The sequence below is a fragment of the Sphaerodactylus townsendi genome, linkage group LG02 (assembly GCF_021028975.2).
Source record: "Sphaerodactylus townsendi isolate TG3544 linkage group LG02, MPM_Stown_v2.3, whole genome shotgun sequence".
Taxonomy (NCBI): Eukaryota; Metazoa; Chordata; class Lepidosauria; order Squamata; family Sphaerodactylidae; genus Sphaerodactylus; species Sphaerodactylus townsendi.
In genome coordinates, this window is record NC_059426.1 from 83,589,100 (window position 1) to 83,710,995 (window position 121,896).

At 40.6% G+C, this 121,896-nt stretch overlaps 4 protein-coding genes and 1 long non-coding RNA gene across 9 annotated transcripts; 3 read left to right on the plus strand and 2 right to left on the minus strand.

Annotated features, from left to right (window-relative positions):
- The first annotated feature begins 17,433 nt into the window (after positions 1-17,433).
- SPTY2D1 (SPT2 chromatin protein domain containing 1) lies at positions 17,434-34,904 on the plus strand. The gene is made up of 6 exons (XM_048483728.1): positions 17,434-17,665; positions 24,460-24,574; positions 25,642-27,084; positions 29,902-30,052; positions 30,986-31,063; positions 31,349-34,904. The coding sequence occupies exons 1-6, from the start codon at positions 17,606-17,608 to the stop codon at positions 31,443-31,445; spliced, it is 1,944 nt and encodes a 647-aa protein (XP_048339685.1). The 5' UTR covers positions 17,434-17,605; the 3' UTR covers positions 31,446-34,904.
- LOC125425929 lies at positions 34,900-63,101 on the minus strand. Its single transcript, XR_007243477.1, has 3 exons — positions 62,947-63,101; positions 50,682-50,783; positions 34,900-37,882 (listed from the first exon to the last, which is right to left on the minus strand). It is a non-coding gene; the product is annotated as an uncharacterized LOC125425929 (long non-coding RNA).
- Positions 42,775-60,754, plus strand: UEVLD (UEV and lactate/malate dehyrogenase domains). Of its 3 annotated transcripts, none has more exons than XM_048483729.1 (12): positions 42,780-42,961; positions 44,070-44,154; positions 44,481-44,546; positions 45,513-45,676; positions 46,897-47,032; positions 49,732-49,856; positions 50,421-50,526; positions 50,890-51,060; positions 52,378-52,551; positions 54,908-54,995; positions 56,120-56,243; positions 60,021-60,754. In XM_048483729.1, exons 1-12 carry the CDS (start codon positions 42,920-42,922, stop codon positions 60,183-60,185), a joined length of 1,446 nt encoding a protein of 481 aa, XP_048339686.1. In that variant the 5' UTR covers positions 42,780-42,919; the 3' UTR covers positions 60,186-60,754. The 3 variants fall into 3 exon arrangements, with proteins under 3 accessions (XP_048339688.1, XP_048339686.1, XP_048339687.1); XM_048483730.1 differs by lacking the exon at positions 42,780-42,961 and adding an exon at positions 43,001-43,205; XM_048483731.1 differs by lacking the exons at positions 50,890-51,060; positions 52,378-52,551; positions 54,908-54,995; positions 56,120-56,243; positions 60,021-60,754 and adding an exon at positions 50,677-50,876 and having other exon boundaries at positions 42,775-42,961.
- A 109-nt stretch (positions 63,102-63,210) lies between the features above and the next one.
- Positions 63,211-105,602, plus strand: TSG101 (tumor susceptibility 101). 3 transcript variants are annotated; one of them, XM_048484839.1, is made up of 10 exons: positions 63,212-63,363; positions 66,698-66,782; positions 70,036-70,101; positions 70,759-70,922; positions 73,754-73,880; positions 77,746-77,812; positions 78,908-79,005; positions 89,982-90,184; positions 92,327-92,566; positions 104,695-105,602. In XM_048484839.1, exons 1-10 carry the CDS (start codon positions 63,322-63,324, stop codon positions 104,782-104,784), a joined length of 1,182 nt encoding a protein of 393 aa, XP_048340796.1. In that variant the 5' UTR covers positions 63,212-63,321; the 3' UTR covers positions 104,785-105,602. The 3 variants fall into 3 exon arrangements, with proteins under 3 accessions (XP_048340794.1, XP_048340795.1, XP_048340796.1); XM_048484837.1 differs by lacking the exons at positions 89,982-90,184; positions 92,327-92,566; positions 104,695-105,602 and adding an exon at positions 80,782-83,524 and having other exon boundaries at positions 63,211-63,363; XM_048484838.1 differs by lacking the exons at positions 89,982-90,184; positions 92,327-92,566; positions 104,695-105,602 and adding an exon at positions 80,785-83,524 and having other exon boundaries at positions 63,211-63,363.
- A 1,601-nt stretch (positions 105,603-107,203) lies between these two features.
- LOC125426498 (L-lactate dehydrogenase A chain-like) lies at positions 107,204-121,404 on the minus strand. The gene is given in 9 exon segments (XM_048484840.1): positions 107,204-107,506; positions 108,303-108,426; positions 108,874-108,991; positions 110,403-110,576; positions 111,224-111,346; positions 111,382-111,429; positions 113,522-113,639; positions 116,184-116,318; positions 121,250-121,404. Coding segments are annotated over 8 exon segments (996 nt in total). The 5' UTR covers positions 116,310-116,318; positions 121,250-121,404; the 3' UTR covers positions 107,204-107,341.
- Between the last annotated feature and the right edge of the window lie 492 nt (positions 121,405-121,896).

Below are 121,896 nucleotides of genomic sequence, written 5' to 3' on the forward strand. Positions count from 1 at the left end.
TAATCTACAACTTGACAGTGAAAGAAAATATATTTTAGAAATATAAATGTGCAGTTGATACATTTATGATTACAAAATATATTTGCCTAGAGTTTCAGGCAGATGTTTGGCAACAATTGATGTTATTGATCATAATAAACAAATGATTATCCAAAAATGTGTTTCTCTTTTCTGTTTGGCAAATACAAGTTTATTGTTCTTCAAAAAACAGGCTATGCTTAAGTTTCTCATGTCCTATAGGTGAATTTTTTCCCCCAAGACTGTGAAAGGAATTTTTAATCAAACTTGAGGTAGTACTGAAAATAGAAGACTTAATACTGGATATAAAGATGCAATTTTAAGAATGTGACTATAGTTAAATTTAGAGCCTGTTATTATGGTCTGGAGCCAGACTCCATCCTTGGACCTCCATCCCTCCATCTTGTTCTTTTTGGTTCCTATTCAGCATTTTTGTTGTATCTTACAATGTTTTCTGTATTTATTTGTGCTATTCTCATGACACACTATAGTTCTTTCCGTCAATAAAATAACCTGATTCCTGAATCATCTAGCCCAATCTCTTGCAAAAACAAAAAACCTGGGAAAAACCCCACTGGGAAGCAAACAGCCTTGAGACAAGCAGTAAATGCACAAAAGTTCAAAATAAATCTAAAATACTGCTGTTTGGGGACCCCAGGAATTCAGGACATCTTTTGCATTTGCAAGGAATGGAGTTTGAACAAGTCTACACCTATAAATTCTTGAGTATTTATTCCAGTGCTCTAAAGACACAGAAAAGGCATCTGAAACATCTTATAAATACCGGTAGCTTTCAGCTTCTGTCCATATCTGTAAAGTAATTTTATTTTACAAAAAGTGGACAGGTCTTTTCCAGAACTGCTGAAACTATACAATCCAAAGGTCCTGCCTGCTATTCTATATGAAGCACCATTATGGCACCATCTAATAGTTAAATATCTTGAGAGGCTGCAAAAGGGTTTCTTCCAAATCACTTTGGCCGCTTTCCTGATTTAAGCGGCGGAAACGGTTGGTCGGCGCGACATCCGCTTAATTCGAAGATGCTGGGACCGTCCGCGACAGACGTCCTGGAGGATAGCGGACGCCGGTGTTGCGGAGCCCTCGCCCATTTTCAGTATAAATTGGTTTTCAGTGACGCCGCTGTTGCTCAGCCTAGGACACGCTTTGGTCTAAGGCGCAGCCTGCTCGAAATGCCGGCGAGGCCAGGCTGGGCGGTCCCCAGGCTCCTTGGCGACGTTACCGAGGCCCAGGGACAAGGTGTGTGTGTAAGCGCCGGGTGGGAGGCGGCGTGAAGCTGCTGCCGCTCGCCGCAGCTGCTTTCACGGTGCATGTATCTTCGAAAAGAACGCTTCCCAGCCGCTTCTGGAATATCGCCGGCTGCGGGCCAGTCAAGGGCGGCATATAGGGCGGCGCTGGGCTGCGCTTGTGCAGCTGCGCTCATGGCGTATCGGCAGCCTGGAGACGGCGTTTTTACCGTCTCCAGGCCGTCATTTTCTGCCCGTGCGAAAACGGCCTTTGGGAATTCCCAATCGTGTATCCAACAAAGTAATCAAATTAAAAATTGGACTATACTCTTTAAAGTCAGTTACATGGAAATATGCTTTTAACATGTAGCTAAATATTTTTATTAGAACCTCCAAGTTAACTAATTCATCTAATGATGCAAAAATTATTTTTATCATCTGCAAAGGCCATTTATTTATTTATTCAATTTCTGTGCGTGAACTAGGATTTTCACTTGAGGATTACATTTATTATTCAGGGAATCTATTGGAAACTATATCTGAAGTAATTATATCACATGATTGGTCTGAGTTATTAACTAATTCATATAGGAAGTGTTCTCCTTTGTACTGTGATAATGTTGCTACAACTACTGTTGCTAATTATTTGGTTATTACTAAAACTCTCACTATAGATGTTCGATTTTCCTGTTAAGATATAATTCACTTCCAACAGCGGAATACATAGGAAGGCTTAAAGGTATTCCCTGGACTGAAAGAAACTGTTCTTGTCATGCTGGCAGAGCTCCCACTGTAGACCCCAACAACAGAGTCACCACTTGTGCCAGCCATTGTCGTACATGCACACCAATTGTTCAAAACCACACCAGCAGTTGCTGCCGACCCCTCCTTAACACTTAACTGGCTGTTTCCCGCCCAAGGTCTGTATCAGGCTACTGTCACCCCCACAAAAAGGCTGCACTTCTGATTGGTTGACCCGCAGCGAGCAGGGAAAACGAAGCCTTTCCCCTTTAAACCAGTTCTGGATAGGCCTCAACATGGCAAGTGGCAGCAAAAAAGCAATGGGGAACAGCATCACATTACATTCCCATTCTCATATTTTTGTGGAAAACGAGAGACTCCCCCTCATGATATGCCCACTAACATTTAGCCCAAAGTGCACATCTCCCTAGCTATGCACTCCAAGCAACCAGTACATGGACAGAAAAGAAAACCGGGACATTTTGAGACTTCGCTCCTGATTAACCCAGGTAAAATGGCACCTGGTTGATACCAGGAGTAGAAAATGTGCTTGGGGGGAACGTTTCGGGAAGGGTAGCCTGCAACAGTCGGTGGCTCAGCAGAGTTGAAAACTGACATGACGTCAGAGGGGGGAGATCGGGGGGCGGGCGGCGGACTGGGGAGATCAGGCGGATGGGCTGGAAAAATAAACTGGTTCTGCTCCTGTGGTGTTTACATGGTAGCAGGTTTAATCCAGGATTTTTGGGAAGAATTTCCAAATTGGCGATTTTTGAAAATCCCAGGATGAGGAAAATATCACAGGACAAACCCACTTTAGGTCCGGGAACCATGCAAACTTCTTGGCCAAATCGGGATATTTCCCTTGCTCAACCCAGGATATTTGGACCGTGCAGAAACGACCAGAGGTGAATAAGATTTTTAGGGTATAAGCTTTCACAAGCAAAAGCTTATACCATGAAAATCTTGTTTGTCTCTAAGGTGCTACTGGACTTGAATCTAGCTCTTCTACTGCAGACCAAGACGGCCACTCTCTGAACCAGAAAAACAGGGACACCACTCATGATTCTTTGCAGGAGATTCATTCCAGGCCTGCCCGCTGCTTTTCAAAAAGTGGAAGTGAGGTAGCTTCTCCTTTTACACAGGACTCTTTGTCAGCTTCTTCTCTGATGTCTATAAAGCAAGAGACTCTGTGAGTATGCGTGGGTAGATGGAAAGTCTTGTTTACCTCACTTTCTTTTCAGATGGTCATTGCTCTAGTGAATGTTTTTCCAAATGTCTCCCATAAATCTTCTGTAACTGGTTCAACTGGAAGAAACAAATGCTTCATTGTGTACAATAAATGAATTTTCCCAAGATTTACAGAATGGAGAATGTTTAAATATTAACTTCCATTGAGAATGTAGCACTGCTACATGTATGCCCTGTCTTTAGTTCCACAGATTGCCATAAAGCCTCTTTAGTTTAACTTATTGTTACTGTTTGAAACAAACTTGTTGAATGGGAATGTCCTACATTTTTACTGCCTGAACAAAGTGACTTAAAGGTCAAGTTTAAATAGTGTGCAGCATTTTTATATTGTTACACACACTACAAGCAATATATAGCAGTGGTTCTCAACCTGTGGGTCGGGACCCCTTTGGGGGTCGAATGACCCTTTCACAGGGGTCGCCTAAGACTCTCTGCATCAGCATTCTCCATCTGTAAAATGGATAAATGTTAGGGTTGGGGGTCACCACAACATGAGGAACTGTATTAAAGGGTCATGGCATTAGGAAGGTTGACAACCACTGATATATAGCAATATGCAAATATACAGTTTGCAAGCATCCACTAACCGCCAGAAACAAATAACATCTTATGAACCAAAATATTTTATATCTTCAGCAATTCTGTACAGTATTTCGGTGTTACACTTAAATAAATCTATACAACTTCAAAAAACACTTTCCCATTGTCTTTTAAAATAAATATGTTTTTAAATTTATTATTGATTTGATGTGGCACTCAGAGATGCTGGTGTTTTTCTGAGGTGCTAATTCTATTCACACAATGCCCCCTGGTGTAAGTTGTAGGTAATTGCTATGCAAAAAGATAACCATTTCCCCTGGTTTCCTGCTATCAAAGGCCCATTATACATGAAATGCTTACCTCGGGGCTCTTCACTGCACAGTAGGCTTGTAGTTAGGTCTCCTCACATTTTTCTGTTTACACATGAGGAGCCTATAGCCTGCAGCACAACTTGTCTACTGAATTCTGCCAGGCCTCTGCTTCTCCCAGTTCTCTTAACTCCACCCATCAACTTAGTCTTAAAGGCACAGATCCTATTACACCCAGTAGTCTCAAGACTAGTTGCTGATATTCATTCCCCTTCCCTTCCCCTGCACAAACACACTCTAAATCTCTCTTTCTCTTCCTGCCACTGCTGCCACTAAAGAAAGAGAGGCTTGTTTTAAAATAGAGTGTTATTTGAAATAAAGTTTTAAACAGCTCTCCTGATCATCAGGGAAGGCAGAAGCAGAGCAGGGGAGGGGAGGTGGAACCAAAAAGAGAGCCTTGTTCTGTTCCTTGCAAAAGTCAACTTTGTTATTATTATATTGCTATATCGATATGAGCATTTAGGGCGATTTCGCACTCACTGTTGAACTCAAGTTCGACTTATGTTCAACCCAAGTGCTCCCCACATCCGGTGAATCCAACGTGGGTTCGTTCTGCTCTGCTCCATTCTACCATTAAATTTTCGACTCCACCTCCAAGGTGGGGTAAACCGGCGAAGCTAGGTTGAACTCAAGCGAAGCTGACGGGAGTGGGGAATCTTTATCAGGTCGATTCACCCGTTCAGCCAATCACAGACAAATGTTTTGGGCATGCGCAGAACGGAAGACTCACGCTGGCAAAAAGCGCACCTCCCCCCCCCCACTTCCGTGAGATAACAACACTGACTCCACTATGCGCAGTAACTAATGCGGGCAGATTGCACTTCATCATAGCAAACGTAAACGTAAGCAACATATTTTCCTTCCTACAGCACCAAGGCTTTCACCTAATCAATCGCGATCCTCATCCCTCCCTCCTTTCGGGTGACATGTTATAAATGTTTGTCATTTTGGAGGGAAAGTTGCCATTTTGATCTGACTGCTGACAGCTGAGCACAGTTGAGTCATGGCCAGTAGTTGCTCCACCTCAGGATCCATAACAGACAGTTCTGACAAGAGGATCAAAAGATGCATTTCCTGTGCGAAATGGAAATGAAAGCTACGAGCATAAGAATCTACGCAAATTGCATTTTCTTACGCACATTGCGTTGCACGTTGCTACGTAGCTGTAATGTAAAAAAAATTGGGAAAAAAGGGACGCACATTCGCATTTCCGCCCGAACGCAGCAGACAATCAGCCATGACGAGTAAATGACGTGCCAAGGTGATCCTGCCCTCTGAACTCGGCAGGACAACCTCGGCTGCTGTAGGAAGTTACGAGGGGATTGACATAGGTCAACTCTTTCAGCCTGATGAATCGACCCTATGTCAATTCTCAAGTGCGAAATCGCCCTTAGAGAAGCAGGATAGAGCTGGCAATATGGGTGAGGGGAAGACATGAATAGCAGTGCGAGGGAGTAGGAAGGCTGGCTGTGGGTGGAGGGAAGATGTCCAAGGCAAAGTTGTGCTCACTGGCAAATTACTGAAGCAAATTAAAAGTCATTCTAAAAGTGTTTTGGTTGCCGCAGAGAGAACGGAAAGTGAAATCAGGACTCCAGGAAATAGATCCATATAAGAAATCTTTCTGCAACAGACATTCGTCCCCATCGCGCAGCAGACACTTTGTGCATAATCGACCCAAGAATCCATCTACACCAATCGGCTACTTAAGCTCTCTCTATCAAACTCTTGCTCTCTATACTCCTGCCTTCAGAAGTGAGGCATGTGGCAACTGGAGATAAGACATTTTCTGTGGGAAAATCTTGCCTGTGGAACACTCTTTCCTTTGAGGCTTTCTTTTAGGCACCAGACCAAAACACATCATTTTACCTAAGAATTGGGGTTTTTATCTTACCAGCTTTTAAAATGGTTTTATGGATAGTTTTATGTTCCATGGCTTTTAAAAAATGGTTTGCTATATTGTTCTTTTTGTAAGCCTCTTTGGTCAAGACTCTAAAGAAGCAACATAGAAATATCCTAAACAAGTATATTGCTATAGATACACAAAATGGAAGAAGAGTTGTATTCTCTCAAAATGAATGTGGTATTGGGATGCTCTAGTTCCTCTGATGGGGCAGCCAATGACACAGCTGTCTTAAATCCCAACTTGGCAAATTTATCTCAGGTCTTTTTCTTTCACCCTTTTCTTTCCTTCCTACCTTTTATTTTTGCAGAGGGTGACTTGGATCCATCAGAGATATTTCTATGAATGGATGTAGGAAGCTTTCATTGGCTCCCTCCTTCCATTGCTGACCTCCAACCCCCTCCACAAGTTGTTTGAAATGAGAACCTCAAGAGAATTAGCTTTAGGAGGGAATGGAAAGAAGTGAAATGCCCCCGCTACCCTTGCTTTTAGCTTCAGCACAGATGTTCTCCTTCTCTAGCATATGATGGTCATTAAAGCAGAATTACATAAGTGATCCTACATATCACTGCAAACATGCAAGTTAACTCTCATGCCATGTGGTCCTAGCTTATACTGACCATTGGCCTGTCTAGTCCAGTATTGTCTTTAGCAGAGTTCTTTCCTAATCCTGTTATCTGGAGATGCCAGAGACTAAACCCAAGATATGCTGAATGTTCAGCATAAGATTTTACACTGAGATATCCCCTTCCTTAAAACAAATGTGTGTGGGGGAGGGGGGGAGAAGTATTGGGTCAAATATGAACATTAATGAAAACACCCATTTTTCTCATAACTGGATTTCAGCATCAAAATTCATGTAAAATAAAAACAAAGCAGGAGTAAATGGCACCTTCTGTACCAATTTATTTTGGCCCAGGTTTTGGTGTATCAGAGCTCACTTCATTAGATATAAGAAGTATTATGATGTAAAATTAGTATCTGTGATGCTGATATTTTTGTCCTTTAGCTGGGCCTTTGGTCCCAATAACTTTTGTAAGTAGCTGCATTTATCCACCTCATCAGCAAAAGAGTAAGAAGTGCCAACTGGCCATTCCATCAGGCTACTAATCTACAGAATAAGAACAGACCCAAGTGTTCTTCACAGTAGGGTCACTGCAATTGTTAGGGTCAAAGCAATCAAGAGTGTGATTGCTGCATCCACATCAGCAGGGACTCAAGAGTGAGGCACAGAAGACAAGGAAAAGCATAGATCAATCTCTGTAGGGTGGAGCCACATACAAAGCTTTCTTCTTTAAACTTCTGCTTTACAACGAAGGCAACACAGGATGCAGATACTGCCACACTGATAAAAATGAAAGGCTGCTACTGAAAAAAAGCAGATCGTTAGATTTCAGATACTGGTACCTCAAGGGTTTAATTTATCGCTGGAATTGCATCAGTTTTTGTAAAATAGAGAGATGTTGTGTGAACTTGACACTGGTATACAGAAGGGTCTTTGCATTGGTCACTTGTTACTCTAGTTGTACTCTTCTTTGAAAAACCACTGCAAAACTAACAGGTTAGTAACATTCACATAAGCACAACAGAGATTCTTCAAATTTGAGTCAAAGTTTGTTGGGTGCTGGACAGTTAGATCAGATGGCGCCTGGGGGAAAATGGTGCTGCCCATGCCTCACTTACCTGAGCCAGTGGTGATCCTGGCGGGGTCTGGCGGGGTGGGGCTGAGGGGTGCCTGGCTGCGGCCTCTGCTGGGTCTGGCAGGGCAGAGCGAGGGGTGCCCTGCGGCGGCCCTGCTAGGTCGCTCCTTCAGCCTCTGCCAGCTGAAGGAGTGGCCTGGCAGGGCTGAGGCCGGCCGAGGGAGGAAGGAGGAGAGGTGTAGGGGCCAGTGGCGGTGCGCCAAGGGAATGGGGGGTGCACCGGGTACATGCCTGGGGGCGGAAAATCGCCCCCGGTCCCTCCCCTTTTTCCCTGCGCCCCCTGCAGCGCCCCCCCCACGTCACACACACACCCCGCCTCCCTTCCCACACTTACGTATGTTCCTTTTCTTTTTAAGTACTTTTTGAGGCTGAAAAAAGCAGCCTATTTACAGTTCAGGCTGTAAATGTGAAGAGGCCGCTTTTTTCAGCCTCAAAAAGTACTAGAAATAGAAAAAGAATGTAGGTAAGTGTGGGAAGGGGGGCAGGGTGTGTGCTGCGGGGGGGGGGGCGGAAAAAACACACTGCACACTGGGCGGTTTGGCCCAGCTACGCTTCTGGTAGGGGTGATTTTCTGCCCTCACGTGACCGAACAAGAGCCCGCTTGGCTTGGGACATTTGTCCCCACCCCACCCTGTGGTAGCGACACCACTGAGTTTGATTATTACCTGCTATCAATCAACTTTATTCTTTTAGAGTCAAAGACCAGCATAATGATTATTACCTGCTGAGGGCCAGTGTTCCGAAAACATCATCCATTATGCCATTTAAAGGATCTGTTTACTGCTCATATCTCTCACTTACTGTACTTGTGCATCCAAAAGGAAACAGTGATCTGGCAGCCAACTGCCTCCCTTCCTCTTGTATCTTACATAGTGTGCTCCAACAATGGAAGTCTATGTGGTACAGAACTGCATCTGTGAACTCAACTAGGCAGTTACAGCTAGAAAGTTCCTCACAGATGTCTATTGTTTTGACATAGCGTTAATACAATTAATCATTTACAAAACATTTTAAAAGCAAAATTCACAATTTTAGGAGGCAATGACATACACATATGGGGAGACTGGTCTTCCTGGATCAGATAAGGGAAATGTTTGTCAGGCAGTTTTTTCCCTGAACTGTGAAGAGGCCGCTTTTTTCAGCTTCAAAAAGTACTAGAAATAGAAAAGGAATGTAGGTAAGTATGGGAAGGGGGGCGGGTGTGTGTGCCATGGTTTGAAGGCTGGCAGTAATACTTTGTGGACATGATGGTTAATGCCAAGAATAATAAAAATGAAAATATGTTTAAATATAAAAATGAAAATATAAATATAAAAATGAAAATATGTTTAAAAGCAGTCTTCTGCTTGTGGCCTTGTAACATCAAGTGGACACAATGGTTCATTACTAAAAAGGAAACAGCTACTGATTAATTCAGTTGAGGTAAACATACATTATTTTTGAAAGTATCAGATGACTGTGATTTCTTCTCATCCTGCTCTGTCCCATTAATCCATTTCTCTAAAGGCAGAAGACTTTCAGCACACTGCTAGAGCCAGTCATTCAGGGGATTTCTGTATATGGGGCAAGTTTTGCTTGGACTCATTTGACAGGCATCCAGAATGCCCTGGGAATAATAATTTAGAAGTCTTTCTTACTCCCTTTCCTGGTCACAGTTTGCTGCTGTATTTCTTATTGATTCCCAGGGTTGTCAAAAGAAGTTGCCAGAAATTGTTTTTGCAGAAATCCAAATAAAATGCAGATAAGTTACTATAGCAATTAATCCAGATACTTGACTGCCATGCTGTCTATATATCTGACTTGCAAATTTGCTGGAGCTTTTTGGCACAGCCATGGATGCTCTACATTTCTGCAAAACTGCAGCCTGTGAAAAAGCTTTTATACAGTATATATTAATACAAGGGTCACATTAGCCCCGCTGTACCATGATTTCATTTTCCTTTTGTAAAAAAATGTGAGTACTGTGACCTATGTCACATTTTATGTAGCATGTTCGTGATATTTTTTGTTTATCTGGATCTGCAACATGGCAGAGGGGAGCAACAGAATTGTTTGTTTTCTCTGCTGAGGACAGGGGAATTCCTGCTTCCTGTTGAATATTGCTCTGTACACTGGAAGACTGCTGCAAACAGCCATGGAATGCACTTGGAAATTAGACTAGTGGCAATAAGAAGCAGGGATTTCTCAAAAGTTGTTTCTATTTATTTGTATTAATTTTACTAAATTTCTATACTGCTCCTTCCCTTCCAGGGTTGTGGCGGTTCACAACAATCATAAAAACACCATACTATACCATAAATTATAAAATGTTAGACTCAGTTTAAAATCTAAATATCTCAAAGCAGTGAGATGGTGAACCTTCCATTACCACTGAATTCAATAAGATCCTTAGAAAGAGGATGGGAAAAAAATTACCAATTAGCAGAGAAAGTGGTGGGGGGTGGGGGAGGACAGAGATGTTAACCGTTGCTGCCTCAACCATGTGCCTGGTGGAACAGCTCCATCTTACAGGTCCTGTGGAACTGTCTTAGATCCCACAGGGCCCTGATCTCATCAGACAGAGCATTCCACCAGGCTGGGGCCAGGGCTGAAAAAGCGCTGGTCCTGGTTGAAGGCAGCTGGATTTCTCTTAGGCAAGGTTTGGACCCTCACTGCTGAATTCTGGACCAGCTGCAAGCCCAGAGCAAGCCCAAGGGTAGCCCTGCGTAAAACAAGTTGCAGCAATGCAACCCAGAGGTGACTGTTGCATGGATCACTGTGGCCAAGTCAAATTGAGACAGGGTGCCAACTGTCTCACTCGGTGGAGATAAAATAAGGCACAAGTAGCATTTATTCACTTGGACCTCCATTGATAAAGAAGAATTTAGGTGTACGCCTAAACTCTTGATGGATGATGCAGCAACAAGCTGCACCCTGTCAAAGGATGATAGCTGACAATCTCCTACTTGCCCCTTCCAGCTCAGTCACAGGACCTTCATCTATGCTGGATTTAATTTCAGCCTGCTCACTTTCATCCATTCCATCACAGCCTATAGATAGTTGCCCAAGGGACTAGGGTACAAAGGCGGAGCAAGGGAAAACTGCGCCCTGCACCTCTGCCGTGGCATCCCTCCCCCCCGCCCCAGAACACCCCCCCCCCCGGATGGAACACTACAGTCATGCCTTCACCATTGCTCTGCCCGGGGCATCGCGCCCCCCTGCCCTGGGGGCACTATGCCACTGCTAGAGTAGCAGCCAGATGACCGTTCATCATCGATATAAATAAGTGTCATCAGCATATTAATGACAATTCAGCTAGAGGGTGCATATAGGTGTTAAATAATAATGATGAGACTATTGCCCCTTGTGGGACACAGCACACCAATTCACGTTGCGTGTAAGTTCTTTCGTCAATTGCAACCTTTAGTCCTCAGTCGTGGAGAAATGAGTACAGTCACTCTAAGGCTGTCCCGGATATCCCATGTCATGACTGACCAACTCAAACACTGTAGTAAGATCTAATAATACCAGCAATGCAGACCTGCATCGGTCCAGGTGACTCCAGAGGACTTCTCTTCTCTGGACCTCTCCTCTCAAGCTTGCCAGGCTTATGAGCTGCTGGTTTTATACTGATCTGATGAAAATACATCTGTTTTTACATTGCACTGTCAGTTTTTGGATTATGCTAGGACTTTATTTTATTTATACAAAGGTCCACAAATGTTTTTGAATTCTGAACTTGACAGAAATCAAGGTTAAAGACTCTGTAAAGTAACGATTTCTCTTGAAATCCATATGCCAGCTGAACTGTAATATCAGGGATGCCCACAAACCACGTCGCTCGTTTCTGGTACACTAGTTCTGCTTTGATGAAAGGGTGCCACCTGCTGTTACTATAGACTAGCTTTTTGTTTTTAAATAAAACCAGCCTTAGTTGCTAAATACACATGTTTAAGCAAACTACTATTTTATTTTAAAAAATTAGGGAGATAAAACATTACACTCAAGTCAACATTTTAATAAATAGTTTTTATAGTAATTCTGTGTTTGTCATACTTCAAAGGTGTTATATCCTTCTATACCCCATATACATGATGAAAGTTAAGCACTTGTGAACAGAAAAAGCAAGACATGAGTTCTGGGCAGCCCCATCCAAATTCAGCTGCGACGCCAATGCGGTGCCAACACACCGCTCCCCTGGAGGCTTCCTGGTGGCATGGGGAGGCTTGAACAATCAAAAAGCCTCCCCACTGCTTAGAAACCCCCATCGGGCTGTATGAACTTACTTGGCCTTTTTGGTGATCCAAGTTCAAGGCTTAGGATGCTGGCATAACACTGGAAAAGGCTGGGAGGAAGCCGACTGGCACTGCAGCTGTACACTGACAGAATCGCCTTTCCCACTGCGGCAAGCATCCTGGGGAGGAAAAATACTCCACAACAGCCGTGTGCTGCTCCCACAAGCAAACTCCCCCCCGGCCCTTTCAATCTGCTTTCTGCTTTCAATCCAACAGCACAATGAAGCAGAGATGTTAATGATGTTCAGAAAACAAAACCAATACTAATCATCACTGATTCCCAAATAAAATTCTACTCAGTGTCCAAATGGATTTCATAGTTTGATCATCATAGAAATTTATCCAACCTAGATTCCACTGAAACATGGGTAACATGTGCGAGGATATCTCCGATTGATCATATTGAGATAGACAAGCTAACAGAAACATTAGATTGGGTTGTCAGCAGCACCCCACAAGAGGTAAACACAAGACTTAGTTATTAACTTGTCTTCAAAAAGTTTTCCTCCTTCACATCTTGAGGCTTTAAATTTGGGGTTTCGTACCCTTCCTAATTATAATTCTTTTCAAACCAGAGTTTATTTGTTTAAGCTAGTTTGCTTTATAAAGCTTAAAGTGGGTTTTTGTTTTGTTGTTTTTGATAACAGGAGTAGCACAGAATTTCCTTTTAAGGGAAAATTGCTCTTATGTTGATAGAACTGCTATTAATGTATGTGTTTTTCAAATAGTCTTCAGAGAAATTAATGTGTGTGTTTTTCAAATAGTCTTCAGAGAAATTAATAAAACTGAATCCTCTAACAGGAAACAGTGGAAAAATATTGATCAACAATTGACAAAGCAGAGAACCAACTTTGTTTATTTTACTAAGCCCTTGACCACAGTCCTACACTGAATATAATTAATATAATTAAGATTATGGTTCAGAAAGCATATTTAATTAGAGACATTGTAGCACAATTATATAGATTTTTTATTACTATTATCCTTGGGTACTAATCTTTTATATCCTACCCAAAATTCATAAAAACATATGGTCCCCCTCCTGAATTGTCAATAGTATATGTAACCCAATACTTTTTTGGTAGATTTTTGTTTGCAACCTTTTGTTTAAAAGTACCATTATTCGTTTGTGATAGTACTGATTTCATTAAGAAGACTGAAGGCTCATCTGTCCCTAAAGGGACCATTTTAGTAATCCTTGGTGATAACTCTTTAAATACAAACATCCCTTTGAGTGAGGTCAGGCTGGTCGTTGAAATTGTATTCAACAGAGAAATCTGTTTCCCCCAAACGCACCTTTTCTGCTTCAGTTACTGGATATTATTTTTTATAAGAATGATACATTGAGGTAGCTAAGAAATGACACCTATGAAAAGCTGATGGTGACATACTCAGGCCAGTTGGCAACAAGTAAAAGCCCGGCGGAAAAGCTCAGTCTTGCCAGTTCTGTGGAATGCAGTTATGTCCCGCAGGGCCCTGATCATTCCACCAGGTGGGGGCCAGGGCCGAAAAAGCCCTGGCCCTTGTAGAAGCCAATCGGACCTGTCTCGGGCCAGGGACCTCCCAGTAGGTTCCCCTCTGATGAACGGAGGGACCTAATGGGGCAATATGGGGAGAGGTGGTCCCATAGGTATACAGGTCTAAGACTGCTCACGGCCTTAAATGATAGTACAAGCACCTTGAACATGACCCGGAACTCAATTGGCAGCCAATGGAGGTGATACAGGCTGCCGCACTCTGAATGAGTTTTAATTTCCAGATCAGGGTCAAAGGAAGGCCAGGGTCAAAGGAGTTACAATAATCCATTCTAGAGGTGACCGTTGCATGGATCACTGTGGCTAGGTCAGAGTTGGAGAGGTATGGAGCCTATTGCCTCACCTGATGCAGAAGAAGAAGAAGAGTTTGGATTTATTTCCCCCCTTTCTCTCCTGCAGGAGACTCAAAGGGGCTTACAACCTCCTTGCCCTTCCCCCCTCACAACAAACACCCTGTGAGGTAGGTGGGGCTGAGAGAGCTCCGAGAAGCTGTGACTAGCCCAAGGTCACCCAGCTGGCGTGTGTGGGAGTGTACAGGCTAATCTGAATTCCCCAGATAAGCCTCCACAGCTCAGGCGGCAGAGCTGGGAATTAAACCCAGTTCCTCCAGATTAGATACATGAGCTCTTAACCTCCTACGCCACTGTTGCTCCACTCCTGCTCCTTTTATCATGCAGATGATAAAAGGCAACTCTTGTGGTTTTTACCACCTGGGCCTCCAACAATAACATGAAGTCCAGGGTAACCTCCAGGCTGCTGACTGATGTGGCCAAATACAAGGCCTCACCGGCAAGTGTAGGCAAGGAAAAGTCAACCGGCCTCTCCCCTCAACCCACCTACAGGACCTCCATCTTTGCTGGATTCAGTTTCAGCCAGCTCACTTTCAACCAGTCAGCCAGGGCCTCTAAACAATGCTGGAGAGCCCCAGGGGCGGCAGCTGAGCGACCTACCATCGTGAACACGAGCTGGGTGTCATCAGCATATTGATGGCACCACAGCCCAAAACTCCAGACCAACCCAGCTAGGGGGTGCATATAGATGTTAAAAAGGATCGGGGAGAGGATCGCTCCTTGCGGCACCCCACAGATCATGGGGTGTCATTCAGAGTTCTCTCCCCCCGACATTACCTGCCATCCCCGGTCACAGAGAAGTTAGGACAGCCAATCCAGGACTGTCCCATGTACTCCGATGTGAGCGAGGCGGCGGACCAGAAGCACAGATGCCCTCATTAACAGGTTACCAAGTCATACTACGTTCATCATCAATTTGACTTTTGGCTGACATACTTAGTTTACACCAATTAAACTTCCTCCTACATGATCAACATCAATTAAACTTTTAACCGACGTAGCACAATGAGTTAATATCCATTCAGTTATGTGTGTGTGTGCATGAGTACATTATCTTGGGTGCTGTGTGGTTTCCGGGCTGTATGGCCGTGTTCTAGCAGCATTCTCTCCTGACGTTTCGCCTGCATCTGTGGCTGGCATCTTCAGAGAATCCTCTGAAGATGCCAGCCACAGATGCAGGCGAAACGTCAGGAGAGAATGCTGCTAGAACACGGCCATACAGCCCGGAAACCACACAGCACCCAAGTGATTCCGGCCGTGAAAGCCTTCGACAGTACATTATCTATTCAGTAAATCATATTTAGCCATCCAGCTCTCTCTTTCCTGGTTTGTGACTATCTTCTTGTTTGATCTAGACTGAGTTAACACATATAGCATAATGGATTTCAATGCCTATCCACTATACATATATCTATTTAAACATCTCATTCCCTTATTTAGTTAGGGGTGATCTAATATGGCTCTTTTGAGTGCCAGGCAGATGTTCAATCAGGGGTGACAGCTCAGCCACTCTCTAGTTCAGCCAAAGTGCTTTTGACCACTCTCTATTTTATATAAAACTGATTAAAGCTGAATATATCATACTATTGAAAAAGCAAAATTGTGTTAGGTCTCACAAGGGTACCTACTGCATATTTCTCCTCCCAACGTTATTTCTTCTCTTCTTTCCAGTTTTAACTGCTGGGAATCATATTCCAAGATAATACTGTAACTTAGATATTATTTATGGCCAACAGAATATTTGCTAAATACAGTCTCATGGGGGATGGGGAAATGTACCATTTTGGAACTGTTTTATACTTCATCAGAACTTTAGAAAACGCTCTTCTCATATAATAGTTGCAAAATTCTCTATTAGGCCCTTTCTGCATACGCAAAAGTATGTGTTTTCAAACCACTTACACAACTGTTTGCAAGTGGATTTTGCTATTCCGCACTGCTTCAAAGAGCACTGAAAGCAGTTTGAAAGTGCATTATTCTGCATGTGTGGAATGAGCCTGAGTCTTAACTTTCTCATCCCCTGTATATGAATGCCATTCAAAATGCTCCAAATTTAACAAGTATTTACCGTTCAACGTCAGCCATTATCTCAACCACACAAAGACAGCTGCTTCATAGTATGATAATAAGTTGGGAGCTGGTTAATATTTAAATGGAAAACCACCAAGAAAACCCAGGGTTGCTATGCAGAGCAAGGCAATGGCAAACCACCTCTGTAAGTCTCTTGCCTTGAAAACCCTAAGGGGCCACCACAGATCAGTTGTGACTCGATAGCACTTCCCACCACCAGGAAACTCTCATCTAGCTGTATCTGCTTTCATTTTGCAGCTTATGGAAAAGGTAAAAAATACTGTTATTTCAGGCTTCTTTTTTACATTAGATAAGACCTTCTCTCATAAGTCCAGTTATTTTCAGTCTTAACTGTTTCTTGTAACAGTTGGTGTAGAATAGCTGGTGAGAGCTCACTGCACATGTGATACATAAAGAAAAGGAAAGATTCTGGCCAGATTTTGGTAGGAACATAGATTTTTTTTTAATCACCAACATTTTGCAAGGCAGTGTATTTTCAACTTCCATCTGAATTATGACAATATATTTAAACTGGAATGATCTGATGATTTCAGTATCAGTTCCAGTTACATATTTGCATTAAGCATTTTAGCTGCACTGACCTATTTAATCAGAAAGGAACCCACTGTAGTTTTTAGAATATCACTCTGCTAGTTACACAGATAAAGTGGGAGGGTCTACAACTGAAAAAAAGTGGCAGCATTGGATCATGTAATTTCAATAAACTCCCTTTTTTCACTTAATCTGAAGTCATGACCCGGAAAATCGTAAGGTTGGAATTCTCTGCCCCATTCCATCCCCCAGAGTTTTGGGCAACACAAGAACAAAAGAGAGAACACTGGGACAAACGAAGAAAATTCAATACTGGTAACTACACTCACCTCCCTTCCCAAATACAAAAATACTTCTTTACCTGATCACAAACTGGCACCTGGGCTATTGCAATCCGTTTTAAGAATTAACGACTGTTTAATCAAGTGGTCTGGCTGCCGAGTATGCACTCAGAGGGACCTTTGTTCTCACTGATTTAGCAATTCAGTTGCACATGTTTAAATTTGTATATTATAGAAAACAAGGATAGAATTTTTAAAACCTCAACAAATAAACAAAGGGCAAAACGAGAAGGAGCGCATTATGCAAAGCCAATGGAGCAGAAACCGCACCAAGCGGTCTAAAGATGCAACTCGTGTCGCAAATCCGAACTAGAACTGATCGCAAACTAACTCAAGCCCCGCCCCTCGCAGGGCTAAACTAAATCGACGCTTCAAAGGCGGGAGGAAACCCGTCTCCGCCCCCACGCGCGACGGCAGACATATGTCAGACTGTAAAAGCAAATGTCTCGTCACGTGGCATTTATGGCCACGTACTCTTCGGAAGTAGAGCTCATTTGCGTGCTCGCGCAAGGCACGACTGACGGAAATGACGCCTACTTTAAAGAGGGCTGTGCGTGCGAGTTGCTATAAAGGGCGGGGAGAGTCGTTTTGAGGCCGGAAGTGCGAGTGCGGAGGGGGAGAGGAACTTTTCAGTCCGCCGGGCACGAAATCGCTCTGCGGAGGAGGGACTTCGGTCCGTCGCCGGAGCCCGCGGTCTTTGCGGGGAAGGGTTGCGGAGCACAGGATGGAGTTCAGCGAGATCCTGATGATGGCGTCGGAGCAGCAGGGAGGCGGCGCAGTGCCGGTGAGGGAGCGGGGGGGGGGGGGGATGGGAAATTGGACTGGAGGGAGGCGGGGAGGGCAGGATCCAGTGCCGCCTGACTGGAGGACGCCGCCGTTATTCTCTCGACCCTCCGCCCGGTCCCCCTTTTTCAACGGAAGTAGCGAAGACTCGCATACAAACACGCCTCCTTCTCCATCTGGTCCGGTTGCCCGAAATAAGTGTAATTGTGGCCGGTCGGAGAGGTTACTCATCTGTTGTTCATTCATCTGCCAACAGCCAGTCGGGAACCTCTTGGCGACATACGCAGGCGAAGAACAGTTTGAAATGTTCTCCTTTTTGTTGGTTTGTTTGCTTGGATTTACAGGTCGAAGCGCGTAGGGTCTTTTGCATCCCGTCTTAGTCTCCTTTGCCAGAGGGACAGGTTCCGAGCAGGTTCAAGCGACCCAGACTCCCCTGCTTGCACACACGTGTCCACATTCCTCCCTCCACTTTCCAGCTGGTAGATAAGTCACCTCACAGAATATGACTGAGACAACTGACTTTACAATGTATCGTCGAAGGCTTTCACAGCCGGATTCAACTAGTTGTTGTGGGTTTTCTGGGCTGTGTGGCCGTAGTCTGGTAGATCCTGTTCCTCTCCTGCATCTGTGGCTGACATTTTACAGTTAATTATTTGAGCTTGCATTTGGTAGCCGGTGAGACTGTTTGAACTGCTTGTGGTTTGGGGTTTTTTAAATCCCGTCCTCCCCCCCCCCTTTTTTTTTCCTCTTGCAATGTCAAATCCTCCATAAAACGAGATCAAAACACTTCAAAGTGTGTTTGGTTCAGATGTCAAAGGAAAGCTACAGTTAGAAAAACAGTAACAGAGTCATGCTCAAAGGGAGAAAACAGGGGAAAGATCTTCAGTAAGACATTTTTTAAATGATTCATGCCCGTGTTTACCTGTTCTTCTTTGTACCACTCTAATGCTTTGACTGACTCAAGTAACCAATTAATTTTCCTCTGGTCCCATGTTAGCTTTTCATTGGCCTGTAGCTACATAGTGTCATAGTTTGTTTTGAAACTGAAGTTCATATTGGGATTGTGTTGCCCAAAGTGGAGGTACACAGTCTCTCAATATAGTGGGGAATATTAGCTTAGAGCAGACTGTTTATTAATGTTGCAAGAGACTGGGTAAGGAATCTTGAATACCAGTGTATATGAAGATCAGCTTTTAGAAGAAAATCCACAGAGAGCAATATAATGCTAATTTGACAATCTTTATTGTAGGGATAAGAGGTTCGCAAGCAGTGCAATAAACACACACACAGAGTTCCTAAGATATAGATAGGTTGGGAAATAGATTTGGAATAGATAGAAGTATGGAATGTATGGGTAATACTACCTAATCGCAGTGTGAAGAAGATCCAGGGTTCAGATCCAAACGACCAGCATTTGGTTCTGGGGGCAATGCTTTGGAGACAGCAACAAAGTCGGAAAGGTGTCAGTGTCACTGAGTGATTGGTCCTTTGGGGGGTAGGATATTTATCAGGTGAAGAACTACCTCTGGGGGTGTCAGGGCAACCTTTGGGTGTTGTCCGGATGGATTATTTGAGAAGCAATAGAGTGCATTGTAAGGTGGTCGGAAGAAGTTAGTTACAGAAGGGAGTATCTGGGTTAAGGTAATCGAGGAAACAATGACATCAGAAGTCTTCTTGTGACTAGAAATGAGAATCCATTCAGCTGGGCTTCTGTATTGAGGACTTATCCTTTCTTGGCTGTGGAGCTGAAAATGTGCTGATATAGCAAGCAAGCTGAGAGCATGGGAACAGGAAAACAATTCCTGGAAGTTTCTTGTAGGTAGACCTGGCTATTGCCGGAGAATACGCTCCTCAGCTCTGCAGCGCCAGAGCTTTAGGTTGGCACACGGGCAGGGATACCTGTGAATAATCAGTCCCCCCGCTATGCTAGGGCAGATGGTAACAATTGTGCTAAAGCAGAATATAAGGTTAAGGACAATGGGTGGGCTGGTTCAAGGAACTTCTTGCTCGATTCATCAGCTAGCTTTGGATTTTTATGTTGGCATTATAATTACTGTACTAGAGAAATCCAGCTTTTTCAGCATGATTCTGGATATGTGAAGCAGAATTGTTTAACAACAGATTTTACTTATTCCTATGAATGTTTATCTTCTAAAAGGGGAGTCAAGGTACATTGCTTTTTCATCAGAAACATGTACAGAAAGTGTTTTAAAAAGGATATCTCTGTTGCTCTGTGGGAGTGGAAGTCCAGGTGGCTTTATCTCTATCTGTCGCTGACCTTGGGGCACCTCAGCTCCAAAGTAACTCTTTCTCACATTCTTTGGAAAAAGGGGGGGGGGGGATTTTTTCTGAATAGGACAGCAAGAGCCAGGTTCACCAGAACTGGCTTCCTGCAATCTTTGTTAGCTTCCAATAAATGCTGCTGATTAACAATCCAGAGTCTGTTTATTGATTCAAGGATTGAGACCTAACAAAACCCAAAGTGCATAAGTCTGCATTTCTTTATGTCTGTCCTTCCTTTCCCTTTCCTTATTTCCTGCCACTCTGTCATTTTTGTCAACCTGCTCCTTCCCTCTTTTTCATATCTGCTTGGGTGAGCTCTTGAGCATTTTGGGATGTGTCATCAACAATTTATACTGCTCAGTGAAGTGCCATATCCATTAGTGGTGTTAAATAATACAGGATAAAATGAACTACTAAAACTGATTACTTATATCTTGCCACTTCACTCAGCAAAGTTTGTAGCCTTCTTTTAGCCTGAGGAGCCTTCCTCCAATGAAAGAGCCATTTAAGAAGAGGAATGTTTCATACTTTTCAGAGCAAAGTGGTAAGGTATAAACCAGTGTTAGAGATACAACACATTGGTTTTTTAAAGCCTGATTTTTGCAGAGTTATGATTTGAAAATGGAGCTCAAGAATTAAATCCTTTAAATGATAGAATCCAGAATATTTAACTCAATATCTGTGTTTCAAAAACTGTATATGAGTAATGTAGAACTTTCTAGGAAATAATCAAGTTAAAGATAAGAGGAGTATGCTCTAGAACAGGGGTGGGCAATTATTTTTTTCCATGGGACCGCATAAGAAACAGAAAATATTGTGGCGGGCCAGGCCAAAAGGCAGGGGGCAAGGCGCTTTTGAAAGCCCCGCAGAAGCTGGCAGCCAAGGCAACTGGCTTCTGCGGGGCTTTCAAGGACGCCTCGCTCCCCAGCACGATAGGGAGGCCAGTCAGGGTCATCCGGCAGGCCGGATGTGGCCCGCGGGCCGTATAATGCCCAGGTCTGCTCTAGAAGGCTATTACTCCTCAGCAGTTTAATTGGTGTATTTATTAGAATAAGTGCTTTTTGTTCTTTGAAAGGAGCAAATTTTGTCTGTCTAAAATATCTTCCTCTTCATTTTTAGGATTAACTTTGTAACTATCAAAACATCAGAATAATTTATCAAAGGCCATATGCATACTAGGGCAATATTATGTTCTACAGCGGTAGACTTAACTGGATTAAATAGTTAGAGCTTTTGACATTTTCCTTTTTTAAAAGAAACATTGAGGGCAGAATGTCTTAAGACCTGTGCCACTTTCTTGATTTTTAGATTTAATATTCTTTAAAGTTGAGAATTATGAGTATTATATAACAGCTTTTAGTAAAATTTACATCTAATTCTGGTGGGAAGAATTTTCTTTGATTGTATCAATGTTTACCAAAATAAACAAGTGTAGCATAAATAATATAGCTTTGTTTCAGTCCAGTCCACCATAGTATCGGACTGTTCTTCTGCTTTGATGTGCTTGTGTACCCCTATTATCCCTGAATAAAATTATTGAACTTTACTTGCTCTTGAGTGGATTTCTTGCAAAAGCTGAGCTTGCATAGGCAACAAAGAGCTTGCCCAACCTTTTGCTAAGCCAAGAGCCTTCTCTCATTAATTCCCACTCTAGAAGGGACAGAATTCCCATCATTTTGGGTAATAGTCCTGTATTCCTCTTTCTTGTTTAGGTGGATTGGGCAGGTTGGACAAAGAATATAGAAGATATGTATAAATATTCAATGTTCTGCAAAGGCCTGGCAACATAATTCTTTAACTGCTGAAGGAGTAGGGAATAAGATTCTGTTATGTCCCCACAGGAAACCTAAACACATAGGAACCATGCAGTTTTTCACCATTAGTGGGTAGGTAGCATCTAGAGTTGGGTACCAGTTCTTGGTCTCTTTAATCTTATGTCCTGAGTTAGTCCTTTAGAAAAGCATACATTTCTCATTTTGTTCTGAGAAGCCATCTTTTTCCATTTTTACCTTATTAACAAGGTCAGTTGATACATTTTTGCAATTGCCTAAGGTTTCGTGACTTAAGTTGAATGGAAGGAAATTGAAATTTCTTCCAGTGCTGTGGAACTGCAGTTTTTGCTACAGTGAACTCAGGAAAGAGACACATTAAGTATTATATTTTACAAATGTTAGGCCAATTCTGGATTTAAATATAGTTGAACAGCATAGATGCCACAAGATTTTTCAAATAGGCATACCCAATAGATGCCTCAAAAGATCTCCTTTGAAAACCACACAACCAACAAAAACATTTAGATTCTTAAACTTGATTTTATAGTGCTGTACTGAAGTGAAGCTATTTTGATTCACAACAGTGCTTGTACTTGAAGGTTGCTCTTATTCTTTCAGACATCTTTTTGGTATCCATGTAACATTAGACACAATATTATATAAATATAATATCCTAAATCCATTTATTTAAATTATTTATTTGAGTTCCTTGGGTCATTCTGCAAGCTCAGAATTGTTTGTTTTTGTTTCAGTGAACTCAGAGGGCTCGGATCATGAGTCCTGAACTCAAGAGAGGGTCTGGAATGTGTTAGACAAAAGAAGGTAGAAGGTCCTCCTTCATGAGAACTATTTAGTTTCCATTTAGTTAAGCCGCTATTCCATTTAGTTAAATCTTGTTGAACATGATCTGTTGCAGGGTAGGATTGGGCTGTAAAATTACATGGTTCTGCAAGTAGTTTCAGATCTGAGACCCATTGTGATCTATCCTTAAGAAATAGAAGAGATTTCTCTTGAAAGTTACTGGATGACTAGAAGGATTTTAAATTGAAGAGTGTTCCTTTGGTGAATGTGAGTTTTTAGTAATTGATATGAGGCTGTCTGATGAGAAATAAAAAAAAGGTATTGCATCATGTCCCACTAAAATTATAGACGTATTAGTTCATTTCCCTAAGGAAATGCATGCTAAGAAATAATTAGCTGTTTTCACAAATAAAGCAACTAGTGAGCTTGTAATACCTTGTCTGATTATTCAGCTGTAACTGCAGGTACCTCTGACTGACCCAAGACTGTCAGCTGTGTCGGCTATATTTAAAAACTAATCCTTGTACAAGTACACACAGGCTTGTCTCATTGAAACTGACCAGGGCTCATGTCTTATATAAAAGATAAAAAAGGGTTGAACTGTGGTGTTTAAAAATCCTAAAAATAACTTTGTTTAAATAATAGATTAAATAGTAGCTTCACAGCACTATAACAAAAAAGATCTTCAGGCTGTTTTTCAGCCTCTTTGTGTGCAGTAGATTATTTTCAGTATGAATGTTCAGTCAAATCTGAGTGATTTCTTTGGTATTATGAGATAGTTCAGTACCATATGGACGAATTGAAACCTGGTGTTCATTAACGTCTTCACTTCAAGTTTTTTTTTTTTTTATCTGCTCTTTCTAAGAAAAGAAATAAATGCCAACCTTTAAACCAACTTAGTTGTAAGGGTAATTGTTCCCAACATTTTAAAGACTGGTAATGAAGTTTTAAAATGCGGTTCTAAACACTTTTGTATCTTTCAACCCTGTTTATCACTTGAAGGTCTTATACTTTATGTTACAGCAATGCCAGCTTGCACATTTTGTATAATTCAGCCATAGAATTGCCATTTGGTGCTGCCAGGAAGAGATAATTACTGTTTACAGCTTTAAAAGACAAGCTAGGATAGCTGGCCTGTGCATTTTTTGTTAAGGATCAAACTTTTGGATAACTCTTTGAAGGCAGATTCATGCTGTTGCTTTATCACATAGGAAATGGAATGTCCATGTTTATCTGGCTGTTCATTAAGTGTAGTTAGCATGTAATTTAATAGGACAAGTGCGGTAAAATTTATGCAAGTTGTATGCTTTGTTTCAGTGTTCCCCATCTTGTGGCAATTTCAGTCAAAGCAAAATTCAGCAAGCATAAGCAATGATTCATAGCATAAAGTACCCTGAAATTTATTTGGAGTATACTTGTCAGTTAAAGATTTAATTGTAATGATTTTGTAGCTTTCTAAAGTAAAGCATACACTTTTCTTGGTTCTCCACCTTTCTGTCTTTGCTTCTTGGTATCTCAAAAGAAACCGTGACAGAAGAAATAACTTGTGCTTCTGGATGTTGTTTTAGTGTGATAAGATAATGTGCTCTGACCTCTTCCCTTATCTGACATTACCCAGAAGATTTAGGAGGGGAAGTAGGAGTCACTTGAACTTTTTTTTCAGCATAACCCAAGCATGCTTGTCATGGCTTATTTGAGGCTATCTTTCCACTTTCTTGGTTTTATTTAGTCCTTGGTCTTTTTGAAAGCTTCCCAGTATTACTCTTCAGTCTGTTTGCACAGGGGATCATAGCTGTCCAATTGAATGCAAACTTTCACTATAGTTTGTTTAAAGTGCTATTTCTGGTATATAATAGAACATAAGCTGTGCTTATAAAGCTTTCATTAATTTTAAAACATTTATTAGGTTACATAGTTACTGTGTTTTTTTCTGTTGCAGAAAAGATACAGTTTGGCAGTAGGCCCTCCCAAAAAGGATCCAAAAGTGAAAGGTGTCCAGTCGGCAGCAGTGCAAGCATTCCTCAAACGACAAGAGACACAACGTAGGAAAAAAGGTATATTTTACAATTAGCTTTTTCCTCTTTGGAGTGTTATCATTTCAAATGTCTTTTCTCTACTGCTCGTTAAATATTGTTGTCATAATTCCCTTTATTTTGCATGTGTGTTTGCATGGTGTTCCAGAATCATATTAAAGTAATGATATAATTGTTAAACGTTGATAACGTGTGTGTGTGTGGGGGGGGGTGTTATGCATTTAAGTATATACTGGGTTAGAAACTGAAGTCCACAAAGGCGACTTGCTTTCTGTTTTTTAAGCGAATTTAGCTTAAAATGTCCCCAGCTACTGTTTCTGTCTATCTTGCACAGAGCTACATTTGAGATATACTGGGCATGCCTAATGGGATTTTTAAATACTTTTTCCTCTGAATAGCAGACCTCTGAGCCTTATCACAAATTGCTTTTGAAAGTCCCCTTAGCCATGTGACCTGCTGTTCAGGAAACACTCACCAAGACTTCTTGGAAACATCTAACTAGGTGTTCACTTCTCTGACTCCAAGCGCTGTGTTTAAAGATAGGCTAACTAAATATTGGTTTTAGCTTCAAGTTTAATTTTGTTTAGAGCATTTTAACCCACCTTTGTCTGAGGTCAGAATTACACTTGCTTAGAGATTGCAATTTAATCTGTTTTTTGATTACCAAGATTAGGAATAAGAAGAGTTTATACCCCACCTTTCTCTCCTATAAAGAGACTAAAGGTGACTTTCAAACTCCTTTCCCTTCCTCTTCCCACAACAAGCACCTTGTTAGGTAGGTGGAGCTGAGAGAGTTCCCAAGAACTGTGACTACCCCAAGGTCACCCAGCAGACTTCAAGTGTAGGAACAGGGAAACAAACCCAGTTCATCAGATCAGAGTCTGCCACTCATGTGGAGGAGTGGTGAATCAAACCTGGTTCTCCAGATTAGAATCTACCACTCTCAACCACTTCAACACCAAGAAAATGTACATTCAGAATTTCAAAGCTGGTTACGGTCTTATATTATTCAGGGCTGACATACTTCAAAGTATCAAAGATTCCTTGTTCACAGAGTTTTTATGTAGAAATGTTCTTTTTTTTTACAGATCTAGAGGAAAAGAAAAGAAAAGAACAACTTTTAGCTAAGCGTGTGGAACTGAAACATGACCGGAAAGCAAGAGCTATGGCTTCACGAACAAAAGACAATTTCTACGGCTATAATGGCATTCCTATTGAAGAGAAACCCAAGAAAAAGCAGGCTTGTGAAAGTAGATCTGATATAAATACAGAAGCAGTGGAGTGTACGACAGGTGATGAAATGGAACAATATGAATATAGTCTGATGGACTCCGAGCATGAATCTGAAGATTATGATGAAAAACCATCCAAAACATCAGTGAAACCAAAGGCAACTCCCAAGAGAGCACCCCCACAACTGAATTTTACAGATCTTCTGAAGCTGGCTGAAAAAAAGCAGTATGAACCAGTGGAAATCAAAGTAGTAAAAAAGACAGAGGAAAGACCTCTGACAGCAGAAGAACTTAGGGAACGAGAATACTTGGAGCGGAAAAATCAAAAAGGGGTTGTACTAAAGGAAAAGAAAGGAGAAAAAGAAGTGAAACATGTAATGGCATCTAGTTTTTCCAAAAAAGACCTTTCACAGAAGGAGTTCTTAAATGCTAAACAGAGTAAGCATTCCACAGATAAACATTCATTCTCAAAAGGAAGCCTTTCCTCCCAAAGTGGTAGTTACAAGAAATCCAAAGGACCAGCGTTGTCCTCCAAACCTAAACATGCTGAGAAAACAAAATCTTCAATCAAGGGACCTTTAAAAAGTTCACCTAGCACTAGTCATAGCAAAGCGCCAGTCAGTGAAGGGGGGAAACCCAGACTGAATTCTCATACCCCAGTCTTGAAAACTGCTGCTAATGGGGCTCAGAAACAGTCATCTGTTAAGGAACCCAGTCTTAAGAAAACAGTTAGCCATGTAAAACCAACTAATGTGACTGCTGCCCAACATGAAAGTATTAAACATTCCAACTCTAAGCAGGCAATCAGCAGTTCAAGCACAGGAGGATCTCTTCCACGGACAAAGAGTAGCTTGAGTACAGGACCAGGGAGGCCAGCCAGTAGTTTGAATACTGGACATGGGTTGCAGAGTACTAGTTCAAGAATGGGTCCTGGACGATCAGGAATTAGCTCAGGAGTTGGGCAACGAACTAGTAGCTCAACCATGGCACCTGGGCGGTCAGGCAGCAGCTTAGGTATGGTACCCAGCAGACCAGGAAGCAGTTCAGGACCAGGGCGTCCTAATTGTGGCCAAAGCACAGGACCTGGACGGCCAAATAGCATGCCAAACAATGGACTGGGAAGAGGAAGCAGCTCAGGGCCTGGACCAGGCCGGCCAAGCAGCACTCCAGTTGGAAATGTAAAACCAAAGTGCACTGTCACATCAGAAACCATCTCATCGAAAAACCTGGTCCCCAGACTATCTAGCGGTCAAATGAATGGAATGAGACCACAGCAAAGGCCTGGGATTCCCCCACAAGGTATCTTTGAAGCTTGTGTTATAATTAGGTTTGATGGACAAATCTTGTTACATTGTAGTTTTTGAAAGTATCTTAAATTATCTGCTAACCAAAGTATTTCCTTTTTATTCTTTCTGTTCTTCACACACCCCACCCAAGATATTATACTCTTATGTTGGGTTTATCTGAGTTCACTGGCTCTCACTTCAAGAAAATGTATGCAAAATTTCAGCCTTAGTTGCATATTCTGTAAATACAAATCACAGTGTAAGTTGTGCAGCAGGTAGTTTGCACTGTTTGCAAACATGGATAGTATAGTGTGGTGGTCAGTCTAGGTAAGATTTTGACAAGTCTTGAGTTAATAAATGTGTAGGTAAACTTGCTTGAGTTGGAGTTCCCATAAAGTCACACAGTATGAGTCCAGGAAGGCTCAGGCAGGAAAGTTCCTTATAGATGAGAATTATTGACATGTTTGGTATGTTGTAGGAGCAAGTTATATCACCTTAGTCTGAAAGAATCACTCTAGTCCAGCAGAAAAGGAGCTGTGGTTCTCTAGACATGGCCATTTGCCTTGCAGGTTTGAATAAATGAGGTTTTCCTTAATCATTGTAGCAATCGGCAGGGGTTCGTATCCCATTACTCTTTTCTGTAACAGTGTTGGCTTCCACTAGCAGAAAGCTGCTCTGTTAGCAGAGTGGAATCATTGGATCCAACCAGTGTTGAACCCTTATAGTCCCAGAGCAAAGCTGTACCTGATCTTATTCCCAGAGGTATAAGGAGAATGGAAGAGAGAAAAGATGCTGGACCACTTCAAACACACAAAGGTGGATTCCTCATGGGCCAAAAACAGCGGTGTGAAAACGGTGTAAACCCTTTTACACCATTTTCACGCTGCTGTTTTTGGCCCATGTGGAATCTGTCAAAGATAAATTTGCTTTCACAGTTCAAAAATCCTTCTCAAGGTCACAAAACTAGTTTTCTAGGTCTGGTATGATGTGTGAAGTGGATGGAGTTAAATGGTAACTAGTTTTTGGAGAGTAGGGTTTGATTTTTAAACCGAATCTTATACTTTCGCAAACACAGTGTCTTAGACAAGAGTCTGTGCCAGATACTTGGCAAATGTATTGATGTACACTGTATAATCCACCTTGAATCTTAGTGAGAAAAGTTGACTAAAATTGAAATAAATATTCCTTGTTTTACATGTTTATTATGGGCAGGGCTTTGGAGCCCCTGAAACAGTGGTGTAATGTCCATTAGGCAATGTGGGCAGCTGCCCAGGGCTCAGGAATTTTGCAGGGCATGCTCCTACATTTTTATTTTTTGGTGTTTTTTCACATTTTGGCCTGCAGGGGGTCATTTTAGAGATATCGGCACCAAAATTTCAGGGTATCGTAAGGATACTGTCCTGATTATTCTTCCCAAGTTTGGTTCAGTTATTGACCCCCTCCCCTATCCCCCATTGTTTCCAATGGGAGCTAAGGAGATGGGGCTGCACCTTTGAGGTCCATAACTTTGTACCCCCTGAACCAAGCTTCACCAAACTTGGGGGGTGTCATCAGGACAGTCTCCTGATAATACCCTGAAATTTTGGTGTCACTAGCTTAATAATTGCACCCCTGACAGGCACCCCCAGAAATTTGCCCAAGAATCTTACTTCTGCATTGATTTTTTTTCCATTGATGTCAATGGCGAATTTCTGGTGCAGCCTGTGGGGTGCACATTTCTGAAGGCACAGTCACAAAACTTTCAGGGTATCTTCAGGAGACTGTCCTGATGACACCCCCCAAGTTTGTGAAGTTTGGTTCAGGGGGGCTAAAGTTATGGACCGTCAAAGGGGCAGCCTCTATCTTCTATTAGCTCCCATTGGAAACAATGGGGGTTGGGGCACCCCTTTTGGGAGTCCATTAACTTTTGCCTCCCTGAACCAAACTTCACCAAACTTGGGGGGTGTCATCAGGACGGTCTCCTGAAGATACCATGAAATTTTGGCGTCACTAGCTTAAAAATGCTGTTTTTTGTGGAACCCAGCAGGCTTCATGTGCTGGAGCAGTGATACCCTGAAATTTTGGTGCCAATATCTCTAAAAATACGCCCCCTGCAGGCCAAAATGTGAAAAAACACCCCAAAATAAAAACTCATCCAAGAATCTCGGATGTTACCGCAAGTTCGGGTCGTGCAGAGTTCGGAGGGGGTGGGCTCGGGCCCTTGGCCCTCCAAGCGCCTCCAAACCGGCTCAGCTCGGCCTGATCCACAGATCGGGCCGAGCCGAACTGCCAAGCCTTGCTGCCTGTATGCCTCTTGTCAGCCCTGCTGCATCCTCGGATGGATCTTTGTGGGGTGGCAGAACTAGCAGTCAGGGGTGCATGCGCACCTGGCCGACCCACTGACCATGCCGCTCTCCCCTGGATGCTACCGCCACTGCCCGCCACCGTCCACCCACCCCCCACATCTCATGCCCGTTTGCCAGTAAAGGGGGCGCCTAAGTTCAGCCGGCAGGGAGGGTGGAAGCCACAAGCCACCAGGGGAGGAGAACGGGGGAGCTCCGCCTCCTTCCACCGTCCATGAGGGGCATCAAACTCAGGTTTTGCCCAGGGCTCCAGTTTTCCTCGTTACGCCCCTGCCATGAAATCTAGCTTGCATGTATCTGCAATGGTATTGATTCAGTAGCCCCATTTGTACTCTTCCGAGTAAGCCCCTTAGAGTGACTAGCTCATTTGTTCTTTCACTTTACAGCTATTGCTGCACGCAACTTTATCCATGTGTAAATCACAAAAATTGACTTAGTAATTTATCAAATCAGTACATCACAAAATCTTGCTAAATCTTTCTCTTTAGGTTTTTCAAGGCCTTTTCTGCCTATTACTTCTAAAAGACCATATGAGGATGAAGATGATTCTGAAATGGAGGACTTTATTGATGATGAAGGGGAGCCCCAAGAAGAAATCTCTAAACATATTAGAGAAATATTTGGCTATGATCGTTCTAGGTAGGAAACTGAACTCTAATGTGATATTCATTCCATTGTGTAGCCATGATAATCTAAAATATTTTTGTGAACTGTAGAAAAATATTAAAAGATGTTGTAAAAAGAGAAAGTGCAGCTTTTTATGGGATACTTTCATAATTTCACTTGAATTTCACCTTTGAAATTAAGCAGCTGTACAGGCAATCACTGTGTTTTGACCAAGAGATCTCAATCATTTGTGCCCATTATAATAATGGGTGATATACACTAAATTAATTTTTCGCATCCATGTTTTCCCAAAACATGAATTTTGTAGTTTGCTCTGAGAGTTTTGTGTGGCTTGCAGTAGTAGGCATAGAGTTTTGTCTAAATGCACTTCATTCTGTGTGTCTAAAAATGTCATTAAAGCCAGCATGGTGTAGTGGTTAACAGCACCGACTCTAATCTGGAGAACTGGGTCCTTCACATGAAGCCTGCTGGGTGACCTTGGGCTAGTCCAGGGGTAGGGAACCTGCGGCTCTCCAGATGTTCAGGAACTACAATTCCCATCAGCCCCTACCAGCATGGCCAATTGGCCATTCTGACAGAGGCTGATGGGAATTATAGTTCCTGAACATCTGGAGAGCCGCAGGTTCCCTACCCCTGGGCTAGTCACTGTTCTCTCAGAACTTTCTCAGCCTAACCAACTTCACAAGATGCCTTGTGTGGGGCGGGGGCGGTGATTGTAAGCTGCTTTTAAACTCCTTAAGGGTAGAGAAAAGTGGGTATTAAAAAAGCTCTTCAAAAGTTTTTTTTTAAATCTCCGTGAATAATATTGGCTTAGTCGAATCCTGAAACAATATTATTAGTTGAAATGATGCACTTTTGTTTCAGTTTATGCTATTCATGTTTGAAAGTGACTGGTATTATAATTTTACCTGGTATTGTATTTTTAATATTTGGTTCCGATTTCAGGTATAAAGATGAAAGTGACTATGCCTTACGTTACATGGAAAGCAGCTGGAAAGAGCAGCAGAAGGAGGAAGCCAAGAGGTGAGTAGTTAAAAAAAATAGCATTAGTACAACTCCTTTACATGATCATAAGCATCTCCTTGGATCCTAGTTACTATTTTCAGAAGTTGATCAAAACTTAAGCCATGATAATCTTTTGGAAGTCTTGTGAAACTTTTCTGTTTGGGTTGGCTTTTTAATGACATGGATTAAAATGGTCTGGAGATGTGTTTTAAGATACCTAGGATTTTATTCTAGTTTGGATGTTTTTGTGTGTGCTGCTTTTTCTTGGTTTTAATTAAGCATACCTGAAATTTTCTTTTGCAGCCTGAGACTTGGAATGTTAGAAGATCTAGAAGAACAGAGACGTGAAGAGGAGGAATTAAAACGCAAGAAACAGGCCAAAAAGCTTAGAACACGCTAACCAGTTTGCCATCACTTGGGTTTTCTTTGCTCTTCCATTTCTTTTCCTCTGTTGTTCTGGTTGACCCAGATTTCAGCTTTAGTTTTACATTTGATACAAAAGGGTAATAAACTATGGAGGAAAAACAGAAATATGATTTTATTGGTTGACCCTCAGATGATTATTTTTAATACTTGCCAAGGCTTCTTTTTACAAATAAATAATGCACTAATGGAGAATATTAGATGGAATAGATTAATGTTACTACTGCCTAAAGTAGTTCAAGGATGCCAGCAGAGTGCTGACTGACTATGCACTGGCTTGCAGCAAGTGAGCCCCACACACCACTATGACAGTCTGCATTCTTCATTTAATATAGAAGAAGATTATTGTTCCTGCTCTTTTTAAAAAGACACAGTATGTCAGGAGTTACACATCTTAAAATGTCATTCTTTTTTGCTCAGATAAAGCACAGACTTAAAATTTAGCTTCTGTTATTGATGTTGAAAGCAATAGTAATTTGTTAGAATTGGCTTTTCTAGAAAAGTAACAGCTGATGAAAGATCAAGAGTTTTGTTTCATTAACATGTAGCCCAGTTATTTCCACTGTGGATGCTCTGTTAGAATAAACAGAGCCAGCAGCAACCAGTGTGAGGCAAAGTAGCAATCCTGATGAGCAATACCTTAATTTTTGATGTAAACCTCTTCCGAGCCCACTCAGCTGCTGGTGGTGGTAGTATGTTTTTTTTTCCCTTTGGCCTTGTAAATATAATGCGTGAATTAAAGCCCTGCCTCCTCATTTAGCAGACTACACATAAAGCCTCTTGGAGGCTGGCACCAAGTACTGTGTCTGATGCTATCCTGTTCTGCCATTCAGAAAGCAGAACTAGGCAACAAGTGTCAGAAATTCTTTCAATAAGAAACAGGACCAAAAGTTTAGTTTGCCTCTTCAAGCTGAAATTTTATGCCAAAAATAAGATGAACATCAAAAAAGGAACATGTATCTTAGAAAACATGGATGTGCAATGTTCTTATAAATAATTTCTGCAATTAGGAATTTGTTACATTTTATGAACATTTTAGACATTTTAACCCAGTTTTTTGCAGTCTACAGTCTTGGATTTGGTATATTATGTTAATGACTTGCCAAGATGTAGTACCTCTAACACTGGATTTTTCCAGTAAACATTCTGATTCTGTTCTGATTAGACTGCTGGATAATTACTATAATTTTCATTGGTTAATAAAGGTATTGATTGTCTTATTTGTTGGAAATCTTATATTTTCAGTTTGTCAAGAAGTTACATGTGTCTCTTTTGAAACTTTGCACAGTGGTTCAAGCAAGAGTAAAACCCATACTGGGTTGGATCCAGGCGAACATTCCCATAAGCAGAATGTAACTTCCTGCATCCCTGTTACTACTGATTTTTGAAATATTTCTCCTAGGGTTTAGGGGACCTTTGGAACAACACAAGGGGGGTGTTAGTCTGCAGCATGAAGGGACAAATCAGTAGAAATTGACTATTTAGTCTTGATCCAACCCCCATGTGAACCTGTTAAAAGAGGCTTCATGTTCATTCTGTTCTACAGAATTTTGCTTCCATGTACCCAGAATCCTAATTACAATCCTGCATTTCATGTCTTATTCCCCAAGTATTGATTCCATGCTGTCACAGCAGAAATCACTGATCGATGAAGAATTAAATATCTGAAAAGAAGGAACCCAACCTCCTCCTAATTCAAGTGTCAAAATAGGAGGAAATGTAGTTTAAAGTTTTTTAAAACATGGAGAAATAACTTCTGCTTATAAAACCAGCTTTTTTAGCTGTCTGAAGATATGTTTGCCTTTGCAGAACATTCTTGAAATAGAAATTCTGGGCAATTGGTGTAATTGGTTCGTTACAATTAACTTATTTAACAAGGACACTTTGTTTAAAATTGTACTATAACCGCTAGCATTTTTAACAGAATTCTATACACTTTAGCTATTACACAAAGCTGCTTTGTTTTGGAACTCTCACTGTGTGTGAGTCTAACAGATGCACATGTTTCTGTGTTTGTTCAGCCAAGACAATGACTGTTGGAAACATGACCAAGTTACTGTTCATGTTACCTTATGAGACTGTCTAAACTATCAGTTCATATATACTCCTCAGCAAGCCTTGGATCTGGTAAATAATTTTGAATTACAGAATTCTGTACTGCCTCTATTTTTCATGAGTCTTTATGCCCAGCATGCATATTTGACTGCTTCTTGCAAGATTTATTAAGGCTCTACTTTGAAATACTTCAGTGTTATTTGTCTTGTAAAAGATAACTGGAAATATTGCTCATTCATCACTTCACTTAATCCATTAAATTTTACATTTTGTATAATTTTTCTGAGCGCTAGCCTAAATATGTACTCCAAAGTAGTCTCTCATAATTGTATTCTCTTTTCAGATGATGTGCTGTTCACCCTTCAGCAATGTATCACTTTACATTCTTTGTGCCTTTTCCCCTGCTTCATATTTTTTATTTCTTCACTTTTATATAAAAATATTTGACAGCCAGATGAATTGGAATTCTCAAAGTTTTTCCTAAGGACACAAAACATTTACGCAGAAGACAGAATATATTATTTCTTTTTTCCTGTTGGTCGTTTCATTGATGATTTCACAGACTGTAGTAGCAAATCTCCAGTTTGGATTTCAGATTCTGTTCAGTAGTTGGAAGATGTGCCTTGTTTTAAAAATCATATTTAATTTTTCCTTGAATGTAGGAATGAAATAAAGGGTTAATTCTGCTATCGAAGATGCAAATGTTTAAGCTTGATGATTCGACATAATATACTTTTCATGAAGCCTTTCCATGCCTTGCTTTGCACAGCTATAATAGTTAATATTTATTAATACTACTAAATAAAACTTAAGGGCACTTTGTATTTGATTCAGGGGCTTGCATTTGAAAGTGCTTTTACATATGTTTTGTTACATTTGTACTTGAGAAACCCAGGGCGGTGCCATTGTGGAAAGGCTTCAGTGAACAAACATCTGTACATACTTCAAAAATTCTTTAAAATATATATTTAAAACCTTATTTTTATACAAACCAGCATAACTGGTTTTGATTTGGCTTTTACTGTCTGTAACATTAATTAGCTAAAGTTTATCTCTATACGTCTAGCGACAGACCAAAACACACTGGAAAGAAAATACATTTTTGAAGAGACTAATGAATAAATTGTGATGACTATGTTGGATTTGTTTATTTTGTTGAGTAAGAGTGATACAATCAAGTGTTAGCATATTACTGAGGATGCTTCTAGAGACCATGTTTTTGTATTTGTGAAACTCATTGTGTTTAGCACAATGTGACAAATCAGGTAAAAACTGTTCAGCATAACTGTTTTCTGGTGCTGTTGAAGTATATACTTTTGCACATGCAAAGTGCAGTCTGAAGCAAGTCATGTATATAATAAATTACAGACATTTCATCAGATTTCTCACTGGTTTGTTTTTATTCCTTATAATGCCTCTTTTTTCCAAGATGCCTTGCAAAAAATTGTTTGATCCTTAATTTTAGGATATCAAATTGAGAAAAACCTCTTCACAAATCTTTCACTTGGCTATTTAAAAGAAGCAACAAGAATGCTGTTGGACTTTATTATAAACTATTTTGAAATACATTCTTGAAGATATTAAAATCTATATCATGAAATAATAAGATCTAATATGAAAAAATGGTTAACAGGAGACATTTTCTGGTCATTTGATAAAGTGTTAATAGATATTAAAACTGACCTGCTTAGACACTTCAAATGCATTAAACTTGAGTATGTAAGGTCAAACAACATGCAGTAGAACAAATAATTTTAAAGATTTGGGGGAATGTCTAATGGATGTTAATACAGGATAGGTTCACAAAAGATACTTAATCAGAAGTCTGATGCCCAGCCTATGTTCTCTTATCAGAGTGGCAGGCAGTGTCTTCAATTTTAAACTGAAGTAGATACGTCATTTGCATTAATCAATTACTATAATACTAATCTATGTAATTAAGAACAGGAAGGATAGATTTTTTGCTTGTAACAGTAGCCATGGTAGCTTTTAATTGGCACAAGCCAAGATCCAAAGGATTGCAATGATTATGCCATGACCCTCCAGACCAAACTGCAGGCTGCTTTTGAAACTTGAGAATTTTAGAAGTGATTTGTGATATAGTGTGGGATTAGCTATTCAAATATAAAATGTCTAAATTCCTTTGGGTAACTGCTCACTTTTCTGTATGAATGCATGTTCTGTAGACACTGCCCATTCAGTTTGTACTTTTAAATCTATAATTTTAACAAGTATAACAACTCTGAGTACTCATGTATGTTAGAATGTGATATGTGCAATGTAGGCAGAATTAGAGAAGGCATTGCATTCATTTCAGCACATCTCAGCATTGCCCTGTTGGAACGTGGAAGCAGTTGCTCATTTGATACCCCTGTATTTTTTTAGAGGGGTAGTTGAAATGCCCCAACATACTCAGTGGTTCACACTAAGTTGCTTATATGGAATGTGATGTTCCTTACTATTTCTTGTTTGAGGTCTACAGAATGAAATTGCATGTTCTGTGTTGTCCTCATTGGAAATTTCCGTGTGTACATTTAAAGGTGGATTATTCATGGGTAGGGTAGCCCACATTTCTGAAGTATGTGTGACTGAGGACGCAATTTTGCATTTGTGTAGTACCTTTAATCTCTGAGGATAACACACAATGGTGGGATGGGGTAAGATGCATGTGGGCTGACAAGTTATATTGAGTTGGATTCAGAAATCTTTGTGCAAGCTGCTGACAATTGCAGATCTTTCCCACTCCCCCCACACCAGCCATTTCCAGCCCTGTTGCTCATTGCTGGACTTTCAGCACCTACATAGACCGCCAGCCACATGGATCAGGAGGCTGCAGTGGGGAGGAGGAGAAAATCTTCCATCAAAAGAGGAAGAAGAAGGTTACTTCCCTCCTTCACTGTCGTCCTCCAATCTGTATGGCTTACTCCACATGGATCCTGTGACCACAAGATAAACTTTCCCAGGGTATAAAATGGCTACTGCAAGTGGAAGAGCAGGAAAGATCTGTGATATTTACACTGGGTCCAACCTAGTGGTTCTCAGTGCATTAAGAGTATCAGTGTTTTACAATGTTTCGCAAATGTAATGTGTGAAGCTGTGAATATACAGTGGATACCATCTTTAAGAAGCAAGAACGTTGCATAAATGTATAAAAAGGTATTATATGCTTTATCAATCTAATTCTGCATAAAAGTCACCACAGAAATTTGTTTGTGCAGATGTAAAACTGTTTAAGAAAAATTAGACAATATCAGTCACTGACAAAACTGTACAAAATTCTTTGAAGGCAGCCGGATTCCCAGCACTTGTGAGGATGTTGCTTCAATTTAAGATGTGTTATCATTGAAAGGATTAATGAATTCTAGACTCTAGAGAAGATTAAGAAGGTGATATTGTATAAAAATGAAACCAATTAAAATATGGTTTTATTATACTTCATCTTTAAAACTAGCTGTATCAACAGTCTGATAACTGAGGACAAGAAACAAACAGGCCACTTGCTCTAATTTATTACCTTTATATACTTGGCATTTTTTTTTTGGTCTAATGGATGTCCTTGCTATTGTGAGAAATCTCAGAATATTTGTTCCTGCTCACTATTATGAGCAGTGGTACTGATGGAAACAAAGCAATTTACAGCATCCAAGAATTAGACTGTGGAAACCAGAGCTCCTCAACATTTGAATAGGCTACATCTAATAGGAAATCTGTTAGTTTCTGCACATCTTAGGAAATTGTATATGTATTGAAATATCAAACTTCCCTGTAACTTTTCAAAAATAAAACTACCCCAGCAAAGAAATATGAATACTAATTACTGCATACAGTATATTCTTCAGTTTCAGACCTGGAGCAGACTTCATGCTGCAGAAACTTTTTTTAGTGCTTCATTTACCAGATATATTTCCTGAATGTTGCCGTTGTGGTTGCTAGGCAGTACGAAGGGTGTTCACTCCATAAGAAATTGAAATATATGGAAAGTTTTCTACTTGATGGTTTCACAAGCACAGGATAGATCTCTGTCAAATATGCTGCTATAGTTAATGCTTGTAATGCCCCTTCCTTTGTTCATCATGGACACTTGTAAACAGAAGGTTTAGGAAACTTTGTCATGGAAATATGACATGATGCAGTGTGGATTGTTTTATGAGTTACCAAAACAAAAGTGTGCTTCAGTGCCTCAATGCTGCATCAGGTGTTGGTTATTGACCACTACTAGAATGTCCTAGTTGGTTTTAGGAATGCATTTCAGAGCTAGAACATCTTCATTCTTGAAACTGATGAGGATTCATGTCCTGAGATTGTTCATCCAAACAATACTGGCTAATGTTGGTCGCTTTCCTTTTTTGTGAATCCGGTCTGTAATCAAACAGCAATATATATTGGCTAGATGGAAGAAATAAACTCAAGAAAAAACATAAAAGTAAAGCCCCCACCCTTTATCCTAATACTGCTAGCAATAAAGTAAAAGAATTTAGGGATAAAACTCAGGTTTTAGCAAAGAAGGGTTGGTTATAGAAGGGGATATGGAGCTGTTGTTTTATCTATATTGGGATCAACAACTCCATTAAAGTCTCCTAGACATATTATGTTTTCATATTGTAGTGATAAAAATGTATCACCTTTTTGTAGAACTCTGCTTTCCCTTGATTAGGTGCATATATTCCCTCAATCAATGTTTTAATGCCTGGACTTCTATTGCGATATATCTTGCTTGATCGTCTTTGATTATTAATGTGGGATTGTATTTTGCTTTAATGGAGAAAGTGGAGAGTGTTGTTAAGTAAATAATCTTTTGGTGTCTGTGCAACCTGGAGTAATTGTATTATATATACTTCTACTCTGCTATACTCAAGGTGATGCATCCCTTCAGTGCAAAAGACACCGCAAATGGGGCACATCTTGCCTTCACTTTGCTATGTAGATAGGCAGGCTATAACCCAAAATATACAATAGCATTTGATCTATTTATATAAATTGGCGTTATTTAATATTCTGTTCATAATCAATTTACTGCTGGGACACACCAACTATCATCGCACTTGAGACACGCACTCCAGGTCTGTTGTATATACATCTCACCATGGAATCCAATGGGATTTGAGTCCAAGTATGCTTAGGATCATGTTACAGTTGGCCTATTTGATGCAGTTAGTTACTTATTACAGTACTGGATACATTTCCATAACCACAAGAACCCTCATATTGCTCAGTGTAGTTAAGATAGATGGGGAATGCATGAATCTGCACATTTCATGGCAAAAATTGATAAATAGACCTGCATCACTGTCAAACAAGGGCATCTGCTGCGGTAATTAGGTACAGTGGTATGGGGAGGTTTTGTTAGCCTTTGTGAGAAAAAACTGAGGGTATTCCATTAACTATACAAGACAGCTGAAGCCATCCTACGTTTGTGGGAATGAAAACATACTGTTTTTGCATCAAACTAGAAACATGAATAACAATCTGTTACCATCCGCAGCCCTTTCAATGTTTACTCACCTTTGGAATTTTATTTATCAATTTTATAGCCGCAATGAAAAGAATCCAGCCAACAACAATCATTGTTGTTTCTCCCAAAATATTCCAATTTACACCATATGATTAGATGCAGCCTGCTTTTAAGAGGAAAAAAGTTGAAGCGAACTCAGCTTTCGACTGCTTTTAAGTAGCCCAGTATGTTAGTGGCTATCTCTTATGAACCAGACTGTATTATGGACTTGATTATGACATCATTTGTTATATAACAATTGCTTCAACTACTGTGACATAAGTGAAATAGTTATTGTAACTGTATCAAAGACTTTTTTGATAGATGATATCAGAATTACAGGAGCAGATGAGTGTGTGATAACCCTCAAGATATTTTCACTCTGAAGATCAGTCTGTCAATTAACTTCCATGTTCTCTCCTACTGTTAGACATCATGACGTCCTTGGGTTTTAACATTTGCACTCTGATCTTATTCAAGAGTACTCAAAAACAGGGGTATTGTAGCACACAGTGGCCAAATCTGTGGAAACTTTAAAATCTGGAGGCAGTGGTTATAAACAGAAACTGATCATTTTACAATTTGAGAAAAGCACCAGGATTGCAGAAAAAAATGAATTAAAAAAAATTGAGGGATTAATTAATATCCCCCAAAGTAGGAGTAGCTATAGCTTTAAAAATTAATGCTGTCACTGTTAGGCAATCACAATATTAATCACTTGGTTTCTGTCAGTAAAAAAGGAGGAGAGGTCAGTACACTTTTGACCTTTGAGGTGGGAATCATTGGGCCAGGTTCATCAGCAACCCATCAGCCAGGCTGCTTGCTATTGCTCAACAGCAGCTATCCCATGGAAGCCAGTGTTCTAAATGTTTTAGAATAGAGTCAGAGAGCCAGGTTCAAATCCCCACCTACCATAGAATCTGCTGGGCCAGACACAGTCTAATCTAAGGATGATGTAAAGATAAAGCAAAATGATGTACAGAATCACAGAGTTGGAAGAGATCACAAGGGTCATCAAGTTCAACCCCCTGCTATGCTGGAATACACAATCAAAGCCATCCAGCTTCTGTTTATAAACCTCCAAAGAAGGAGACTCCACTATCCTTGGAGGCAGTGCATTCCACTGTCAAACAGCCCTTACCGTCAGGACGTTCTTCCTAATGTTTAAGCGGAATCACTTTTCCTGCATCTTGAATCCATTACTCCTTGTCCTAGTCTCTGGAGCAGCAGAAAACAAGCTTGCTCCACTTTCAACATATCTCTTTAAATACTTAAACATGGCTTTCACCCCTTAGCCTTCTCTTCACCAAACTAAACATACCCAGCTCCCTAAGACTCTCCCCTTAGAGCATTAAATACAGACCTTTTACCATATTGGTTCCCCTCTGTAACTGTGGGCCTTTCCCCACTTTTCCTGCTGCTGCTGTCGCTGCGCGCTACTCTCAGTGCGCAGCATCCCTGGCGTGTGTCCGGGTGTCCCCACGACCCCGTGCTCTGCGGGGTCATCAAAAGGCGCCGTTTTCGCCAGCGCCAGGGATGCCGTGCGCTGAGGGGGTGCAAGAGCGGCAGCGTCGGTGCGGCTGCGCTGTTGCCGCCCCTGACGTGGGGAGTGCAGTGGGACCCCGCGCTACTTGCGGAGAGTAGCGCGGGACTTAAGGTAAGTGGGGAAAGGGCCTGTAAGAAGTTTTGGGTCCAGAGTATGCAGAAATACATTGTATAAATACAGTAAATAAATAATAAATATTATAAGAGACAAGCCAAAGGTAGATTTATGGGTGGGTGGATGGATGGGAAGGAGAGAAGAAAACAGGAGAAGGTGAGGATATGTGCACCAACACAATCAGATGCACACTCATTTCTTTTAAAATTAAAGACAGCTTTTCACTATGATCCACACTGTCAAAAGCTTTGCTTCTATGAAACACAAACCAATTTCTCCTAAAATTCTCTTGTATGTTTCAGTTACCAACATAAATTTGCAATATGATCTCTAATGCCTCTTCCTTTTCTGAATTCAGCTTGGACATCTGGCATGTTCTACATATGGTAGCAGTCTTTGCTGTAATTTTTTTAGAATCACTTTACTTGCATAAGAAATTAAGGTGACAGTCCGATAGTTGCTTGCAATCTTTGATGTTTCCTTTTTTGGAATTGGAATGTAAATTGCACTTTTCCAGTCTCTGGGTCATTGTTTTGTTTTCCATACTTGTTTTCCTCAGGGTGATTTGTTTCTCCCAATTGCTCTCAGTGTAGCTTTTGCTTCACCTTCTAAAACTGTAGGTTCCGTCTCAAAAGATTCTTTGAAAGAATCAGTAATCCTTGCACTTTTTCAGCGTACTGCTCACATCTTGTCTTTTCTTTTTTAATTTTTTATTGTATAGAATATATGTGTAGCAGTTACATACAGTATATTTATTCGAACTATACATTTTACCTTTCCCCCCTTCGTTATTCAAGCAAGCAGCAGAAAGTTCATTCTCTGTATTCTCTTCTCCCAAATGTCTTCATTAAATTTGGCTTCTTTCATCCAGTTCTCAAACATTGTCCATATCTTCATAATGTCTCTTAATTTTTCTTGCCATAGCATATTTTTAACATCATCTCAAAAATTTCTAACTGTATCTGTTCCCATATGTATTCCAACCATTTTGAGATTGTCCATTTCTTATTATCTTTTCAACCCAATGCTATAACCGCATGTGCAGCTCTAATCATAATTTTATCTCGCATCTTTTCTTTATCCTGGTCAGTTGATGTATTTCCATATTGATTTTTCAGCATACCTAAGTAACCATGCTTTAAATTCCCCATTGATTTCCTTGATCTCGTGGAACAGATCTCTTGTTCTTCCTTTTTTGTTATTCTCTTCAAGCAGGACCATTTTGACCTGGCTCCAGCCTGATGGAACATTCTGTCAAATGAGACCATGGTCCTGTAGGACTTACCTCAATTCTGCAGAGCCTGCATGACAGAGCTATTCTGCCAGGCTTATAACTGAGGGCAGCAACAGGGAGTATTACGTCCATCTTGGCTGGCATCTCTTCTTGAACCAGTGTGAATGACTATTAAATTGTCAATTGTCTCAGCAAAACCTTGAAGCCAAGACACTGACCAGATAGCAGTTTGCTAGAAACACGAATTATTCTAAAGGGCTCTGCTATTTTGTTGCTGACAAGCAGCGAATGTTCTCAATCAAGGTTGACAATGTAAACAGCTGCATTTATTCTCTTGACAAAAGGTATCCATAAAACTGTCAATAAACGACTACCCTGTTATTTAGAATGCTGGGGCCGGAATGTGGTGAAACTCCCCATCAGATAATAAAAGATTGTATTTTAAAGTGTTAATTCGAAGTGCCATCCCCTGTAATTTATGTGTTCCTTATCTTTTGTTACGCATGGATCAAACATTTTTTCCCAGGATTTTCTCTATGAAAGGGGTTTACTTTTTGTAGTCGGGGAGTCTCTGGCCGATACTCCCCGTCACTTTGAATGAACTTGTTTACTTGAGCTCTCGTCTCCTAGCTATCCTTTCCCCGTCCCCTGCCGGAAGCTGGCAAACCGCACTGTTACTGCCTACAGTAACATAGATAGTGAAATAAAATTTGTTTGCATAATGTGTTACTGGACCCCTGAGAGTTCCGCAGCTTGATTCACTTGACGCTTTACACGATGTTGTTAGCCCGTGTTTGTGACACTTCGCGAGCGACTCGCTCTACCGGCCGGTGCAGCCTTGCATGCCTCAGCGGTGTGAGTCATGCACCTTGAAAGGAGGAAGAGACTGATGCTGGAGGGCCGGCCGGCGCGCCTTTTCTTGCCCTGCCCTTCAGTGACTGGTTTGTTTTGGTCTTCGTCAGTAACTGAGATGAGACCAGGAAGCGTTTCTGGGCCTTAGAAAACCAAGTCATGGAGTTCTCCGAAGAGAAGCTGCGGAAATGGCTGACGAAGGCAAGGCTCCCGGCCCGCACGAGCTACCAACTCTTCTCTCCACGCGCCGACCCAGGAATACCACCCCCAGAGGGGCGGGGCTGAGCTGAAGGGGGGGGGGGGCACGTTAGCTGGTTGTCTTTTCCTGAACTCAATCAGTTTGCCTCCCCCCTTCCTTTCACTTTGTTTTTTTAAATTATTTTTGGGCGTTGATGCGGTGCTCAGTTGGTAACCCTTCCCTGTAATTCCTCTGCTCGGATAACTGGTATGGCTTCACTGTAATAAGTGAAAGTAGTCACTGATGAGCCAAAGACGGCCTTCCTGGAAATATGAGTAGCTTTCTTAACTATGGCAACCCTGGCCCGTAGAGCCCAGCAACTCCAGACACGAAGTCTTTGCTCCTGTTGTATGCTATGGGCTCCTGGAAACCACCTTTTCAAACAGACTTCCCAGTTCTGCCCAATCCATTCTTGCATCTTTCCAGAGGAATGTAGCTTTTTTTTTCTTTGAGGCCGGGTGTGCGTGGGGGCACTTGAAAAAAAATTACTTGGTGTGGTTTTTAATGTACCCTTGTTTTAAGGAGCTAAGTGTGATGCATTGTTCTTTCTTCAATTTATGCTTACAACAATGCTATGACGTAGGTTAGACTGAGAAAATGATATGCCCAACATTACCCAGTAAGTTATTGCATGTAGGAATTTGAAGCTGGACATTTCTGGTTAACACTTATATATGTGGGTTTGAGAGCAATGCACAGTTGCAATTAGGAGAACTAAGGGGCCTGGTGAATGTATGTTTTATAATGTTGCATAAACAAGATTTTAGGAATATAACAACTCCTTTAAATGTTTAACGGTGGTGTATGTTTTTTTTAAGAGAGAATGTGGTCAGGGTTTTATCCATCTCAAATGCAAAGACCTCATTTTTTATTAAATGCATAGTCATTTTGACAGTTAAATATAACTAAAATGGACTTCTCAAAGGACTGGCCTAGTTGATGTTGAATTGACAATTCTCATATGTTTAGAACTGCAGCTGCCGTGGTTAATATATTTATAACATGCTTTAAATACTTGGCTACATAAAAAGAAAGTTGGCTGAATTATTTTAAAAATTATTTTGTTTTCAGTATAAATTCCGGGATCTGACCATTGAAGAGCTGAAGAGCGTAAATGAATTGTACCCAAACACTACATTCTCTATGAACGCCTATAGTAAGAATAACTTCTACTATTTTGTCCAATTGGTAAACTGTGATTGTATGGTTTATATTTTTGACAACTAGCACTAGTTATTTTAAACAATTAAATTCTACTGGCATATAATTATTGAGTGTTGTCCACACTCAACTACTGAACATAAAATTTGGAATCATCAGTAATTGATCATTTATCACTGTTATGTTCACTCTTTTAATTGCCTCAAAGCATGAGGGCCCTAGCCCTAGTATAAAGTGTGAATAAAGTATAATAGCATTTTATAGGAAATAAATGTAATTCATACAAACAAACAAACACAACCCAGCGTTCTTTTTTTTAAGCTTTTAAGGATGGGTCCCAGAAAGATCTTCTGAATCTTAGTGGCACTGTTCCAGTGAAATATCAGGGTGAGTGCCAAAACATTCTTTTGATTTTGTACTACTTGATGTGCAGTCATGTGATTTCTAATGTTTCTGATCAAAGTGGAACAAGACTGGACAGCAGTGTTGAAATGGGAGACTAATATTTATTTCTTGAAAGATCAAGGCTGTTTTCACATGGCTGTGCACCATTCAAATAGCAGCATAAGCAGGTAGTGGGAACAATATCAGTACTCCTCCCCATTCCCAAGCCACTCACTTGCTGTGGCGGTCCTTTATCAGCTCATTTGTCTCCTCCGCCCCCACCGCAACTGCAATGGTGATTGTGATCCCTGCCCCCCCCCCCCGAAACACACACAAGTCTGAACTGCCCTTCTTCTCACTTTCCCTTTGTCTACTGAGCCCTACTGTAATGCAGCAGCAACATCAAGGAAACAGTAATACTTTAAAGGACTAGGCAGGAGGGGGAATGTTATGCGGCAGTAAACTGTCCCTTGCCTTTATGAACATGGAACATAGTGCCACTCTCTATCCTTGAAGAGGCAATTGAGGGTGTGGACACTTCCCTGCAGCCACTCTGGAGTTTCCCTTTGAGCTGGATAAGTGTAAGTTATTTTTTTCCCTCTGGCTTCAAGGAGAAAGTGTTGGGAATAGTATGAATCATGCTGGAAATAGGCAAGATGTCATGTGGATGTTCTGTTTTAATGCTGCCTTGGCATAGCTAAAAATCTGTATGGGATGACATGCATTCAAAGCTACTGCGGTGTAAGGTAAGCGAGTGAATGGTCCCATGCCCAGCAGCTGCTTTGCCAGTTTTTGCAATGGCAATTGAAACCCATTTTTAAAAAATTGTTCAGTCAGATACAACAACAAAAATGTCCAGAAGGTATGGGGGTTTTTGCATTAGTTTTTTTTAATTGTAACTTGGTATTTGCATAATCGATCAAGAAACATTGTCTTATTTATATTAACTTATGTTTTGTATTTTGACAGGTAATTGTTATAATATTCCAATTCACTTGTGGATTTTAGATTCTCATCCTTTTACACCTCCAATTTGCTTTTTGAAGCCCACTGCAAACATGGGAATTTCAGTGGGAAAGCACGTAGATGCACGTGGAAGGATATACTTGCCATATCTACAAAACTGGAGCCATGTAAGGGCTGCATACACATGTGCTGTTATGTCCCTGAGCTGATTTGGCATTTTTATCTTATTTGGTGTAATGTATGCAATTGTATATATATTTATATTTTACACACTACCCACCAGCTTTCCAGAAATACATATGTTTATAATAGGTGTGCATGAATGCAGAGATGGAGGATCCTGTGTGCAAGCAAAATCTAGGTCAATGATATGCATTCCATGGCTCACTGACAGTCAAACTTGCAGTTAACCATCAACCAAAAGAGCCACGTGACTGATGTATGCTCCGTGCACCATTTCACCATACACCAACAATAAAATATAGTATTAATATGAAATGTGTATAAATACAACCCTTATAGTTCCAGAGTACCTCTGGGTATGTAAGGCTTTCTGTCCCCACCAAAGTTGAACCGGAGCCAATTTTGTGTATCTGGTATGAGGGGAAAGGCTTGCAAGTGAGACTTATGCCACAAAACAGGGTGCAACTTTTCATGATCTCTCTATCTTAAAAGTGCCTTTATAGTGGAACTCCAGTGTTGAAAGGAATAGTATGGCTAACCTCTCTCTCTGCTAAGTGGGAACCATCTGCTAATCACAACGCCTACAGGTCAATAGCCTTGCCCAATTTACTGAAACATGGGATGGGCGCCATGTTGAGGAATGCTCAGAAGAACCCAGGGGGCATGTCAAAGAATAACTTTTGGCTCCTGAGCTACTGAATGAGTATCACTGGTTTAGGCCAAACCATGTTAGAGGTAGAAATCAATTGCTACGACCGGTACAAGTAATGTACTTTACATGAATGAATGCCAATAATTTATTTCTATGGAAGAAAGTAGGGACAGACCCCATGCTTTGCATTCAGGTGGTCTCAGTTTCAGTCTCTCATCTCCACTTAAAGGGAGTTTGGGAACTGGGAAAGATGCTGTCAGTCAGCAGAGGATATGGAAAATATAGATCAACTGTGTGATGCTGGAATGCAGCTTCATATGTCTGAACTGGGAGACAGAACTGTTAAAAATACCCCTTGTCCTCTTGTGACCCTAAGGACCGAATCAATTCTAGGTAGCTGGGTAGAAACAATTCTGATTTCTAGTTTCTGTCGCAGAAAGCCTCTGCTGGATTTGTATGAAGAGCTGATTGATCAACTCCTATATTTCAAGGACAGTGCACATTTTTGTGAGGAAAATATTGTGGTTCTCATTACTGCTATATGTATTTCAGCCTCAGTCAATGATTATAGGATTATTAAAAGAAATGACTGCCAAATTTGAAGAGGAGCTCCCCCTGTACTCATTATCATCTTCTGATGCAGCCAGACAAATGGAACTGTTGTCCTATATTGCGAAGTTCACTGAAGGTGTGCACTGCAGGGAAACTTTTAACCTGGTATTCATATCTGTAATTTGTTCTGTGCTGGTAGACTTTGCTTTGGGTTTTCTTTTTTAACAATTTGCTCTTGTCCCAGACAAGCTGAGAAAAGGATCTAGAGGAAGATTCTCAGTTCTGCTAGCTCTTATCTAGCTCAGTTATTTAGGGTAGATTAGTCATTAACATCCCTTCCTAGGAATATCCAAAATACTAATAATTCAGTTATAAACTGTTTGGTTTTTGCGTGCTACTTTGCAGATAAAGTCTTATTACTTTGCTGTGATATCCTGGCTGTTTTTCATATGGTAACTGAACAGAAGACCCCATGGCCATCTTGTGGTCCAAATTTAGACCAATTCAGCCAGCCCTCACTGGCAGACACTCACAAGATGGTGGCTGCTGTGAAGCCAACCACTTGCCTTTTGGATCCACACCCCTCATGACTGATCAAGGCCAGTGGTGATGAGGTACGAGTTCCACTGGAGATCATTAACTCATCCCTTAATTTGGGTGTTGTCTCGGGGTCCTTGAAGGAGGCAGTTGTGATCACCTTGCTCAAGAAGCCACCACTGAATCCTCCTGAGCTGGCTAACTACCACCCAGTCGTGAATGTACTGTTCATGGGTAAGTTAGTTGAAAGAGTAGTGGCTGAGATGTGCCAGGTTTTCTTGGAAGACACATCTGCCCTTGATTCATTCTAGTCATACTTCCAACCTGGCCATGGGATAAAGACTGCACTGGTCGCCTTCACAGGTGATCTACATTGTCAGTTGGATCAAGGTGATTCAGCACTGCCTCTATTAGACCGTTCAGCAGCGTTTGACATGGTTGACTACAATTTGTTGATCTACTGTCATGCTGACATAGGGATTCAAGGAGCTACTTTAAAATGGCCAATCTTTTTTCTACATAGTCAGGGGCAGAGGATAGAGCTGGGAGAGAAAGTGTCGACCCAGAACCCCTTAATATATGGGGTACCTGAGGGGCCTGTTTTGTCCCCTATGCTTTTTAACATGCCCCCTTGCCCAGCTAGTTTGGAGTTTTGAGCTGGGTTGTTACCAATATAAAGATGCTCTTTCTGTTTATGAACAGCTAGCTAGGTACTCTTCCAGATACCCTGGCTGAGTGATTGGGGGCTGTGGTGGCATGTTTAAGGCACAGCCAATTGAAGCTGAATCCATCAAAGATGGAGGCAACCCAACTCCCTACTCTGGACGGTGTCCAGTTAATATCATCTTCTTTGGTTAGAAGTTTAGGTATGATCTTGAACCTCTCTCTCTCTTTGGAGACCCAAATCAATTATGTTGCCAAGGTGGCCTTTTTTATCTTCATCAGACCTGGAAGCTTTTGCCCCACCTTGACCTATTTATAGTAATCTAGACTTGGTTATTGTAGCTGTATTCGGGGCTACCCTTGAGGCTGCTCTGGTTGCAGCTGGTCCAGAATGCAGCTGCTTGGATCCTCACAAGGACCCCCTGGACAGCACATATTCAACCTGTGCTCTGGCAGCTGCATTAGCTCCCATTTGTTTTCCAGATCAGGTTCAAGGTATTGGCACTTACCTTTAAAGCCCTTAATGATCTGGGACCTTCATTTCTTCAGGACTACCTTCTCCAATATACTCCCCAGAGAGCTCTTCTGCAGGCAACTTACTGATGGTCTATCTGGCTGTCCTCAACTATGGCCAGAGCCTTTTTGGCTGTGGCCTCAGCCTGGTGGAACTCTCTGTCCAGAGACACCCAGGCCATTAAACATCCTACCCAGTCCTATTGGGCCTTCAAGACTGAGATGTTCAACCAGGCCTACTTGAGAACAGCAATGGTTTATATGGCTAAAATTGTATCATAGGACCTGCTCTGGATCACAGGACCCACTCTGTTGTTTGCCACCCAGTCCCTCCACCTGTCAGCCTTTCTGATTATCACCTGGGTTGCTGCTAGCCACGGCACTGTCCAGTTTTTTTGGTAGGGTCATTACTGATTTTAATTTGGGTTACTGATTTTATTTCACTATTTTTTTAAACTGACAGATGTAGGATACTGAGTTTATTGTGGTTTTAATAGTTTTGATAATACATTTTGTTGTGAGCTGCTCTGCTTGACTGGGGAGGACAGGATATAAAATAAAGAATAAATAAATATAATTAGGGTTGCTTTCTTTCTCCTCATGGGTGTCCTGTGTCTGTAACAGCTGATCAGCAGACAGAAATTCAACACAAAGAATTTATCTGGCATGAGAGTCCAAAACTGGGGAGTGCAGCTCCTGTTGAATATCTGTCTTTAGTAAACTGTGGTGTGGTGATGACCCAGGAGCCCTGCTAGTATGCCACGACTACTTATAAAATAGGCAGAAACAGACATACAGGAATAAGCAATGCAATGATGCCAGTGAACAAAAACATTTTTGGTCTCCTTTGCTGCATCTGCAACCCTTACATCTTCCTTTTGCAATTTTTTGCTTCTTGTAAGAAAACTGCAATCTTGTGCCTTCTTGCATGAGACTAAGTCCTGTTGAAATCAGCAGTACTTACTTCTCTGAAAGGATCCATTAGATCAGGCCTTCTGCAGACCACCATGGCTACAGTAAAAACAGTTTAAGTATTGTCACACCCCACTATTGTCATTCATGTAATTCCAGTGTATACAGCTGTACAGATTATGTTATATAAATTGCTATATGCTGTTTTAGGTGAAAACAATACACAGTCAAAGAGTAAGAGAGACGAGGAGAAAAGCAGTGGAAGATTTAATAAAGTGACCATTATTGGAGCAGGAGATCTGGGTCTTGCTTGTATACTAGCTATTTCTGCAAAGGTAGGTACCATATATAAAAAGATGCTTCTGTAATGATGACTATAGTATATAATGGTTTGTTTTAGTGCAGCTTCATTCTTGATCTAGTCTAATAATTCCCATTATTATATATATCAAGGCTAGCATATTCTGTAAGCATGTCCTATTACTTTTACAATAATAATGATGAAGTATTCAGATAGACTGAACTGGGCATGAAAATAAGCACTTTAATATCTCATTGATTTCATTATGATTGGAATTACAAGAACTAAAATAACTTTCTGTTTAAATTTATAACAGCAATTTGCTTTCAGAAAAAGGATTGCATATCACCTCTTAAAATCAAGCTAATTAGAGTAAGAAGAATAAGAAGAAATCTAGTCGATAAATTGGTTCATAGCACATAATGGTTGCTAAATAATTGATTAGACAATCTAATTGGTAATGTTTAACTGAATTGCATTATTTCTATCTTTTATTATTTTAATATTTGACAATAAAATAAAATGTGCCTCAGAAGTTGCATGATTTAGAAGTCTGTATTTTCATTAATGGAAGAGAATATTTTAAAATCCTGTACAGGGCGTTGCTGACAAGGTGGTTGTCTTGGACTGTTCAGAAAGTACAATAAAAGGAGGAACAATGGATTTAGAAATTTTTGCCCTCCCAAATGTGGAAATCAGCAGAGGTAATGTATTGAATTTCTGGTATGTGTTTGTGTTTGTCTGATAAAGTGGAAGGAAATACGGGGACATGCAGAGTGTTGTTCTTTGGACTGCGATATGAAGGCTAAAATATTATCTGAATATAGTATTATTTTCAATGTTTTTGGACCCAGCTTACCTTGTTGTGCCTTCTGCTTGCCTGAGGGCTCCTGGGTGAAAGGAGAAGAGTCACATCATGAGCATCCTTCCACTCATGCTTCATAGGATCGAAGCTACTATACTGGTAGACAGAAAAGCAAAAGTAGTTCTTCGAATTTCATTTGTACATTTCATCACTTCAACACTTGTAATAATGGGTTATAATTTTTTTCCTTGGTGTTTCTTAGATTTTTCTGCCACAGTAGATTCCAAAGTGGTGGTGCTTACAGTTAATCATTTAGGCAATGCTCAGTCTTATCTGGATGTTGTGCAGAACAATGTGGATCTGTTCAGAGGCATCATACCATCAGTATCACACTATAGTCAAAATAGTATATTGCTTGTGGCATCCCATCCAGGTATGGCAATATTTACCTTTATGATTTATTGATCCCTGGATCAATAAACTGTGTAACAGCTATTTTGAAATGAATAGGTGTGTTTCTTAACAGACATAAATGTGCTGTTTGTAACAGTACTGGACTAAGAGTATATTTAACATCTTGTCTGTTGTGAAAATCATGAGACATAAATGACTTGTGTGTTGTTGTTGTTTTTTAAAAAAATGCTTCACAGGAAAATTTGTACTTCCCTAATTTTGAAGGATTTTGTAACATGGATATTTCAACCTCCCCTACCCAGAACTAGGAAACTCTTAGACTGTGTTCCTAACAGCCCAATCCACAGCTGGAGGAGGTGGCCGAGGACAGAGCTGCTGCCATGCTACCTCCAGATGGCTTCCATGCAGTGCAGGGAGCCAGCACACAGCAAAAAAACCCTCATCCACATGGAAGCCCTCCATAGGGCTTAGCAAAGTTATGCCACCCTTTTGGATGGCGTAACTGGAGGTCTGGTCAAGGCATTCCTGGCCCTAAAGCCCGGGTGGAAGCCGACTAAAGCTCCATCCCCAGCCTTCTCCCCTGCATTTCTCTGAATAATGCCCACTTCTGGGATTTGCCATCATGCCGGTATCTTTACCGTCTCCACCAGCGGGGATACCCCTTGCGCCAATGGAGGCGGCGAATGCATTGGCACAGTCCTGCACTGATCCCACAGCCCATTCGGCCCCCTCCCCCATCTGGATTGGGCTCTCTGTGTGCTTACCTGAAAGCTTAATTTAAATAAAAGAGGCTGAGATGCTGGTTCTTGAATCAGGGCAGGTGTGTAAACAAGCATGCAGAATTGAAGCTTAAGGACAAAATGCACTGAAAACTAGTAAACAGTGAAACTGATTTATACCAGATCTACATGCTTAAACCATCCTAACCAATCCTAAGCAGGTTGCTTACTCCCAGGAACGTGTCCTTAAGATTGCAGCCTAACATTTATTGTTGTTTATTTATTGTTTGGACTTTTATACCGCCCCATCCCCGAAGGGCTCACAGCAAATGGTGAATTATAGAATAATGTACAATGGGAAATATAGTGATTCAGCTGAAGCGTAAAAGGAATGTAGAGTGATACAAAATTATACTAAAATATCTTTTGTGATCTTAGTCAGACTATTAATGTTTATGGAGATTAATAGAATTGCTGATGCCCATTTTTTATACCTCCTCAAAGACTGATGAAAATGATCTTGGTTTTTTCTTGTGAATTTGAATGTCGTGTTGAACTACAAATACAATTCTGTATCTCTTCATATATATATATATATATATTTGTTGAACATACAGTGGAAATAATGACATATGTAACATGGAAGATGAGTGGATTTGCCAAAAGCAGAGTTATTGGGATTGGTTGCAATCTGGATTCAGCAAGATTTCAATATATTTTTGCAAACCTGTTAAAATCACAGTCCAGAGCTGAAGATACTTGGATTATTGGTGAACAAGGAGAAAACAAAGGTAAATTTATGAATGAAAACATAGCTGCTTTGTTGTATTTTCTTTCTCCTCTTAGAAAACATTTGTCTGAACAACAACAAGGATCTCCGGATGCTAGATCATACCACATGGAACAAGGCCATGGAAGGGATCTTAGCTGCTTCCAATTGCATCCCTCTGTGCTGTCCCTCCCCAAGAAGCTATTCTTGAAGGTTGGGGAATGTGATACAGGAAGCTGCAATAGGAAGGGGAAATTGGCAGCAATATCACCCCCTTGTATGAATGCCTGCTGTATTTTTGAAAGAGACTGTCAGAATGAGTGGGAACTAGCAAAGATATTTTCCTCCAACAAACTCCATTTATGATGGACAGGAGCCAACCCAGTATCTCAGGCCTGTCTCCATACTCTTTGACAAATGTTCGTCACCTGAACATGAGTCTTGCAGGATCAGACCATTTTGTTCAACATACTGTTTCCCACGATGGCCTGTCAAATGCCCCGTTACCTCTGTATTCCTTCACTCTGTAACAGACTGTCCTATACTGGCTTCTCAAGCAACTGTGTTGGTAAAGTGACTGTGACAGTCTTTTTTTTAAAGTGCATTCTAATAGAATTAAACCTCATCATTCTGACTATGCTTATTGCAGAATAGCAGTAATCACAGATAAAGTGGGGGTGCAGAAATGCACTGATTAAAAATATATAAACTGAACCATGGCTTAGCAGTATAAAAACTATTTTTAATTCTGCATCATAAGCAATACTTAAGTAAAGAGATACCAAAATAAATAACTTCAACCCACAAAATAGTTGCAAAATAATTTCTGACACTACTCACATCTGTAGTATAAAGAAACAGGATAATCAGTATATTCCTGCTATAGTCCTATGTAAAAGTGTGTGCAGAATTTTGTTTGGAGCAATTTTGCCATGGACCTTAGAAGGCACATTCACGCTAATTGTGATTTACTTTGAACAAAAAGAAGGATGCCAAAGCACAATAATAGCTGGATTCTTGCCTGCTTGAAGGGCACTTTGAATGCCTTTCCCTTTTAGAATAACGCCTCTGGCACTGGTTTATTAGTATTATTTATTTAAGCTCTGTTTACAGTTAAATTTTGTGTTTGAACTTGTTGCTGTCTATCTTTGTGTCCTTGTTGACATCATGGGATCATTTTGCTGTCTATCTTTGTGTCCTTGTTAACATCATGGGATCATTTTGCTTAGATTGTTAGGCATGATCGCACCAAGTTTTCTTTAGTACGTGGGAATTTTCTGAGTTCTGATTCTTTGCAGATGTGAGTAGCGTAATACAGCTCTTTGATAACAGAAATTATTTTGTAACTATTTTGTGGGCTGAAGTTCTTTATTTTGGTACTGTATTACAGAATAACTGCAATTCAGACATGTTTAGCAACATTGTCTACCTGGGCAAACAGGTGGACAGTTGTGAGGGACGGAAAAGGCAGAATAAGCAAGTAATAAGCCCTGGTGTTCTAATAATATCATAGGATGACCTACTCTTTTATGAACCTACCCAACAACTATAGTTATCTTCTGAGACACTGCTTTGAGTGTCCCCACCTTTTGAGATTAGGCAGGTTGCAACCAGAGAGAGGCTTTCTCAGTTGTGGCACCAATACTCTGGAATTCTGTCCCCAACGAGATTTACCTGTCCTTTTTTGTTGCCATATTTTGTTGCCAGTGGTGGAAAGCTTTTTTCTTTGTTGGTGTTCTCTTAGTGAGTTCTCCTTTCTAATTTTTAATTGCATTTTAATGTTTTGTATGTGTATTCTAGCTGTGGTACTGTTTTACTGATGTGTTTTTGTTGGTTTTAATGCTTTTAAAGATGTGATTTTATTATTTTTTAAATGTTAGCCGCCTTCATGTCCACTCATGATAGCAGAAAGATGAGGTATACATTTTGTTTTCAAAAAGTAAAAAATAAATAAATAGGCATCCCTAAAATCTCCTCGGAAGCCAAGGACAGATAATAGTAAGCAGGGCTTTAAAATATATTTGGAATGTTGCCATTCTGGTTTGCATTGCTGACATTGCATTTTTAAAACATCTGCCCCTTATCTTGCACAATTTCTTTGTTCTTGTGTTTGCACTCATTGGATCATGTAGGAGTAACTGGGCTGACAAATTTTTCCAAGCCCTAAGATTCACATACAACAAAGGTAGAAATAGTATAGCAGGTGACTGGAATGGAAGTTGCTTTCTGGCTGTTTTAAGAGAAACACCTTGGAACAGAATTCTGCCCCTCTGCTTTTAAATTTTTAAAAAATGGAATATACATGATAAACATAGGAATTCTTATGGTTAAGATTCAAGTAGTGGAAAAGAAAAAATGTTTGTAATTGTATTGCTTAGTGCCAGCATGGATTGCTTCTACTTCAGGGACAAGTCATCACAGTGAAGATTTAACCAATCGTAATGCCCAGCAGCTATTGACTAAAAGGTAAAACATAAAAGGTAAAAGGTAAAAGATCTACAGGGTAAATGTCTTCATCTAAATATGATTTTCTCCTATCTATAAAATGTGTATCACAATATTCTCAAGTACAAATATGTATAGCTTAATATAGGACTAGTGTTGCTTGCTTTGAAAACCCAATGGCCTCAATTCTAAATATGTTTTTGATGGGTGAAAAAGCACTTTCTTGAGAAGAAAAGAGAGTAGTTTTATTTTTCCTAATTTTTCACTTCAACTGCAGTCTCCCATGCTGTTCCTGGGGAGGATGGTCCAGTGTGAAATAGAAATGAATTATTCTAACATAAAGCCCAAGTGTCAAATACTCTTGATCGCTAGTAAAGTTTCAGGGTTTCTGCCAGTCATCTAATGAGCCTCAGGGCTGTGGGGATTTGAACACAGGTCTCCATAATCCTAATCTGGCACACCGCTGTTTCCCAAACATTTTTTTCAATGGCCCAGTTATTTTAATACCTCTTCTCCGTGACCCACTAAAATTTTATGGCCTATTTATTAGGCTCCCTGGGATGCTGTTTCTGCCCCCACCTCCCTCGCAGCACCAGCATCTGCTGTGAGTTGCGGCTCCATCCCTGCCCCTTTTTGGGTGATCGGCTGGCTGGGGAGGAGCCCTGAAGCTGCTGTATCATCTGGGCTGGGCTGGCTCCAGGTGGGTGGTGCCCTCCAAGCAAAAGCGGGGGGTTGGGCCCAGCCCTGGACATTAGGTGACCCAGCATTTTGCTTTCGTGACCTGGTGCCGGGTCATGACCCACCATTTGGGAAATGCTGTGGCACACTATTCACTTTACCACATTAGCTCCTCATGGTGACATGTATGCTTTGGAGTATATGCAGAGCAGCCCTAAGTAAAGTAAAGATGAGCCAAAGTTAGGGGAAACCATTTAGGGGCCAATATTCTATAGCATAATGCTTGATATAAATAAGATGAATGTAGCAGTGGTTCACTGTTTCTGTTCAACATCCCTGGCATATGTACCAGGGAGGCATATGTACTCGGGGGAGGGTGGTATACACATCGAATAATACAATGCAATACAAAAGAAGGGTACGGAAAATGCAATCTAAATCTATTTTTTTTAATTTGCTTTATGTAGAGCCATGGAAGTTCTGAAAGGAAAAGGCCAAAGATCATGGTCTGTTGGTCTGTCAATAGCTGATCTGATTGATAGTATTGTGAATGATAAAAGGAAAGTACACTCCTTATCAACTCTAGTAAAGGTAAGCATAGGACTAAATCCATTTTGCTCATTAGAATGCATCTATAGATCACTTAGTGTAAAGAAATTTAACAGAATGTTTATAGGCATTAGCGTAAAATATAAGATCAAATTGGGTGCTAGGTAATTTCATAATATACCATAGCCCCTCTGCTTTTCATAGGATGGGAAACACCATCATCTCAAATCCATATACGTAACCAGAAAATAGTTCCTTGTTAACTGTTAGTTTCACAGACAGGAGCGTATACTAAAAAAATCCGTATTTTTTGGATTCGGATATACTGGACCTGAAAAATATTTGTATTCCCAGTTTCCTGGATTCCAAATACTGGTATGGTATTCTGATCCAGCTTTTGAGGGGTTTCTGATATTTTTCAGCTCTATTATTTCCCTATGAGAAATCGTTCAGGGAAACTGGAGGGTGTTTTTAAAGGTACTGGAAACAAAATTTCAGGGGAGCTGCTGGTGCCTGTCCTTCAAGTATCCTCCCCATTTCTAGTCAATTAGATCAAGGGGTTCCATTCCAGGAGCCCATGAACCAGGTGCCCCAACCACCCTCCATTTTTTTGCTACATAGGAAAAAAAATACCCACAAAATGTAAAACCCGAGAAACTCCCCCTTCCTGAACACTATGGAACTTAAAAAACAAAACAAAACTTGAAACTCATAGATCTTACCTAAGCAGCCGGTCAAGTCAATATGAAGGCCCAGGGGACACAGAATGCTGGGGGTGGGGGGAAACAGGCCTAGGAACATGCCAACACCGGCTTGTGATATTCTCAGTTAATTCCAAATATTTTCAGGAATTTTCAGGACCCATTTTTCAGTATACTAAAAAATCCTCAATGTATTTGGGAGACCCAAATAGATCTTGAAAATACTGAAAGTTTTTTTTGGATATATTTTCAGCTTGAGAATATTCAAATAAGGATCCCTATTCAGATGATAGCCTTCAGGGAGCTTTGACTCTCGAAAGCTTAAATCTCAAACAACTTGTCGGTTTCTAAGCTACTACTGGACTTGAATCTCATTTTTTAAAACTTCCAGTTATTAACTTCTCATTCTTATTAACTTCCAGAAAGGGATGGTAACTAATGTATTTTTAAGGCACTGGTATGACTTGAAAGCCAAAGTCATCATCTCTTATATCATGTCTGCCTTGCTAAAAATAGTAATCCTGCCACTGGCTGAAGTAAACCTGAGAAATTTCCCCTCCCTGAACACTATGGAACTTTTTTTAAAGTGAAACTCATAGAATCTTACCTAAAGCAGCCAGGCAAGTCAATACCAAGGGCCAGGGGATACAGAAACACTCCTGGGGGGGGGGGGAGCGGGGGGATGAGATGGGAGGTTGGGGAGAGACAATCCCAGGAATCTGCAAATGCTGGCTTGTGATATTCTTAGTTAATTACAAATATTTTCAGGAATTTGATCTACTATAAAAAGGCCCAGAGCCACAGTGGCAAAGAAAGCAGCTTCATTGCCTCTTCCTTGACTATTTATGAATGCATCTTTTGTTACTGTACACAAGAGGAATAAATATATCTTACAAATGGGGGCCCACATAAATGTGAAGAGATTGGAATGTGAACTCAGATCTCAGCTGTGCTATAAACTAAACAGGCTGACCTCACCAAACCACTGCCATTCAGGGCCACATCAGCAATAAGGGCTAATAATACTGACCTACTGTACAGCAGTGTTGTAAGGGTTGCTAAAATTATGCATATAAAACACTAAATAAGAATGATTGCCATTTGTGTGCATTCTTTCTTCATTTTGTCTCACGTAGTACTCTGATAGACACATATGTGCCATTCCTCTATCACTGCTATATACCATATTTATACAGCTGGTGTAACAGGTGGCAAAAACATCAACAGGATTACCGACTGCCTTCTTTGCTGAGCCCGGTAGCACAGAGCAACATTTGCCTTTAGGCTATGAGTACTTTTATTTCTGAGAAGTTAAAGTGTTAATAGATATATATAACACCTCAACTAATAAGCCTGTGACTAGGGAGGATTCATTTCAGTCACCAGATAGCAAAGATTTCCTGCCATTGGCTATAAAAATGTCATTAAATGGTAGCTTGTATTATCGAGGGGTTTTAAGTTTGTCTAGTGCAGGGGTCTGCAACCTGCTGCTCTCCAGATGTTCATGGACTACAAATCCCATCAGCTCCTGCCAGCATGGCCATGGCCAATTGGCCATGCTGGCAGGGGCTGATGGGAATTGTAGTCCATGAACATCTGGAGAGCAGCAGGTTGCAGACCCCTGGTCTAGTGTAAGTTTGTCTAGTGTATCCAGTGCCAAATTTAAGTTTGTCTAGATTTGGGGGTGGGGATGATAAACTCACAACACTTTTTCTGTGAAGCTATGTTATGCGTGCTTTATTATTATTATTATTGTAGATTTCACAGCTGCCAGATCTTTAGCTGGTTGTTGGCCTTCATTACAATTAGAGCTTCACTCAGAAGCCTAGGAAGTTGTAATGTATCGGCGTAGTATTCGGGCGGATCCCAGCAGGGCCGCCTTCTGAATTTGACAGATGTTAATTTTGTCATTTTGAAGATGTTTCAAATGCTGCCCTAGTGTTTTTGGGATGGCGCCCAGTGTGCCGATTACCACTGGGATGACCTCAGCTGGTTTGTGCCATAGATGCTGAAGCTCGATTTTCAAATTGCTGTATCTAGTGACCTTCTTGTGTTCTTTTTCAATGACCCTGCTGTCACCGGGGACTGCTATGTCGATGATGGTCACTTTCTTGTCCTCGATCACGGTGATGTCTGGTGTATTGTGTTTCAACACTTTGTCTGTTTGGATTCGAAAGTCCCACAGGAATAGGAATAATAATAATAATATTGTTATTATTATTACTATTATTATTAATAATTCATTCAACTTCTATGCCACCCCTCTCTCCTCATAGCCTGTATGATGCTTCATTTTGAGACTATAGTAAATGCCTTAAATGATCGAAAACTAGATACATAAATATATAAATGAGGGGAAATATTGCCAACATGGGTGGTGTTTATATGATTTCAAGAAGGGCCCACGAGACTTGGGGGGGATCCCACCTTCTATCACTAAGCCTGGCGTGACTCCAAACCCTACCATCCACCTTTGAGTCCGGCTGCAGCAATGGCAGGTCTGGGAGTCACTCCAAGCCCAGATTGGCTCTTGGAGCCAGTTGCCACTGAAGCTGGGCCCAGAGTGGCTCCTGGAGTCAACTGCTTCCGGCTCTGCAGAATCAAGGCAAGTATGTAACACTCTTTTATTTTGGTATGGGATTTAAACCCACAACATGTTTTTTTTATGATCTCAGATTTTTATGCAAAATGGGTGGGGGCTGGGAAGTTTGCAGGAAAATCTGTTTAATGTCAGTGTGGTCCTAATCAACAGATTTAGATATTCACAGATGGAGCCACATACCACTCTTAGATATATAAGTGTAAATGCAGCTTACATTCTAGCAGCATAAATACATTCCTGGCTCCTCCTCCAATCTAATGATTGTTAATGTGTATGGAGGGGAACTATTCATACTCTTCCATTCTGCTACAGATTTGCTGCTTTCTCCTGGATTGCAGGAGTATCATGCCCTACTTTCCAAGTGAAAGACAGAAGTATCCAACTTTAAAACATTTAAAATGCAAACAATTTCACCTGTCTTAAGAAAACTCTATTTTAACATCTGTCTATGAGCCACACATCTTTATATATACAGTCATGTCCTCTTTGTAAGTGCCTACTTTTTCTCTTTTGCAGGGGTGTTACAATATTAATTGTGAAGTATTTTTAAGTATGCCTTGTGTACTTGGTATCAATGGAATAACTGAAGTTATCAAACCACCAGATGAGGATAATATGGCAGAGAAACTACAGTCCAGTGCTGCATCAATTCATGATCTTCAAGAACAACTGAAACTTTGAACATTTTCCAGTCCTTGTATTCGTTCCTAAATATTTGAAAGCTGCAAAAAAGGCAACAGTGTTTTCAGAATACTGAATGTTAGATCAGCTCTTGCTATCACAACCAAAATAATTAGAAGATAATGGAAATACTGTCTTTGCACTATACTTTTGTAACCGATAACCTACCAGATAAGATTTCCTATTTTGAACTCTGAATTTTCCACTCTTTGGTCACGATGCTGCACAATGATGACTTGCAGCAATAAGGCACTGCCTTTCCTGCATACATACACAGAAATACACATTTTGTCATGGTGTTGTGCTATATTCCACAAAACGATACTAGGACATTTTACACGCTTTCTGCAATTGTCCATCCAGCAAAATAAGTTGCTGATCAGCAGCTTATTTTTAAAAGTCTATTTGTACTTTAGAAAGCTGCACATGAGCAATAAAAGATGTGGTTAGAAAAGATTGTCACCAACATATCAGCTACTGAGTTCCTTTTTCAGTAAATTTTTAATACATTTTTATGCCAGCAAATTACTGGATGAAAAATAAATGTAATCAATCATTTCATAGTAGAATTTTTCTCATGGCTTTTTGCATGCATTTATCTGAAGACTAGCAGGGCACCCATGCTTCGCTATGCATACCTTCATCACAGGCTCTCTATGAATTTTGGGGTGACATTCAGCATACTTCTTTTCAGCCTGTTTGTGAACTTTGGGGTGACATGCAGCATATTTCCTCACAGCCTGTCTGTGGATTGATGGGTTTGTTTTCGCATATGTTGCAGCAGCTTCCTGTAGTTGTCTTTTTGTAATGCAATGTGTTCTTGCTCTCTTTTACCTGGTGGGCTCCAAAAGACGTCATTTGGAAGCAGCAGTTGTATTTTCGGGATGCAAAAAGGAAGTGTTCTGCCATTGGATGCTGATGAGTGAGAAGGCTGTGAAGAGGTTCAGGGTAGGGTTGAAGGGCAGGGAGCTGGACTGTACCGCCACTGCAGCACATTCCTGGGGACTCATCCCGCCACTTCAGAGCACGACACCAAGCACAGGGTGATCGGAGGCCAAGAGCAATAAACTTGTCTCCACAGTAATCAATCTGATGTCCATATGCAAAAACCGACAAATGTTTAGTAGTCCAAGGTGATAGTGTGGTTTGTAATCTATTTTGATAGTATTTGGCTGTAGCGGTGTGTTAATGTGAGGGTGGGTGGAGGAGTACTTTTTCACAGCCTGTCTGTTAACTTTGGGGTGACATTCAGCATACTTTCTTGCAGCCTGTTTGTGAAGTTTGGGGTGACATGCAGCATATTTCCTCACAGCCTGTCTGTGGACTGATGGGTTTGTTTTCAAATAGGTTCACATGCATTGAGGAGTGCAGTGGTAGAGTGCAGTTAGTGAAGGACATGAAGCTTGTGGTGTTGAACTGTCACCCTTAGAATGTTCGTGCAGCATGTCTGTGGACTGAGCAGTTGGTTTGCCCTTAGAATGTTCACACAGATGGCCACAGATGAGCAGTGAAAACAGTAAATAGGTAATAAATTGAGTGAAAGTGAATATTTTGGGAAATTCTTTCTCAGTGAGCACCTGGAGTACGTAAGGAACAGGTGTGCCAAATTTCATGTGTGTGGCTTCAGTGGTTTTTGAGTTCTGTTGATGAGTCAGTCAGTCGGTGAGTGGTATTTCGCGTTTATATATGTAGATTTACAAAGATTTCTTGAGGAGAGGGAATATTGAAAAGAACCATGAGATGTATATTCCTCTGCTACAGAAGTCAACAAGCCAGACCTTTGTTGTAGAATGCTCCAACTGGGTCCTAGTGCCTACTAGTTTGCAAAAGGCAAGTACTGGTGATAGTTGTTCAAAGCGCTATAAATGCTCTTGTATCAAAGTTCCATGTTCAGTAATGCACAACATAATGGTTTTGACAAAGGCTGTGTGTAAAAATGAATGATACTTCTCATATTCGTTTGGGACTATATTCTAATGCGGAAGCATACAATTTTCTCCACCACTTAACCTCAACTGACCATACTAATATCTTTTTGTGAGACAGAGTATAGCCTGCTGCAAATGTATTAAGCTGTCAGAAGAAACACACTGTGGCTATATGCCATAATGACACATTGGACAGAATCCACAGTTCCAATTTACAGTTTGCTACAGTAACCATGCAGTAAGAAATAGCTGAACATTGGGGATAGATCTCCCTTTACCATGCCTTTAAAAATGTATTCCTCCTTCTTAAACTTAGAAAAATAGAAAGTAGTTCTTGGTTATAGTTAGCAAACATACATTTGATTAACAAAAGGCAAAATACTGATCAAAATACTATGGACAATAAATATTTTAACCTTTTCTTATGTATATTTGCAATTACATGCGTTGTTTTTATATTTTATAGACATGTAGAATAGAAAAATAATTCTCAGTGAGATACCGTTAGTAAAAATATAAAAGCTTTGCTAGTACTTTCCAAAAACAAGCTTGATTCACTGCCAACTTTAAAGATGAAAAACTAATTAGGAGACACAAGCTAGTGACCCAGGTTCCAATTCCTTTCTGAGTGACTTTGGGACAGACACACACTCCTGGACTAACCTACCTCACAGGGTTGTTGTGAGAAAATGGAAGAGAATTATGTAAGCTATACTTTAGATCCCCACTGAGATGAAAGACGGGGTATGATTAAAGTACATAATAAGTAATATTTGCTTGCTTCATATGAGACAGTGAGATGTCTTAACTAAACACTGCACTATGTTACCAACCTCTCCTGAGGCTCGACTACATTAAGTTGCATCGGCGATCAAAGATAGTTGTAAAACTTCAGAGAAACATCTCAACGACGTTCCGCAACGACAGAAACCAAAGGGTTAATGCTTATACCCGGCAACGGTCTTTTCAGCGAACTGAGCTGCGCCTGCTTGTGGTCACGTTACAGTGATTCGGATAGGCGCCGGAAGTGACGTAAGGCCACGGGCCGGAGTCGGCCGGAAGGAGCTGTTGGAACTGAGGCCGGGCTTCCTGTTGGAGCGGGAGTTGAAGTTAGCGAGCGGGGGAGCTGCGGGTGGCGACGACCCGTCGAGGGGGGTGGGTGGGAGTGGATTGGGTGTCCCGCTCTCGGGAGCGCGGCTGCCGCCGCCATGGCCTTGTCGGAGAGTCAGCTTAAAAAAATGCTTGGCAAGGTAAGGCGCGAGCAGTCAGTCGGCCTGCCCCTCCCAGCCGTCTCGCCTCGGAGCGAGGTCTTAAATCCCCACCGTCTTCGCCTACCCCCCCCCCCCGCAATCTCCCCTTGGGTGCTGAGACCCTGGAACACCCCCACCCCCGGCCGCCGTTGATTTCGAATGGAGGCAGGTACGGTGGGGTCTGTTCTTTCTCGGCTTCCTTTTCTTGCTGCAGAGAGAGTAAAACCTTCCCCAATTCCTAAAATCTGGAGAAAGTGAAACTGAATCTTTGGCAGTACTAAAATGGATAGAGATGTCGAAATCCCTTGTAGCTCAGAATGTACCACCAGGCAGCTAAACAGTGAAATAATCGAATCTGCCCCCCTTCTCCCCCCCCCCCCTTGTCACTACCCACTACTTTCAGCGCTCGTGTCCCCAAGCCAGTTCGATTAGGCCTCGCTGGTCTGTTTTTTATCTGTTGATATTTGTTCAATCGCACACTCAGCTTAATCTACCTCGCAGGGTTATTCTGGGGATAAAATCGAGAGGGAAAGGGTGGTAGCTGCTTTGGGTCACCGTTTTGGAGAAAGTTGGAATGTAAATGAAGTAATTTTTTTTTAACAGAAAGCAAATGTGTAATACGGTGGTAATAGGTGGTGAACATAAAAAGCAACTTTTTTTACCACTGCGATACCTCTGTCTGTCCTCGTTGCAGGTAAACTTGTGCTATCCTTGTGGCCTACAGTTCTGGTGCCTGTGGATCACAGGTGTCAAACCCACGGCCCTCCAGATGTTATGGACTACAGTTCCCATCATCCCTTAGTAGCAAGTTCCATGAATTTCAATGGAATTTAATTCTCAAATTATGTGTTAAGATTTGCAACCTTAATTGCTGAGTTTGGAGTTGGATGAAGTAGTTTGTACACAGAATCCTAAATACTGTGGGTTTCAGGGTTAGTTATATTATTTTTATCCCACACTTTTGGTTGAGTACATTCCTGAGGAAATTTATATTCTCATCTGAGTCTTTTAACTAAATTGTTATAGGTTCACTTGACAATTGGATCAGGAAGCCTGCTAATTACTTCATTAAAAGTTGAATTCATAGGATTATGTATGACACAAACACATAGCATTATCTAAATAGAATCTGATGATGGTTATAATCTCCAGTACAGAATTCAGTAGGAATGTGGGTTGGGACAATTTCTAACTTGTGCTTAGAAGTTTGAATAGAAATTTGTAGATAACGGCTTGGCTGCTTCAACAAAAACAAGGACTAAGATTCTCTTTTTGGAGATTCACTATTTTATCTTGATAAAGTCAGTCAGAATATTGAAATTGTTTAAAAGCATTCTAAATATTTATTGTACTAGTTGATAAAATTCGGTTGGTATTCGTATTTTACTTTTTATTATGATGTATCCTGTTTCTTCATGGAAATGATGTGTCATCTCACATTACCTACAAGGAAGCAATTGTGTTGGTAATTAATGAATCATTAAGACTATTGATTTCTGTGAGACATTATCATATTGCTAGTACAATTTCTACTTCACTTCATTATTAGTTCAGAGACCACAGACTCTTCTAACGGCTAAGGAAATCCTGTAGTGGCAATAATGCCTTTGATGGCAGCTTGCTGAAAAGGGATGGTGGCTCAGGCCCCTTCCGCATGGGCCATTTAGAACGGTGTGCAGCCAGTGGGAGGGAGGTATTTGCACTTCTGCCGCTGCTGGAGCACCGCTGCAGTGGCAAATACCTCCCACACCGGTGTTTTCTTGACTCGCTCAACAAGCAAACGGCACTGGGTGGAAGATGACCATGCTGCTTTTTCCCACCTCTTACCTCCTTTTGGCTGCCATCACTCTACAGAGGCCAGGGGACATGCCTCCTGGCCTCCGTCCACAGAGGTGTCACCATGGCCACGGGGGCATGTCCCCTGGCCTCTGCTGAACTATGGCAGCTGAGTGGAGGTAAGAGGGGGGGAAAGCGGCGGGCCCTATGCAAAGGTGGCCCTGTGGGCCTCTGGGACACCAGGGCTGTTCGAAGGACAATGTGTGAACGGCCCCGGGGGTGTACACTGGCTGCAAGTATGCCAGTGCACCCCCATTTGTGAGGCCCGTGCGGAAAGGGCCTCAGACAGTTTGAGCAGCAGAGTGGTAGCTTAGGTACAGAGCTGGGAGTGCTAAAAGTAGGAAACAGGAGTTTGAACAAAGGGTCGGTAGAATAAAGAATGAAAGGATGGGCTTACTAGGACAAATCTATAAGTAGGAAGATTACACATAAACATGTTGATTTACATATAATGTATACCTGCTTGAAGCTTCAAACGTTATTTTTGTTAATTGAGTAAAGTTAATTAAACATGGATGGTAAAGGTTTCCAAGATGCTAAATTGTTCTTTGGTCCCTAAACAAATATTGCTTTTTCATCATGAGAATATGAGCTGCATGGCTAGTTTACCTTGACTGCTCAGTAGATCTGATAGTGTGGATCTGGATCTTTTTTTCTTGGGTGCGGAGGGTCACTAGGAGCCATATGGATAAAATGGAATGTGGGGGGGGGCAGGGAGGGATGAGCTTCAGTGAGGGGAGAACATTGAGACAAATTATGTCTCCTTGCTCTTCTTCTAGATCAGGGGTAGGGAACCTGCGGCTCTCCAGATGTTCAGGAACTACAATTCCCATCAGCCTCTGACAGGGGCTGATGGGAATTGTAGTTCCTGAACATCTGGAGAGTCGCAGGCTCCCTACCCCTGTTCTAGATGAGTTCCCACTACAGCAAGAAGTTCTCCTGGCTGAAGAGAGAGGTGTTGCAATTTTGTCCAGTTCCCTCTCCCATTACCCCCCACCCCCCCAGTACTTCATGGCATTTTGTTCACAAAGTTTCATGTCTCTACTGTCAGGTTTTTGAAGGTTGCAAGAGATTGAAGCAGGGTGGGGGTACTGAGAAGGTCTGCATCCAGAAATGTCTTTTCCTCCCATTTGTTCACTTCTCTTTATATTAAAGAAACATGAATGTTTAGCTGTGATTCAAAAAAGGTTCTTGCTTATGTAGAGTGGAATGTCCACTGTTCCACAGGGAGTAGTACACACAAATGTAATGTTCAGAATAGTGCGTAAGAATCACCCTGACACTGCTTAGGCTTGGTGTTAAGTAAATCATGATTAGGATTGCACACTGAGGTGCTTCTGAAGAGTTAGTACATGTGTTTCACACTTCACATTAATTTACAAAGATGCTTGATTTGTTTGTATAACTGCTTTTATTTGCTTAAAGATGAAATGTACAGTATTGGATTATAGGTGCGACTATTTCCATGAGTTGTTGATCTTCACTCTTTTGTTCCCAGTACAAGTACAGAGATTTAACTGTTCAAGAGACTGTCAGTGTTATTACCCAGTACAAGGACCTTAAGCCTGTAATGGATGGATATGGTAAGTTAATTATTGTCTATGTTTTTCATATGTTGTGTAGTATGGGCACTGATATTCAGTTAGCCTTCAGGAGCTTCTTTATTAGTAACAAAGTAATTATTTGCCATGTTGGCTGTTGTGGATTTTCCAGACTGTGTAGCTGTGGTCTGGTAGTATTTGCTCCTAATGTTTCATTTGTATCTATAGCTGGCATTTTTAGAGGCATGTCAAAGTAAGATGTGTTTCTCTCTGTGGCACACACCTTACCATGAAAGGCCTCTGCAGATGCCAGCCAGGAGTAAAAACTACCAGACCACAACCATACAGCTTGGAAAACCACAACAGCCAAGTGATTTTGGCCATGAAAGTCTTCAGCAGTATATTTGCCATGTTGTTCATGGTGACAAGTCCTGTGCTTAGGAACAACAGCTTTTTGTAAAAATAAACAATTGCCAAGACAATAGTAAGCCTACAGAATTTAAAAAACAAGTCATAAGATTAGACCCTTGCAGCACCGGCAGAAGACATATTTTGTGTTGCTGTAGGAAATGTTGGAATTGAGCTATATTCATTAAAATGTGATAGGAATATTTTCCTAAACACCCATTCAATTGGATTTGGAGCCCACCGTCAGTAGAAGAAGCTCTGATAACAAGAGAGGATTTGCTGACTTCCCCCTTATTGCAGCTGTCTTATGTCGCATATCATTTTGTCCGCACATTTTGTCCCCTGATTTTGGTGCTCACAGGCATTTACTTGGGAAAGAGGAAGGTGAGATCCTGCAGTGCCTTCTGCCGGTGCTGCATGGGTCTGATCTTATGGCTTGTTTTTTAAAATTTTGTAGGCTTAATATTGTCTTGGCAGTTTATTTTTACAAAAAGCTGTTGTTCCTAAGCACAGTACTTGGCACCATGAATAACCTTTATTGGATTTGTCCCTTCGTCATTGAGCATATGGGAACAATTCAATTCAATAAGCCTTTATTGGCATATACACAACAGTATAAAATACAGTTCCAGTTAAAAAGTGAATAGTAAAAAACTTCGCGTTTGTCATACGTTCAGTTTACAAACTTCTGACAAAAACTTTGCCACTATAAGGCAACAATGAAAATCCTGGCAATTTAAAAGCGTAACTACTTTATCTGATTCAGTATAATCAGTCATAGAGTCTATGGCTTGGGATAACAGACTGGATCGGAGTTCTTGGTATAATAAGCAGTTCAGGAGAATGTGTGGGATGGAATCCAGCTATCCTATGCTACAGGTACAGAACCTCTTATCACTTGGAAGACCTTTAAGTCTTCCTCTATGTAGCGGAGATGGCATGATGTTAAATCTAGCCAGCATAAAGGCTCTCCTGTGTATGGGATTTGTGAGCGCTGTAATATAATAGGCTGGGTATCCCTGTGTGAAAGGAATTGACATATTCGTTGGTGAACAAGATTTATTTGCCAAGCTCTGCAGTTGTTGATAGTCCATTGCTAACAGCCTCTCTTTAATGAGGGCAAAAGTTTCAGTAAAGGTTAGCATATTGAAGGAGTCGCTGTCATAACCCAGTTTCCCGATCTTTGCTGAACCTATTGTGCACCATTTTGAATGATGGAGTTCACTCAAGGTAAGTTGGGTCAATGAGTTTCTGGAGCTTTGGTAGTGAATATTTAACCAGAATTTTATAACGATTAGCCATATAGTGGCCTCTATAGAATATTGGCCAGATTCTACACATAAGACTGCGTACAGGACGCAGTTTGGCACGTCAAATAATTTGTGCAAGAATTTGGAGTGGAATGATTTGATAATGCTGTTATTCGGAATTAGCCAAATAGGAGCTCCATAGAGTAGCTGTGCTCTCACCTTCGCTTGGAAGACTTGCAGAGCTGGGGGAATATATTGGTTACCCCTGGAGTAATAGAACCTCTTAATGGCGCTAATGCTTGATTGAGCCCGGGCCAGTGCATATTTTAGATGAGTGGCCCATGACAGGTTGTTATTAAACCAGAGTCCTAAATACTTGAAAGTTGTTACTTGCTCGATATAATGGCCCTTTATCTTCCAGGTTTGCTTTTTGTTGCTTTTCCCAAAGACCAGAATCTTAGTTTTATCATAGTTCACCTGCAGATCATTTGTCTCGCAGAAGTCGACAAATTTATGTAGGAGTCTTGTTAAACCCACATGAGTGAGGGACAGTAGGGCTGCATCATCCGCAAATAGCAGAAGAGGGACATGCTTTAGGCCGATCTTAAGGCTATGCCCGTCCGCCAGGGCTATGGGGAGATCATACAAGAAGATGTTGAATAGTAAAGGGGCTAAAACGCAGCCTTGTTTGACTCCCTTTTTTACCTGGACCGGGTTTGATAGAAATCCCCTTTGATCTTTCACCTGGCATTAGTTTTGGGTGTGTAGTTGTTTAATCAGGAAGAGAAGTCTTGGGTCGATGTTAAGGGCTGCAAGTTTTCTCCAGAGTTTTTCTCTGTTCACCGAGTCGAATGCTCCCTTGAGGTCCAAAAAGGCCACACTTAGTTTGGAAGAGCTGTTCTTGGAGTATTTATTAGCTAAGTGGGCCAGGACATGGGCCTGGTCTAGTGTTGATTTCCCCTTGGAAAAGCCCACTTATTCGGGGCCGATAATACTGTTTTGCTTGACCCATAACTCTAATCTAGTCAGAAGAAGCTTAGCATATAGCTTCCCTATAATCGAGAGCAGGATAATGGGTTGATAATTTGCTGGGTCGTTTTGGTCACCTTTTTTGAATATTGGGACCAGCACGGAGGAAGTCCATGCCTTTGGCATTATACCCTTTTCGTTGATCCTTGTAAAGAGATTTGTGAGCAAGTCTGCCCACCATTGTGGGTTTGCTTTCAATATTTCGGGGATAATGGCATCGCTGTCTGGAGCCTTGTTTGACTTTAAGTTCTGTATCAAGGGGATGATCTCTTGACAATTTACTGGATCCCAGCTTGGACCCACTGGGATATCGCTGTCGCCATTGGCTTGGATGGAGTTGGTTTCGGCAAACACTTTTGAGAAGTACTCACCCCATCTCTCTAAGGTGATATCTGCCCTAGGTGGTCCCTGGGGAGCATATGGGAACAATTTATCATAGAAGGAAGAAGCATGGTATTACAGTCATTTCTCAATATTTACTTTACTGCAGAATTCATTCTTGTATATACTGTGTAAAGAATTTTTTGACATCAGCGTTTGTGCATTAATGTACACATAATTTCTGTAATATGACTGCAAAATGAGTACATTATATAATTCCTTTTCAGTTTTCAATGATGGCTCATCAAGAGAATTGATGAGCCTTACTGGAACCATTCCTGTGATTTACAGAGGTATGTATGTTCCTTAATTATAGATTACCTGTAATGACTGAAAACCATATTGCCATTTTAATTTCTTTCCCATCTCCTTGTTTTGTAACTAGTTCTATTATGATATTGGGGTCTACCATGGCTCAGTGATAGGGCATCTGCTTTGCCTGCAGAAAGTCCCAGGTTTAAGCTTAGCCTCCTTTGTTTTGAAAAAGAGAAATGATCAGTTAGTAGGTAATGTGGAACCCTGGAGAACCAGTGCCAGTCAAAGCAGGCAAAACTGGCCTTGACAAAACAGTGCCCTGACTGAGTATAAAGTGTCTTCGCATGTCTGTGTGATATAGATGTGTTGATATATACGAGTGTCCAAGCTTCTGTTGTAATTATCTTTCCTAAATCAATAACTGTAACGACTAAAAGGTTGCCTTACTGATTTGATACTTGTTATTGACCATTAATAGTATAAGATCTCAAGCGAGACCAGAGAGGGTTGTGCATATCCCATAACTTCCACTGCCATCCTAAACAGTTATTTCCTTCTAAACTCATTGACATCAGTGCACTTAGAAAGGTTTAACTTTACTTAGGATTACAGAACTTAGTCCAGTTTTTGTAGATTTATCTGCATTGTGTATCATGCTGAGAAAAAAATGCATTTTTGTTTTTAACCCTCTTTAGGCAACACTTACAATATCCCAATTTGTCTGTGGCTGCTGGATACATACCCATTCAATCCCCCCATCTGTTTTGTTAAGCCCACTAGTTCAATGACTATAAAAACTGGGAAGCATGTTGATGCAAACGGAAAGATATATCTTCCATATCTACATGAGTGGAAGCACGTAAGTATAATTTTATAGTTCTTAAAGTTAGGTTGGGATTGATTTCATCATTGAAGAATTATTACTACTTCTGTTTTAAAATGAAAAATCAGAGTAATAGCATATAAGTTAACGAAGTATGTGATGCAGATACTATAAATTTCAATAATGGTTCCCACTGAAAAGCTGGTGTTGTGGGTTGTGGAAACTTCATGCTCAAAGTGCCCCATAATGTAGGAGTGCAGTGTTTTGCTAGTCGAGTGTCTGTCTCGTAAGAGGTTTCAGGACAAGGAAGTAGGAAGTATTTTGCCCAATTCCTCCTCCTCATTACAGCCCTACGGTGTTCTGTGATATTTTGTCCATAAAGTTTTTATGATTCCCAGGATCATACATCTGGCTACAAATCCTAATACTTGACCAGTAGGAATACTTTTGGAGGTATCATGGCGGTTTGCTGGGAAAGGTAGAGGAATGAAAGAGTTCTGTCAGTGTCACTTGTTTACAATATGCAGGATGAAAATTCAGTGAGCTACTGCACAATTGTAATAGGGTAGATTTTTGGTTCCTTGTATGTAATATTTTGGTGTAGCTACATGCTTTAGTTGTATTTTAACTATTGCTACAGTTGGATCACAGATAAAACTAATAAGATATGACATCAGTATAAAATGTATTGTCAAAGGCTTTCATGGCCGGATTCAACTGGTTGTGGTGGGTTTTCTGGGCTGTGTGGCCGTGGTCTGGTGGATCTTGTTCCTAACGTTTCGCCTGCATCTGTACACAGTATGTAACAGACTTCCCTCTGTGATATACTTCTGAAGATGCCAGCCACAGATGCAGGCAAAACATTAGAAACAAGATCCACCAGACCACGGCCACACAGCCCGGAAAACCCACCACAATCAGTATAAAATGTTAAGTTCTCACAAGACAGATTGCCACTGCAGTAATAAAAAAATTGTAACAAAATTTTAACAAAACTTTCATAAGTGGCCCACAAATACTTTATAAAATAAAGCTGGCTTGCTAGCTTTCTAAAACATGGCTTGAAAAAGTGCCCTTCAGGACCTCTTCAAGCAGTCTAAGATCTGGAGGTCTACAGTAGATGTACATATACTCTCACTTGAGGTAATTTCCCAAAAAAGTTGCTGCAAGGTTCTTAATCAGTTTATAGCTCTATAAGACAGAGGCAAACTGTGAGAGTTGTGAGCCTCAGCTCCTGAAGGATTTTAAATATGAGAAACAGCCTCTTAAATTGGGCATGGACTAAAATAGGTAACTAGAGTAGTTGTTTCAAAGCTTGGTTAACAAGATGCCTAACCCCAGCTGAAAGGCAGGCAGCTGTGTTTTTCTTCAGTTGTAGCTTTGGAGTTGTCTTTGAGGGCATCCCCATGCAGTCTGGTCTAGGAGTTATAGAAACATAGGTTATCATACTTGAATCTAGGAGGTAGGGTAAGACATCAGAGCAGCAGCCTGCTTTTCCAGAAACAAAGCTGAATTTGGGAGACCCCCAAACTCTTTCAAATGATCAGCCACGTCCAGTCCATTCAGAATGCATTGTGATATCTTAATTGGCTATGATAAATGCTCTTTACATCTCTAAAATGTATATCTGCAAGTATTCTATACTCACAGTGTAATCATTTTGAATGACAAGCCAGATGACTTACAGTAAACCAAATGCAATTTTCTCTACTCTAATCCATTGTGTGGTTGCATGGTCATTCTGTCACATTAAATGGGCACTGTTTTAGGTCATAGACTGTGTACTGTAGTTGAAAGGCAGTGGAAAGGAATGATGTAAATAAAGGACCAATACATAGGACACATTGAGTGATATGTGCCCACTGCATTTCAGTGGCATTTACAAGCTGATCAATAGTTGATCAGTGGCATATTTTCTCAAGGTCATTCTAAAGGTGACTGGGGGCTTAACCCCTTTAATATATATTGGATACAAAAACACACTGAACATTTTCAAAACCAGTATTCCTAGTTATAAAAGGTTGAATCACTGTATTGTGGTCTTTCCTACTGCAGCCTGCTGAGACCTTCCTGGGAAATTATTTTCTTGGGTTTAGGGTGCCCTTCAAAAATAGCATGGGGTTCAAAGTGACAGGTATGAGGGGTGGAATCAGCCAAAATGGGCAGTGCTGTTATAGTGGCATACCTGCCAATAAGTTCTGCAGCAGCTTTTGGTACAACCCCCAGAGTTTGAGAATTCTGTCTGTTGCTCAGCAACATCTTGGTCTGATATCTTTAATTATTCCTGTTTCCAGAGAGTAATGTTTTAAAAAAAAGAGTAAAATTGACCTCATGGTAGGAGGTATGGATCTGTGTTTTAATGTGCCCTTCAGTGTTCACCTATTCTGATTTTAGTGTTTGAGAACTCTCTGAAGTAACTTTGAAAACCTTTTTGAATTCTATGTATTAAAAAAATCAGGCTACTGTAATCTTTGGTCTGATTTATGAAACTTTTGTGATTCTGTTTCTTTTAAAGAAAATAAAAAGTAAATTTTGTCCGTGGGCACACAGTTGTTCTTGCTCTGCTTTAACACCGAGAGCCAGCTTGCAATCATTGAACATCATTGTCAATCATTGTCCACATCGGCGATTTGTTTAGTTCATTGAACAGAACTTGGTTTCCCATCTGTGCTTTCCAGAGAGATGTTACCCTTTTTATTTTGACACTTGGTTCTTTCCAGCTGAATTGGAATAAGCAAAGCTGAAAGAGTAGCCAGCTGACAGGCCACAGTAAAGTGGTGACACACTGTCTTTGTTACTGGACAATTACTGTAAGCTAACTTTGAATGGAGAAAAGGCAAACATGCTTTGATCTGCTCTTTCCCTAGCCGCAGTCCGATTTGATAGGACTGATTCAAGTTATGATTGTGGTGTTTGGAGAGGAACCTCCTGTCTTTTCTCGACCTACTGTTTCAGCGTCTTACCCACCTTACCAAGCAACAGGACCACCAAACAGTAAGCTAATTATGTCCCATTATATACACAAAAAAGCAACAGCAAAAGCAAGAAAATGAGCAGTTGGGGTTTATAGAAAAATTGTAGTAATTGTGACATTTGTGGGTTTTGAGAGTTAAATGAGATGTGTGAGAGAGGATTTCTTATGGTTTAAATAAATCTGATTTACGTTATGATAAACCTGTCTTTTTTTCTTCTGCAGAACTTTTAAAAATATTATATAATTTTTTTAATAAACATGCTAAATCCATTTTTCTGTTACACAAGGCATATACAAATAGAGAAAAATCTTTCTAATGCTATCCTGAATTAAAGCAGAAGTCTCAGATTGGTAGTGCCCAAGGCTGCATTGATTTCTTTGGCTTGATATTATTCCAGTATTTTATAAATAGGAACCATCCTTGGGTGAATAGTTTCTTTTCTTTGAATAAATGTTGTAATCTTATTCATCAGTTTAATATCCCAACATCTCTTGAGCCAAGACTTGACAGAAGGGCTGCTCTTTGATTCCAATGCTTGGCCAACCACATTCTTGTTGCCGAGATCAGATCCTTTAAAAAGTACCCATGTTTTTCTCTCCAGCTGTGGGTCCAGGTGACCGAACCAAAAAAGCATTGGACTACATCCCACCTTCTCTCTTATTGTGTCACTCAAAATCCTACAAATCTTTTACAAAAACTAAAAAGTGCCAGGTAGCTTCACCATGAATGGATAAGGGATCTTTCGTCTGGGGAGCATCACCAGCATTGATCTATTGTATTATTGAGCATCTTATTTATTCTAACGGGGTGTGGTACCATCTTAACATGGTGATGTTTATCAAGATATGCAAAATATAGCTCCCCCCATTTTCCTGCCTCAAGTTTGCTTCCCATTTAAATCTCTAAACTGCATCTCTATACTCTAATTAAATGTAATATTATTGAACTTTGCCAAGAGTTCTTTAGAAGGCCCTAGGTATAACATAACTTTCTCAAAGACATTCAGAGATCTGAAAATATCCTCCTTTTGGGCTAACCTGCTCATAAAATTCTGAATGTGCAAAAATTGCAGTCTTACTAGCTTGTTGTTATCTAGGACGTTGTCGATTTGTTCCCAATTACAAAATTTCTCTTCTTTTCATATGTCCATAAGTCTATTAGTACTCCAGCTAAAGTGGAACTGATGCACCATGGAAGGTCTACAATGTCAATCAGAGTCTGCTATTGAAATTGGCTTGGAAAGAGGAAATGGGGGTATTCTAAGCTCAGGAGCTGTAGCTTCTATACAGAGGGGTGGCCAGCAAAATGGAAGTGGCAATGCTCAGCCACCAGGAGCTGCAGTTGCTGGAAAGGAGAAGGGTGGGGCAGAGTTCAGCAGGCCAACTCATCAGTCATTGTGTGCTAATGGAATAAGCCTGGAAGGAGGAAATGGGGGTCAATGTAGACTAGGATTCTGGACAGAAGGGTGGGTGACAGAAAACAAGTAGAGTTTGTAGAAAGAGGAAGGGGGAAGAGTAGCCATGTGCATACATGGTCTCAGAGCTACTGTTCCATCTTACAGATAACATGGAGGTGTGTGGTAGCGTTCCCTTGTGCTTCAGTTGTAAACAAATGGAATGTAATAAATGTAGTGAGGACAATAAAATTAAATGAAACTTCCTCCTTCTTTGGCTTGTTTGATTTTGAGAGTTTGTTTGCAAACATAAAACAAGTCTATTTACCTGTGCATTTTATTTTTTCCCTTCTTCCAAGGAGTTCAGAGTAACAAACATGATACTCTGCCTCTATTTTGCTTTCACAATGTCTCTGTGAGGTAGTTTAGGCTGTAAGAGAATGATTAGACTAAAGTAGCACAATGAGTTTCGTGGCTCAGTGTATCTTTGAACCCAGGACTTCTCCGGTCCTACCATAACTCTAACCGTTGCCTGACACCTGTACTTTTTTTTTTCTTTGTCAGTGTTTCTCAAACTTCACACCACATAAAAAACAATGGCATCAAGGTTGATTCTGCATAGCAGATATATAACAGGTTGCAGTTGTGATAAAGGAACCAATTTCCCTGTTTTTCCATTTGCATGTATTCCGTGCAGGCTGTGATTGGAGACCACGGAGACAATCCAGGTTGCTTTCACGCCTTTGCACAGTGATGCTTCTCTCTTTTTAAAATTTCCGGCAAAACGTGCATATCTGTGCAGAAATGCAGCCCCACAGTCCCACGATACAACCAGCTGCACATGGTAGTTGCTAAGATACAACCCACAAAATTTTTTAAAAGGGAAAGGGGCCTCACTGCAACAGCTGGGCAATGGCAGACAGATTCTCCCTGACCATGGATAGTGCTGTGGAAGAGAGGGAAATAAAGCACCTCTTGCCTAGCTATTTGTACAGGAGGGGCTCCAAGCCGGGATTGTTCAAAAGGATCGCTAGTTCAGCGATTAAAGAAAAAAACAGGTTGGGGGAAATAAAACGGGGCAGGTTCATTTTGGGAGTGGGACCCCCCTCAAATCCCCCCCTCAAAAATGGGTTGTATGTCGCCATACACCTGTCTCTTTTGGCTTGTACAGAATCGACCTGTAGCAAATGTTTGTCTGGTGCAGGAATTTGCAAAACAGCACTAGTAGCATAACCTTTTACACTAACAGGTCTTTGGATCCACCCCTCTATTTTCTGAATTATGTTTTGATCTTCTGTTGAAGTGATTAATATTTTGCAGGGTCATATCAAAAGAGCAGCCTCTTTTTAAAATATTTTTTTACTTCTCCCTTGGAGTGGAGAACAGTTTTTTCTTTACCCTAAAAATGGACAAAATTTCTGTTGACAGTGAAGGATAAATGCAAGACATATAGTTTTCATTAGCTGGACATTGTGTAAAGGTAAGTTAGTAGAGAACTCTAATCCTTGGGGGGGGGGCAGTATGGTATAGTGGCTAAGAGCAGGTGAACTCTAAACTGGAGAACCAGGTTTGATTCCCCACTCCTCCACATAAAGCCTGCTGGGTGACCTTGGGCTAGTCACAGTTCTTTTTCTTCCCAATCCAAACTTCCTCTTATTGTGCTGCAGTCTTACCAAATGGTTATCATCTAACATGCAGTATGGTTTACGCAAGAATGTCATTGTGCTGGCTGTAAATTGAATCCTATCAACTTTTTCAGTAGCTCAACAGGGATGAGAGTGGTCTTGCTCAATTTTCCTCCTCCTAATTCCTAACCAGGTGGGACCCATGGCCCCATGCATAGCCTTTATATAGCCAAAATGGGTCCCTCTTGCACTAGCAGAAACAGCTAGCAGGATCCAACTCATTTTTTTGTCAGATAGGCCTTTGTACATTTGTGCTAGCAAACATCTTAAATGTGCCAGTGACAGAAACCTTTGGGTAGTTTGAATTCATTTCTGTCTCTGCCATTGGGACATAACAATATCTGTTCCATTAAATTTTTACAAGGGAAGTTCACAAGGCAACCTTATACCGGTACTAAGAATATCAGCACTACCAGTAGGTGTCAGTCAAACATTACTTGTCAGCCCTCAAAACCCCAATTTAAATGCTGAAATTTGTCTCTGTGGCAGTTTACAGTAGGGAAGAGTTTACAGAGTGCTTCAACTCACATTGTATAGGCAAAAAAAAGCAACTGAAGTGTATCATAGTGGGGACTCTTGGAGTCTAAAAGGGGCATTGGGAGCCATACAGGGAGCTTTTGGGAACCAGTTGAGTTTCTGGGTCAGTAGTAACCTATCCTGAATAAGTATCCTGAGGAAGGCTTTTTACAATTGTTTAATGATATCTCATTGAAGTCTATGACTTTTACTAATATTATTTTTAAAAATAGTTGCCTGATATACTTGATATGATCTTGGGTTGTTAAAATATCCATTGTTATCCTTAGCTTCCTACATGCCAGGTATGCCAAGTGGAATGTCTCCTTACCCCCCTGGACCACCTCCCAACACAAGGTAAACTATGATTTAAGTCTATTTAATGCAATAGGAAATGCTGCCAATAATTGGAATATGCTATAATGTGTAGTTTCTGAGATCGAAACTATTACTCTTTATAAAGGTAATGTTAGGAGTGTTTTTCTCCCTTTAGTTTCATGTGGTCTTAAAAGGACAAGTCAGTGTTCACCTTATCTAAGCATGAAAGTTTTTAAAAAGTGTATTTATTTAAACATGAAATTAAGTTGTGCGAATTTAAGGACTTAAAAGTAAATAATTGCAGATCAGTCCTACAGTGGTTTTGCTTGCCTATTCAATTTGAGCCCATCTGAAAAGTTATGGTTATTACCTTTAAAGTAAAGCTGCTGAATGTTTACATTGTTTTATTGCCCTGTTTTATCTGATTTATGTTGTTCGCCGCCCTGAGCCCTACTGGGAAGGGCGGGATATAAATTTAAAAATAAATATATAAATAAAACATATTTCTGACAATTATTTTGATAGAATACGTGAAAATGTTATGTACTTTCAATCATGTACTCCTTTCACATTGTTTAAATGTTAGGGCAAAAAACAAAGTAGCTGAAAGTTTGAAACTAATTTTATCACATACTAAAAATTGTGTTCAATATGCCGTGGCTGTCCACTGTTTCGATAGCACTTAACTCTCATCCATGAAGGCCACTGGAGCGCTTCATCGTTGTTAATCCAGGTCAGATTGGCAGTTACAATATCCATTCCACCATGTGAGAGGAGACCTATAAATAAGAATTCTACTTTTGGTTTTGATTTAATGTGCCCGCACAATCAGGTCAATGAATAACTTGATTTTCATTTGGTGTTTGTGTGGTTTTTTCTTTGTCTCCAGTTTACAAATCAGTAAAACATAACTGTGTTCCTTCAAACAATTTATATGAATAATTACCTTTATATGAATAATTACTAGTAACGACTTTGAGACGGTTTGATACTTGCCTGATACTGTCCTGGCAATGACATCTGCTCCTTGTTTTAACTTGGTGAAACAATGAGTCTTTAAAAATGGAAATTTTATTTTACGTAAGAAATAATTAATGTTGGTATGCCTTTCCTTCTCCCCCACCCCCATTCAAGTGGTTATCCAAGCTATCCCTATCCTCCCCCTAGTGGACCATTTCCAGCAACAACTAGCACACAGCTCTACCCTTCTCAGCCTCCTGTGACTACAATGGGTGAGTAGCTTTGAAAGTTCAATTTTTTCAAAGGTCAATAGTGATCTTTCTAATTGTAATCATGCTACAAAAATTATAATTGTCAAAGCACTGAATGTATCATTTTCATTATTAAAACTTCTAAATAAGTTGTATAGAAGAATGTGGATCAAAAGTATAGTATTATGTTTTTGTCATTATAGCTTTGTTTTCTTCATTGAGCTAAAACAATTCTTAACTACCTGTGTTGATCTGTGCTTTGATGGTTCTTTTTTATTGCATTGTTCTGTGTAATGAAATTCACATGTTTGAAAATACCTGAAAATACAATGGCCTCCTCTTCCTCTGTGTAATGGACTAAGTATTGCAAAGCATTAACTTTCAGTTCTTTTAGGCATTTCATCCTAATATTTTTAAAGCAATTTCAACATCTACAGTACATAAAGATGATTTATAGCTAAGTTTTGTCTCCAGCTGATTAATAAGGAAAACTTGAAAGTCTGCACTATTTGGAAAGCAGAAAAGATTGGGTCTGAGGATATGAAACTGGATCATTGCTTGCACACTTTCCCGTGTATTCTCTGCAACCTCTCCATACCACTGAAGAAATGCGTCTGAAGACCGGGGCCAGCATAGGGGCTATACCTTGAAGAGGAAATCCACAGAAATCAGCATAGCCCCCCCTACGTGAGCAGATGTGCCTTCTGTTTTCACAAGGGCTGCCATTATTTGGTACAAAAGGAGAATCTAAAAGAAGCTTTCCTGTGGATATTTTTTTTGTTCTAAACAATCAAAAGTGTACTGGAAAAATTATTTTCACTATTATTGAAAAGTTTCAGGAAAAAGATAACACTGTTTTTGAAGTGTAGCTTAGGAAATCGGCGATGTCATTTTGGAAGGTTCAAATTGCTTCTTTTGTAGATGTTGTAATATCCAATCTGTAACTTTATCACAGGCTTTTTTCTCTTTATATTGATAACTTTTTTTGAAAAGGAATTTTAAAAAATGGATGTCATGAAAACAGAAATGATGAAATCTGTCAGGAAAAGTGAGAGAAAGGATATATATATATAGTCTGTGTTTCATTTAATTAAGAAGCTCCTTTCTAGTTGTAATGCTTTCTCACACTTGGCATCCTTTACAGACTGACTGTGTGTGTTAAGTGCTAGCTTATGGTGGCCCTATGCATTAATGACTTTCAAAACCTTCTGTCATTTTCCGCCTTTCTCGGTTCTTGGAAACTGAGGGCTGTAGCTTCTTGATTAATCCACCTCATTGATGGTTGGGACTTAACCCCAGGATTCTGTGATCTTTGATCTACTTGAATAAGCATGTATTTCCTTAGGTCTACTAGGGTTTTTTTTAGTTCATGGGAACATGTGGGAGAATGTGACAGTTGGTGTTCAAACATCAGTGTTTATGAACTGAGCAAATCAGGTCTATCAGTCCCAGTTAAATGTTCCATCAGGATCTCAATGTGTGTTGCCAAGTTCATCTCTACAGGTGGCAAAGGCATTTGTTTGTTTTTATCCAGGTACAGGCATTTTTACCAGTAAAATTATCAGACAAAAGGTAAACTTTCTTCATACATCAGAACATTGCACAGTTTCTGAAAAGATGTTCAAACCAGGAGTTTGCATTATGCTTAAGCCATTTTCTTTAGAATGAAGGCATCTGTGTCATGTTTATTTTTTTTTTCATGGAGTAATAAAGAATAAGCTGCATTGGGCAAAGTTTTCAAGAAGTGATTAGGTCACAAAATATACAAGCATTAATGTATGTTTGTTCTCTCAATAGCAGATGGCAGAAGAAAGCAGAAACGGGTATGGATTTGTGGTCATTCATATGTTTTCTGGGCAGAAAAACGGGCACTTGAGCGAAGCTTTGGCCCACAGTTGGGCATTCCATTTGAGGATGCCAAATTATATTGGCTAGGAAAGAGCGGCATGACATGGGATCAATTAACACCAACCCTCTTGCATGCACGGCGACGTCTACCAGATCCTGATATACTGGTGGTGCATCTAGGAGGAAATGACCTGGGGACAGCAAGTGATTTTGAAATCATAAACAGAATGAAGAAGGATTTAAGACATCTCAAGCAAGTCTTCAAGAATAGCATTCTGGTCTGGTCCAATATTGTTCCCCGCAAAGTATGGAACCAAGAGGTGCCTCATAAGATGATGGAGCAAAGCAGGCAAAGAGTCAATAGAGAAATCGGCTTCTTTATAAATGGTATTGGAGGGAGTGTGATCCAACACAATTCGCTTGTCCCAGAATCTCCTGGATTGTTTCATCTAAATGGTGTCCTGTTGTCTGAAAGTGGTACAGATGTCTTCAACCTGGATTTACTGAGTGTTTTGGAGACTTTAATCTGACTGGAGGAAAAATTACTGATGGAAGCTTTGTGTTAAATAAGAATCTCTCTAGCAATCTAGGTCATTAGGTGAAGATTGCAAACAATGTGACAAAATGAGTTTGCAGACACTGGAGTTGCCTTGTTAGATTGCTAATGCTATTTGATGTCTGGCACTGTTCTACAACTATTACAGTAATACATACACCCATTTATTATATTTAAGCATTGTGCAAGCTCCATTTAATATTTTTGTGTTGAATTCAGTTCACTTACTCAGTTTACTTAGAAATGCTGTCAGACAGTTTACCCTGATTTTAATTTCACCCCTAAAAATACTCAGTGTATATAACATTGTGATAACCAACTAAATGAAGTGACATTGCCAAAGTTGTTTCAGTGCTAAACATTGATACCATCATGTTTGCACTAAGTTTTACACTTTAGAACTTAAATAGAATTAACTTTTTGAATGGAAGGGCAAGTAGGATTCTTCTTTTTGAACAGTGCAAAAACACAGATGCTCATCAATTGAATTAAATAGACTAATGTAGGAATATTTATGATGGAAGTGAAAGGTAAAGGGTTGGATTCTATGCTTTGTGATCATCCTATGTCCAACCCCATCTTACAGCAGCATGCTGCACTTCCATAAAAAATGCTCCAAATTGTCAGTTCACCCTTGGGAACAGTTCAGGGGGCCTGTAGGGTAATGAGAGAAGGAAATAAACTGAAACATCACATAAGCAGATGTGTTCCTTGTATGAGCAGAAAAAGACACAAGACCTCTAGCCCAAGTATTTAAGGTATATTAATGTTGTTAAAATGGGTTTATACAAGGTAACTTGCCTTGTTTGCATCTTTAATGGTTTATGTTACTCTAGACATTAAAGGATTTAGGTACAGAGAGGTTCCCCAGTCAGAAGGTCCACACATTCTCCAGCGCATGTAAGGAACTTTTGCATATAATCGTAGCGTCACAGGTGAAGGATTTTGCAGTTTCAAATGGCAGATTCTATGTAAATAATGTTACTGTAGGTCCACTTCCCATAACTAACACACTGTGCTTGTCTTTTTCCTAAGCACTTGGTTTCAGTAAAGATGTTGCAATTGAACGGGTGACTGCAGAGACAGCATTTTTTAAAATATATTAAAATATATGAAGTTGATTTTCTGCCTGTCCTTAAGCTGTCTAACTATTTGACAGTGTCTTTGTGCAGCAGTCATGCTGCACGTTGCTTTGGAATTGCTGTATCATATTTTCCTGGAAAATGGCAGAAGATTGTGTCAATTTGTACAATCTTACAGAGTAAACATTTTTACTATCAATTTAAGTGCTCACCACAAGTTAAACATACAGATATGTGTTAGCAGAGAAAGGGATATAATTGTTCAAGAATCTCTCTAGCATCACTGCTTGATTTAAACTCCTACCATTAAGATACATGATCCCTAGCAAGGTTAAGGATAGTATCACTTATAGAAGAGTTTTGAAAGAAGTCACACAAGTTCATATCTCCGGGTGCTTGACAGTAAATTTCATGTAGATCACTTTTATATGAGATGGTGCCTTTTAAAACATTCATATAAGAGAAAGAGAGAGAGCATATTTTAATGGTGTTATGTCATTTCCCCATCTGCTTTAAAGTCAAGTTACTACCTAGAAAAATGTTATTTAGTTATTCTGCTCAACTTTTTGGCCATGGACTATGGGAATGGTATCTCAGCAGGAACTTAATTCTGTAATGTAGTGCAGGATAAGTGAATCTTGCCTTTCATAGAAGTGTATCTCATTACATCTTAAAATGAAATCTTGACTTCTGTTTGAATACCTCTGGAGGTTTTCCACCAGGATAAGGAAAACTATATGGCCTTTTGGGGAAAAAAAACGAGCTCAGATCTATCTATATGTGTGTATGTATACACATATGCATATATGTGTATGCATGTGTGTGTATATATAAAATGGACTAGTTCTTTCTAATGAAATAGAGAGGCACTTAAAAGTACACATACCAAACTACATTTTGTACACTGCTTGTAATTGGACCTTTCAAAGTTCCTATATTCTGGCTGGACATACTGTCTTTTCTGTCTTACTGATGTTGGATAGTTATTTTGATTAATTAATCTAATTTGTGTAACTTAGTGATTTGTGTATTGAAAATAAAGCAGTAGTCTTTATTTGTAGTCGTCACTTGGTATGTTCCTAAACAGTTAGTGCTAAATAGTATGATTTTCTTGTATGAATTCTTGAGGTAAGATACTGTCTAGGCTTCTGTCCTCACTATCAGACATACCTGAAATGATTTTGTTTGCTACAATTTAACTTACAATTTAACTTACAACTTACAATTTAAACTTAACAATAGTACCTTAGAATGAGCTGCAAAACTTACTAGTGATACCAGATTTTAATAATCCCCACTTATGACATAGTTATTTTGGTTGGAATATGAAGTCACTGAGTGCCATGAATGTTTTTGAAAAAGAAGTGGCAGAAATCAGTTTAAAGTTTGCTTTGACATTTTTGTTAGCAGAATGTCTTTTATCTTGCTTTTAAGATGGTATTCTAAAGGATTAGGTCGTGTTGAAAGTTTTTTGTGAACATGTGTATATAGCAACATTCACAGTGACATCTCACATCAGATTACTGGTTCACAGCTGCTAGATCCTGTGGAGGTAAGTAGTATCCTTATACAGATAAGATGGAATCTCTTTACTGAGAAATAGTTCTTTTGCTTTCTTGGTCTGAGTTTTCCACTATAATATAACGGGTATATGCATGCTTGACTGGAAAATACTTCTGCACAGGTGAAAGCACTTTTGTGCTTAACTGGAAAGAGGTAGCTAAAGAATCCCTATATGTGAATAAGACCACCTGTGGACATCAGATCTCTTCATGATAATGTCTCAGTGATATAAATTGTATGGATCTAGTGTAAATATTCTGACTTGCAGTCAGATATTTTACTTGTTCAGTAGATATTTCTTGAAATTATTAAACTGATTGCATGTAAATATGTAAAATTAAATTACTAATACAACCATACAGGATTAGATGTGCTGTGTTAGACTTTAAGAGGGCTACACCAAAAGTTGATTGGCATAATTGTAAGCTTTGGGTCTTCTCGGTGCTTGAATGTAGGTATAAGTACCATGATGGAAAGAAAGCAGGCTTATAAATATAGATTTTGTGCCTTCAGCCTGAGCCTGAGAGATATCGCTCTAGGAATAGATAAAAGTATGTGTATTTCAAAAACAGTAACTTTCCTGCAGCATTGTAGTTATCTTCCACAATTGATTTTCCTGATCATGCTAATCTGATGTGGATATAGCAATTCAACTTGTTTTCAGCTAAAACTGCCACCTGCCAGTTATTACATGTGGTTTCTTCAGTGGTCACATTTAGCCTTGGCTGGTTCTTTTCCCCAGTTCCACTGCTAACAGGTAGTACAGTAACGCCTGTACCACAAGGTCACTTCTGAAACTAGATGCTGTATGGCAAAGGTTAAATGTCTGCATGTTCCCTGGGATAAATGGCTATGTGCCATATAATTTTCTCCAAGGGTAACTAATTATGGAAGTGACAGAAAATGTTAAGGGACTCAGTTCTTTAAAGAGCTCTCCAAACCATTTGAATTTTCCCTGCATGGATACGTGTGCTTTCTTCTGACTTGTTCTCTATATTTTAAAAACTTACATTTGAGCATGTTCTTTTTTTCTGAATTTGTATTCTTACTTGAAGTAAAATGTGGTCAACTGCTTCATAACTAAGGATTTTGGACAAAGAATTTCTGATTGGTTCTGCGTTATACATTTATAGACCATGCTGCATTTACATTATATATACATAAAGACTTTGTGGAAGGGGAAAAGAGAGACAACTGTAGGCCCAGTGCTTATTAGACATGGTTTTGTTTTGTGAATGGGTTTCTTAGGTGCATGTTCTAGGCTCATCTGAGCAGTTTGCCTTTTTAACTACCTGGCACAATTTACTTGGTCCATGTGAATTTGCTTTGGTGTCTAACTAGATTGTTCTTGTAGGCTTCTGTGTAGGTCTGTTCTCTGGTCATGATTCATTGTAGCCCAGGTGGTATGAGTTAAATGTCCTGCATGAGGTAAAAGTTCTCAGACAGTAGAAAGAAATTTTTGCCTTCCCGTATTTAGTTATTCATCATTCTAGACCCAGGGGTAGGGAACCTGCGGCTCGAGAGCCACATGCGGCTCTTCTACCCTTGCACTGTGGCTCCATGAGCCAAGCTGCTGGCCCCATCCTTGCCCGCCCTGCAGGCAGCAGGGCGGACGCATCCATGCGCTTCTCAGAATGAGCAGAGTAAAAGGTAAAAAACCCCAATATATACAGTGTTATCTTTAGTTTAAATGTCAAAAATTATTTGTGGCTCCAAGTGTTTTCTTTTCCCATGGAAAATTGGTCCAAATGGCTCTTTGAGTGTTAAAGGTTCCCTACCCCTGTAATCTAGACCATAATTTTCTGAAATATGATGCCTTATTGGGATGACAGTTGGCAGCCTAAGGAGCATAGTGTTAGGTTAGAGGGTATCCACAACTGTTTTTCTCAATTATCAGAAGCTTGCCAAAATCATATTGTAGAGTTATTACTGCCTCTTTGATCAGATACTAGATTTGACTCGGCTAAACGGTCAAATCCAAATCTCACAACTCTATTGTGTGGCTATATCTCCTTGAAAAAGAAGAGATACAACCGGACTGTGAGGGAAACCCCAGATCTCAGAGGGGAGTTAAGATGTAACCAAGTTGTGGGTATCCACAACTATTTTTCTCAATTATCAGCAGCTTGCCAAAATCATATTGTAGAGTTATTACTGCCTCTTTGATCAGGTACTAGATTTGACTGTAGCTAAACAGTCAAATCCAAATCTCACAACTCTATTGTGAAGCTATATCTCCTTGAAAAAAAAGAGATGAGAGACTATGAGGGAAACCCCAGATCTCAGAGGGGAGTTAAGATGTAACCAAAGAACATATAATTGTCTTCTTGCAGTTCTTACTTAGAAGTGTTTCTAACAGAATAGATGTCACTTGCCAGTATAACAATTGGAAATGAAACACTGTAAGGATAGTGTTTTAGAATGTGGCATTCATTTTGGATATTGAAAGCGTGATCCACTAATTGAAATTGATACCTCTAAGAAGTTAGGGCCAGCCAGGGACAATGCTTCTCTGTCTTAAGATTCATGAAAATGGAATACTGAGGAAATGACATACATGACTTGTATCCTCTGCATTGTCATGAAACAGCACTTCAGTGCATCTAAAGTGTTTGTCCCAAAATGAGTGAATTTGTGTATGTATTTATAGTCTGCCTGGGGCAACCCTCACTTGGATTATTTCTTCACTCCTGTTTTGTATCTTATCTGTGGATATTTTTGAGGTAGTCAGTAGAACAGGGACAAAATGTGAAAATCTTCAAGGATCAAAAGGTATGGGAGATTTTTATTTGGACTGTCTAGCCCCAGTTAGGGTAGATCATAATTAAAAAACCTGACTTGTACAGCTTATCACTATCATCATGCGTAAATCCACAAGGAACCCAGTCTTATGAATATCTTAGGACCATATTTAGTGCCCTGTCACTAGCATTGCTGAAGGTTTTAAATAACATGTTGAATCCATTCATTTTTCTGAGTAGCACATGGATTAGAATTTCACTGCAGATTACCAGAATTCTTGTTCTTATTTTCCCATTGTGGCAATTTCTCCCATCAACAAGTCATTTCATGATGTTAGTTTTTAAAAACAAAATTAATTATTTGATATGTTCTCTCTTATTAGTTTTGGTTTACACTACAGTCTCTGCTTCTTTCATGGGTCATTTATATTGTGGGTAGATAACACCTGATGTTAAATATGGTACTTACCTCTGTGTTGCAGTTCATACAAATGACCTGATCACATTTCTCCTATGTACAGTGTTGACCTTAATTCTTCGCCTATGTTCAGTGGCAAAAATCAGACTTGAAATAGAATACCATGTGTAGTTTGCATCCAGTCTTAGCAACTGTAAATACTTAGTAGTTAGCAAATGGTACCCGTGACAACATAGTCAAGCTAACTTTACATTTTAAAAAAGTAAACTTTCCCCATCTCAGCTTTCCATCTTTGCTTGAGACTGAATTGTAGTTGAGTTGTAACCTGTACCTCCATTCCGCTAACACTGAAGCTCTCTTCTGGCACAAGAGGGCTTAGCATTGGCAGAAGTTACTTTGGTGTTTGTGGAAAGCTGATGAAGGAAACAACCCAATGTCTTGCAGTTACACAATTATTTGAATAGGCATTTCAACGCCTACATTTTTCTGGGTTGGATGGGAAGGGTGAATGTTTTGTAAAAGTTACAAAATTCTGCATTTCTGTATAGTAATGTATATATCTTTGTCTGGTCTAGATGTGGATTCTAGTCCTTGCTTTTCTTGTACTTTTATTTTATAGTCTGCAGGAATTTGTTAAAACCAATTTTGATGTCTTCACTTGAGATGACTTTATGAATTATTTGCATCTCTTATTATGGTTCAACCTAAATTTCTCACAGTGCATTTTTATTCAGAAAAATAGATGTACTTTAAACTCAAAACTGTTACGTGAAAATGTTTACTAAACATCAGTAAATGTATAGAAATGGAGTATTTCAAGGAAGTATTGGCATGGAGCTCTTTTTACACATGTTAATTTGTTATGAGAAGGTCCTGCATCCTACAAGAAGAGAGATCAGAATGTGATCAATTGAATGTACTTTTAATATATTGAGAAAGTAAAATACTGATACATTTAGCCAAGCCTTTTAAATAAAAACTAATTTGAAAACATTAAAATCAAGTGCTAATCTATAGAACACCATAGGTGTATTAATGTGTTCATAGAAGTTTTGATTTGTTATGCAGAAGAATTTCTTTGACTGGCACTGTTTTCAGTGTTCTTTATACATGCCAAGCTATGCATTCTGGAGACAAGATTAGAGAGATTTTAAGGAGCAGTGATTGGCGTAGAAGAAGATACTACTGAAAACTTTAACTGGACGTGAACCCAAGACTCAAGAAGGAAGAACTGAAGTGAGCGTAAGCAAGAATACCTTGGTGAATCCTGAATGCAGCAATTGCCCTTTGAAATGCACTGAAAAGAATCTAGAAATAGAGCAGTCCAACCTTCTGTGCTTCAGTTGTGAAGTTAAGAAGTTTATTATAACTCACTAATGTTGGGAAGAAAGATAAAAAGATGAAGAAAGAAACATTGCAAATGAATACAAAACAATAACGTCTCCATCAAGGGAAGTGCCAAGTTTTGGAGTAGGAACCTGGGATTGGGGACGAAGTCATTTTGGCATGGAGATCTCACCTGAGTGAACAAAGAAGCTAGCAGCAGGACACAGCAGATCCAGAAACTACAATATGAAAAGACAGTTTCAGTAGCTGATTTCTTTTTGCTGGGTGGACACTTACAAGTACTTACAAGTAGACAGACACTGGGGACTAACTGGTCACAAAACTAATGGAATGGACCATGTCATCACGGTTTCTACAAACTGGATGTTGTTTGTGGCACCAAGAACAAAGAAAGAACAAATGAACTGATAATCGCAAAAAGACTATAATTAAGCAGAAGAATTTTAATATTGGACATATGGATGGCAACAGACTACATATGAAACCTCTGAGGCACTTTGAGTTGGTGTGTTAAGGTAAAATATGATTTTCATACTAGAGTGCTGTTGCTAATTCAGGCAACTTTTGACATTATTGTATTGTGTGTAATGTCCACAGCATTTTACATTTTTACTGAAAATATATTTCTAGCTTACTTATGGTAATAGTTAAGACAAAGACGTTTGTTAAGCTATAAGTCCCAAGCATAAAGGGTATTCCTAAGGCAATGTTGTATGAATGAAGAGAATGGGAAAATGATAGATTGGAACATGCAGTATAAGTTTCTAGATAGTTGTGGAAAGGCATGATTTGATAAGAAAAATACTTGTATGTGTCAAACATTTGGAGTTATATGTGAAATGGTAATAAAGTTGATGTTTAGTTTTTTATACAACATTAATGCAAGAGCAAATAAACACTTGTATCAAAAATAAAAACAACATATAATGATGTGTGTAGCATCTAGCTCTGTTGAAGTTCCTCCTCTTCAATTCCTCAAAGATTAAAATGATTTGTTGGAAATAGATTCTGTGTTTTCATAATAAACCTTTGAAATTTGAGGGTGTAAGTCATTTACATTACAGTACTCCAAGACAGACAGGATAGCAGTGAAGTTTAAGTAGACTCTTAAGGAAGGCAAACCTACTTTTAAGGTCTGATGTTTTGCCATAATAGTTGAAATACAAGAAAGTTTCATTGGCACTATTTGCTATATTTACAAAAATTGTGGCAAATTATTTTATTTCAAGGCTACAGGTGCACACTCTGATAAGATGAACAAGATCTTGCCAAGTTGGAAAGGTACAGTTCCTGTCCAGCTTGGAAGCTCATGGGTACACCCTTTTACGAGCAAATTACCTTATCATAATGTTCTGTTTTTGTTCTTAAAAGCATTTGCAAACAATCCTGACCCACACATCTGCTTGCTGGGATAACTTTTCTGAATTACTTCTCTTCTGCAGGTCCTAGCAGAGATGGCACTATTGGTGAAGATACTATTCGAGCATCCCTTATTTCTGCTGTCAGCGATAAGTTGAGATGGCGAATGAAAGAAGAAATGGACCGTGCTCAGGCAGAACTCAATGCCTTGAAACGCACAGAAGAAGACCTGAAAAAGGGTCACCAAAAGCTTGAAGAGATGGTAACTCGCCTTGACCAGGAAGTGGTAAGCAGAATGAATTCCTTGTTGAGCATGTTTATCCACCTTCTTTAAACTTTCAAATGTTTGGGTGCATGATATCCCATGATACCTTGCACCTTGTTTGAAGAAGAACTCGTTTGTAGAGCTGTGATTAAAAACTTTTCCCTTCCTTGTAGTAACTACTTGTAGCACATTTTACTCAAACAGTGGATAATTCCAAGGATAGGAGGATTTTTTTTGCTAGCATATGAGCATCAAAATCTTATTCCTGGAGAGCTGGAGGACCCAAAGGAACAACATGGAAGAACTGGGGACTGTGTTTGCATAGGCAAAAGTAGGCATAGGATCTGTCACAATAGGATGTTTAAAAGGCAGTGAAGACTTATGAAAGTGTTTGGGGCCAGTGACATAAGATGTCCTTTTGCTCCAACTGCGTCTGTTAAAGGTTCTGCTGTGGCCATGATGGGAAAGCCCTTGGATCCTAGAAACAACAGTCAGGTAGTACCACATATTTTGTTTCCCTTTCCCTTAGCCCTTCTGTCACATACAACAGTAGATCATTATGCTGGGTCACGCTTGCCTGTGTAGAAGTGAAATTTTGTGGAACATCCCACCACCACTACACAAATAGCACAGCTTAGGCACAGTGCTCTCACAACAGTTTAACCTGTGTTTATTTACAAAGCCAATAAAAGATGAGTATATGAAATATGGAGGGTAGGTGTAAGATCAGTGAGAAGGAAGTTAGAAAGGCTCACTAGAAGGAAGCTTCAATAATGAACTCAACTCACAGGATACTGGGAAGTGAAAAAAGAAGGCATATGCTTTAGTCCCAGGGAAAGAAAGGTGCACTTAAGTCCCAGATGGATTTTGAGGAGAAAAAGAAGCATCCACTTATGCATATATATAGGTACTGAGGTGAATAGTCATTCTCTCAGTATTTACTTAGGAAGATTTTGGAAGATGCATAAGGAGATCGAGGCTGCAGTTAGGAAAGGAGTCACATTAAGAAGGTTATATTTCTAGATGAGAGATCCTGGAAAATATCTTAGGCCGTTTCCGCACTGCTCCTGGGTTAACGATGGCCCGGACTGGGGACGGATTAAAGCAGCCGTCCCCAGGGAGCCATTTCGCTGACAGGCGGCTGCTACAGCTAAGCAACAGCGCTGGAACCTGGCGTCGCTCCCCCTCTCCCCAGTGGCGGCTGCCAATAGTCGCTTCTGAAAAAACAACCCTTTAAAGAGGTTGTTTTTCCCCAGACAGCGCAGGAAATTCCCGGCAGCTGCGTGCAAACAGCACCGCTGAGAGGTACGCAGTTTCCGTCAAGTTCCACATCACCTTGTCCCCGCCAAATTGACATGCTGGCCGTCAGTTAAGCCCCGCCGACGCTGTCCCCTCCGACCCCTGGAGGTCGGAGGGCAATATGAAGACTTATATGACTGGGCTCAACGCCAGCAGGCCCTTAATTACGGGACACGTGGGCATGCGGACGGCGGACGGGAGGGGGGAAGAAGCGACTCCATATGTGGAGCTGTCTGTCGAAACCTCTCCGAGGCCGTCACATCAAGCTGTCATGCGATGCGGCCTCCGCCAACGCTGGCTTTAGCCAGAATTTTTTTGGGCGAGAAGGTGGGATTTCGACGGGCCACGGTAAGCTGAAACGCCGCCCAGATCTAAAGTAAATAAATAAAGGCCACCTCTGCTGGATCAGGCTAATGATCAATAGTCTCGCCTTCTCTTTCCAGTAGAGACCAATTAGTTGAAAGTTATGTCCCTCAGTTTTAAAGTAGAGATCTTCAAAGTAGTCTGACAACAGTTTCAAATATTTGAACAAATTGTTAGAATGATAAAAGCATTCTTGGACTTGAAAATAAAGAAATTATCAGCCATATTAGGAAAGATTGTCCTGGAAGAATAGAGCAAAGACAGGTGAAAGGAAATCTGCAGGGAAACATTCAAGCAGTAGTGGATGATTCAGACTGGGAGATGGAGATGATCTTTACAGGAAGAGTGGTCCTGAGAGCATTTGAACTCAAAAGAGGTGAGCAGAAGATTTTGCCAATGAGATTTCAAGAACATCTCACTGTGAAATATTGTTAGTTTTTCAAAATATAGTTAACTGTCTTATGTTATTATGTAATGACTTATTAATGGTATAATTTTTAGACTGAAGTTGACAAGAATATTGAACTTCTGAAAAAAAAAGACGAAGAACTGAGTTCTGCCCTGGAAAAAATGGAAAGCCAGTCAGAAAATAATGACATAGATGAAGTTATTGTTCCTACAGCACCACTTTATAAGCAGATCTTAAACTTGTATGCTGAGGAAAATGCTATTGAAGATACCATCTTTTACCTGGGTGAAGCATTGAGACGTGGAGTTATTGATCTAGATATCTTTCTAAAGGTGGGTGTGAAATAGTGTATATAAACTGACTCTATTTTGGTATTTGGATTATGGTTCTTCCTGGTTTTTGTTGAAAACAGTCATGAGGTATAGTTTCTGCAGAATTAGAGAAAGGAAGCATTTCCAAGTGCATTGTTCCGTTCTCCCACATCGTAACCACAATTGTATTTAGAGCTGTACCCACAGTGAATACCAGGCAGGGGCCAACCTATGCATGGGCAAAATATTGACCTTCTGTTTGTGTCCTACTTTCTGCTTGTCTCCCTTTTGCCTCCCATCTCAGACAGTAGCTTCTCTCCTGATGCCTTGTCTCTGTCACTCTTTGTTTTATGCACTTCAAGTCACATGGAGTAAATGCTTTTGTTTTTTCATGTCTGAAAAGGGAGGCACATTTTAGACCATACATTTGATTTTTCCCATCATTAACTGTCTCTGTGCTCCCTTCTTTTCAGATCTTGATGATTTTGAGATTGATGAAACGGTCATGCACTATTCGATATATTCAAAAATTTAGGCATTATACACATAGACACACATAGACACAATCAGCTTGTGTAAGATTTTCCCCCTTCCCCTTTGTTCTGTTGGTCAGGGACAAACCAGCTGGGGGCTGATAGAGCTAGATCAAGTCAATTTCTAATATTTTGTAACATGACTGACCAAGAAACAATTCTAGGGAAGGCTTACAGATGGGACTGGTTAAGCAGTTGAAGGTTTCCACTGAATTGTCTGGGACAGAATCAGGATGCAAGCTTGGAATACAGTTGGAGCAGGACAAAAACTATCTTATTGTTAGGCAGGCTTAGCAGGATCCCCTGAAAGATAAAGTCATTTCTACTACACAACTCCTTCATAATGATGGGTATTTTGCTAATAATGTTTACATTTGCCTTGTTTTTAAATTACTTTCTTGTCATGGACTAAAATTGAAATAGTAATGAACAGACAAAGGTAGACAGATGTAGACATTGCTGCTGAAAATAGACTGAAAGTTCTGTCTTACTTTGCTTTAGCAGAGTAATAAATTTCAAGCAAGGTAAACTGTTCAGAAAATCACAGGTAATTTATTTAGAACAGTTGACTGGCATGTACTAGAATGAATGTTGAAAATGATTAAGTAGGAAAAAAAGTGAGCAGATTATTGTCATCTAACTTGGATGGCCCCAGCTAGCTTGATCTCATCAGACCTTAGAAAATAGGCAGGACTGACCCTCATGAGTTTTTGGACAGGAGACTACCATGGAAGTCTCAGGCTGTTGTGCAGAGGTAGGCAATGGCAAAGGTCTGTAGTACACCCCAGAGGACTACCCAGAGTTAATGCAACCAGACGGGATAGTATAAGATACGAACACGATTCCTCGAATTACCAGCCAGCACTGAGGGATGGGATGAGGATGCTGCAAGCGTTTATGCAGCACAACAAGAAACCACCACATGAACTTGGCTATTGGATGCAGAATGAACAGAGGGAGTCGACTGCAGCTTGGCGGAAGGAACAGTTCCCAGGTATCAGCATAGGGTGGAAGTCGATGGAAAGTTTTAGCTTTGTTTGAAGCTGCCGAGAGAAAATGAAAGTTCCCAGAAGAGAGCAGAAGTGAGGGCGTATGGCCTTTAACGTTGCTGGAATTTAGCTCAGAGATTATTAGGTGAACTTTACACTTGGGGAAGAAGCCACCTATGAGAAATTTTAAAAGGCAGGCCTTTAGCCAGATTTGGAAAAAATCGAGATCCAGTTGAGAGAGAAGAAGAACTTGAGGGGAGCTTTCCTAAAGAGGAAGGGAGAGCTATGTTGCTTTTTTTATGGCTCAATTGAAACTTATAGTTCAGCAATGGTGGTATAGAGCTGCAAAGGTTCAGTCCATGGAAGACTTTTACGCTTGATAGCAAGAGAGCAGTTTTTTTTCACACTCCCCGAAGAAATCTACAGCTCTTGTTCAGAGAGCTAAAGAAGGGCTTAGATTTTATCTGACTTGGCTAAGCTTTGCGAAGAGACCCAGATGTAATGCCGCCATAAAAAAAGCAGGGAAAAGAAAGCCAACGCGTGCTTTGTATCCCAGAATAGAGAATTGTTTAAAACCAACCCGAGAAATATTGAGTTTTGCGGGTAGAATGGAGAAAAGTTTGCTTCAGAGAAAGGACTTCTTTCAAGGTGAGTAAACGGCTGAGATCCATACACCAAAAGAATATAATCACTTTTTTTTGTGTGGAGAAAAAAGGTGCATGTGAAGAGTTCAGGAAAACATTCTGAAAGTGTCAAGTTGGGGGGGATGTGGCTCCAGAAGAACACAAGAAGGGGCAGTTAATTTAATTGAGGTTTAACTGAAGCTGAAGCCCAGTTAGTTTTCCTGAAGTTTTCTTTTTTGTTAATTCGTTCCGAACAACTTAAAGCTTGCCTGTTATATGTAATAAACTACAAGAAGAAGTTTCTATGAGTGTATTGAATCAATAAGCAATTCAAGTAGAAGAGGTTTGTGGAGTCTTCCTTGACATGAGTAGCGGTGGGATTTTGAAATACACTCAGTGAGCATTTGTTAGCAGAAGCAGGGTATGCAATTTGCTCTAATTACAAACCACGAATTTCCAGTTGAATGTGCAGATGGAGCCGAACCAGTAGTGAAACCTCGATCTAAAAGGTGAATGAAGTGCAGGTCGCACTGGAAGAGCCAAAAGAATATGCACCATTTTCTCCAGCCGAACCAGGAATCAAGCAGCAAGAGTAGGTAAGCTCGAGATTTAGAGGGAGCCAGGACAGCTGTTGAATGGCAAGGAGTTGAGAGACATGGATGAGAATGACCAAGAAAGGTCTGAGCAGTTTAAAACTGAACAAAGATCATGTACTACTTTAAAAAGATTATGTAGAAAAAAGGAAGCAGAGTTGCTTCTGGAAGTATCTAAAAGAAAATCCTGAGAGATTTATATGGCCAATCCTGAAACATTGTATGTCATGAAATGGAGGCAGGGCTTTTCTGAGAGGAAAAGTAACCTTACAGTTAGTAATTCCAAAAAAAAGTACAGGGAAGAGATTTTGGGAACTGGCTCATAGTGTGTCCCATTGGCTGGACACCTAGGAATGCAGAAGGAGGACTATAGGAAAGAGATTCAAAGGCAGTTTTGGCCAGGGTTGACTAAAAGCAGTTAAGGATTTTTGCAAGACATGTGATGTATGTCAGCGGGTTGGAATTGCGCTACTGATAGAACTAGGTGTGAGCTCGACCCTACCCAGTAATTGATGAACCCTTTGCAAAGTCCCAGTTTGGACATTTTAAGGTGCTTTTAAAAGTAGTTAGGGAAAACAGTACTCTATTGTAGTTATAGTTGACCATGCAACCAGATTTCCTTGTGCCTTTTGTGTGAGAAGCATTACATCTGTGTAGTAAGCTAAAGTATATGTGAATTTTGTGTCCACATATGGTGTGATAAGAAATTACTAATGACTGATCAAGCCTAATTTGATGTCACAGGTGATGAAAATTTTCTGTGAGTTGGCTGAGGAGTTCAGCGTGCCTGTAGTGAAGTATAACCCTCAGTCAAATAGGTTTAATCGGAAGGCCAGTCAGAACCTACGGACAATTGTTGAAGTCTTATGTACTAAAGCATTCAAATTCATGGGATCCATGATTTCATATTTGGCGTTGCTCTCCGTGATGATTCCAGTCCAAGAAAGCCTAGGATTTAGTCCAAATCAGTTATTGTTTTGGTAGAGATATCAGAGGTCCTTTGGGCTTAGCTAGAGCAAATTGGGAAGGCTTTACTGACAACTCTTGTCCCAAGGATGTAAATGCATATTTCTGTGAGCTGCAAAAGAGTCTCTGCAGAGGTAGGACAGCTGCAGCAGAGAATTTGAAGCTTAGGCTCAGCAAAAAAACAAAAAAAGACCTACTTTGATGTTAAGGCTAGACCAGCAGCTTTGCAGTGGGTAATAAAGTTTATTACTGTGTCAGTGGATAGAAGACCTGTTAAGTTGGATGTATGGCTTGGAAGGGACCTTATGTGATAATACAGAGTTTTACCAATGACAATTATGTAATTCAAAGAAGATGATGGGCAGAGAACTGTGTGCATGCGAATAAGGTTAAAAAACCGTATTGTGAGAGATCTGTAATGACTTTTCAAAGTACAAGTTGACACTAACACTTAGATGAGTTTATGGAATGGAATTTTTGAGAAGTATTCTGAGAGTGTAGGAAATTAAGTTCGAATTTCAGATGGTTTATCAGAAGGAGCAATGTAAACAGGATTAGACATTTGTTAAAGGAACTTTGAATTGTTGTTTACTGAACAGCCACGGTTTGACTCACCCTGATTTCCAACACATTGACACTGGAAGTGTAGCACCTAATAAAAACCACACCATACCCTAGTAACAATGCAAGTATAGAAAAGAAGTTGTGGAAAGGAGAGGTTAAACAAAATGTGTTGAGAGTGGGATATTATTAGGCCTAGTAACAGTGCATGGGGAGGGCACCCATAGTACTAGTGAAAGAAAAAAGAAACATTGAAGTGTCTGAGGGTGACCCTCCTGAATTCAGACTGTGTGTAGACTTTAGAAGGTTAATCCTGTGACAACTCTTGATCCTTATCCACACACCCGTTTGGAGGAATTGGTGGAAAAGATTAAGCTAGTGCTAAGTTTATAAGCACCTTGGACTGTTCAAAGGGGTATTGTGTCAAATTCCCCTAACTAAGAAGAGCCTCTGAAAACGGCAACTTTGTATCGCGAGGGCTTGGGCATTTTTCAGTTAAAGAGAGAATGCCTTTTGGAGTTAAACCGAATCCAAAACCTTCCAGAAGAGGTTGATTGATAAGGTTCTTACTGGAGTTAGAATTATGCCTTTGGTTATCAGGATGATACTTTCAGCCATCATGTACTGATTCCCTAAGAAGGAGACCCACATTTGAAAGGCATATGCTCCTCTGGAATGGTTTTGCAGAAGGTTCAGGAAGCTGGGTTAACTTTGGGAGACCTGATAGGAAGTGTCAATTTGGATGGAAAGGAGTGATATACCTTGGTCACAATGTAGCCGACAGCGAGTCCAAATTAAGCCTCTCTTGAAGCTAAGGTTGCCAATTATTAGGAGTTGGCCTATTCCAACCACAAAAAAGGATATTCCAGACTCCTTTTTAGGATTAGTTAGGTTTTATAGAAAGTTCATACCTCTCAACTAAGTGAACTAAGCTACACCATTATCAGACTTATGTAAAAGCGAGAGCTCCATTTAAAGAAGTTGTTGGAAGGTGATAGATTAATCAAACTGCTTTTGGCCGGGGAGTAAAAGGAAGACTGGTATAAGTAAATGCTCCAATTATTAGTTGCTCCTACAGTTTTTAACAAAACCATTTGGGAGTGTATACTGATGCTTGAACTTGAGTTTTAGGTGCTACATTAGTTCAAGAAGGAAGCGAAGACCAATTGATGCATCCAATAGTTTTCATGGTAGAAAGCTGTTACACTAGAAGATAATGTGCATACTCAAATTGTCCGAGGAAGGAATGCCTCGCCATTTGTGGGCAAATCAAAATTACATCCCCTTACCTAATAGGGTCCTAAGTTTATTGTAAGATCTGACCATAATCAACATTGGCCTTTTGAGCAAGATGAAAAACAGCAAAAAATGCTTTTAAGTATTTTGGTGTCAGATCCTTAACCCTACAAGATTACTTATGAATTTGAGATTAGGTATGTAAAGATGGGACAATGTTATTATTGCTGATACACTAAATTCGTCAGGGTAATGTTTAATTATATATAATTGCCTTTTATGATATGATTGGATCTAGCACTGAAATTTTTGAGACATTTAGCCCCTAAATTTCAGCTGAAAAGGTGCAATGTGAAAGTTCAGGAGACTGATTCTAGAAGTGTCCCAGTTGGGGGATGTGGCTCTTCAGGAACTTACAAGAAGAGACGGAGTTAGTGAGTGGGGAGTTTAGCGAGCTGAAGCTAGGCCCAGTTAAGTTTTCCTGAAGTTTTCTTCTTTTGTTAGTGCGATTAGAGAGCAACTTGTAAAACTTGCCTGTATATGTAATTAAGCTTACAAAAGAAAGAAGTTTCTATGAGTGTATTGAATCAATAAGCAATTCAAGTAGAAGGGGACTGTGGAGTCTTCCTTGACACAAACCATCTCTGAACATTTCTTGCCTTGGAAAACCCTATGGGTAGCCAAGAGTTGATGGTACTTTCCACCACCAGCAGCTCATTGTTCCAACACATGCTGAAAGCATCTCTCTACAATGTACTACTATACAACAATAGGAAAAAGTGACTTTTAAAGGGGATTTAGTATGCAAATAATAATTTTACATATATTTACCTGAATCTTCAAATGCAACTTGGCAAAATTAAATCTCACTACATTAAATAATTGGAATGTTAGCACTTAAGCCTACACTATTTGCTTAGAAGGAAGACTAATTTTTCTCCCAGGTAAGATGTAAGGAAAGGGGGAGGATGTATAGTCATATACAAGTTTGTACAGTAGTAAAGATTTTTGTGTATAACTTTAGAGAGAGCTATCTTCCTTTTCAGGTAAACACAGCAGGTCTGATCAATTGCAAGAAAATATCCATAGACTAAAGTAATTTATTTGTAATACTCTAGTGGTATACAATATTATATTCAAATTTTTGTACTATAATATGTGTGTGTTCAGTGCTGTCAAGTTTCTTCCGACTTGTGACAACCGTGTGAATTAGCATCCTCCAAACAGCCTATTGGAACAGCCTTGCTTAGGGCGGTCAACCTGAGGTCTGTGACTTCCTTTATAGAGTCAGTCCAATTCATCTTGAGTTTTCCTCTTTTCTTTCTGCCTTCAAATTTTCCTAGCATTATTGTCTTTTCCAGAAAGTGTGTTGTGTGTGTGTGGGGGGGGGAGGGATCTATTACAGACCCCAAAGCCAGACTGAAGAGTTGGATGACATCTTCCTGGAATGGATGACCATCTTTCAGAAAGTAGAGAAGTAGTAGTAATGGGAGATTTCAATTATCGGCTTTTCAGATCTTCTCCTAACCAACAATTATGACCTGGTTGTAGGATGCCTAAGTGGGAATGATCATGTTCTCCTGGAGTTTGTTATATAGTGGAAAGAGGACTATGTATAGTGGAATACAGGACTATATATAGTTATATAGTGGAAAGAGGACTATGTCAAGAATAGTCAGACACGCATTCTAGACTTTAAGAAAGCTGTTTTCAGTAAACTTCAGAACATTTAGGAAACTTCAGTAAATGTAGGAAACTGGGTGTAATCCCATGATTAAGAATACTAAAAGAGAAGGGGTGCATAACGGATGACAGTTTCTTAAAAGTGAGATTGTAATTGTAAGCTAAAAGCGAAATCCTGAAGGCACAATTTCAAACAGTTTCAGTAATGAGGAAAAATGGGATATGTCTAAATGTGTCAAAGCCGGCATTGATGTCAAAACTGAACTAAGATTTAACAGAGACATGTACAAGAAATGGAAAAAAGGGGAAATTACCAAAGAGGAATTCAAATGCCCTGTTTCCCCGAAAATAAGACATCCCCGGGAGAAAATAAAAGATGCGTAGTGAAATAGAGGTTTTGCTGAAGTGCTAAATATAAAGCATCCCCCGAAAGTAAGACATAGCAAAGTTTTTGTTTGGAAACATGCCCGTCGAACAGAACATCAGAGTCTAGGGGGGACCCAGGAAATTACAGGCCAGTCAGTTTGACATCTGTTCCTTGTAACATTAGTAGGAAGTCTATTCATTCAAGATAAAGAATTATAAAACATGTAGAAAAAACAAGACCTGCTGAGAAAGGAGTCAGCATGGCTTTTTGCAGAAGGCAAAATCCTGGGTCTTTACAAATCTATACTAGAGTTCCCTTTGGAGGGTGTAAGAGCAGGGCATGTGGACAGAGGCCAGTGAACCGGTGGACATTGTCTACTTGAGATTTCCAAAAGGAGCTTTTGACAAAGTTCCCTCACCAGAGACTGTTGAGAAAAACTCAGCAATGGAAAGCTGAACTAAGAGGAGAATCCCTCCCTATGGGATTAAAAACTGGTTGAGAAACAGGAAACAAAGAAGTGGAGGTGTAAATGGGAAGTTTCTCACAATGGAGAGATGCCGGAGTGGAGTGTCCCCTAAGGATCCCGTTTTGGGACCAAAGTGGCTGCTCTCAATGTAAGCTATTCATAAATGACCTGGAAGTAGGGGTGGAGTACTGGCGTGGTGGCCAAGATTTGCAGATGATACCAAATTATGGCAGAATTGGTGAGAACCTTACGAAAGGATTTAGAAAGAGCTCCAAAGCGGGACCTTGATAAATTAGGTAGAGTGGAACAGAAACAGTGGCAAATGCAGTTCAAAATGTAGCAAAATGTAAAAATTGATGCACATAGGGGCAAAAAAATCCAAACTTCACATTACTGCGCTTCTGACAGGTCAGTGCTATCAGTCTGAGACCAGGCGAGAAGGCGGGGATTTAAGGCCGTCTTAGTTGATAGTTCCATGCAGGAATGCTCAACTCCAATGCAATGGCAGTCGCTAAAAAGGCAGAAGCGCTCTATGCTGGGGATCATTAGAAAGCGTGAATTGAGAATAAAACTGCAAAGATTGTCATTGCCCATATATAAAAGCAGTGAATTGCTGCACTTCCTTGCAGAGTACTGTGTCCAGTTCTGGTGGCTACACTTGTCTGAAAGGATATGTGAGGAGATAGAAAAAGTGCAGAGAAAGGGCAACAAGGATGATTAGGGGACACAGAGCACCTTCCCCATGAGGGGAGGAAGGGCTGCAGCGTTTGGGACTACAGATTGATTTTAGAGGAGAGCTGACTGAGGGGATATGATTGACAGTCTACAAAAGAGTATGCATGGGGTAGAAAATGTTGACAGAGAGAAATCTTTTTCTCTTTCTCCCTGACAATACTAGAACCAAGAATTAGCATTCATTGAAAAATGCTGGGGGAAAGAATTAGGACTAATCAAAAGGAAACACTTCTTCAAGCGGAACGTGTGATTGCGTGTTTTGGGAATATGCTGCCACAGGGAGGTGGTGGGGATGGCCTTACTAACCTGGATATTAATAACACTTTTAAAAAGGGGGCTTCTGGACAGGAATTTATGGAGGAGAAGTCGATTTATGGCTACCAATCTTGATCCTCTTTGATCTGAGATTGCAAATGCCTTAACAGACCAGGGTGATGCGGGAGCAACAGCACTTGAGAAGGCCATTGCGTTCACATCCTACATGTGAGCTCCCAAAGGCACCTGGTGGGCCACTGCGAGTAGCAGAGAGCTGGACTAGATGGACTTTGGTCTGATCCAGCTGGCTTGTTCTTATGTTCTTATGTTCTTAAGCATGCAGCTGTGGAGCGGAAAAATAAGACATCCCCTGAAATAAGACATAGCGCATCTTTGGGAGCAAAAATCAATATAAGACACTGTCTTATTTTCGGGGAAACACGGTAATAGCCAGGATGTACAGGGAGAAAGTCAGAGAAGCTACAGTGCAGAATGAGCTCAAGCTTGCCAGAGAGGGTAAAAACAATTTTTAAAAGGCATTTTTGATTATGTTCATATCAAAAAGAAGAAGGTCCCTGTAGGGAGAAGATGGCAAAATGCTATCAGGGAACAGAAAAAAGGCAGAACTACTCAACATCTTCTGTGCCTCAGTCTTTTCCCAAAAGGAAAACAGTACTCAGCCAGGAGGAAATAGAACAGAAGATGCAGTAGGAGAAATTCAGCACAGAATAAATAAAGAGGTAGTACAGGAATACCTTGCTACGTGAAATGAATTCAAGTTTCCGGGGCTGATAAAGTACATCCCACAGTATTAAAAGAACTGGCAGAAGAAATCTCAGAAGCACTTGCAATAATCTTTGTGAATTCCTGGAGAACAGGAGAAGTCCCGGCAGACTGGAGGAGGTCTGATGTTGTCCCCTTCTTGAAAAAGGGAAAACAAGAGGACTCAAACAATTACCAACCAGCCAGTCCGACATCAATACCGGGAAAGATTCTAGAGCAGATCATTAAACAGACAGCCTGTTTGATAGAGTGACAAGTTTGGTAGATGAAGGGAATGTTGTGGACGTAGCATACCTTCATTTTAGTAAGGCATTTGACAAGGTGCTCCATTATATTCTTGCAAGCAAGCTAGCAAAATGTGGACTAGACAATGCTATTGTTAGATGGATTTCTAATTGGTTGACTAACTGGACTCAGAGGGTGTTCACCAGTGGCTTCTCTTCATTCTGGAGAAAAGTGACTAGTGGGGTGCCACAGGATTCTGCTCTGGGCTCAGTGCTATTCAATATTTTTATCAGTGATTTTGATGATGGAATAGGGGGCATGATGATCAAATTTGCAAATGACACCAAATTAAGAGGGGAAGTTAATACCCCAGAGGACAGGGTCAGAATTCAAAATGACCTGGCCAGATTAGAGAGCTGGACCAAAACTAACTAAATGAATTTCAACAGAGATAAATGTAAGCTTCTACCCCTAGGCAGAAAAAATGAAATTCACAGATATAGGATGGCTGACACCTGGCTTGACAATAGTACATGTGAAAGGTATCTGGCTTAGCAGACTACAAACGGAACGTGAGTCAGCAGTGTGATGCAGCAGCTGAGAAAGCCAATGGAATTCTGAACTGCATGAATGGGAGTATAGTGTCTAGATTGAGGAATGTAATAGTATTACTCCATTCTGCAATGGTCAAACTGGAATACTATTTCCAGTTCTGGTCACCGCAATTCAAGAAGGATATACAGATCTGGATTCCATGCCCCATGAAGAGTGGCTTAGGGAGCTGGTTATGTTTAGTCCAGAGAAGAGAAGGTTAAGGGGTGATATGATAGCCATGTTTAAATATTTGAAGAAGAGAATGTTGAAGATGGAGCAAACTTGATTTTGGCTGCTTCAGAGACAAGAACAAGGAGTAATGGATTCAAGGTGCAGGAGAAGAAATTCCTAAACGTTAGGAAGAACTTCTGGACAGGGCTGTTCGAAAGTGGAATACACTTGGATTGTGGAGTCTCCTTCTTTGGAGGTTTTTAAACAGAAGTGTTGGCCATCTGCCAACAGTACTTTGAATGTGTATTCCTTCATGACAGAGGGTTGGATTTAATGGTCCTGGACTCTTCCAACTCTATGATTCTGTCTTTTCATAATGTGACCAAAGTATGACAGCTTCAGTTTAGTCATTTTATCTTCTAATGCAGGGGTCTGCAACCTGCAGCTCTCCAGATGTTCATGAACTACAATTCCCATCAGCCCCTGCCAGCATGGCCAATTGGGAGTTCAGGCTTGTTTTGATCTAGAACTCACTTATTTGACTTTTTGGCAGTCCACAGTATCCGAAAAATCTCCTGCAATGCATTTCAAAAGAAGCTACTTCCTTCCAGTCAACTTTCTTCATTATCTAACTTTCACACTCATACGTAGTAATAGAGAATGAATTAACTATGGCATTAATTAATTTGATCTTGGTTGCCAATGACACATTTTTACACTTAACCATTTTTCTAATATCGTCAAAGGCTTTCATGACTGAAATCAGCTGACTGTTGGGGGGGTTTTCTGGGCTGGGTGATTGTGGTCTGATGGCTTAGCTCCACTGCAGGCAAAATGTTAAGAGCTGAAACCACCAGATCACTGCCATGCAGCTTGGAAAACCCGCAACAGCCAATCTTTTCTAGCTCCTTAATGGCTGCCCTTCCCAGTTTCAGTCTCCTTCTGATTCCTTGGGTGTGGTCTCCTTTTTGATTTATGAAGCTAAGGAATAGAAAGTTTTAAAGAATTTCAAATTTTTTTGTTTAAATTTTGTCATTGGCTGCTTTAAAGTTGAGCAATTGACACACCAGAAGAAAAGCATGGGTTGCTGTACTAGATCTTGCATAAGAACTGTGCTCAGTCCATTTTTTTTCCACCTATGCATTGCTGGAACCAAGCAAAGCTTTTTTCTTTGAATGCATTTGTAGCCAAGTTGTTTTGAAGCATGCAATGTGGACCTACAATTCTGAATAGTCACTGCAGTGGAGGAGTAATCCTATCCAGTCTGATTGAGTCAAATGAAAGTAATAAAGTTATACAACTTTAGTTTCCTAATGCTTGAGATTGAGTAATCCTGCATTGTTGATAACAGCCTTCTTTTTCTTCTCAGCATGTCCGCCTCTTGTCTCGCAAGCAATTTCAACTGAGAGCACTTATGCAAAAAGCAAGGAAGACTGCAGGACTCAGTGATCTCTACTGATCGTCATAGCTTGGGGAAAAGTGTCATTCAGGATGTGGTCATATTCTCATTTACTTTACCTTTTAATCAGTAGGTAGCCAGAATAAGTTATTACATTATTCGATTGTAAGATATTTTGAATGGATAATATATTTTCTTTTTCTTGGTAAGGACTAGCTTTTATTAATGCACTTTCTATTCTCTGTAAACCTTTTGCATTGGTGGTCTGACAGCTGAATAAAATTTGTGTAACACTTTTTCTTGTATTACATATGTGTGTGAATAATGCTTCTGTGCTCACGTTTGTCCTTATGAAAATATCTGCTTCAACTAACACGTATAGTACATTGTAATGACATGGAAGAGTTGTCTCCGCAACATCTGCGCCTGAAATAGCCTCATCTGTGTGTTTTTTGTGTATTGAAAATTAGGAGGCTAAGATAAAGTACTTGTTATTTAAAAAATGTCTTCACCAAGAATTATGTCCCATTTCATTCAGTACAATTTGTTGTGTAATGGGATTTAGAATGACGTCAGACTTACCACATGTTGAGGCTATAGTGACAGGTGGTAAGGAGTCCTGCTTATGGTTATATTTTATTTGGGTATCTTTCCATCTGACCCCTCCCTCACTTCTAGCCAGTTGAGGTGGTTGCTGACTAGAGATTATGAACAACCCAAATTTATGACATAATAGAAGGATTTTGTTTGTACACAGACAGTGAAATGGGTGGGACTAACAAGGCTTGTTTCTGCACCTCACCAGTTTGGACTTGTGTGCCATTGTCCACAAATAAACCTACCTCTGATTCCAACATGGTGAGGTCAACATATCCTAATTAATGTGTCTTGTTTTTTTAAGATTTTGAAAAAGTTGCTCCAGCATGGGTTTTTTATATTGGTTGCAGAGAAAAACTGAAGTATTGGTGCTAATGTATACAAAATATCAGATTTTCCTTGGGGGGAGGGTGTTTTGGAGACAGATACTGTAACCTCAAGGGACTGTGACATCAAAAGCATTACTGTGGCCAATAAGTGCCTCAAATGAGATTTCCCTACTGTAATTCAGCTGCTCAGGCAACTTTTCTGCTTACACGATGAGGCTGTTTCATAGAACCTACAAGTGCCAACATTTCAGTTTCTTTGCCATTTAAAATAGCACAAGGTATGTGTAGAGAATTCGTCCTATCTCTTCATCCTATTTCTGAGTGACTGAAATCTAGTCACTGAATTTGAAGTCCTTTGACTGTTCTTCAGTTAATATGGCAGCAAAATGTCGTCAAGATTGCTATTTTTTCCTCTAAGACACCAAAAAGCACTCCCAGAAGAATCTAGCATTCTTTTTTCTCAGAGTGTTTAAATGGGATCACAGTCTAGATTTTAACATGACATGTTATGGTCTGTGGTTGGAATGAGAGAACCTGATATTTTTCCATGTGTCTTGTAAACTAATATTCAGGAATATTCTGGACAGTCTCCCCCCCCCCCCCCCATATGCTGTTGTAGAGGGAAATACTGGATTTTTTATCTACATTTTTTTTTTGGTATGTGTTTTCCTCAAGCCACTTCTATGCTAGGAAGACTTAACCACCTGAAAACAGTTTACTTCATAAGCTCCTGCCTTGAAATTCCTGTGGTTAGTTTGCCACTACAGACTGTTCACCTGCAATGATCTTTAGGGTAGACTGGAACTCTAGTCATCAATAAAAGTGGCTGTTTCACATATTGAGTCACATACAGTAGTTAATGCAAGTCTTTTCTCAATCAATACAGTATAATTCCCACAATACAAGAAAATGATTAGACATGGAACAGAGGAATATTCCTTGACCTTCTGGGTTTGCTTTTCCAGGCACAAATCTTCATTAGTTCAGAAGGCCTGAAGACTTAGATGTATTATAAAGCAGATTGTGTAAGAATGTTTGGATCAGGTGGATGCTATGTATGCCGGACTGCACTGCAGAGACACAAAAGCATGAAGTCATTGTTTTATTGTTTTTGAGGGCTGGTACTACAATTGGACAATTGCAGCAGTTAACTGTTGCATACAGAGGCTTTACTAGATGGTCAAGTTATTACTGGAGTAGTTGGAAGACACAAAGCTAAGCATCTCTGACAGTGTACACAAACTTCAAAGCAGCGGTGTTGGAAAAAAAAATTTGGAGCTGCTTGGTAGGGATGACTTTAATTGTGGGCCAGCCAAGAATACAGGTCAGTATCTGCCAATTCTTTGGTTTGAAGTTTTGGAGACCAGTTACTAGGCTGTGAAATTAAATTTAGCGTAGGAAAGGCAGAACGGTTTCACTCAGCAGTGCTGTTGCAGGGTGTACTGGATCTATTTTATGCTACTTCGTTATACAAGACTCAGATAAGATCCAGCTCTGGCCACTGTTCAAGATTGTGGCGATGACACACAGAGCTTTAAGTTTTCCTAGTGCAAAGGGAATAACATTGTCCACAATTCTAGCTCTATGTGTTTCTAGACAATGCCTCATAAAGAAACTGACATTAGTGAAAGTACAAGACAATCCTCCAAGACCCATTGACACTAATAAACAGTGAAAAGAGGAGAGCAGGCTTAAAATTGAAGCTCCTTCTGAATGCCCCAGAGTGTATCTGCACTCTTCCTCAGCTTGTCTTCCTCCTCACTCTTCAAAGTCATTTTCACCACATCTGTAATGCCTGAGTAACCCAGGACACAAGGAACACTTAAGAAGACATCATCTTTAATGCCATGCATCCCCTAGGAAGAAGAAAGCAAGACTGGTTAGTCACAGAATACTTATCCTTTCGAATAGTAGGTTTCCTTTAATGTAAGGAAACCATGGGGTACGGGGGGAGGGGAGATATGGCACTACCCAATGGTCAAAATGGTGTCTACTTAGATACTAATCCCCTGGTTTAGCCAACTGACTGCTTCTTCCGACGCTACCTTGGCTTCCATCTCGTTCTGTAGTAAATATGTGTTCATGTGATGCTCAAATTGCACAGAGGGGAAGATACGATAAGTCAACTAGTAAGTTTCATGAAAAACTCAGAGGCAGCTTAAGTTTTATCACACCATAATATATCTGTGGAGTTTTCTTAAAATATTTGCACTTGGACCTTTGTCTAAATTCCCTCAGTTCCACTATTATGATTTGGGACAGCTTCTAAAACTTGAGCTGCAAAATTGGAGCCTCCCTTGCAAACTAATTGATGAAAAGAGGGAAAATTGCTGAACTGGCTAGAATTACAGACTTTGTTCATTTAAAAAACTAATATAATTTTACAAAGGCTTAAATTCCTTGGATGCCTTTCATTAAATTAATTGTTATACTTTGACTATAAAGGTGTACTGTCATGTTTGGTCATTTGTATTGCATACTCTTTGATGTATTATAAGCGATGCTGATACACTGACTTTGTACTTTTAAATATAATAAATAATTAAGCAAAATACCTGATAACTGCACCTACTCCTGACTGTTGTGGCTAAATTGTAAAGTTAACTGCCAGACAGGACTGCCAATTATGTGTGTTAGCAATCTATTTCTTACCTTCACCATGGTAGAGATTGGGTGTACTCTTCTTAAATTCTTCATAATGGTTTCAGCTAGATCTGCCACAGAAAGTCCAATTGCCCAAGATGTATACCCCTTCAGCTTGATAACCTCATAAGCGCTACAGAGAAAATGGGTGATAGTTGGTTAGCAGTAGCACCACTAAAAATACATTTTTGCTAAATAACAAATATGGCTGCACTTCATCTCTGCTTGAAATTCTTGGTCCTTTGTACCTTCAGATGGTCTCTGCAGCAGCACTTGAGGTTTGGGCTTTTTGTTTCCATTACTTAGCAACCCAAATCGTTAATGTCTTCATTTTGTAATATTATGGGAACTTTCTGTGTATATAATGTCTGTAACAATTAGTTGGTTGTTGTAATAACTTTTATACATTTCATGTCCAGAATTTGGTTTATATAAGGTATCAATATGCACAGTTGAAAAGTCCAATACTTCCAACCTGGGGAGTGTTTGAAAATACAGATCTGACAATCATGACTAGAGCTTACAAAAATTTCAACTTAATTATAGTTTGGCGCTTATTTTCAACAAACACTACATTTACCTGTCTACCACTTGTTTGTGGACTTCTTTCCAGTTTTCTTTGTCTCCATCTGTTCCCATGTCAGGATGTAAAACTTTCAGGGAGACACCAGCAACATTCACACCACTCCAGACAGGCACTGAATTTTAAAAAAACGAATACAGCTCTATTTACGTGGAATGGCGTTTCACAGTTTATAATACAGTGTACTAAATATCTGCAAATTACTAAGGAAGGGACTGCCACCTTTTCTCATTCTGGACCTAAGCAACCCCCATGTTCATCTTTCTGTCACAGAAACATAGCCAGATAATGCCACCTGTTCTGCTACTTGCATGATTTAAAATATTCATATACCACTTTTCCAATTCACTCAAATATCAACAGACTCTAAAAAGCAGTATGCAGTCAAGAGCAAGGAGTGCACAGCTTGCATGAGAGCAGCAGATCCAAGACTGATGCAATAGTTTTAATTGAATGCATGGTGGGTGTCTACAGTGGATTTACAGGTCAAATTAAATATCTTAATTATGAGACAGGATATTTATTGAAAATATTGCCTATGCACGTACTTGAAGTTTTCTTAAAGCTGCTATAAAAAGGAAGTTCTATTTTCTATAACTAGTTGAGAGCAAGAATATAGAATTATGAAAGGAAAATAAGTATTTCCCATTGAAGGATACAACTGCAGTCCTAAATGGATACAGAAAGTAGTTCAAAAATTAGACTTAGGTAGATTTCATTCACTTTTGCTTTCTCTATAAGAAAGTGCTAGGTCTCTTGGAGCAGTTTTATTTCCTGTTGCATGTTGTGCGGAGAGACAGTTGCTAGCATCTCTTTAAGAACTGACTTAGCATTTTAACTCCTAAATTTAGAATGACAAGAAGGGCAAGCCTTTTTTAAAAAGCTGCTTTAAAGAACTCCAGAATTCCTCAAGAGTCTCTTATGTGAAGGAATTTACCCAGGACTCTCCTGTTAAAGAGTAAAGGGCAAAATCGGCCTACTTGGATTACAGACCTGACCTTTTCAGGTCTGCCCAAGTCAAATATAGATCTTCTAGTGTTACTGCTTGAGGTTAGATTATGTTCCCAACTTTATACTGAGGGAGCAGTGAGGAATACTCTCTTGGTCTGCCCAGGATAGAAGTTGACAGCAGACAGACCCCATCTAACTATACCTCCTTTCCTCCCTCCCCTACACCCCCAATTTTTAATCTTTCCCTTCTTCCAAGGAACTCAGGGTAACACGTTTCTCCCTTTGTTCCGTCACAAGATCATTGGTTATGCAACACAATATGCAAATGTAAGCTTCTGTCAGTGCTTTTCAGCTCTTTTCAAACTTTTTGAGCACTGATAGGGTTTAGAAGATAACATCATATCAGAGATATTCATGGGGGAAGGATAGCAAAGAATCACAGGTGAAAGGGGTCAGTATTGCAAGGCATGCTCTCCAATATGGTCATCTGTTCAACACTAGAACTGTTAATGCATATTTAATGTTTCCATAGAAAAAGCACTTTGTGTAACAAGGGAAGTTCTATGCTTACTTACCACTGGAGTCTCCATGCTCTCCAATGATCCAGCCATGGCAGCTAAGAGGGTGGATATTCAGCCTTTCACCCATGAGGTGACGGAAACGGGCCGAGTCCAGATTACAACCACTTCCAATAACACGGTGCTTAGGAAAGCCACTGATCTTCCAGGCCACGTAGGTCAGAATATCCACTGTTGAGCAAGGAGTCCATTGGTTAGAAACTGTTGTTTTATACTAATAAACATGAAAATCATGAGATCTGGGTAACTGTTCAGAATCAACAACTTGTTTAAATGGACAGGGAGTTCTACAGTGTTCAAACCTTCCATTCTGTTCCACCATTTCATAAGGAGGGGAAATTTAGGGATGGTGAACTGAGATTAAGGCTTTTGAGGGGAAGGTATCCAAAACCAACCAAAGGTGATTCCATAATGTTTTCCCACTTGCTTCAGCGTTTGTTTAGTTTTTAAAAATTAATTTACAGGCCCATCCAGTTTCTTGAGAACAGGTTCACAAGAATTAAATGATACTTACTCCGAAATAAGTGTCACTGGATTGGGAAAGGAAAACTTCCTAAGGTGAGACAGAATGGGCAAATAGAGGGTGCCTTATACAAAGGCTGAGGTAACATCTCTTGTGCAAAGAAACCATTGTTGCAAGAACTTGCCAAAAGTAGGTTGAAAAAAATTCTTGTGGTTTATAGTCCCTCCGGCCCATCTGCAAATAGTATTATTTGTCATCACCACAGAAACACCGTGTTCTCGATTTCCTTTGTGGGAGCATGCACTTCTTGCCTGTAAAGCATGAGACAGTTCTTCAGTATCAAGGCATGACCAACCTGGATTGGAAACCACAAGCAGCTTGCAGTCAGGGCTATACTTGACGACATTAGGAAATGTATTTTCGAATTTAGAAGATGTTCACAAGCTTAAGCTAGCAACCTTGGACCCAGATCTTTGTGCTAGGATTCCACCTTCTTCGTGCTGCCAGCGAAGCCACCAGCAGTGATGATAACCAGTTTAGAGTGTGCGGTTACAGCATAGTCTGCCAAAACAAATATATCAGAATTGCATTGGCTGAAAATTCATTTTACACTGCAGTCATATTAAAGACATACTGAATCTAGGAAGTGTCATAGGAAATGTGACAAGAAGAGGGAATCCAAGAGGTCATCAGGACAGAATGACCAATACGAGGGTTGGTCACTGCACAAGGTAGATACAGTGCTCCAGATACTCTTAAGCCCAATATATCTTCTCCCCTATTTCATTTTAGCCTCTTTAGTCTACATGTTTTTTGATTGATTAAGGAGGAAGCAGAAATCTGATATTGTAAAAAGGCAAATTAAAGATCATGATAGTTCCAAGAAGTTCTTTGTTCCCATGTTAAACAGTTACTTTTCACAACTTTCCCTTTCAGCCAAGCAAATATGAAAAGGGCATTTTTGGAAAGCAACAGTAAAATGATAGCTTACATTTTGTCCTAAAACACCCTTCCTCATGGACACAGGTAAACAGTTATGGTGGCTACAGTACCCAACCATTTTTGAGTACTTTGCTGGACAATCACTTGTCATTATCTGGGACCCAATTGTTATTTTCCTCTCTGAAAGGGCTAAAAGCAAAATTACACAGAGGCTCACATGTTACAAAGACAGTCACAAAATAGACCCAGCCAGTTTTGTACAATGCCTCTGGAGGTATGGTTTTCAGCTGTGGTGGATTCAGCAGACACATCTGAACCATAACAGCCCCTCTGGTTTGATATTGGTATCCTTTCAGCCTGATAGTTTAGGAAATTCGGGGCTGGGGGAGTCAATCAATGCTATTTTAGAGCATTGTCAGTTAATGAGGATAACAAAAAAAATAAGAGAATTCTTGTCAGCCAGCTCTGGGAGAGCAATTGTTGCCAAAGAAACAATGGCTTGGATCCTATGTCTTATTTCTCTTCGCATTTCACTTTTTTGTTACAAAGACAACTGCAGAGTATGTGTTCCTCCTCAGGCACAATGCACTTCCACACATGCAACATCATTGTCTTCCAATGAGCTGCAAAGTGCCTATCGTGAGAAGAAAGTAGTATGAGTGGAAACAAGACTTGATGGCCCTTGTGGTCTCTTCCAACTCTATGATTCTAAGATGCAGAACCCAGGTCAATAAAGTCCTCTGTATTACTATTCAACAAGCTTTGTGTGCTGTTGATGTGTGAATATTCAACTGACTTTGTATCAACTGTCTCTACACCTAAAGCTCCAGCCAATATTTTTTTTTTTTTTTTTTTTGGGCTCTGTTCCTGAACTACCAAAAAAAAAAACTTGCCCAAACTTTGAGAATTATTTTCTTCATCTACTTCACTGGGAGTGATATTGGCTCATTTATCATCTTCGTAGGATATTTAAAAGCACTCTTTCAACCACATTTTAACCTTCCACTCATCTCTATCCACTCCAGCCTCTTCAACTAAGTGAAGGGCATCTGCTGCACATTATCAAAGAAAGTCTCAACTGGAGTTTCAGGTTCCCATACCTTGAAGCCCTGTGTGCCCATTCAGGATGGTTCATACAAGTGCCACCACCAAATACAGTCAGTTCAGGATTGTGACATGTCTTCATCACAGGAATACATAATGGAGGCACTAACTGATACAAACAGAACTTCCACCCTATACATTCGGCACCCCTGGAAGCAACTGTCTGGTGGTCACTGTATGAATCAACTGGACCAGAATCTGCCTATATTTCAGAAAAAAACACTAAGACCTTTCTATTTAGAATTGTGGAGTTATTTCCTTGCATCCAGTGATAAAAGGAAACCAGAGTTTGTTACTTCAAGCCTGGATCCTATAAATGGCACCACTCTCTTTCAACAGCCTTGCAAAGGCCTCCTAAAACCTGGTGTTGGATGGTCATGGAAGCTTGTGGACAAAATGACACAGGGTACAAAAGGGTATATGCTGCTATGAGGAGTATTGAGCAAAACTGCTCTCACCAATAGAACATCTTGTTCCAACTGGTAAAAGATCAAGAAACAATAATTTATCCTGGTTCACCCACCTCACTGTAAATCATATGAGGCTCTCATGAACTCTTGCACCAGCTTTTTAGGGGTCTTTTTAGCATTTAGAAAAAAAAAGTAACCTTTGCCAGAGACAATCTTTGGTGTCCTGAGGAAGAGGCTGCCATGTTGAAGGTCCAGCATCTCTCCCTTCAGCTTGTCCTCAATAACATCAACAAGGGCAAGTTCATCAGCCAAATCCTACAAAAGGCAAGAGTAAGAGAATGTCATCCTAAATATATGTTAAAGGTAGATTTCACTGACATTAATGTTTCGGGTTCCACAGTACAACAGGCATGGACAACTCAAAAATCCGCCCACAAGGAATGTGATGTGGTCTGCCAGTGGCTTGATACACATCCTGATCTTGCTGCTCAAGCAGCAACAAAATCCAGTGGCCTCTTGATGCCCTGGGTGACTGTGTCCTACTTACACAGGCTTGTAAGTTGTGCTAGCCAGCTTTAGGGCAATGATTGGCATGAAAGTATTATTCATAATGAAGTTCTAATCACCCAGTATGGACAATTGTAGTAAACTAACATTGGCATTTAAAACAAGATTAATGAATATTCACTTATACATAACTGATAACATATAAAGACATCTCTAACTTGGCTTCAAAATCTGATGATTTTTTTTATTGTGAAAAAGGTCAATAGCAAAGATGGAGCCTACAAATGAAAAACACCAGTTCAATGATTATATTTCTCTTTCCCTCTGTTTATACCCCTAGAAACCTTCTCCAGAATTGGGAACAGAACAAGATGTGAGGCTACTCCAAGAATAGGAATCAGAAGAAATCCCCCATCTCCAGTCCTTCGTGTCTAAGTGCAGACTGCAACTGAACCAAAGCATAGCAATTTGAACTTGCCCAACACTTAGTGGCAATTTACTTTGACCACTGTTGAAAGTACACTTGTGTTTAACAATCATAATGGAAGTTCTGGAATAACACTATCATAACTCCCAACAAGAAACTCAACTGACATTGTAACATTTGGAAACTGTATTTCTAGCAAAAGAAAAAATTCAAGTAAATCATTACACTTATCCATTTCAACCAATATGGGCCAAGATACATAAGAACATAAGAACAAGCCAACTGGATCAGACCAAAGTCCATCTAGTCCAGCTCTCTGCTACTCGCAGTGGCCCACCAGGTGCCTTTGGGAGCTCACATGCAGGATGTGAATGCAATGGCCTTCTGTGGCTGTTGCTCCCGATCACCTGGTCTGTTAAGGCATTTGCAATCTCAGATCAAGGAGGATCAAGATGCCATAAATCGACTTCTCCTCCATAAATCTGTCCAAGCCCCTTTTAAAGCTATCCAGGTTAGTGGCCATCACCACCTCCTGTGGCAGCATATTCCAAACACCAATCACACGTTGCGTGAAGAAGTGTTTCCTTTTTATTAGTCCTAATTCTTCCCCAGCATTTCTTTCAATGAATGCCCCTGGTTCTAGTATTGTGAGAAAGAGAGAAAAATTTCTCTCTGTCAACATTTTCTACCCCATGCATAATTTTGTGGTAGACTTCAATCATATCCCCCTCAGGCCGCCTCCTCTCCAAACTAACGAAGTCCCAAAACGCTTGCAGCCTCTCCTCATAGGGAAGGTGCTCCAGTCCCCTCAGCTAATCATCCTTGTTGCCCTTCTCTGCACTTCTTTCTATCTCCTCAATATCCTTTTTTTGAGATCTTGGCTGACTCAGAACTGGACACTGAAATTACTCCAAGTGCGGCTCGTAATTCACTGCTTTATATATATGGGCACTTGATGTAATCTTTGCAGCTCTTTATTCTCAATTCCTTTTCTAAATGTGATCCCCAGCATAGAGTTTGCCTTTTTTTTACAGCTGCCATGCATTGAGTTGAGATTGCCATGGAACTATCAACTAAGACGGCCTCTAAATCCACTTTCCTGGGTCTGTGTGACTGATAGCACTGACCCCACACCTGTAAGCGTGTATGTGAAGTTTGGATTTTTTGCCCCTATGTGCATCACTTTTACATTTTGCTACATTGAACTGCATTTGCCATTTCTGAGCCCACTCACCTAATTTTATCAAGGTCCGCTTGGAGCTCTTACGCAATCCTTTACAGTTGGTTCTCCCACCCACCCTACATAATTTGAATTTGTATCATCCTGCAAACTTGGCCTGCACGTACTACCCACCTCTACTTCCAGGTTTCATTTTATGAATAGCAAGTTAGAAGAGCACCTGAGTCCCAAAAGCGTGATCCTTTGGGGGACACCACTCCCGACATCTCTCCATTGTGAGAACTTCCCATTTACACCCACTCTTTGTTTCCTGTTTCTCAACCAGTTTTTAATCCATAGGAGGACTTCCCCTCTTATTCCTTCATTGCTGAGTTTTCTCAACAGTCTCTGGTGAGGAACTTTGTCATAATGGATTATGTATAGCCCACTCACACACATGCACTCTATCTATGTCATCTTTCACCATGAGGTTACTCAACAATTGAATTAATTGTGCCTAGTGACTGTAGTAGAATTGACATCAGGATGTATGGAAAGTTGTACATGGAATGCATTTTTGCTTGTGTTTACAAAGTCTGTATTCCACTTTTTAAAAAAAAGAACTGTGACACAGAAGTAGTCTGTTAAAATGCTGTGGACTAGCAACCAATCAGACAGGCTTCCAGTCCACAGATGTAAATCCAAGTTTATTCTCACGGCCACTCTTTTGTCACAAAGCAAAGAAGCAAAATTAATTGCCGCTCACCTTCATCAAAATGCTTATGGCACAAGCCATGCCAACTGCACCAACCCCAACCACAGTGATCTTGTTGTGGGGATGGGTCTGCTCATCTTTGTGAACATTTTCAATCAGCTTTTCCTTGAGAGACATTCTGTAGAACTGCAAAAAAAAAATTATAGCATTATGTTACCATGATATGTTTCTGGTATGGATCCCAAAGCCAAAATTTCTGAGCTGTGCTTCCTGCTTTTACCAACAACACAAAACAAGTGGTTGTACAAAGTGCACTTGTTTGATGTCACGTCACATCTAGCTTATGGTAACACCTTGTGGGGGTTTCAAGGCAAGAGACATTTAGAAGTGGTTTGCCATTACCTGCTTCCATATCATAACCCTCCTATACCCTGGAGGACTCCCATCAAAATACTTCCTAGGGTTGACCCTGCTTGGCTTTTGCAATCTGAAGCGATCAGGGGTGGCGGGGGTGAGCCACAGTCCTTGGATTTTAGCAGGTTCAAAGTTTTCACAAAAACTGGGCATGGGATGCAGAAAGCAGAAGGAAACACAAGAGCTGGGGAAAGGAATTACAGAGCAGGACACACCAGTTTCACACCTCTAGGAGCTACACCCAGTAGTTGCATTCCCCCGTGTCTCTCAGGTTTGAAACAAGAAATGCACACATCAGGCAGTGACACCATGCAACAGGGTCTCAGAACTGTGACAAATCCAAGTTTGAGAACCAAGTCTGCACCCAAACAAAACTGGTGAAAGTAACTGGATGTCACATACTCAGGGAAAATGTTTTGTGCATAGGTTACAGAACTGGCACAGTGCAAGTTATCATTACAAGGTAAAGTCCAATAATTTTGTTAAGTTATGAAGACACTCCTGTTCCATGGTACAATCTTGCCTGGTGAAGCCCCTGGATATTAATGAATCCAGTCTGACCTTTGTACATCTGAGAACTTTATAGGAAGGCTGTAAATCATGCAAAGTTTAATTTAATTTTTTTTTGGGGGGGGGGAGAGATTAATTCCACTAATCCATTCACAATGTCATGCTCTTCCAGAGGTTTTTGTAAGATTATCTTGGGCAATTTTTCTATCTAAAATATATTATTGCAGATACTTGGTTTTGCAGTTCTCAAAACAGTGAATCTCTTGTCTGCAAACATGCCTTTTCTTCATGGCAAAAAAGTTATAAAATAAACATACTAAATTTCAAAAAGTTCAACGAAGATTGTTTGGAGTGTACTACAGATCTGCACAAAGAGCTAATTGTGAAGCGGGGAAATTAATAAAAATGAAAATTAAACCTTATCAGGAGAAAAGTCCACAAGAGTTGGGATTTCTGTACCCTAGATGGAGGTTTACCATATTTTTCCCTGCAGGAAAAAATCTATTATGGTAGCAGGCTATAAAAGAGACCCAGTTTGGGAATATTTTATTGAAGTTCCTCTACCGATGATAAATTTCAAACAGCGCAACAATGAAATGCAAAACCTGGTGGCCTGAATGAAACACCATCATGAGAAGTTCTGTTCATAGAGAAAACCAAGATTTAAATGTACTCTTACTGATTAGTGATATAAATCAAATCCACCCTGGCTTCAGTCACAGCCGGAGGTGCTATGAAGCAAGCAACATATGAGCTGGCTACTTAGCTCCTCCATGCAATAGTCAGGAGTGGGCAGAGCGCCTGGTTCAAGGACTACTTCCCCATACTGCTGCAGTGATATCACTGCTCCACACGAGGGAGTACTGAATGTAGGGACCAGGCTTGGCACTTTCAATCTCCATTGTAACACCATTTTTGATGCAAGCTAAACAAACACACTGTGCACTCTGTTGCAGCAAGAATTTGGAAAAGTCAGTAGCACTGGAGGGGATATCAGAAAAAAGCCATTACTACTAAAATGAATATAAAATATTGCCACAATACATTTTCTTTTTAGTTTTTTCATTTAAGTGTATTCATTCTGAGAAAGGTTTCACAATTTGAGTTGAGCAGGTTTCTCAAATTCTCCCCTTCTATTAATTCAAGAAGTGAATCATTTCTGCACTTTCAAAAGAGCACATACATGTCACAGAAGGACAATCACACTTGTTAATGATTCCAAGTATAGTCCTTCCACAGTCATAGCCCCTGTGGTGTGACACTTTCCATGAAAAGAAATTGCAATGAGAAAATCCACAGACACTTGACTGCTCCCTCCCCCATGAAATATTGCTAGATTCCAAGGGTCTTTTAGGGCCACAGTTACAGGAAAGCAGCTGAACACACAATTTATTTCTGTTAAAAATTAGGCAACATGCCATATCAGTGGAGCTCAAAGCGACCAGGACTGTAAAAGATGTACAAGCCTGGTAGGGGAAAGGAGGAAATCTGGTTGATCTTGAGGAGTAGTGGTTGGGTGGGGGAATCACAGAACATTCTCACACAGGAAAAGAGTAGCTGGCATAATTCAAGGCATCCCCTTCGGGGATAAGGCGGTCCATGAAATCCAATAAATCAATAAATAAAATAAACTCATTACTGCCACACTTGGCCACTGTTGGGGTAAACACATCCTAGAGCTTCAGCACTTTGCACTATTAAATTGCAAGATTAATCCTGCATGTTGAACTATGAGACCCCCGCATTTCAGCACAGGTGAACACTGGGTGCCTTAAAAACATAACATCATAAGAACTAGCCTGCTGGATCAGACCAGAGTCCATCTAGTCCAGCATTCTGCTACTCGCAGTGGCCCACCAGGTGCCTCGGGGAGCTCACATGCAGGATGTGAAAGCAATGGCCTTCTGCTGCTGCTGCTCCTGAGCACCTGGTCTGCTAAGGCATTTGCAATCTCAGATCAAGGAGGATCAAGATTGGAAGCCATAGATTGACTTCTCCTCCATAAATCTGTCCAAGCCCTTTTAAAAGCTTTATCCAGGCTTAGTGGGCCGCATCACCTACACTCCTGTGGCAGCATATTCCAAACACCAATCTACACGTTCCGTGAAGAAGCCGTTTCCTTTTATTAGTCCTAATTCTTCCCCCCAGCATTTTCAATGAATGCCCCCTGGTTCTAGTATTGTGTGAGAAAGAGAGAAAAATTTCTCTCTGTCAACATTTTCTACCCCATGCATAATTTTGTAGACTTCAATCATATCCCCCCTCAGACGTCTCCTCTCCAAACTAAAGAGTCCCAAACGCTGCAGCCTCTCCTCATAAGGAAGGTGCTCCAATCCTTCAATCATCCTCGTTGCCCTTCTCTGCACTTTTTCTATCTCTTCGATATCCTTTTTGAGATGTGGCGACCAGAACTGAACACAGTACTCCAAGTGCAGTCACATCACAGCTTTATATAAGGGCATGACAACTGTTGCAGTTTTATTATCAACTCCTTTCCTAATTATCCCCAGCATAGAGTTTGCCTTTTTCACAGCTGCCATGCATTGAGTTGACATTCCCATGGAACTATCAACTAAGACGCCCAAATCCCTTTCCTGTGTGCCTTCCAACACTTTTATTTAGATTTGGCGAACCAGGGTGAATACAAATCCCAGACTGATGTGCCTCATGCTGCCAAAATTGATTCCAGCCATGGCATGGTAAATGTGTATATAAACTGGCAGCAAGGGGAAGAAATCACATGATCACTTCCCTTATGTCCATCAAACCTTGAAGGCTCATTCAAGGGAGCCCATGTCTGCCAGTAGACGCTCCTCTATTCCAGCTCCCTTCCCAGCAGCATGCAGCCTCATGGCACGCACACACAAGCTCATGTTTTCCCAAGCTTGGAAAATTAGTTTTGTAATGACATCTTCACAAAGTTTGATCTTGCCATGGTAGTGGCTGCCTACAACTCAGCTGGTATTTTTAACTAGTGACTCCATTACTTCATGAATTGATCCCCATCTTCAGTACTCTCGTTTAATGGTGAAAACTGGTCTTAAACCAACTACTGACAGGAGGGGGGGGGGTCTTCCATGCTTGGCTCCGCCTACGACCGCTCTAGCAGTGAGTTGGGGCATGTGGGATTTCACAGCCGCCATTAAACCAAGCAGCAGTTCTGCTCCGCACGATCACAGAAGTAAGGGTCGCTGCACAGCTTGCAGTCTTCTCCGCCTGACTTTCAAAAGCCCGCCTTGGAAAGGAGGCAGAAAGAACGATGCCCGGTGACCCAGGAGGACGCTGCACGGGGAAAACTCCACTCACAGTTCCGCGTTAGGAAGCATTAATGACGCTGCGATCGCGTTGTTGACCCTTCCCAAGAAGGAGGCCACAGAATCTGCCCCTCGGAGACCCAGTCGACCCTCCCCCGAACTCAAGAAAGTCCATTGCCATCCTCAGGCAACTGGGTTGGACGGAGTTAGTGCTACTCCGGAAGGAACAGAAGCGGGTGGGTCGGGTAAAAGAGGCTGCCATGTGTGGCTCACTTGACGCTGCAGCGGCAGAACCCGCGGGGCACCGCTAGCTGGTCAGGGCGGGGTGGCGGCGCATCTTCCCTGCCCTGATTCGCTCCCCACGGTCTTGGGAAACTTTTCTTTTCTCTCTGGAGCCATGCCTCAGGCGGATATTGCAGCCCCAGACCAGAAGCACGTAGGCAACAGACCACATGGCGCTGGCCCCTCGCCAGGAGTCCCGGGCTGTAAAAGGTCGCCCGTCACTCATGTCAGCTTTTCTTTGCCTCCATCCCGGTTCCCGAAGGAGTGCCAAATTGCCTGCACGACCCTCGACGAGAGTCCCTTCCCTCCCCTGCACGTTTAGTCGGGGTGCGGGAGGCACGGTTACCACTCCACGGTGGGCTGGCTCCCTAGGCAAAGGGCATCATTTCGCACAGCTCTGCCGCCTCGCACGTTACATAACCAGTAGGGTCAAAAGTTGCTCTCTCTCTCTGTCGGCGGGCGAAACAAACCCATCACCAAAGCACTACGGAGGGGACCCGCACAGCCTCACCCCCACCGCCCTCAAATCCCCCAGCCTTTTTTCGTGCACGCGCTCCCATTCCTGCTCAGCCGCACAGGCGAAGGGGAGATGCATCCCTCCCTCAGACTTTCCGCAGGGCGCACCGAGCCCACCTGTGGTCCACACTGCCCGCCTACCTGGGAGACCTCCGCACAACTTCCACACCTCCGATTGCCGCTGCAGTACCGCGGAGGCGGGCCAGGCGGCGGGCGTTTAAGTAGCTACTGCGCCCGTGACGCGAGGCGGGAGGCGGCCCTCGCATGTTGCGCCGGGGGGGCCAGAGTGGGACGTGCCTGGCCACACGTCCAATGGGGGAGGCAAAGCTCCGCGCGTCTGACTCAGCTACGGCGGCAATAGGCAAGGCTGCACCGTCACCACACTTGCCCAAGCCCGGAGGGTGGGGAAGCACGTGGGCTCCCGGCCGGACTTCCTACCTCCGAATTGGCTCGCGGGGTCAGCCACACAAAGTTCGGCGGCAAGGGAAAAAGCTCTTTGCGGGGGGGAGGGGTTGAGTCGGTTGTGTGAAAGCATCAGGCCGACGACCCGTGTCGATCTCTATAACTTCAAATCAGTACATCGGTTCCTCCGAACCGTAGCTAAGATCGTGTGTTTCCTAAAGTCGTCTTGGGGGCTGCAAACCTAGGGGAATAAACCGACTGGCCGCAGTGGACTTTAGACTTAATGAGGGCTGCAATCGGTGCTGTGCGTTTTTGTTGAGAGTTAAATTGCGCTGTAATTACTTGGCTCATTCAGAAGTGATCCTGTGCCTCCAGTCACTTTGGAA

Bases quoted from the DNA above. Each gene is read 5' to 3' on its own strand.
- SPTY2D1 (XM_048483728.1), top strand. From the start codon at position 17,606: ATGGAGTTCAGCGAGATCCTGATGATGGCGTCGGAGCAGCAGGGAGGC. The intron at 17,666-24,459 runs GTGAGGGAGCGG...TTTCTGTTGCAG, and splicing joins AGGGAGGCGGCGCAGTGCCG to AAAAGATACAGTTTGGCAGT. The intron at 31,064-31,348 runs GTGAGTAGTTAA...TTTCTTTTGCAG, and splicing joins CAGAAGGAGGAAGCCAAGAG to CCTGAGACTTGGAATGTTAG.
- UEVLD (XM_048483729.1), top strand. From the start codon at position 42,920: ATGGAGTTCTCCGAAGAGAAGCTGCGGAAATGGCTGACGAAG. The intron at 47,033-49,731 runs GTGTGCACTGCA...ATGCTGTTTTAG, and splicing joins TATTGCGAAGTTCACTGAAG to GTGAAAACAATACACAGTCA. The intron at 51,061-52,377 runs GTATGGCAATAT...TTGAACATACAG, and splicing joins GCTTGTGGCATCCCATCCAG to TGGAAATAATGACATATGTA.
- TSG101 (XM_048484837.1), top strand. From the start codon at position 63,322: ATGGCCTTGTCGGAGAGTCAGCTTAAAAAAATGCTTGGCAAG. The intron at 70,923-73,753 runs GTAAGTATAATT...CTCTTTCCCTAG, and splicing joins ATCTACATGAGTGGAAGCAC to CCGCAGTCCGATTTGATAGG. The intron at 77,813-78,907 runs GTAAACTATGAT...CCCCCATTCAAG, and splicing joins GGACCACCTCCCAACACAAG to TGGTTATCCAAGCTATCCCT.